This window comes from Mesocricetus auratus, unplaced genomic scaffold (assembly GCF_017639785.1).
Source record: "Mesocricetus auratus isolate SY011 unplaced genomic scaffold, BCM_Maur_2.0 Super-Scaffold_100025, whole genome shotgun sequence".
Classification (NCBI taxonomy): Eukaryota; Metazoa; Chordata; class Mammalia; order Rodentia; family Cricetidae; genus Mesocricetus; species Mesocricetus auratus.
In genome coordinates, this window is record NW_024429206.1 from 25,885,425 (window position 1) to 26,004,364 (window position 118,940).

The following is a 118,940-nucleotide window of genomic DNA, read 5'->3' on the forward strand; positions in this document are numbered from 1 at the left end:
TGAGGCAGGAGGATTGCCCATAAATTATTTATTTATTTATTTATTTATTTATTTATTTATTCATAGACTGACTTGGACCTTATCTCAAAGAAAAAAACTAAATTTTTAAAATTTGTTCCTTTTTTGAGATGGTCTGGCTTTCAGCTTTCTTTGTTGCCCCAAACTAGACTTCAACTCCTTGAACTGATCTTCTCATCAGTCCGCCTCAATTGTTGGGGCATGATTCCCAGAAGTCATGGTGGGTATCACACATTGTGGCTCACACACACACACACACACACACACACACACACACACACACACACACACTACAAACACAAGAATAATTATAAATACCATTTAAATTTAAGAGGGTGGAATATAGCGTTATACACCTTTAGTCACAGCACTCAGAGGCAGAGGCAGGTAGATCTCTGTAAATACAAGGCCAGCCTGTCTACATATCAAATTCTAGGTAGGTCAGGGTTATATAGTAAGACCCTGTCTCAAAAAAAAATCTTTTCAATCTAAAATTAGGTATCAAGGCTCACAACAGTAATCTCTAGCCTCAGGAGATTGAAACAGGCAGATTTCTTCAAGTTCAAGACTGTAGACTACATAGTGAGTTCAAAGCCAGGCTGGGGTACATTGTAATTCCCTGTCTCAAGCAACAATAACAACAAAATCTTCCAGTCTAAGCTATGGTTCCTATCTATATTCTTAGCTGCTAAGGGGGCTTGAGCAGGAGGATCCCTTAAGGTTATAAGGTCCAGACCAGCTGACAGTATAGCAAGACCCATCCAGAAGAGAAGAGGGAAGGGGAGGGGAGGGGTGAAGGGAGGGGAGAAGAGAAGAGTTTTTGCAATTTGTAGCGGCAAGGCTTGCAGCTAAGTCCTCTGCATCAGTATCTCTCCATCTGCCTGAGTAGAATATCTGAAAGGTCTTTGAAAATGTACGTCAGAGCTTCTCCATCTGTTGCTTTGGCGGTATAATGAATGCCACACCCACTGTGTGTGGGCCAAACACTCTCCTCTGTCATCTAGAGGAACAATTAGGTGCCTGTCATGGTGACACACACCTGTAATCTCCGCACTGGGGAAGTGGAGGCAGGAGGAAGGGAGTTCAAGGTTATCCTTGGCTACATAATGAACTTGAGACAAGCCTAGCTACATGGGATTTGGCCTTGAAGGGGATAGGGACTGGAGAGGTGGATCAGCAGTTAAGAGCACTGGTTGCTCTTCCAGAGGTCCTGAATTCAATTCCAAGCAGTCACATGGTGGCTCACAACCATCTGTAATGAGATCTGGTGCCCTCTTCTGTCTGATGACATCTTTTGTCCTGCAGGCATACATGCAAATAGAGCATTCATATATATAAAATATAAAAGTAAGTAAATCTTTTTGAAAAATGACTAATACAAGATGAGTATGCTGACTCATGCCTGTAGTCACTGTATTTGAGAGATAGAGACAGGGAGATTTAAAGAGGTCTAAGGCCACCCTAGGCTACATAGTAACACACACATATACATACATGTACACGCAAAGGAAAGCATGGAGGAATCTACCTAAATTCCCAGTAATCAGGAAGAAGCAGGACCAAAACTAGTTTGAGGATAGTATACTATGTATTTCTTTTTTTAATTATTTCTTTATTATGCATACAGTCTTTTATCTGTGAACATGCCTGTACCCCAGGAGAAGGCATCAGACCTCATTATAGATGGTTGTGAGCCACCATGTGGTTGCTGGGAATTGAACTCAGGACCTCTGGAAGAACATGCAGTGCTCTTAACCTCTGAGCCATCTCTCCAGCCCTATGTATTTCTTTTTATTGCATAGATTATTTAGTGGGATGGCACATTTGGACCACAGTGAAGTGTGTGTGTGTGTGTGTGTGTGTACTCAATTGTCTGAGTCTCTGAATCATTCAGAGGAGAACCTGTAGGAACTGGTTCTGTCCTACCAGGTGGGTCTGGAGAATTGAACCTTTACCTGCTGAGCCATCTCTCAGACCCCCAGCCTAGTTCCTAAATGGCAAGTATCAGGCCAACTGGGGCTACAAAGTAAGACCCTGTGTAGGAAACAAAGAAAATGAGAAAGGAGGAAAATATCCACTCCCTCAAATAAAGAGAAATTATTTTCAGGAGGCAGAGGAGCAACATAGGCTGAGCTAGAAACTTCTTAGCAACCTGAGATGTTTGAGTGTGGGCCAAGGGCTTTACCAATTTGGATCTTTGGTTTCCTACAACACGTAAGCCAAAATCTGTAACTGGCTCTCAGAATTGCACTGTGACTAAAATGGAGGCCCACCCCCCTCTGTCTCTGTTTCTCTCTGTCTCTATCTCTCTGTTTGTCTGTCTCTCTCTGTCTGTCTCTCTGTCTGTCTGTATCTGTGTCTCTGTGTTTGTCTCTGTCTGTCTCTCTGTCTCTCTCTTTAGCCTAGGAGCCTAGGGTGGCCTTAAACCACTTCCAATCTCCCTTTCTCTGCCTCTCAAGGTGCAAGTGAGCTAGAGTCGGACGTTGAATGTCTTTAATACTCTCCACCATATTTTTTGAGGCAGGGTCTTACTGAACATGGAGTTCACTGATTGGCTAGGCTGGCTGACTATCAAGCTTCAGTGCTCCTCCTGTTTCCTCCTTGCCAAGTGCTGAGGTTAGAATTCTGTGGGTTCTGGGGATTTGAACTCAGCTCCTCAGGCTTTGCAGCAGGCAGTTTACCCACTGAGCCATCTCCCTAGTCCCGTCCCTAGAATGGCAGTTTGGAACTTGGAAAAAAGAATCTGATGTAAGTATTTGGTTCCATACTTGGAACTCCAGCAGAGGGCCAGTACTCACTGGAGAGTTCCAGTGTTGGCAACAGGGCAGAGCCTGCTGACCAAGCAGGGAGACCAGTGCTTGCTGTGTATAGAGGGTTCCTAACTGCTGAGGGCTGGCCAATTTAATCAATCTTCATTCCTATATATCCACAACAACTGATAAATCAGGCAGGCAGCCAGGGATAGAGTCCATGGGTAGAGTGTTTGCCTATCCTGCAAGAATCCCAGGTTTCACGTAAACTGATTATGGAGAGGCATACCTACAGTCCCTACACTGGAGAGATGGAAAAGACAAGGATGAGAAGCTCAGAGTCATCCACTACATAGTCAGTGTAGGCCAGCCTGGGCTACTGGAGATATCGCTAATAATACAATGGAGAGTTGGATGTGGTAGCGCACACCTGGAATCCCAGTACTTAGTTGAGGGAGGACTATGAGCTGCAAGATAGCCTGGGCTATATGAGAAAAACAATTTTTTAAAAACAACAATAAAGGTGAGGAAGAAAGGAAGAGATGGAGGGAAGAAAAGAGGGAGGGAGGAAGGGAGGAAACAGTCTATAACTTTCAAAATATTTTTGTTTTGTTTTTTGTTTTCCGAGACAGGGTTTCTCTGTATTGTTTTGGAGGCTGTCCTGGAACTTCCTCTGTAGACCAGGCTGGCCTCAGAGATCCACCTGCCTCTGCCACCCGAGTGCTGGAATTAAAGGCGTGTGCCACCAACACCTGGCTAACTTTCAAAATCTATGTACTCACAAAGGCCAGACTTCCTCAGCTAGGTCCCATCTAAAAGTACCACAACCCCCCAAAGTAGCATCACCATGTAGGAAAAACAAGTGTTCAAAACATGAACCTGTGGGGGGTGTTTCTGATTCAAATCATAGCAGGGGGTGTCCCTGAAAGGAGGCCAGGCTGAATTGCCTGGTAAGAAAGCCAAGTGGTCATAGAATCTCCTGGAAAGGGCAAGAGAGCTGGCATCGTGTCTGCAGAGTCAGCCCAGAGCTAATGCTTGGAGAGTACAAATCCCACTGGGTCATGTAATAGGAACACTGGTGCTGACGCAGCATGCAGACATGCTGCGCCAGAGGCTGGAGGGAGGCCTGGACACCCGGCACCAACTACTAGCCCCAGACGCCAGGGCAGGCAAGGGCAAAAGGCAACCCATTCCAGCCCGACCCTCCTGACTCGGGCAGGGAGCTTGTCTCATCAGCTAAGTTTCTGAGCCAGGCAGGTGTCTTCTCTGTCCTGTTGGAAGCTGGGGGATTGACAAACTGGATGGGACAGCAAGGGGGACTTGTTTACCCAGAACATGACTCCCTTACGGAGTATAGCAGCCCATTCCTTTGTTGCCAGCCCCTGCTGGCAGACTTCCAGCTACAGACAATTTGCCCTTTTGGGGGTCTTTCCTGCTGGAAACAGCCTTCAAATGGCCACACCCTTGTGTCTAATGAGCCTTCACTGTGATAACCCTTCTTCCCAATGAGGCCAGAATTCGGGAAACTCTCTCCTCTTTTCTCCTCACTCCTCATTCTCCTCCTCCTCCTTTTTTCTTTTCTTTTTCTTCCTTCCTTTCTTTCTTTTTTGTTTGTTGTTGTTGTTTTTGGAGACAGAGTTTCTCTATGTAGCCCTGGCTGTCCTGGAACTCACTTTGTAGACTTGGCTGGCCTCGAACTCACAGAGATCCACTGTTTCTGCCTCCAGAGTGTTGGGATCAAAGGTGTGTGCCAACACTATCTGCCTTTCTTCCTTCCCTGTTCCCACCCCATTTTTTCTTCTTTTCTCTAAGACAGGGTCTTGACTGACTCTGTAGACCAGGCTGGCCTTGAACTCAGAGATCCACCTGCCTCTGCTGGGATCAAAGGTAGGGACCACCACCACCCACCTAAAACCCTTCTTTTTTGTGTGGAGCTGTGAATAGAGTCCATGGCCTCACTCATGCTAAGAAAGTGCTCTGTCACTAAGCCACACCCTCAGCCCCTCACTGAGGGATTCTAGGTAGGTGCTTCACTAATGAGCTGGCCCCCAGGCCTATGTGAAGCCTATTTGTCTCCACTAGACAACTGGACAGTCCCCAAGACAGAAGCATCAATTCTTACCATGCCCTCTTCAATTAAGACAGATCTGATGTGGCATAGGCTAACCTCAAGCCTCCTATGTAGCTGAGGCTGATCTTGAATTCCTGATCCTCATGCCTCAGCCAAGTGCTGGTACCAAACCTGGCCTGGCCATGTTCTCTCTGTCCACAACACCCACTGCATAATGGGAATGGAAAAGATGGCTAAGGAGAAAGATGGCCAGGACATGGGAACTAAGCTGGTGACCCCCATACACTCCTCTATTTAAAGAACTGTGTATAGAGCTAGGTACGGTGGTGTGTGTGTGTGTGTGTGTGTGTGTGTGTGTGTGTGTGTGTGTATGTGTGTGTGAACTCTAGCTCACTTGCACCTTGAGAGGCAGGCCTCCTCCCTGATGAGGCTGAAGCAAGAGGATTGCTAGCCTGGGCTACAGGGGGAAACACTATCTCAAGAGACAAATGGAAAAGGTTTAACAGGATGAGATGCAGCAGGTAGAGACACTTGCTGACAAGTCTCTGGGACTCACATGGTACAAGCAGATAACCAACTCCCACAGGTCGTATCTGACCTCCATGCATGCACATGGCACTCGCATGAGGCTAGAGAAATGGCCCAGTGGATGAGAGCATGCACTACTCTTCCAGAGGACCAGAGTTCAGTTCCCAGCACCCATGCCAGGTGGCTCACGACTCCTGGTAACTTCAACTCCAAGGGATGCAACTCTTCTAGCCTCCATGGGCAACTCCACACACATGCACATACCCTCACAAGCATGCACAGAAGTAAAAATAATATTTTAAACTTTTTTTCAAAAAAAGTTTAAAGCCAGGTATGGTTGCACAGACCTTTAGTCCTGACATTTGGGAAAGTAGAGGCAGGCAGATCTGTGAGTGCCAGGCCTTCCAGAGATACCGCTATGGAGCAATCTTTTTTTTTTATGTTAAAAACAATCTTATTTTACATACCAACCCTAGCTCCCTCTCCCTGCATCCCGTCCTCCTCCCACTCACCCCCTCCCTGTGGAGCAATCTTTTCATAGGCTGTAAAGATGTGTTGCTCTCCTTGGTTTATTAAGAGCTAAATGATCAATAGCAGAAAGAGATTAGGCAGGACTTTGGACAGGGAGAGAGCTCTCTGAGGTGAAGAAAGGTTGAGTTGGAGCCAGACACAGGTAAAACAGGTCGGGCAGAAGATGAGGTAACAAGCCATGAGCCATATGGTGGCACCTAAATTAATAAAAATGGGTTAATTTAAGTTGTAAGACCTAGTTGGTAGCAAGCCTTAGTTATCAGCCAAGCATTTATAATTAATAATAAATCTCTATGTAGTTATTTGGGAGCTGGCTGTCAAGACAGAATATTCTGCCTACAAGATACATAATAACATCTTTTTTTTTTTTTTTTTTTTGGTTTTATGAGACAGGGTTTCTCTGTATTGTTTTGGAGGCTGTTGGTCCAGCCCGGCCTCGAACTCACAGAGATCCACCTGCCTCTGCCTCCCGAGTGCTGGGATTAAAGGTGTGTGCCACCACTGCCTGGCACATAATAAAATCTTAAAAAAAAAAAAAAAAGCAAAACCAAACCAAATCAGGTATAGTGGTGCATTCCTTTAACCCTGGTTCAATTCCCAGCTCCCATGTGGCAGCTCACAACTGTCTGTAACTCCAGTTCCAGGAGATTCAATACCTCACACAGACACACATTCAAGCAAAACACCAATGCACATAAAAAATAAAGAGGAGGCTGGGCATTGGTGGCGCACGCCTTTAATCCCAGCACTCGGGAGGCAGAGGCAGGCGGAGCTCTGTGAGTTCGAGGCCGGGCTGGACCGACAGCCTCCAAAACAATACAGAGAAACCCTGCCTCGAAAAAACAAACAAACAACAATAACAATTCAAACAAACAAAGAGTTGAAGATGTGCTGGGCAGTAGTGACACACCCCTATAATCCTACCGCTCAGGAGGCAGAAGCAGGCAGATCCCTGAGTTCGAGGACAACCTGGTCTACACAGCTAATTCCAGAACTGCCAGAGCAGAGTAACACAGAAACCCCATCTCAAAAAACCAAAACAAGCAAGAACTGGGGATGGTAACATATGTAAGGCATTGGGTTCCATCCTCAGCACTGAAGAAACAAGCTTATTTGGCTTATGATTATTCAGGCTGGGAAGCCTAAGAACATGGCTTGGACTCTAGTGAGGGCCACCTCCCCGCATCTTAATGCATTCTCAATGTCTCAGACAAAAGGATATGCTCACTTTATCGCTCCTTCTCCTCTTTCTCCTCTTCTTCCTGTTCCTCCTCTTGTTCCTAGTCCCCCTCATTGTAATTACTGTGTGCTGATTTGAGACAGGGTCTGGCTCCACAGCCTAGGCTGGTCCTGACTGTCTCCAGAGTGCTAGGGTTCCAGGTGTGAGCCACCACTCACTCTGGCTTCCCCTGGTATAACACCACTAAAGCCAGCATTGTAACCTCATCCACTCCTAATTCTCTCCTTCAAGGCCCTACTAGCAAACATTATCCACATGTGGATTAGAAGGCCAAGTCTCTATATTTGATTTAGCCAGGAAGCCTGATTAACCTCCGCCAAAGGGCTTGAGTTTCTGATCTTTGCCCCTCTGTTTTGAAAATGACAGACCAGTGATGGAGGGGCTCAGAATAAGCCATTCAGGCAAATACTAAAAAGTCCATCTTTTTTTGCCTTCTCCCGAGATTCTTTGAACTCCAGTTGCCTCATCCAGATCAGAAGAACGAAGGAATAATCTGGGGAAATTTCTGGCTCTCAATGGCCTCATGGGAGATTTCCTGGGTCCCAGGGATGGGGAAGGAGAGAACTAAATTAAAAGGTCCCAGAAGCATATTAAGGGTTGCAGCCTCACGGTTGGTGCCATTACTGACTGAACCATATTACCAGTCCTAAGACTTGATTATTGCAGGGAGGGCATAAAATGCTGTGTGTGGGGACACCAGACCTTGAGCAGAGACCCACTTCCCCATTGGCCTGGGAGTAGGCAGCTGTAAGACAATGTTTACTAAAAACATGTTTATAATCCCAGCACTCGGGAGACAGAGGCAGGCAGATCTCTGTGAGTTCGAGACCAGCCTGGACTACCAAGCAAGTTCCAGGACAGCCTCCAAAGCCACAGAGAAACCCTGTCTCGAAAAACCAAAAAAAAAACAAAAAACAAAAAAACATGTTTATTAAAAACAATACAATGCGCGGGGCAATAAGTTCCTGGAAAAGGCTCGCCCACAGGAACCTCCCTGACCTCGACCTTGTCCAGAGACTAACTGCCTCTTCTGACATGCCCAGATCAGTTTTTGGTGTCAGAGCAGAACCAGCCAGGGTAGAGGAGAGAGCAGAACCTTCTCTGGAGGGAGCCTTTCTTGGGAAGTTTTCTTGAACCTTTTTGGGGCCTGCTTAAAGTTTTCTTTACATCGTTGAACGAGTCTCTGTGTTGTCAATCCCCGACACCCTCCGCACGTTCTCGGACACAGGCTGCGCAGCTGATGCGGCAGCTGTGGTGAGCCAATGGCTGCCCTTTAGAGTCTTCAGCCAGGAAGAAACTGGAACAAGGGTAATGTGGGCTCAGGGTTGTATTGTACTGTTTATTTTTATTGACATTACTGTTTTGATTTTAATTTAGACTATTTATTATTTTACTTATTTTGGGTTTGTGGGCTTGCACACATGTGAAAGTCAGAGGTTAACTTGTGGGGGTCATTTCTCTCCTTCTCCCACAAAAGCCCCTGAGATCAAATTCAAATCATCAGGGTTCCAGGCAGGAGCTTTTACTGACTGACCTGTGTGGCTGGCCCTAAAACTCTGTGTGTGTGTGTGTTGTGTGTGTGTGTGGTAGAGTGTCCATAGGATGGGCAAAAGTTTATAGAGGCAAGTCTCTCTTTTTTTTTTTTTTTTTTTTTTTCGAGACAGGGTTTCTCTGTGGCTTTGGAGGCTGTCCTGGAACTAGCTCTTGTAGACCAGGCTGGCCTTGAACTCACAGAGATCTGCCTGCCTCTGCCTCCCAAGTGCTGGGATTAAAGGCGTGCGCCACCAATGCCCGGCAGAGGCAAGTCTCTTTCCATCTTTCCATGGGTTCCTGAGGGGAACTCATGAGGTTTGCATAGGAAGTGCTTTGCCCACTGAGCAATGGCAACAGCACCAGCCTCGGGAACTTTCTTTGATACAGAGTTTCACGTGTCTGGTTAGCTTTGAATCCACTCTGTAGCAAAGGGTAACCTTGAACTTCTGATCCTCTTGCCTCAGACTCCCAACCCTTGAGATTACAAATGTGTGCACTTTTTTTGGGGGGGGAGGGGTTTCTGAGACATTGTTTCTCTGTGACTTTGGAGACACTTTCTATGTTGTTGTTTTGTTTGGGTTTGGTTCTAATGCAGGGTCTCTGAATTAAGCCCAGGCTGGCACTGGACTAGGTATGTCACTCAGGCTGGCCTAGGTCTTGTTTATCCTCTTGCCTCAGTCTCCATGGTTCTGGCAAGATAGCTCAGCTGGATGCCAGTTGGCAGTGTACGCCTTTAATCCCAGCACTAGGGAGGCAGAGGCAGGCTGATCTCTGTGAGTTCGAGCCCAGCCTGGTCTACAAAGTGAGTTCCAGGACAACCTCCAAAACAATACAGAGAAACCCTGTCTCAAAAAACCAAAAAAAAAAAAAAAAAGTCTCAGCCTCAGCTGGTAAATGTTCTAGGTACAAAGCCTGCTGATGACCTGAATTTGATCCTTGGCCATACAGTAGAGAGAAGCAACTTCTGCAAGTGTCCTCTGATCTCTGACCTCCACTAAACTCTGTAATATGAGCACAGACAGATATATGTATATACACACATAATAAAGAAATAAATGGGGGGCTGGAGAGATGGCTCAGAGGTTAAGAGCACTGACTGATCTCTGGAAGGACCTGGGTTCAATTCCCAGCTCCCACATGGCAGCTCACAACTGCCTCTAAGTCAGTTCCAAGGAATCTGAAACCCTCATACCAATACACATAAAATAAAAATTAAAAAAAGAAATAAATGTAAATAAAACAAAAAACAATAAATAAAAATTAAAATAAAGGTAAAGATTTGGAGGTCACGGGGCAGTGGTGGCGCACACCTTTAATCTCAGCACCTGGGAGGCAGAGGCAAGTGGATCTCTGAGTTCGAGGCCAGCCTGATCTACACAATGAGTCCCAGGACAAACAAACAAACATGGATAATCAGGCTAGAGGGTTGGGGTGGCTTGGAGGGGACAGGTGGATCGTCTGAGGTGGTTGAGGGGAAGAGGTGGTTGGAGGAGCATTTGGAGAGGTGACAGGTGAGTGGGACGGACTTGAGCGTGGACAGCAGGGAGGTTCCTGGGAACCTGTTTCTTTGGAAAGTAGAAGCTGAAGTCATTGCTGAGTCATGGCAGGAGGAGGGTAGGAGGCTAAAAGAACAGGCTGCTGGTTTCCCAGAGTTCCTGAAGTGGGTGGGGATAAGGGCTTAGAGAGACTGACCATTCTGCAGCCATCTGGGCCTGGATGCTATGTACCAAGGGACCAACCATCTGTCCCATGCCGAGATTTCTCTAACAGCCCTAAGCAGTGTAGGCTAGGAGCGGAGAGAGTCAAAATCAGACTATCAGGGTAGACAGAGTCAGCATGGCCAAGAGATGGGGAGAAGGAGCAGATGGAGTACAGTCATGGAGTAGGTATAGATATTGGCGTTGTCTCTGGGCAGGAAGGAAAGAGTCAGCAGGGGACTGGAAACCTTGAGGACACTGAAAACCAGAGATACAATAAGAAAAGATTCCCAGCTGGGTGTTGGTGGCGAAGGCTTTTAATCCCAGCACTTGCACTCAGGAGGCAGAGGCAGATGGATCTCTGAGTTTGAGACCAGCCTGGTCTACAAGAGCTAGTTCCAGGACAGCCTCTAAAACCACAGAGAAATCCTCTCTTGAAAAACCGAAAAACAAAGCAAAACAGTTTGAGGCCAGCCTTGTCTATAAGAGTTCCAGGACAGCCAGAGCTATACAGAGAAAGCCTGTCTCAAAAAACAAAAGAAGAAGGAGAAGCAGGAGGAGGAGCAGGAGGGGAGGAGGGGACTTGATCAGATTTCACCTTGACTGTAGCTGTGTGATTTTTCTTTCTGTCTTTTTTTCTTGAGCAGATGTAAAGAAACAGCTATTTGACCTAGACTTAGGGTCATATACCTATAATGCCTACAGTGGGGAAGTAGAAGCAGGGGGATCAGGAATTCAAGGTCAACAATGGGTTTGAGGATAGCCTGTGATATATGAGACTCTGGAGTGGGAAGAGGGGTTTGGGGAAGGAGAAGGAAAGAGGAGGATGGGGGAGGGAGAGATTGTGTGTGTGTGTGTGTGTGTGAGAGAGAGAGAGAGAGACAGAGACAGAGACAGAGAGACAGAGAGACAGAGTGAGTGTGTGTGTTTGTGTTCAAGTTCTGAAAGAAGAGTAAGCAGGAAGACAGATTGATGGAGCCAGAGACGGGGGGGGGGAGGGGGTGCTGAGCAAGCTGGTCAGGTGCCAGGGTCATCCTGGAAGCTGCTGGGCTGGACCCAATCAGGGCAAGATGGATGGCTGCTTTGAGAAGGCAGAAGTCACCAGACTAGGCAATTGGACTGTCTCCTCTCGGTATGGTCTGCAAAAGAAGCCCAGCTGGGAGCAGGGCATGGTGGTACAAGCCTGTGATGGAAGTACTGGATAGTAGAAGCAGGAGGATTAGCAATTGAAGGTCATCTACAGCTACATAGACAGTCCAAGGACAACCTCTAAAAGCAAAAAAAAGGCTGGGGGGTTGGAGAGATGGCTCAGTCTTTTGTGTTTTTTTGGGTGGGTGTTGAGACAGGGTGAGACAGGGTTTTTCTGTAGCTTTAGAGGCTGTCCTGGAACTAGCTCTTGTAGACCAGGCTGGTCTCGAACTCACATCGATCCATCTGCCTTTGAGTGCTGGGATTAAAGGCCCAGCATTAAAACATAAATTTTTAACAAGAGAGAGAAAGGAAATAAAGAAAGAAGGAAGGAAAGGAAGAAAGGAAGGAAAGAAGGGAGAGAGAGAGAGAAGGAAAAGTAGAAAAAGAAGAGAGAAAGGAGAAAGGAGCTGGTGGTAAACGGCAAATGTCTGCTGGGACTGCAAAAGTCACATAAACTCGTCTCTTGGGAACGCTTGATTTTCCTTCCCTTGTATGTGCAGCACCTAGGACCAGAGTCCATTGTCATACCAGACCTAGAACTCTGCCCGCCAGGGATGGGAGGGCGGCTCCGTCGCCCTCTCCCATCCTTCTCCCAGTAAATCTGCAGTTTGCTGTGACTGGCTGAACCGGTTCCCGGCCGATCCAATCAGGACCCTTCTAGGAGATGGGGCGTGGCTTGGGGCACCACCCAGGGCGGGCCATTTCTTGAGATCCTGCGGTGACTCAGCAGGAAGGCGAGACTTGTGTGGGACGGAAGGGCAGAACCACGTCACGTCCTATGCTATCTGTGTCCAGGTCGTCGAGGCTAGTGGAGTCCCAATGGGAAGACGAACACCTGGTCCCTGATGTTTTTTGGTGACCTAGCAATGGAACTTTAATTAAGCTTTTGTTCCCCACGTTTGCACAGCAGATAGGAACGCTTCCCAGGGCAGTGCCTGGAAGTGGGAAGCCCTGAAGTTTGGAGCTTGACCTTACAGGGACACTACCCCAGCTGCCTCATTTTTTGCTAATCCCTCAATCCTCAATGTTTGGCTCCTGTCCAGGTTGTCAGGCGGGTGTAACAACTAATAGGTAGGGACGGACATCTTGTCTCAAGGATGAGGGGCCAGGACTGTTGGGATGGCTCAGCCAGTAAAGTCACTTTCTGTAAGAATCCCTGGGTCCCACGTGGTCGAAGTAGAGAACTCCAGTAACCCCTACTACACACAGACGGGAAATAATTTTAAGATCAGAGGGGCCGGAGAGCTGGGCGCTGATGGTGCGTGCCTGTAATCCCAGCACTCGGGTAGCAGAAGCAGGTGGATAAAAATAAATAACAAAAGATACCAACCCCTCCCCCCATTGCTATTCTGCAAAAAACTAGAAAATTAAGTCCTTTGGGTTTTTTTCATTTGCCGTTTTATTTTGGTGTAGGGGAAGGCACATAACACAGTAGGGAATCTGGAGATCAGAGAACAACTTTTGGGAATACAGTTTTCTCCTTCCACCATATGGGTTATGAAGACCTAACGTTATCTGGCTTTAAGACAGGTGTGTTTACCTGCTACACCAGCTCCCTGATCCGTTATTATTATTGGCACTGTGATGTACGTATCTGTGTGTTATATATGTTCATGTGTGAGCGTACACAGTGGTCAGAAGAGGGTATTGGATCTCTGTGAATTAGAGGCCAGCCTGGTCTACAGATTGAGTTTCAGGGTAGTCAGGGCTATGAAGAGAAACCCTGTCTTAAGAAAAAAAACAGAAGATATTGAGCGTTGTGTTCTATCACTTTCTGATTCCCTTGAAACAGGGACTCTCACTGAACCTAGAACTAGACTCAAAGCCAGCCAGCAAGCCCCAAAAGCGCTCCTGTCTCTGCCCTCTGCTCCTGGGACTACAGCCTTCTTGGTCACTCTGGTTTTACAAGGTGGGGTGCTGGGTCCTCAAGTTTGCATGACCATCTCACCCACCAAACCATCCCTCTAACCTCTTCTTTTATTAATAGATTCTCAATTTATTTCATGTATAAGTGTTCCCATATGTGGATTATTTTACCAAGGTGTATGCCCTGTGCTCACCAAGGTCAGAAAGTGTTGGATCCTGTGGTACCAGAGTTGCTGTGGTTGTGAACGCCCATGTGGGTGCTGGGAACTGAACTCAGGAACTACGTAATAGCAAGCACTCTTAATTGCTGAGTCATCTCTCGGTACCCTCTTTTTTCTTTTCTTCCTTTTTTCGCTCTTCGGTTTTTTTTCGAGACAGGGTTTCTCTCTGTAGTTTTGGAGGCTGTCCTGGAACTAGCTCTTGTAGACCAGGCGGGTCTTGAACTCACAGGGATCCAACCGCCTCTGCCTCCCTAGTGTTGGGATTAAACACGTGTGCCACCACCACCTTCCTACATGTTTGTGTGTGGAAACACAAATGTGTACCATAATCTACATGTAGTGGTCAGAGGACAACTGGTTTTTTTGTTATTGTTTTGAAACAATTTCTCTAAGTACTCTCGGCTGCTTTTGAACTCAATCTGTAGTTCAGGCTTGCCTTGAGCTCACAGAGATTCACCTGTCTCTGCCTCCCTAAAGCTGAGAGAAAGGTGTGGGGCACTGCACCCAGCTTTGTATAGCAAAAGTGGGGAACGGGTTGTCAGAAAGATGGCTTTCAGTTAAGGGTGCCGGATGCTCTTCCAGAGGACCTGGGTTCAAGTCTCAGCACCCACACAGCAGCTCACAACTGTTCCCAACTTCTGTTTCAACTGATCTTGCATACTCACACAGACAGACATGCAGGCAAAATACCAATGCACATAAAATACAAATAAATGATTTTTAAAAAGGATGTCCAGAATAGCAAAGGCATAAAGAGGGCAGGAATGGGAGGGCACAGGAGGAGGGGAGGGAAAGGGAGAGGGACCTCGTACTGACTTGTGAAGCAACCTTGTTTCTTATCTAAATTTAAAATGGAAAATAAAAAAAAATATTAATAAAAAAAAGATATAAAATGAAAAAAAAAAGAGGGTAGGAATGAATGAGAACAAAGCATAAACAGACAGACACACACACACACACACAAGCATAGTAGTCCATACCTTTAACCCCAGTACCCAGGAGGCACTCTAGAAGCTCTGGCTGCCTTAAACTCCCAATCCACTTGCTTCAGCATGTAAATGCTGGGACTCAGGCAGGGTCTCTCTCTTTTTCTCTAGACAAGGTCTCTTGTAGCCTAGGGTCACCTTGAGCTCCTCACCATGCTGCCTGTGACTCCTTCAAAGAGGTAACAGCTGTATACTACTAGAGTAATTTTTTTTTTGTCATTTTATTATCCGGAAATGTTCAATCAGGGTGTCTCTCTATAGCTCTGGCTGGCCTGGAACTCCCAGCGCTCTTCCTTCCTCAGCATCCCCAGTACAGGGACTACAGGCATGCACACACATGCTGTGCTTCCTTCCTCTCCCTGGGTCCAGATTTGTGAGTGTGTAATAGGATGGAGAGGATGACCAAAGCTCCTCCAGGGGCCTGAGGGTTGCCATGGTGATTCAGCATCTCCAGGCTATGATGAGCCTGGGGCAAACTCCAGATGATGCTCTTGGACCAGTCTTTCAACTTTTTTCAGGGTTTTCTCCAGAAAGTCCTGTCTGGAGGCTTTCCAGCTGCCAGAATACAGGTTCTCAAACAATGACCTCAGCTAAAAGGCTGGGGGATAATGCTTTATTGACTTGGCACCTATGAAACAGTGGCTACAGGCCTCTGGGCTTCTTTGCTACCGCAAGGCGGAGGCTCTGTGCCGGGGGGCAGCAGAAATGAGAGGTGCTACAGGAAGGGCACCTCCTGTCCCTGCTTTGGCCCCTGCAGCCCCCTTGTTCAGCCGAGCACCATCTGAGTCCAGGTCCTCACCCAGCAGGGAAGGTGACGACCTAGGACCTTCTGCAGTCCCCTGTCAGTCTATAGAAATGAGCAGCCCAACCCCTTCTGTCACCCCTCTTTTTGGGGGGGAGACCAAGATAAGTCATTAGAAGGGTTTGAGGGCATTTACAGAGAGCCCAGGCCTCATGGGTATGTGTGCAGGGAAGAATGGTTGGGGTTACTGTGTAAGAGTTCCCCCAAAGAAAAGAGATGAGTCATTCTCCCACATCTTCTTGCCGTGTTCACTGTACTGGGCCTCCAGCAGATGACAACAGTCTGAGACCACACAGTGAGAGATGGAGGCAGGGTACCGCAGTCAGCTCCCCCATGCAAGGGGGAAGGGGCACCAGGAACTGCGGAAATCACAGGAGGGTGTCCTGGCAAAGGAGGGGCAGTTCCCCACAGGCTCCTTTGATGTGATATGGAGTGCAGAGTCAGCTGGGTCACAATGGCTGGCACAGGACACTGGCATCCTCGCTGTGGTCACAGTTGTGGACGTCCCAGCGGATATGAGAGCAGAGTAGCAAGGTGCTCTCGTCTCCTCGGCATTTGACATTGTCCAAGAGGATGGGGCCTCTGCCTGGGCCAAAGTGGGCCTCGCCAGGGGCTGCCAGAGCCTGGCCACACCCCAGCTGACGGCACAGGACAATGGCTGCCCGTAGGTCCCAGGCGTCATCGCAAACAGTGCCCCACTGCTGTCCTAGGAAGAGCTCTACACGCCCCTCACATCGGTGGGTTCCACTAGCTAGGCGGAGGTGCCCTGTGTTAGAGATGAGGCTCGGGGTCAGAAAAGCCCAAAGGCTCAATAGATGGCCCCATGGTTGGGGGCGCTTGCCACCAAGCCAGATGACTTGAGTTCTATCCCCAACACGCATTTGGTGGAGGGAGAAGACAAACTCTCACAGATTGTCCTCTAAGCTTCACATTCATACTGTTGTGTGCTCACATATGCTTGCACACACACACAGACATATACACAGACACCGATAAACAATGCTGGACAAGGTGGTATACACCTTTAATCCCAGTGCTAGGGAGGTAGGGACAGGCAGATCTCTGCAAGTTTGAGGCCAGCCTTGTCCACAGAGAAATATCAGGTCAGCCAGAGCTATGTAATAAGACCCTCAAGAGACAAAATAGTAAAAAACAAAACAACAACAACACAAAAGCCCTGTTTTTAAAAGAAGGAGCTGACTCATTCTGGAAACTTGATAGATTAGGTAAAGGGATGGAAGGAGGAGACAAAGGGTGCTGACAGGGACACAGCATCACCCTGGAAGCCCTCAGGACAGGGAGTGCGGGCAACAGGACTGAAGGAGATAGGTTCTCAGTGCTCGGCTTGGAGTCTCAGCCCCCGAGCCACAGGCTAGGTGTTTGGAGGCTGTGACCATGTCTTCTTGTCCTCCAAAGTTTCCCGTCTCCCCTTCCACACCTGGATTCCCTGAGCTAATCTGTTGTTTTTTTTCCTGAGGTAGAACCTGTGAAAGTGGCTCAGGCTGGCCTTGAATTCACTATCCTTCCGACCTAAGTCTCCATAATGTTGGGATGAAAGCCCCAGGCCTTCATGCCTAATTCTGCATTCTCTCACTGTTTGCTCCAAGAAAGGCTCCGCATTCCTTCAGTTTGCTCCCAACACTAGAAGTTTCTAGATCGCTCTAATAATATTTTATTTAGAGTTGTGAGACCCGGGCTGGCTTCAGAACACACAAAACTGGCCTTGAACTGCTTTTTCTGCCTCAGTTCTCCCAAGTGTTGGAGTTACAGGGGTGCTCCAAAACACCCAATTTTTTTTTTTTTTTTTGGTTTTTTCGAGACAGGGTTTCTCTGTATTGTTTTAGAGGCTGTCCTGGAGCTAGCTCTGTAGACCAGGCTGGCCTCGAACTCACAGAGATCCACCTGCCTCTGCCTCCCGAGTGCTGGGATTAAAGGTGTGCGCCACCAACGCCGGACCCAAGACACCCAATTTATGAGGTGCTCTGTCACAGAGAAAGCCAGGGCTCAGAAAGGGCTGGTCTATGCAAGACATGGCTAGATTCAGCCTGGAGCTCCTGCATGCTTAGGCAAGCACTGTAATCACTGAGCTGTAAAACTGCTGCGGTCTAAAATCTACCTGCTTCTTCCTGTGTATTATACTCTCATTGACGAGGCCTGAGAACAACACAAAAGGTCAAGTGTTCTAGGACCTGGTCAGTTCTGCTGACCTGCTGTCATCCCTTCCTCAGTCCAGGTCCATTTTACCTCCAAGGTTCCAACCTCATTTGCAGTGACAGTAGACACCTACCATCTCTGGGCCGAGGACTAGGCATTCGGGTGGTCTCAGAACCATCCTGCTGGACTTGAAGTCCCAGCTCCTCCGGGCCTGGCTCGGCAAGGGCAAAAAAAAAAAAAAAAAAGAGAGAGAGAGATGGCTGTCATACTGGGGAACATGCCTCCCTCCTAACCTTCCCAGGTTGCAGAGACAGGACTTCGAAGAGCTACCACACTAAGGCAGGAGAAACAGGAGGGCCCCTAGGTCTGGGCATTCAATAAAGATGGAGATAGCCACGAACAAAAGGAATTGGCAATGTCCTCTCAGACTTTGTAAGCCCCTTTTTTCATTGATTTCTCTGGAAAGTCAAAGGCTAGCTCTGGGAGAGTAGTCCATGCCGCCACTAGTACTTAGGAGGAACCTTGACTCAGCAGGGAGGGAATAAAACACGCAACCCTTTACAAGTTAGTAGGAACTCTCCTTAGGTCGCGCCCTAGTCTCTCCCTGCAGGGGACTCGCCCTTCCGGCCACGCCCCTACCGCGCAGTCGCAGAGAGTCCTTGACGATCCGGCGGCACCCCTTTGCTTAATACTTCCGCTGCAATGCAGCAGAGACTGCCACGCCTATTCCTCATGAAACCCTGCCTAAGCCTGTGACGTGAGCCCCCGGCCGACAGTGGGCGCCTGCGTACAGCTTCACGCTCGTTTTCCCCATCTTGGGCCGGCCCTGAAGGCCACACAGGGCCCGCCTACAGGGCGGTAAGCGCCTGCGCACGACCCCACCCATGCCTTTCGGACTTGGCCCCACCGCCGCCGCGTGTGTTTCAAGAGGCCCCGCCCACAGGCTGTGAGGGCCCACGCACTGCCCTGCTCATCCGCTTCCTGCTCCGCCCCCCCACGACACCCCGCCCCCTTTTCCGCGTCAGCCCCGCCCAGCTTGTCAGTGAGCGCGTGCGCACACCGCAGCCCGTGCCCGCTGAGGCCCCTCCCCCAGCGGGCCCCGCCCCCGCCCGCCCCCCTTTGGACCGCACCCCTCCTCCCGCGCCACCGCTTCACCTGCGCACAGCGCTCCGGCGTCCTCGTGGTGGCCGCAGTTGTGCTGGCCCCAGCCCAGGTGGAAGCAGTCGCTGAGGCGGGCCTCGGTGCCGGCGCAGCCCACGTTGTCCAGCAGCACGGGGCCTCGGCCGTAGCCGAAATGACCAAGGCCCGTGGCTCCTAGCGCGGGCCCGCACCCCGCCTCGCGACAGGCCACGCGCGCGTCCGCGAAGTCCCAGTCGTCGTCGCACACGGTGCCCCAACCCCCGGCGTACAGCACCTCCACGCGGCCGCGGCATGGGCTCGGGCCGCCTACCAGCCGCAGCCTACCGCCTGCAGGGCGCACGGGCCGGGGCCAGAGGGGCCGGGCTGGGGAGACGGGGCCCCCCACCCCGCATCCCACCCCCCCGCGGGGTCCCGGAGGCCACTTACTTTTCCTCCCCAAACCCCAGGCTGCCGTGGTGAGCCGCACGGTGTCCCTGGATGGCGGGGCACCCGCTCCAGTAGCTGTGGAGACAAGTGAGCCTTTGGAGGGGGCCGAGGAGGCCATTCACACACCCACTTCCCTGCCTCAGACCCAGAGCCACGGTGCTGTCTCTGGAGTCGTTCTGTGAAGATTTGTGAGCAATAAACATCTTTTGGGTTTTTCCACCCTTTTTTTCGAGACAGGCTCTCAATATGTAGCCTTCACTGGCCTGAAATATACACACGGCTCAGATTCACAGAGATCTGCCTCCCGTGTTCTAGGGTTAAAATCTTTAGGGTTTTTTTTTCTTTTTGGTTTTTGGTTTTTCCAGACAGGGTTTCCCTGTGTAGCTTTGGAGGCTGCCCTGGAACTAGCTCCGTAGACGAGGCTGGCCTGGAACTCACAGAGATCCGCCTGCCTCTGCCTTCCGAGTGCTGGGATGAAAGGCGTGCGCCACCACTGCCCAGCTAAAATCTTTAGGGTTTTCAAGACAAGACAAGGTCTTGCTGTGCCGCTTAGGTTGGCTCTGAACTCCAAAGCTCTCCGGCTTCAACTTGGCGTGAACCACCATGCCTCATTTATGTGGTGCTGGGATGGAATGCTTGCACTGAGGGATGCTAACTCGATTAGCGTGAGTTGCAACCCTCAACTCCCAAATCTTAATTATACTAATTTGGTCACAGTGACATCTGTAGCTCTAATTCCAAACTCACTCCTAACCTTTGTTTTCCACTTGAATTCCTTCCGTGGCCTCTGTCCCCCCTCAGCAGCAATCCCTGATTTGACTGAAACATCCTCATCTCTCACCACTCTGTATCTGAGTGTCATCCTCATCTCTCTGTCATCCTCATCTCTCACCACTCTGTATCTGAGTGTCACCTTCATCTCTCACCACTCTGTATCTGAGTGTCATCCTCATCTCTCACCACTCTGTATCTGAGTGTCATCTTCATCTCTCTCTCATCCTCATCTCTTACCACTCTGTATCTGAGTGTCACCTTCATCTCTCACCACTCTGTATCTGAGCGCCATCCTCATCTCTTACCCACTCTGTATCTGAGTGTCATCTTCATCTCTCTGTCATCCTCATCTCTTACCCACTCTGTATCTGAGTGTCATCTTCATCTCTCACCACTCTGTATCTGAGCGCCATCCACGCTCCCATCTGCTCATTTGTTCTCACCCGTCTCCACCATCTGCCCCACAGCCTGAGCTGAAGTCGCTTTGCTGTGTCCTCCTGGGTTCCCACCACTGCCCGCCCTGTCCCAACCCTTCCAGCCGGGAGGCTGGGTTCTTCACCTGCCGGCTCAGTGGGCCACGCCCAGCCTTCTATTGTGGCAGAGGGAGGCAGTGCTGTGACAGTTGGAGGGTCCAGTACTGCAGCAGAAGAAAAGACAGAGGGTCACTCACAGGACTAAGATTGTTTCCCAAAACAAGACAAATTGGACTCGCAGCCCAACCTCGACCTTAGTATCTTATGTGTGGGAGGCAGATGAATGCAAGCCCGTTGCATGCTTTCATCTCCGTGTCCAGTGTTCTCAAGAAGCCCAGTGTGTGCAAAATAGAGATGCAGAGTTCCGCCTACTAAGGACCGCTGCTCATTTCTGCGGGTCTCTCAGAATAAGACTAGGCCAGTTCATAGCTCAGCTGGTAGAGTGCTTGCCTAGCATGCATGAGGCCCTTGGTCCATCCTAACATCACGTAAAATGGTGTGGTTGCATATGTCCGTGATCCCAGCATCGCGGAGATGGCAGAAATGTAGGGTCACCCTTTACATACTGAGTTCAAAGCCAGGCCAAATTAAAAGACTGGAGAATCTTTATCCTAGTCTATAGATAAAATGAGGATAGAAAGGGGAGGAGCATGGACTCCATTGAGCAAGGTCAGGGACGGTTCTGTAGGGCTCTGGGTGACTCTGGGTAAGGCTCCTTCTGTAAGATGGGAGTGATGAGCTCTGGTTTGCTGCAAACACTTTCCATCTAACAGAACAGAGTCCATTTGTGCAGTGGTGCCCTGGCTCCAAGAATCCTATTTGCTGGGCTAAGGGTGTATTTAGCCCAGTGGCAGAATACCTGGCTTATAAGCACGAGGCTGTGGGTTTGATTCCCCATCTGTTAGGCAGGATGTGGGGGCTAGTGCCGGTAATACCCGCGCTAAGGAAGCTAATGTTAGGAGGAGGCCAAGCTGGGCTAGAGTGAGACCCTGTCTCAACAAGACAAAAATCACATTTATTTTATTTTACAGGGTCTCACTCAGTAGCCCTGTCTGGCCTTGAACTCACAGAGATCAGCCTGCCATTGCCTCCTAAAAGCTGATGTTAAAGGTACATACCACCAGACCCAGCTTTTTCTTATTTTGAGACAAGGTTTTATGTAGCCCAGACTGGCTTCAAACTCCTTATGTAGTAGGGGATGACCATGATCGTTATGGCTAATGTCCTGAGTGCTAGAGCTATAGGCATATACCACTATGCCTGGTTTATGTGGGGCTGAAGATTAAACCCGGGGCTTCATGCATGCAACCAAGCTACATCCTCCCCCCCCCCATGCCTACCTTTTATTTGCTGAAACCCCCCCCAATTGGAGAGGGTCCATATGGGAGAATAGTCTATTTATTACTTCCTCAGGATTGCAGATAGGTGTTTTGAAAGTATCTTTGAGGGAGCAATCCTAGAATATTTTTGCTATTTTCTGAAATAGTCTATGAAGAATACTTGGGAATTGCTAGAAAATTCTGGAGGCATTTCTAATAACAGAGGAGTACTACAATAGTCTACACAGCTGCAGTGTGTGCGAATGAGAGTTATTCTCAGTTGCTTCCTCAGAGCAGGCCTGAGATAAATACAGGTAATTTCAGAGCCTTTCTGGAGAGATCTGGAAAGTACAGTTAGCCAAGCCCCTTTGCCATCTCAGCCCTCAGTCCAGCTTCTTCCAGTTCTCCCACGGACACCCACTCCTTGGAAAGGCCCCGCCCCTCTGGCCTGGCCCCGCCCCTGCCTGCTCCTGATACCTGCACAGAGCGCCCCAGCATCTTCGTGGTGTCCACAGTTGTGCACGCCCCAGCCCAGGCTCTGGCAGGCTGCCAGGCGGAGCTCTCCACCTTCGCAGTGAACGTTGTCCAGCAAGATGTGCCCGGTGCCGTAGCCGAAAAAGGCATTAGTGGTGGCGGCCAAGGCGGCCCCGCAGCCCAGCTGGCGGCATACAACAGCAGCATCCGGCAGCCCCCAGTCATCGTCACATACAGTGCCCCACAGGCCCCCGTGCAGGATCTCCACTCGGCCTTGACAGGGGCCGGCGCCGCCCACCAGGCGCACGCTGCCCTCACCTGGCGAATATGGATGAGAGCGGGGCAAGCAGCACCTTATAGACCCCCAAGGAGGCATTGTCATCAATTTCCCCAACGTACCCACCGGCCTCCCTGGCCAGGGACAGTACCCTGAGCCAGCAGGGATAAACTAGCACCCCCACCCCCAAGCTTCGGACAATCCAGAGAGGTGGATTGTGGGTCCCAGGCTAACCAGTTTAGATTGTGTCATCCTGACCTAAAACCTATCCCTGCTCTCCTGGCCTTCTCCAGCACGCCTGTTTGTCATGTACAGCTGCCCAAAGGAAACCTCACTTTTCAAGACTGTCACACTTCCTCTTCCACGAAGCCCTCCCTGTGATGGGTCCCTGCTCTGGGCTCCCTCCCTGGACTTGTCCCTCAAAAGAGGGTCCTTGTTGTACATTGCAGACGTGACCTTGAAGCCACCCCCCCCCCTTTCTATCACCTCCTCCGCCTACCAAGGGTCTTCCCGCACAACGAAGATGACGACTTACCTTTTCCATTCTGGAGGGCTGTGGGGGGTGCTAGACTGGTCAACACCTTCCTTGTAGGGGGGCTGCGTGTGCCAGAATTCTGCGGAGGAAGGAGGACGGAAGCAAAGATAGAGGGATCACTCCGTTCTCCATCCTTACACAGCAAGTGAGCGGCACGTGTCTGGAACCTTAAGCTGCCTGCTTTCAAGGCCGAAGCCCCAAACCCTGGATATGGACAGCCACTGTCTGGCCCCAAACTTGCTATGTAGGTAAGAATGACCGGAGATTCTGGGTGCACAATCCTTTAATCCAGCATTCCACTCAGGAGGCAGAGGCAGGCGGATCTCTGTGAGTCTGAAGCCAGCCTGGTCTACAGAGCGAGTTCCAGGACAGCCTCTAAAGCCACAAAGAAACCCTGTCTTGAAAAACCAAACAAACAAACAAAAAAGAATGACCTTGAACTTCTGATCCTCTTGCCTCCCAAATGCTACTATTATAGGTATGTGTCACCAGGCCAGCCTAAAGGCTTAGCCCTTGATGCTTTTTGGTGTGTGTATGTGTGGTGTTTACATGTGTGATGTACATGTGCAGTGTGTACACCCATGTGTGTGGGGACCAGAGGTCTATGCTGGGTGCCCTCTATTGATCTTCACTGTGTCTATTGATTGGTTGTTATAAACTTTTTTAGACTTACTCCTCTCATGAGCACTTTGTCTACATGTGTGTTTGTGCACCATGTATGTGTCTAGTGTCTGCAGAGATCACAAGAGTTATGGATGTCTGTGAGCTATCGTAAAGGTGCTAGGAACCCACCCCAGGTCCTCTGTGAATCCTGCCAGTGCTCTCTCTAAACCAATGAGCCATCCTGACAGCTCCTTTACTTGTTTTTATTTTATGTATATGATTGTTTTGACTGTATGAATTTCTATACCCACATACATGCAGTGCCTGTGGAGGCCAGAAGAGGGCATTAGATCCCCAGGAACTAGCATTAGGGGAGGTTAAGAGCCACCATGTAGGTGCTAGGAATCAAACCCTAGTCCTCTGGAAAAGTAGCAAGTGCCCTTGACTGCTGAGCCATCTCTCCAATCCCTTAAGCCCAGTTCTTAATGCAGTTGACATCCCTGAGGAACTTATTAGAAAAATTAAATTCTCAAGCCCTATCCCAGACCTGAAGAATCAGAAAGTCTAGGCTGGGACTACAGCTTGTGATCTTGTAAGGCTTGCCAGCCAGAAAACAGTTCTCATGGTTAATGACTCTTGAGTTCCTGCTGCAGCTAGCTCTAAGTTCAGCAGAGCTTATGGCCAGGGTCACCCCAGTGGTCTAGGTTATTAAATGGGAGGAGTAAATCTGGTTTGACGATTCATGCCTATAATTCCAGCATCTAGCAGGTGGAGGGAGGAGAATCAGGTGTTCCAGGCCAACCTGGCCTATGTGAGACTTCATCTCAAATGAAGGATGGATGGATGGATGGATGGATGGATGGATGGATGGACAGACGGACAGACAGGTTGGGGGTGCACAGGTCTGTGGTAGATTACTTGCCTAGAGACATCTTGCCCCAGGCTGGGCTTGTGGCTCGGTGGTAAAGTGATTGGTTAGAATGCAGGAGGACCGAGCCCTGGAAAAAGGATAACTCTCCGTGTCTTTGGTCTCTAGCATCAGAGAGTGAGCTTGCCTGACCCCGCAGCCTCGCTTTCCTTCACTCACCGTCGCACAGGACCGCCACGTCTTCATAGTGAAAGCAGTTGTGGACACCCCAGCCCCTGTTGCCACACTCGCTCAGGGAAGCTTCCTGCCCCCGGCACTCCACGTTATCCAGGAAAATAGGGCCTCGGCCTTGGCCAAAGGCGAGCGGCCGCGGTACTGGCAGCGCCAGGCCACAGCCCAGCTGACGACACACCACGTTGGCATCCACAACGTCCCAGTCATCATCGCAAACACTGCCCCAGGAACCGCTGTGCATGACCTCCAGGCGCCCTCGGCAGCGGCTTGGTCCCCCCACCAGCCTCAGCTCTGTAAGAAGGGGGGGTGACAAGCTGGTACAACTGGGAATTGCATGGGAGCCTTCAAACTAGTGCGGCTGGGCCATGCCTGCTTGGGAGTATCCGAGAACAGGTAAGGGAAGAGGCGGAGCCTACCTGCAAAGGGCAATGGCGTGGGCTGGAGGGCACTGGCTGAAACAGACGAGGCAGGGCGTGAGTTTCTGCTCAGCTCTGGAGGTCTGGTCCCTTCACGCAGCTTCCCCTTCCCACGGGTCTCAGCATCACTCTCCTCCTCTGGGAGATGCCCTTTTCCAAAGGCCTCATCTCCTCTGTCTAGGACCGCCCCACCAACCTCCCTATCCCGGTGGTCCAGAGACCACTGCAGATGCGCGCAGGACCCATTTGTCTGCTCGGTAGCAAAATCTCATGAGTACCCTCTGCTACCTGCAGGAGTCTTAGCGCCCGAGGCTTCTCTCTCTACAACAAAGGGGCGTTTGGCTTCTTTTTTTCTTTTTAAGAATTAGGGGGTTTTGTTCGTTTGGTTGGCCTTTGGTTTTTCAAGACAGGGTTTCCCTGTGTAACAGCTGTGGCTGTCATGGTACTCGCTTTGCAGACCCTGCTGGTCTCGAACTTACAGAGATCCTCCTGCCTCTGTTGGGATGGAAAGCGTGCACCACATATATGTGTACATGTGTGTGGAGGTCAAAGGACAATTTGTAGGAGGTGGATCTCTCCCTCTACCATATGGGTCTCAGGAATTGAACTCCGTGGTTGTGGCAAGTGCTGTATATCTGCCAAGCCTTCTCACTAGCCATTTTAGCATTGTTTTAAAATTCATTTTATTGTGTGGGTGCTTTGCCTACATGCTGTGCACCACATGCAGTACCACCAGAGACCAGAAGAGATCCCTTGGAACTGAAGTGGTTGTGAGCCACCGTGAGGATGCTGGGAATAGAATTTGGGTCCTCTGCAAAAGGAGCCAGTGCTCTTAACCAGTGAGCCACATTCTCCAATCCCTCTTTTAAATGATTTCTTGAGGTAGAGTTACATAGCCCAGGCTCACCTGGAATTTGAATTTGCTGTGAAAACGAGTATAGCTTTGAATTTTTTAGCCCCTGATTCTATCTCCTAGGTGCTGAGGTTACAGGCCTTGATCAGCATTGCTCATGCTTTTTCTCTTTGAATACAAATACATGGTGTGTGCACGTGTGTGAGCATGCATGCGTGTGTCATGTACACAGGACAACATCTTTGGGAAGTTGGGTCTCTTTCCACCATGCAGGTTCTAGGAATCTAACTCAGGTCGTTAGGCTTGATGAGTCATTTTGCCTATCTTATTCTTTTTGTTTGCTTGTTTTTCAAACCAGGGCTTCTCTGTTTAGCAGTTCTGGCTGTCCTGGAACTCAATCTGTAGATCAGACTGGCCTCAAACTCAGAGATCCACCTGCCTCTGCCTCCTGAGTGCTGGGACTAAAGGCTAGTTTTTGTTTTGTTTGTTTGGCTTTTTGAAGACAAGGTTTCTCTGTGTAGCCCTGGCTGTAGACCAAGCTAACCTCAGACTCAGAGATCTGCCCGCCTCTGCCTCCTAAGTGCTGGGATTTAAAGGCCTGGGCTACGACTGCCTGGCTTGTTTGTTTGCTTTTAAAGAGATTTATTTATTTATTATGTATACAGTGTTCTCCCTGCATGTGTGCCTGCATGCCAGGAGAGGGTGTCAGATCTCATCACAGACAGTTGTGAGCCACCATGTGGTTGGTGAGAATTGAACCCTGGTCCTCTGGAAGAGCAGTCAGTGCTCTTAACCTCTGAGCCATCTCTCCAGCCCCTTGTTTTGGCTGTTTTGAGACAGGGTCTCATGTAGCCCAGGCTGGCTCTTCTGCTTTTACTTTCCAAGTACTGAGATTACAAATAAGCACCACCATGCCTGGTCTCCCACCCCAGCCGGACAGTGGGGAAACTGAGAGCTAGAAAGGGGGAGCGGGCTCTGGCTGGGAATACTCACCCAGTGGGAAGAGAAGAAGGAAGGACAGTGCCGGGCAGAGGGGCAGAGGGACAGCACCCCCATCCCCAGGCTTCCATCCCCTGCTCCACTCATCAGGCTGGGGGCCGATTTGCATGTCTGCTTCCTTGTGTGTCCAGGCAGTGGATGGCTTTTCAGAGGGTCCCATCAAGAATCCAAGGAGGAGTCACAGCTGGAACATCTGGAACTGGCGCTCCCCAGTGTTTATTTCCAGCTGCCGGGCCAGCTGCAGGAGGGAAGGACAAATCCGCATGGGAGGGGAAGAAGGTGCAACAGTTAGGAGATGAGAGACGGGCGTGGCCCAGGACGAGGTTCAGCAGAATGCTTGCCTAGAATCTGCCATCGAGAATCTGGAGGAAGGGTTCCGCAGGAGTCCACCCACAACCTCTGATTGAGGAGCTGAGGGGTGTGACTCAGGGGGAGGGTCCCTGCTGGACTCATACAGGCCCAGGTCCATTCACAAAAGGAGAAAGAAAAAGAAAGATGGGGCATAGAAATTAAGGAACTGCACTTGTCTGTAGCAAAGACTGTGCAAAGACAACAGATGGTGTGGGCTCGGCAGGCTGGTGGGTCCCAGCTAAGGCAGACCCAGCGGCTCAGAGGTTAGTCCTCCAGGCCTTCATAGCCCAAAGTGTGGCTGGTACTACAGGTGGTACTTAATAACCCAGTTAATTTTAGGGGGCTGTAGGTATATTATTTATCTATTTACTTAATTCATTACATTATTATTATTTTGTTTTTTCTTGCAACAGGGTTTCTTTGTGAACTTGCTTTGTAGACCAGGCTGGCCCTGAACCCAGAGATCTGCCTCCCAACTGCTGGGATCAAAGGCATGCACCACAAACGCCTGGCTTGTTTGGTTGTTTTTTTGTTTTTTTCCCCCGAGACAGGGTTTCTCTATATTGCTTTGGAGGCTGTCCGGGAACTTGCTCTGTAGACCAGGCTGGCCTCAGACTCACAGAGATCCTCCTGCTTCTGCCTCCCGATTACTGGTATTAAAGGCGTGCGCCACCAACGCCTGGCGAGCTATTTAGTTTTTTAAGACAGAGTTTTACTCTTCCTGTCATACAACTGGCTATGTGGATCACGCTGGGCTTGATTTCACAGAGACCTGCCTGCCTTCTGAGTGCAGATCCTGTCTCAAGAAAGGTGCAGTGAGTGAGGAGGACAATTGACATCCACATCTGGCCTCTCATGCGTTTTATGTGTGTACACGACTGCAAACACACACACACACACACACACACACACACACACACACACACACACACATACACACACACACAGGATAAGGGTGGAGCCAGGAAGATCAGTTCAGGTCAGGCTAGGGAGATGGCTCAGCAGTTAAGACCACTCACCTGCTGGGCGTTGGTGGGGCACGCACACCTTTAATCCCAGCACTCGGGAGGCAGAGGCAGGCAGATCTCTGTGAGTTCGAGGCCAGCCTGGTCTACAGAGTGAGTTCCAGGACAGCCTCTAAAGCTGTCTCGAAACCCTGTCTCGAAAAACCAAAAAAAAAAAAAAAAAGACCACTCACCCTTGCTGCTCTTCCAGAAGGACCCAGGTTCATTCCCGGCACTTACGTGGTGACTCACAGCCACCCCCTACTTCCAGTCCCAGAGGACCCCGTGCTCTCCTCTGACCACCTTAGGCACCAGCCACATGGTGCCCATACACAAATGTAGGCAGAATACTCATACACAGTCAATAAATAAATAAATAAATAAATAAATATTTTTAAAACATTCAAGGTCACCCTCAACTACATAGTAAGACTGAAGTCAGCCTGAGCTACAATGAGACTCTGTCTCAAAAGTCAAACAAAACAAAAATCGCATTATGGTTGGTTGTTTACTTCCGAGTCAGGAGAATTCTCACAAGTTTGAGGCAAAGCCTGGCTACCTGCTGAGCACCAGGCCAGTTTGAGGTAAGCAGAGTCAGACTCGGGTTTGGCTCCCCATCCCTCTCACAAAACAAAAACAAAATCCCCAAAGGCAAGCTGGAGAGATGGCTCAGCCGTTAAGAGCACTGACTTGGTCTTCCAGAGGACCTCGGTTCAATTCCCACCACCCACATGGCAACTCACAACTGCCTGTCACTCCATTCCCAAGGGACCTTGCACCTCACACAGACATACTTGCAGGCAATATACCACATAAAAATAAATGAATCTTGGGCTGGAGAGATAGCTCAGAGATTAAGAGCACAGGCTGCTCTTCCAAAGGTCCTGAGTTCAATTCTCAGCAATCACATGGTGGCTCACAACCTCTGTAATGAGATCTGGTGTCCTCTTCTGATATACAGGCATACATGCAGGCAGAACACTGTGTATACAATGAATAAATAAATCTTAAAAAAATTTCCCGCCAGGTGGTGGTGGTGGCGCACGCCTTTAATCCCAGCACTCAGGAGGCAGAGGCAGGTGGATCTCTGTGAGTACGAGGTCCGGCTGAAAAAAAATTCCCAGACACAGGCAGACCTCTATGAGTTTGCGAGCCAGCCTGGTCTAAAGGAGAGTTCCAGGCCAGCCAGAGCCTGCCTAAAAACAAACAAATACATAAATAATTCTACCTGTGAATCTTAATGAAATTTTACATCGCTCATGCACTCAGCACTCAGCCTGTCCCACAGGTGCACCCCCTCCTCTCAGTCTTCAGCAGGAATGTGAAGCTGGTGTTGAGTGTTTGGGCTGGGACCAATGGGGGCTGTTTTGGAGGCTGACGGGGCTCTCAGGACTCCAGATTATAAGTCGAGGAAGAAGCACAGATGCAGAAAACGTCTGGAGTGGAGAGGGGGCAGAACGGGGCTGGAGGAGAAGACACCCCGCCTCCTAGCCGCCTTGGGGATGGGCAACTGTGGAGGAGAAATATCCTGTGCAGGGATCCACGGAGTCTAAGGTGCCCAGGGGCACGGCGCCCCTCCCTGGAGCTTCTCTCCTGGCTTTTGACTGCACCCTGGCATGCAGACAGTGCATTCGGGCAGAGAGGTGAAAACAAATCTGGATGTGGACACGAGGTTTTCAACACCCCATTCATGGAGGCCCAGGATAGCCCCCTGCAGAATAGTCACCTTTTGTCCTCCTCCTGCCCTGACTGGGGACAGCTGGGGCACGGGGGACTGGGAACCGTATGAAGGATGACAGCTGCAAGCCAATCTTTCCTGGTGGGCATACATAGTTTCCCGGACCTTCCCATGGCTCCCAGGCCACCTACTTCTAAGAAAGCCCTTCCTCCATGTCCAGCCAGTTGACCTCCCTTCCTGAGGGACGGATATCTTCCATGTCTTCCAAAGCCCCTGCCAGAAATCCTCAGCTGCCACTATGGTATTCCCTGCTTCTGCAGCCTAGGAGTCAGAGAGAAAACCCCTCTCCCCCATGATAGCCGATAAGGACTTTAAATCCCAGACAGCCTGACTCTTTCATCACAGATGCTGGGGAATCCAGCCTCTGCCCCACACCGTCAGTGAACAGCAGTGGAGAGACTTGCCTTGTCCCTGTCCTAAGTGGCCGCAGACGTTTTGTTTGTTTTTTAGAGCGGGTTTCAAACTCCTATGTAGCCAAAGGTGAGCTCGAACTCGTCCCTCTCCCGTTTCCCCCATGAAAGCTGGGATTACAGGCACCGGCAACACCACAGCTGCCGTCCAGGTTCTTTCAAGTACTCCTTTTCTTGTTTTATGGTGTGGGTGCTTTGCCTGCAGGGACACATGGGCACTGACTACGCACTTGGTATCTGGGGAAGCCAGAAGGGGGCATTGGCTCCCTTGGGACTGCTTTGAATCACTATGTGGGTGCTGGGAATCGAACCCTGGTCATCTGCAGGAGCAGCAAGTGGTCTTAACTACCCATCCAGGGTTCTTGAGTGCTCTTAGGTTTCCTCTCAGCCCTGGTGCTGGGAGAAGCTGCGAAGCCTCGTTGTTTTTATTTGCAAAATGGTCTGGTATCCTTTCCCTTATCCTTGTTGCCACACTAAATGGGCTAATGTCATCAAAGGAAGGGTTCCCCAGTGTCTGCCCGCCCAGTGTCTGCCCACACTAGCTATCGCCATGAGCGTCCCGACCTGCAGACCCTCCAAGATCTCATTCAATGCTTACACATGGCACAAGGTGTTGAGGAAGTATCTGTTGAATACTGAACGAAATTGTGGCTATGGATGCAGTCATAGAACAGAACAATCGGAAGGGTCTCAGGATGATGAATTGGTTCAGCAGGTAAAGGCGATTGCTGCCTAGTCTGATGACCTGAGTTCAACTCCCAGGACCAACATGTTGGGAGGAGAGAACACTCTTGCAAATTGCCCTGTGATGATTGTCCTGTGTGGTGTGTGTGTGTGTGTGTGTGTAAATAAATAATATAATATTAAGATATTTTTTAAGAAGGGGTTCTAGAAGTCTTAAAAATAAAAATAAACTGTTATTACACACAGAGAACACACACACACACACCAGCAACACTGAAGGATTCATAACACACACACACACACACCAGCAACACTGAAGGATTCATAACACACACACACACACACACACACACCAGCAACACTGAAGGATTCATAACATACACACCCCAGCAACACTGAAACACCGAAGGATTCATAGCTCACACACCAGCAACACTGAAGGATTCATACCTGTGGGGATGTTCTGGGCTCTCTCTGTCCCTTTGTCTCCAGATAATCCAAATTCCAATCACAGCCTCTGCCCTGGGAAGTTTAGGAGGGGGAAGAGCCCCCCAAATGCAGATCAACAAAGACCTTTCTTCTTGTCTTTCCGAAGCTAGAAGAAGAGAAGAGGCAATGTCTCTGGCCATGGAGCTGCTGATGGCCCCAGCCTGTCCCCACCTGACCTTTGGGGTCCAGAGAGGCAAAGGAAGGGTGGAGGCCGTCCGTAGAGTGGAGGTGGTCCCAGCGGTATGAGCTGTTCCAGAGGAAGGGCACCGAGGAAGAGGGGGAGCTATGAGGCCAGGTGGCCCCTCCTTCCCCTCCCAGCTCTTACCTCTAGGCTCAGGTTGCAGGAAAGCCTGAATGGGTCCCTACCCCTGTGCAGGACTGCTGAACATCAGATAGTGGTGATGGAGAGGCAGGCTGGGCTGCACTGTGAGCTCAAGGTTATCTTCAGCTACCTAGTGAGACCTCTCTCAATATAAAGCAAGAAACAAAGGGGCAGTCAGCGTTCAGGCCCAGCGGGTGAAGATGCTTGCCGCACATGCCTGGGAAGTCCAAGTCAGTCCCCATAAAAGCAGAAAAAGGCAGACCTGGTGGAGCACTCAAGAGACGGAGGCAGGAGGATCTCTGTGAGTTCTAGGACAGCCAGAGCTGCATAGTGAGATCCTGTTTTGAAAAACAAACCCTCCCTTCCTTCCCCTTCTTTCTTTAGTTTGTTTTTTGAGGCAGGGTTTCTTTGTGTAGCCCTGGCTGTCCTAGAACTCACTTCGTAGACCAGGCTGGCCTCCAACTCAGAGATTTGCCTGCCTCTGCCTCCTGAGTGCTGGGATTAAAGGTGTGTGCTACTGCTACTACCACCCAGTCAAATGCTTCTTTTTGCATGCAAATCTTTCATTACTTATAAGATGGAATCATTTTAGCAATGAACACCATTGACCTCCATTCTTAGGTGCTCTGGAATTGTTCTAGAATGCAACAAGCATGGCCCTAGATTTAGATCACAGCATCAAAGGAAAAAAGAATCAAAATTCATTTTTCACATCTCAAGGGGATGACTTACATAAGTGGTACCTTTTTTTTCCACCTTTATATTATTTGTCTATTTATTTATGGTAATGTTGGGGATGGAGCCCAAGGCATTGCACATGCTAAGCAAGTACTCTACCACTGAGCCACACCCCCAGCCCCTCACTGGGGTATTCTAGGCAGGTGCTCTACCACTGAGCCACACCCACAGCCCCTCACTGGGGGATTCTAGGCAGGTGCTCTACCACTGAGCCACACCCCAGCCCCTCACTGGAGGATTCTAGGCAGGTGCTCTACCACTGAGCCACACCCCAGCCCCTCACTGGGGGATTCTAGGCAGGTGCTCTACCACTGAGCCACACCCCCAGCCCCTCACTGGGGAATTCTAGGCAGGTGCTCTACCACTGAGCCACACCCCAGCCCCTCACTGGGGAATTCTAGGCAGGAGCTCCACCACTGACCGACAACCTTAGTTCCTGCCTTTAACGTTTTTTTGGGTAGAGCCGGGCCATGGTAGTGGATATGTTTTTCCCAGCACTTGGGAGGCAGAGGCAGGCGGATCTCTGTGGGTTCGAGATCACCCTAGTCTACAAGAGCTAGTTCCAGGACAGCCTCCAAAGCCACAGAGAAACCCTGTCTCGAAAAAGAAAAAAGTTGTCATACAGAAATGTTGAAGCCTGATAGAGTGGCAAAAACCTGGAGGCTGAGAAGGGAAACTTACTTTAGCCCAGAGTTCAAGGCCAGATGAAGTGACACGGCGAGACCATAGTTCTAAAAAAGTAAGCAGTAATCAGGTTAGCATGCTCATCTGTCTAAAGTAAAAGAAAAAAATTAAATAGAAAAATAGAGGCTGGCAAAATGGCTTGGCAGGTAAAGGCGCTTGCTGCCAAGCCTTCCAACATGAGCGGGATCCCGGAGACCCAGAAGATAGGAGAGAGCTGACCCTGAAAGTTGTCCTCTGACCCCCACGTGGCACATGGTATCCCCTCCCTCCACACAAATAAACACACCTTTTTCTGCTTGTCTTGTCATTCTTTTCCTTGGGGGTTCAGCTTCTAGGATTCCCCCACCCCCACCCTCAACCCCAACACACAGGGTTTTTCTGTGTAGTTTTGGAGGCTTAAAAGCATGCACCACCACCACCCAGCTTTAAATACATGTTTTTAAAAATAGTTAATAAAAAGCAGGGCCTTGGTGGCGCACGCCTTTAATCCCAGCACTCAGGAGGCAGAAGCAGGTGGATCTCTGTGAGTTCGAGGCCAGCCTGGTCTACAAAGCTACACAGAGAAACCCTGTCTCGAAAAAAAGTAAATAAAACTAGGTGTGGTGGCTCACACCTGTAATCTGGGCAACTAGGAAAGCTAAGGAGAAATGTTTTTAAGGCCAGCCTGGGCTACATAGCAAGACCTTGTTGGAAAAAAGCAAAAAAGTCAACATTTGTCTGGTACAGGAAATACCATGATGAAGAACATGGCTTTCTCTGGAAGAGCTCCCTCCATTGCGCTTCTGATGCCCTGACCTCTGAAAATCCTCCCGATTTGAGAAACTGCACTGCAGAATTGGTCATTGTGGGGGACTTTAAATTTTCCCCCCATTAAAAAGAAAATTAAGCCGGGTAATGGTGGTGCATGATTCTAATCCCAGCACTTGAGAGGCAGAAGCAGAAAGATCTCTAAGTTCAAGGCCAGCCTGGTCTACAGAGCGAGTTCCAGGACAGCCAGGGCTGTTACACAGAGAAACCCTGTCTTGAGATAACAAAAAAAACAAGTGAAAAACCAACAATAATAATAAATATATAAAATCGACGAATAAACTTAAATGGCTTTTGACCTGCAGGTGTTGGTCACAATGGAGCTCACCCCTAAGGACAAACTGTCAAATAGGTCACACACGCATGCGTTTTCTCTTGCTGCCTAATTAAGTCCTTTTAGTCTTCATTCAGCAAGAATCCCCCAGCTGTTTCTAAGAAAAGCCCTGCATCTTCCAATCAAAGCCTCTCTCCAGGCCCCACCCGTGACAGCTCTTGGTCCTCAAACCATGGGCTTCCTGTATGCCGCAGCACAGCGCAGAGCACTGGGGTTGGAAGAGGGAGAAAGTAAAAGTTCATGGGCCAGCAGACTTTAATGTGCACGCAAAGTCGAGCCTCGAGGACCAGGCCGTTCATCACGGCAACCTGGGAGCTTGAGGCTGCAAAGTTGAGGCCTGCCAGGCCACAGCGTGAGGCCAGTGCCAGCAGCTTACCAGGATTGCCTCAAATAAAAACGTGAAGAAGGCTGGGGTTAAAGCTTAGGGTAGAGCGCTTGCCTAGAATCCCCCGGAGAGGGCCTGGGAGTCAGACTCCGTGGTAGAGTATTTGCCTGGGGGAGGGGACCAAAACTGGTGTGGTGACAAAGGCATTTAATACCAGCACTCAGGAGGCAGCCTGGTCTACCGAGTGAGTTCCAGGACAGTCAAGGCTGTCACACAGTGAAATCCTGTCTCCGAAAACTAAACAACCCCTCCCCAAAAGAAAATAAAAACCTTGACAGGAATCACGTGGGGGTATCTTTAAACTACACACCAGATTCTAATTATTGGTCCAGATGAGGTTTGAGGCCACAGGTCTAATAATGTGTTGGTGATGGGCTCCACCCGAGACTAAGGGAAGTAGAGAGGATTCAGGTGGGAGGGTGGTCATCCAGGGATATAAGATGCCTGGGTACTTTCTGCCCCCTACTATGCAGCGGGCCTTATTCAGGCAGTACCATGGGGCTGAGCTACCAGCTCCTCCTGTGTCTCCTGCTGTGTGGAGGCGCCAAGCAGTGCTGTTCCCAGCCTCTGTGGCTCTTGCCAGGCGGAACTCCGACCCCAGGAAAGCTCACGTCATCCGTGGAGGTGGAGTGTCTGGAAGCTGAGCTCGTGGTGACTGTCAGTAGAGACCTTTTTGGCACCGGGAAGCTCATACAGCCCGAGGACCTCACCCTTGGCTCAGAAAACTGTCGGCCCCTGGTTTCCGTGGCTACGGATGTGGTCAGGTTCAAGGCCCAGTTGCATGAATGCAGCAACAGGGTGCAGGTGAGGCTGGGCGTCGCTTGCTTGGTGATGGAACTTTTGAGGGATAGGACTGTCTTTCACTGTAAATAGGGAGTGGTCTCTGATGCAGGACGGTGGAAAACCTTCTGGCGCTGCTGGAAGCTGGTGAATGGGGGGAGGGGGTCTGGAAGAAGCTGTGTTCTTGGGACCAGCCTACTCACCCGACTCCGGTTCTCCTGCAGATCTGTGGTCCCTCCCCGCAGAGAGAGAATGCAAGGGTGTTGGGACTAAGGGTTGGGAAGGAACATAGAGCAGCTCGCTGCACTTGCTAGAGATGTCACAAGTCCCTGACTAGGCATGTCAGGTTAACCCTACCCAAAATTCCAGCACTTGGCAAGTAGAGGCCAGAGAATTGGCAGTTTGAGGACAGCCTTGGCTACATGATAGATCCTGTTACAAAGAAACAAAACAAAACTCTGAACCAGGCATATACAGTCGTAGTCCCAGCTGGGAAGGCTGGAGTGGGAAGATATTGAGATCAAAGCTAGACAGAACAACACAGAGCACACCTCAAAAGTCAGAGTAAAAATAAGAATCTGGACCCAGTCACTAATACAGAAAATTGATAGCCAATGCTGGGGATTGATTCCCGCACACTCAACTCAGATGAGCCCCTGGAATTTGGGCTTTTTGGTTTTTTTGTTTGGTTTTTTTTTTTTTTTTTTTTGGTTTTTCGAGACAGGGTTTCTCTGTGGCTTTGGAGGCTGTCCTGGAACTCGCTTGGTAGTCCAGGCTGGTCTCGAACTCACAGAGATTCGCCTGCCTCTGCCTCCCGAGTGCTGGGATTAAAGGCGTGCGCCACCAATGCCCGGCCAGCTTTAAATTAAAAGGGCACCAGATCTCATTCTACGTGGTTGCTGGACACCACACTTGGGACCTCTGGAAGAGCAGCCTCTTAACCCCTGAGCCGTCTCTCCAGGTCTGACATTATGACCTAGCATAAGACAACTGGATTTGAGCCTCAGCACCAAAAGTGTTGTATGTCTGTAATCTAGCTCTTGGTTTAAGGACAGTCTGAGCTACACAAAAGCCTGTTTAAAAACTTTCAACTGGCTGGGTGTTGGTGGTGAACACTTCTAATCCTAGCACTGGGGAGGCAGAGGCAGGGGGATCTCTGTGAGTTCGAGGCCAGCCTGGTCTACAGAGCCAGTTCCAGGACAGGCTCCAAAGCAATACAGAGAAACCCTGTCTCAAAAAACAAAGCACAAAAGTTTCAAGTGGGCGGGGTGGCCCAAATGGGCGAGGCTGAGCCTGGAGACTTCAACTGTGGTGGGGTGGTGCAAATGGCCAAGGCTGAGCCTGGAGACAGGTGTAGGTAGCCCTTAGCTAAGCCAGGCGGGCGCCAGATCTGTTCCTCACCTGATCTCAGTCTCTTCCTCTCACACCTTCCGGCTAGCTGTATACAATTCTGCCTTCGTTGCGTGGGGTCCAGGAATGTTGGAAAGCATGTGCCATGAGGGGAAGTCCTCATTCATGCCAGGGTAATTTTCCAGTGGTGCAGCTGCTGTAGGGTCATCCATGTTTACTACGTAAGCCCTAAAACTCTCAGGTGCCCTAAAGCAGACTTTGGTGGAATGGAACTTTGGTTTGTAATTCAAGTATTGCCTCTTGAGAGGCTGAGGCAGGAGGATCAAAAGTTTGAGGCCAACCTGGGCTCGGCCTATCTCACAAAACTAATAACAGCTGTTCAACTTTTTTTTCTATATGGGTTTTTTTTTTTTGTGTAGCCCTGGCTGTCCTGAAACTCTCTGTAGACCAGGCTGGCCTCAAATTCAGAGTTCTGGCTGCCTGCCTGCCTGCCTGCCTCTGCCTGGCGGGGATTAAAGGTGATGTGTACAACCCCCGTCTGCTCAACTTTAAAAAAACTTTTTTGTGTGTGGTGGTTCGATTGTATGTATATGCACCATGGAGGGGTGGGTGCAGCCCCTGGAACTGGGGGTTATGCGACCCGCCATGTGAGTGCTGGGAATCGAACCTAAATGCTGTTACTGAGCTTTCTCCAGTCTAGCTAGCTGCTTTAGTGGCCAGCAGAGGGCAGGTTGAACTGAGACTTGACGGTTGGCCTTCCCCGGCTGGATTCCCTGGACCTTCCCACAGGCCAAGCAAGCCTCCCGAGGGTGTGCGGTTTGGATCCGGTTAACGGTACACCTTGCAGCGGAGCGGTGGTGGCACACATCTTAGCAAACCTTTCTTTCAGGTGACGGAAGATGCCCTGGTGTACAGCACCGTGCTGCTGCACCAACCCCGCCCTGTGCCCGGCCTGTCCATCCTGAGGACTAACCGTGCGGACGTGCCTATTGAGTGCCGCTACCCCAGGTCAGTGTGGGATGGGCTGCTGGGAGGCCCCGGGTGGGATGAGGCTGTCGGCAAGTGGGACTACCATTGTTGCTCTGACGGGGAAATGGCTCGCAGCTGTGATATTGTAAGCGGTAGCCTGCTGAGGAAAATCCGATGCCAGGTGTGCGCTAACGGACTGATTGCCTTTTTCCGGGAGGCGAGAGACCAAGTTGAGACGGGATCCCGTGAAGCGCAGGCTCGAACTCATCTCCTCCTACCTCCACCTCCTAAAGGCTGGGTTATAGAGTGTGCCAGCGACCTGGCTTTGTTTTGTGTCTTCACAAGATGACCTGGAATTCTGTAACTAGCTGGCCTTGAACTCCGTTGTTAGCCTCCCAAATGCTGGGGTGTAGGGTGGAGACGGCTTGCCTCCCCGGCCCCCTCACCCATGAGATCAATCTCCAGACTTGTGGGCTGTGACCTACATATGTATGCCCCCACAGTAGCCATGCGTATGCTGTAGCCCACCACAAAGTCATTCAGTATTTGAACCATTGGGAAGGAAACCTGCTATGGAGGCATGTGAACCTTAAATCTCAGTGCGCAAAAAGAGGCAGAGGCAGGAGGATCTCTGATTTGAAACTAGCCTGGTCTAAGAGTTCCAGGTCAGCCTGGGCTAGGGCTACATAGTGAGACCCTGTCTCAAAACAACAAATCACAGCAAAAACTGGGCATTGGTGGTGCACTGCTTTAATCCCAGCACTCGGGAGGTTAGAGGCTGGGCTGGTCTACAGAGTGAGTTCCAGGACAGCCTCCAAAACAATTCATAGAAACCCTGTCTTGAAAAAACCAAAAAAAGTTTTGGACGCTGTCGGATCAGCCCGGCCTCGATCTTCCTTCTTGGACCTCCTGAGTGCTGGGATTACAGGCATGTACTACCACACATATAGTCTACGGTATGCTGGGATGGAATTCAGGACCACATTATGCTAAGCCAATGCTTTTTCAACTATATCTCCAGCCCACCTTTATTTGAAATCAAGTCAGAATGGGACACTTTTTTTTTTCCTCGACTCAATTTACTAATGGAGCTCCTACCCTCAGACCCATCTCCTCCATGCTTTGGTTTATGGTCCCATGTTGGAGTGTCTGGCTGCTTTCAGATTGTAGGCGTTCAAAGGGGTTAACAGGCCCAACCTTTGGGGACCTTGGCCTGGCCAAACTAGTTGATCGTCCGAGAACTCTGTCACAAGAGTAGGGATATTGATAACCCGACCCCACCCAAACTGGGCCAGGGTGGAGTTACACGGAAGCAGCTGTAGCTTCTATCCACACAGGCAGGGCAATGTGAGCAGCCACGCTATCCGGCCCACCTGGGTTCCCTTCAGCACCACTGTGTCCTCAGAGGAGAAGCTGGTTTTCTCTCTCCGCCTGATGGAGGGTGAGTCAGGGGGATGGAGGAGTTGGGGGGGGGGATGCAGATGCCTCTGGGCAGTCTCTTAGCTCCCGTCTCTGCCCCTTCAGAGAACTGGAACACTGAGAAATTGTCACCCACCTTCCACCTGGGAGAGGTAGCCTACCTCCAGGCAGAGGTCCAGACTGGAAGCCATCTGCCACTGCTGCTGTTTGTGGACCGCTGTGTGGCCACACCTTCGCCGGACCAGACCGCCTCTCCCTATCATGTCATTGTGGACTTCCATGGGTGAGACCTGGCCTCCTTCCTAGCGAGTCGTTTTACTGCCCCTTGGCTTTTTAAGTATTTCACCAGCACATGCTATATGAATCGGATGCACTATGACTTTTTCATATGGGTGAATCTTGATCAGGTTCACCCTCACTACCTTCTCCTGCTCCCCACTCCAGCTAATGTCCTTTCTCCTCACAACTGAATGACTGACTTTGAAGTCTTAAATCCTGTCTTTCCCAGTGTTGGAATTACAAGTGTGGGCCACTTTGATGATACCGTCTTGATTCACCTGAGAAGAGGGAGCTTCAACTGAAGCGACTCCATCAGATTGGCCTGTGGGCATGTCTGTGGGCGGCTTTTCTTAACTAGCAATTGATGTAGGAGGAGCCAGGCAGTGACGGAGGCCTGGGCTATATAAGAAACAGAACTGAGCAAGCCTTCAGTCCCTTTCCTTCGGGGTCTGCCTTTCAGTTGTCTCTAGATCCCTTGAGTTCTGCCTTGGTTTCCCCCAGGGACGGCTGTGACCTCTGTAAACCAAAACACTTTGCTTTCCACCTTGCTGTCGGTCAGTTTTTATCACGGCAACAAAGAGCAAACAAAGACCCCTGGCTTCCCCGGAACTTTGGTAACGAGATGACCTGGCTGATAGGTTAACTCCATTCTTCATTTCTTCCCTTCCAAGTTGCCTTGTGGATGGTCTATCTGAGAGCTTTTCTGCATTTCAAGTGCCTAGACCCCGGCCGGAGACTCTTCAGTTCACGGTGGATGTATTCCATTTTGCCAATAGCTCCAGAAATACGGTAACGAAATTTCTTTCACAGTTGAACATAAGCCTGAGCCTCCAGTCTGGTTATCCATTACCAAAAGTGCTTCCCTTAAGTGAATGACTTAACAGGCTAGAAATAGAGGGTAACAAGTAGAAACTGTGGGCTCAGTGAGGCCCTCACAGGCATGGCTTTGTTGGGGCTTAAACTTTCGAACTGGATAAAACAGGAGCTGGACAGATGGCTCAGCAGTTTTAAGAGTGCACTGACTACTTTTCCAGAGGACCGTGGGTTCAATTCCCAGCACCCACATGGCAGCTCACAACTGCCCGTAACTGACTCTAGGGGATCTGACACCCTCACACAGACACACATGCAAGCAACACACAATGCACATGAAATAAAAATAAGTCATCTTTAAGACAGTACTACTGGCTGCTCTTTCAGCAAACCTGGGTTTCATTCCTAGCACTCACATGACGGCTCACAACCGTCTGTAACTCTAGCTCCTAGGGATTCAACACTCTTAGGGCTTCCTCGGGCACCAAGTATGCATAAATGTGAAGGCAAAACATGCAATAATAAAATAACAAAACCCAAAATAACTGGGCTGAGCATAGTGACACACACCTATTTTATTTCACTTGTTTTTCAAGACAGGGTTTCTCTGTATTTTGGATCCTGTCCTGGATCTTGCTCTGTAGGCCAGGGTGGTCTCGCAGAGATCCGCCTGCCTCCCAAGTGCTGGGATTAGAAGCATTCACCACCACTGTCTGGCTCACACGCCTGTTTTAATCTCCACACTCTGGGGAAAGAGGCAGGTGGATCTGAGCATGAGGCTAGCCTGATTGTAAATGTGAGGTTCAGGCCAGTCAGTGCAAACATAGGGAGACCTGTATTCACCCAGAAAATAAAAGTTGAGGAGAGGGGATAGCTCAGCAGCTAAGAGCTCTTGTGGAGGACTAGAGTTAGGTTTCCAGAACCCACTGTGCCTGGGCTATGGAGCTGCCTCAAAAAGGCAAGAGCTGGGCTGTGCACAGCGCTCCAGAGTAGCGCTTTTGTGGATACACGAGGCCCTGGGCTTGCCCTCAGCACACAGTCCACAAACACAATCAAGTCAACAGCTATTTAAATTAAACTTCTTCCTTCTTGTGTTTTGGTTTTGAGCTTGGATCTCACACTAAGTATCCTGGTTAGCCTGAGGCTCACAGGTCTGCCTGAATTTTAAAGGATACGCTACTGCACAAGGCTTAAACTTTTTTGTAATAGAGTGTGGAGTGTGTGGAGGGGGTCTGAGGACAATGGAAGTTGGTGGTTTCTCTCTACCTTGTGGACTCCAGGGATCAAATCCAAGCTCTTGAGTCTTGGTGACAAACACCTTTGCCCAATGAGCTAGCTCTCCTTCACCAGAAAACCAAAAACTCTTGTGTGCATGCGTGCATGCCTGAGCTCTGGTCTGTAAACATCATGCAGGGCCGGCAGGGGCCAAAAGAGATCCCAGCCGTGTAGGTGGTGGGAATTGAACTCAGGTCCTCTGAAAAGGTGCCGACATTCTCCCCCACCCCCACCCTAGACAGGCTGCTTCTGTGTAACCTGTCCTGGAACTCGCTCTGTAGACCAGGCTGCCCTCAGACTGAGATCTGTTTGCTTCTGCCTCCTAAGTGGCTGCACCACCAACCTGGCTTTTTACAAAATAAAAACATACAAACACATCTTTAAACTCAGCCTGCTCATGGCTCTATTTCAGATCTATATCACCTGTCATCTCAAAGTCACCCCAGCCAACCAGACCCCAGATGAGCTCAACAAAGCCTGCTCCTTCAACAGGTCTTCCAAGAGGTGAGAAGACCAGAATCTGGGTGTGGGGGTCCCCAGGCACTCCCATGTCTATTTCTTCACCTATAGAATGACAAACATTTTCCTCTTGGGAGCTCTGAGCAGTTTTTGTTTCTCCTCTCAGTTGGTCGCCAGTAGAGGGCGATGCTGAGGTCTGCGGCTGCTGCAGCAGTGGCGACTGTGGTAGCTCAAGCCGTTCACGGTACCAGGCCCATGGAGTGAGCCAGTGGCCCAAGTCGGCATCTAGACGCCGCAGGCACGGTATGTCACAGGCTCGAGCCATCTATTCCTCACCTCCTGTCGCTCTTCCTTTCTCCATCAAGACGGTCGACTTAGGGAATGTCTTCTGGGACTGGTAATATCTTGAATCTCAGCGGGGAGGATGCAGAGCCTCTCTTCCCAGCTGTAGCTCTGTCACCCTTAGGCTCTCTCAATACATTCATTGGGTACTGGGGAGAATGCAGCTGGTCGGGTGATACCTCATTCAATCCACTGAGACAGAGCAAAATGACACTTGGGAAATATACTCAACTTGAGTGGCTCATGTGTGTCATCCCAGCTCCGGGGAGGCCAAGAGATCACAGTTCAAGGTCAGCCTGGGTTGTGTAGGAAGACCCTGTCTCAAGAAACCAGATGTGGCTCAGCAGTAGAGTGCTTGCCTTGAGTCCCCAGTGAGAGGGCTAGGGCGTGGCTCAGTGGTAGAGCACCTGCCTAGAATCCCCAAGTGAGGGGCTGGGGTGTGGGGTGTGGCTCAGTGATAGAGCCCCTGCCTAGAATCCCCCAGTGAGGGGCTGGGGTGTGGATCAGTGGTAGAGCCCCTGCCTAGAAATCCCCAGTGAGGGGCTGGGGTGTGGTTCATTCTTGAAGACTTGAGTATGATTATCTGGCACAACCTTCCCATGTCCTGCTCTTCTACAGTGAGAGACGAAGCTGATGTCACGGTAGGACCCCTGATCTTCCTGGGAAAGGCAAGCGACCAGGCTGTGGAGGGCTGGGCCTCTTCTGCTCAAACCTCTTTGGCTCTTGGTTTAGGCCTAGCCGCAGTGGCATTCCTGACCCTGGCTGCTATTGTCCTCGGTGTCACCAGGAGTTGTCACACCCCTTCCCATGTTGTATCCCTTTCACAATAAAAAGTCCAGTTCTGAATGGTTTAGTGCCTGTGTCTGAGTTGGGAAGTGGGGGACCGGTGATTGCCTCATGCCTCTCATCTCAACACTTGGAGGTGGAGACAGGAGGGTTAGGAGTTCAAGGTCATCCTTGGTTTTTGTAGAAAGTTGGAGGCCTCCCTAGTCTGTGTGAGGGGCTGGAGAGATGGTTAGTGATTGGAGCACTTTTCTTCCGGAAGACCTCTTTCAGGCCCCAGAATCCACATCCGGTGGTTTACAGTACAGTTTACCTCCAGCTCCAGGAGATCTGATGCCCTTATCTGGCCTCCAGACGTCTGCACACATGTTATATACTCAGATACAAACATTAAAAAAAAAACCCTTAAATCCTGTAGCTAGTGAGCTCAAAGCAGAAAAAAAATTAGATTGTGCAAATGACATTAGTTCTGGGTGATCACTGAGGTGTGTGGAGTAGCATTTTTGGTTCTGGGAGGAGATTCGATCCCTTTGGTTGCAGGCCTCAGAAGGGGTGGCTGGGAATTACTTTGGTCTCATGACATCAGGAAGAACTGTCCCAGCATCTGTTTCTACTAAGTTGGTTCACTCTCAGCTTCAGTGGGAAAGGCTGCTTTCATTTTTGGGTTTGAAACTCCTCAAGTGGACTATCACCTTGCCCTGCCTTTATTTTTGTGAGACTGCGGGTTAAATCCAGGGCCTTGCACATGCTAAGTACCCCACCTCTGAGCTACATTCCCAGTCTAGCCTAAAAGGCTATCCTTATTTATTTTGAGATAGCGGTCTTGGACTTGCATAAGTGAAGACAAGCTTGAGTTCCTGAATATTTTGTTCCTGTCTCCTAAGTTCTAGTACTCCAGGCCCTGCAGCATCTTGCCTTTTCTAGCAATTTGATGTTATGACACTCCCTCAGGGCTTTTTTCTTTTTCAAAACAGGGTTTCTCTGACAGTCCTGGCTTACCTGGAACTTACTTTGTAGACCAGGCTGGCCTTGAACTCAGAGATCCGCCTGCCTCTGCCTCCCAAGTGCTGGGATTAAAGGCGTGCGCCACCACTGCCGTTGACACTCAGAGCTTCAATGGGCCAAATGAACACCGATTGCCTGCTGGTTGCAGTAGTTAGGCCACAGCTGGTGGGGGCTCACACTGAAGGCAGGTGCTCACAGGGCTTGGGATGGAGCTGTAGTTTAGGAGTGGAGCGCTTGCCTAGTGTCTATTGCTGTGAAGAGACACCATGACCTCAACTCTTATAAAGGAAACATTTAATTGGTGTGGCTTATAGTTTGAGGTTTAGTCCATTATCCTGGTGGGACATGGCAGCGTGCAGGCAGACATGGTACTGTAGAAGGAGCTAAGTTCTACATCTTGATCCAAAGGCAACAGGAAGTGAACTGTGTATCACAATGAGCTTAGCTTGGGCTTCTTAGGAGACCTCAAAGCCCACCCCCCCACAGTGACACTTCCTCCAACAAGGTCACGGCTCCTAATGGTGCCGCTCCCTCTGGGGGTCATTTTCTTTCAGACCACTACTCTTAGCATGCACAAGACTGATGTCGCCAGACTTCCTGAGATGGGGTATCATGAAGTCAAGGCTAGCCTTAAACGCCGGGGCACCCTAGGATTATAAACCTGTGTTGCCACATGATCCTAGGTGTCTACAAAGTATCTAGAGCAAGGCAGATCTGAGTTCCAGGCCAGTCTGGTTCAAAAAGAGTTCCATGACAGCTGTTACACAGAAAAACCCTGTCTTGAAAAACCAAACTCAGGAGGCAGAGGCAGATGGATCTCTGAGTTCGAAGCCAGCCTGGTCTACAGAGTGAGTTCCAGGACAGCCTCCAAAACAATACAGAGAAACCCTGTCTCAAAAATCAAAAAGAAAAACCAAATAAATGGGAAGTTTATTTAGAAAGCTATTTAAAAAGGAGGGGTGCATTTTGCCTGCCGTGTGTGTGTGTGTGTGTGTGTGTGTGTGTGTGTGTGTGTGTGCGCGCGCGCGTGCACGCACTCGCAGCCTGTGCACCATGTTTATGCAGGGCCAGCAGATGACATCAGATCCCCGGGACTAAGGTCCCAGATGGTTGTGAGTTACCATGCGGGTGCTGCAGAGCAGACCCAGGTCCTCTGCAAGAACACCCTGCTGTGGCCAGAACTGGGCATTGCATCCCCTGAAGCAGACGGTTGTGAGCTCCCTGTGGGCTCTTGGAACTAAACCCGGGTTCTCTGGAAGAGCAGGGGATGCTCTTACCTGCTGAGCCCTCTCTCCAGCCCCCACTGGGCACTGTTCTGTGAGTGACTCCAAGGACATGCTGGGGACCATTTCTTTAATGAAACTCCATCTGTTCCTTGTCCTCAAGTTCCTGGGTGTTGTAACAGTCTGAGAACATGTCCTTCAACTGCTCGTTTCCTCATCACAAAGAGGAAGAGGCTGTGTCTGCGGTGCAGAGGAATCATGACTAGGATTTGACTTTCGGGTGAGGTCATCTGACCTTCAGCCAAAAAGCTATCCCGTCCCTGGGAGAGGTAGCCTCCACCGGGGATACCAAGGCAGAAGTGCAAAAGAAAGCATCGTGAAGACAAGGGAGAGGGTGGGGGCTTTGCTCCTGCCATCTGATCTTCAACTGATGAGAAAGGTAGAAATTATGCTCATTTGTGGCCCGGTGATGCTTTCCCAGGAGAGACACATCAAAGATGCCAAGGCCGTGATTAGGCTGTGATTACTTAGAGATAAAAGATGTGTAACGTGGATTGGCATGATGGCTCAGTGGGTAAAGGTGCTTGAGGAATGGAGTTCAATCCCTGGCTCCCATAAGTGGAAGGAAAGAACATATTCCTGAAAGCTGACATCTTAACTTCAGACATGCACAAATAGTTTTTTGTTTTGTGTGTGTGTGTATGTGTGTGTGTGTGTTTGATACAGGGTTTCTTTGTGTAGCCCTGGCTGTCCTGGAATTCACTCTGTAGACCAGTCTGGACTCAAATTCACAGAGATCCGATGGCCTCTGCCTTCTGAGTGCTGGGATTAAAGGTGTGTGCCACCACACCTGGCACCATTTTTTAACATTGTTATTCTAATTTTTGAGATAGGGTCTCTATGTAGTCCTGGCAATCTCAGCTATGAGTGTAGACAAGGTTGGCCTTAAGATTCACAGAGATTGAGCCGGGCGTTGGTGGCGCTCGCCTTTAATCCCAGCACTCGGGAGGCAGAGGCAGGCGGATCTCTGTGAGTTCGAGACCAGCCTGGACTACCAAGTGAGTTCCAGGACAGCCTCCAAAGCCACAGAGAAATAACAACAACAGAAAATCACGGAGATCCTACTGCCTCTGTCTCCAAAATAAGCCACCAGGCCTGGCTCTTTTTTTTTTTAATTGACATAAAATTTTATGTTTCTGCTTCACCACTCTTGTAACTTAAACTGCTCAGAAATCTATCTCATCCTCATCAATTTGTTTATTAAGGAAATTTCTTTAGGAGCTGGAGAGATGGCTCAGTGGTTAAGAGCGCTGGCTCTCTTCTTCCAGAGGACCTGGGTTCTATTCCTAGCACCCACATGACAGCTCACAACTGTTTGTAACTCCTGTTCCAGAGGATCCAATAACCTTACACAGACTTTGGGCAAAACACCAATGTACATAAAGTACAAATAAATCAATTATAGAAAAAAGAAAATTTCTTTAATACTTTTAAAAGATTTTATCTCCTGTGTGCAGGTGTCCTGTCTGAGTGTATGGCTGTGCCCTGTGATCTTGCAGTGCCAGAAGGGAGTGTTGGATCCCCAGAACTAGGGTTGCAGATGGCTGTGAGCTGTCATGTGGGTGCTGGGAATTGAACTCTGGTCCTCTGCAAAGTGGTAATTACTCTTAGCTACTGGGCTGTCTCTGTCTAGCCCCTGAAATGCTTTAGGTTACCCACCCCCCTCAGGTAGAGTCTCAGTGTAACTAGAGACCCACCTGCTCTGCCTCCTGAGTGGGCTGTAAGATTCATTAGTTTTTAATCTTTTTACAAGTTACTCTTTGGGCAATGTTGAACTGGAATGGGGTGTTTTCTTCAAAACCTGTAGAGATGCCACCAAGAATGCTGAACAGACCCATCATAAAGAAACCTAACTGTAGCCAGGTGTGGTGCATGCCCTTAATCCCAGGGCCGACAAACCCTGTTTCAACTGCCCCCTCAACCAAAAACAAAGCCCCACAAAACCCAATTGTGATTGTTTGAGAAGCCCATACTTGTCCTGTTTGGTGTACTTCACTCTCTTTCTTGGAGAACCGTTCTATGTAAACAAATTCACACTTTTAGATTGTATGTGTGTGTGGGGTACAGGTGTGGGTAACAGGTCCACTCAGGGTCACTTATTCCACCCTGAATGTAGTTGCTGGATGGAACTCAAACCACCAAGTTTGGTAGGAGGCACCTTTCCCCACTGAGCCATTCTGCTGGCTCATTTCCTTTTTTTCTTCCTTTCCTTTCCTTTTCCCTCCCCCCCCCCCCCCACTCTGGTTTCCAAGACAGGGTTTCTCTGTGTAGGCCTCGATGTCCTGGAACTCACTCTGTAGACCAGGCTGGCTTTGAACTCAGAGATCTGCCTGTCTCTGCTTCCTGAGTGCTGGTTTAAAAGTGTGCCCAGGACATTTTTCTGTTTTTAATAAATTCAGCTTTGCTTCATCCTTGGCTCACCATAAATGGTAGATAAATGAAGCATGGATCCAAGTTTTGCTGAGGTGGAAATCTCTGAAATGCTACCTATGCGGTATGGGGAGTTGTGTCCCAATAGCTGAAGAAAACTTCAAACTAGCCACGGCCTAGAAATATAGCTTAGTTGGTAGAGGGCTAGCTAGTAAACTTATTAAACTCTGTTTTGCTTTTCGAGACAGGGTTTCTCTGTATTGTTTTGGAAGCTGTCCTGGAACTCGCTCTGTAGACCAGGCTGGCCTCGAACTCACAGAGATCCACCTGCTTCTGCCTCCCGAGTGCTGGGATTAAAGGCGTGCGCCACCAACGCCTGGCTCCATATTAAACTCTGGGTTCAAAACCACATAAACCAGGCCTACTGGTGCATAGCTGTGATCCCAGCAGGAGGGTCAGGGGTTCAAGCCCATCTTCAGCCACGGGAGGAGTCTGAGGCGAGACTGAGCTCTTCCTGACCAGGAATGGGGCACATTGGCGGCAGCAGGAAGTCATCTTGACTTGTTACCCAAACCTCCCTTTTCTCTAGTATTTACAGCAGCTTCCTACATTTGACTTTGTCCCCAATGCCTCAAGTACTTCCAACAGAAATACTTCAAGGGATGGTTTGAAACCTTTGCCTTTGTGACTCATAGAGGAAAAGGGAAGTTGGGCATGAATGAGTCATTAAAGGATTGAAAATTATTGTATACACTGTGAAAATGTCAAAAATCTTGTTTAAGCCTTGAAATTATATACACGTAAGAATATATGTATATATAAAACCTATGCAGTCCACATGTTGTATGTACATATATATATCTGATACACACATTGTAAGGGTCACCCCACCAATGTTAAAGTTTGAAGAAAACTTTGCTTGGGGGATCATGGCAGGTGAGGGTGACTGAGGTAGGCCACAAACATGCCAGGCAGACAGAGCTTACCTGAGAAGTTTTATTAGAAAGGGGAGGGAGCAGTATCTGGAAGGGTATCGTCCACGCTGTCTTCTTTTAGTTTGGGTGTTTCAAGGTTTGAACTTAATGAGGTCTTTGCTCCATTTTTAGTTCATCTTTGTAGAAGGTAAAAGATGACACAAGCCTTTCAGGCCGGCACCTAGATGGCAGAGGCCAACCTGGCATACTGAGTTCCAGGACAGCCAGAGTTACCTAGAGAAACACTGTTTCATTAAAGAAAGGAAGGTGAAAAAAAAAAGATAAAAAAAAAAGGAAGGGGAGGGAGGCCGGGCAGTGGTGGCACATGCCTTTAATCCCAGCACTCAAAAAACAACAACAAAAAAAGGGGGATAGGGAGGGGGAAGGAAAGAGAAAAGAGGTAAAGACACAGAGACAGAGAGGACAGAGGAGAAGAGGGAGACAGGAAAAGTCCTGTCCGCCCCAGGGAACAGCCAAGAAGGTGGGGGAGTGGAAAGAGAGGTCCTAAGAGGGCTGGGGGTGTGTCTGTTTTTTTGGGGGTTTTTTTTCTTTTCTTTTGTTTTGTTTTTTTCAAGACAGGGTTTTTCTGTGGTTTTGGACACTGTCGTGGAACTAGCTCTTGTAGACCACCAGCCTAGTCTCGAATTCAGAGATCTGCCTGCCGCTGCTTTCTGAGTGCTGGGATTAGAGGTGTACTCCACCAACACCACAGGGAATGGTGTTTATGTCTTTTTTTTCGTGAGGCAAATGTATTTCATTTATTTCAAACCACATCATTCAAAACTGACCTCAGCAACTATTCTGTTCAACAGAGGCAATCATTATGAGTGTCTTTGTCATTCTTCATCACCTTCTGAAACTTACAATGGAAATGAGGATCAGGAAGCTTCCAAGAAATACCTGCTGCTTCACACAGTAGGAGACCTGGCTGACAATCCAGTATACATCCTCTGTGTAGCTGCATAATTTGAGAAATATCTACGGGTCCTGGCTTTCACAGTACACTTGAGTTTGGGGGGGGTGGATTCTCAAGGGTTTTTACAACGTAGTTGTTGTACTGTTAAAAGAAAAGCCAATCACAGTATAGGTGTGTTTCTGTCTTTTAAAGGGGTCCTTTGCACCTGCGTGCAGACTACACAATCATGGAACCCTGGGCTGACCAGGGAACTGCCTGAGTGCATTCTGCCAGGTGACAGGGGCAGGCAGGCCAGCTTGAAGCCTGCATCCATACATATGTAAATTAAAAAGAGGCCATGAGGGCTGTCGAGAAGGCTCAGCAGTTAAGAGCACTGGCTGCTCTTTCAGGGGACCTAGGTTCAATTCCCAGCACCTACATGGCAGCTGACAATTGTCTGTAACTACAACCCAATGCCTTTCCACAGGCAAAACAGAACACCAATGCATATTTAAAAAAAAAAAGAGGCCATGAATTTGAGAAGACAGCAAGGAGGAAGGTACTTGGGAGTGGTAGAAGGAAGGAAAGGAAGGGGGCCGATTATGTGGTTGTCCTTTAATTTCAAAGAATAAAAATCTTAAGTCTTGCTTGGATTCATTTGCTTACATATTAGGAAAATAGGCTAGAGTTGTGACCCCTAGGCACCATCAAACTAGTTAAAAGTCAACCCATGGGGCACAAATCAATCACGTCTTTATTGAAAAAAATGAAAGATGGGGTGGGGGTGTGTCTTCACCTCTTTAGGGTGTTTGTCTGGGATTTGACTTCAGGTGATTTAAGGCAGACTTAAAATAAAAATTGATTTAGTTGTCTGTGCACAGAATCTGAAATATGAGGCTACAGGGGTAAAAACAAATTGGGTTACATAGTGAGGTCAAGGCCAGCCTGGCCTGGGCTACATGGGGAACAGCTGTCTCCCAAAAAAAAAGTGATTGGCTACAGCTAAACTTTGGGGATGAATTAAGTATGAACACAAGGCCAATAAAATGGGTCAGCGGTAAAGACACTTGTCACAGAGTCTTTTGAGTTCAATTTCAGGACTCACAAGGGAGACGAAGAACCCAAGGTCACATCTCTTTCCTATGTAGGCATGCTGTAGCATACCCTGTCTCTGCGCAAAAAAAGAAAAAAAAAAAGAAAAATATGAGCCCTCATCTGGTACTTCAAACTTGCAAGACGGATATCAGCAGATGGAAGGGGTCTGCTCAATGCTCCAAGCGCTGGGGATATAGCTGAATTAGAGCGCTTGCCCAGCGTGCTGGAGGGTCCCAGCCTTGCAGGAACCCGGGAAAGATGGTACAACCCGCAATCCCAATGCTCTGAGGGTAGAGGCAGGAAGATTAGGAGTTGAAGACAGTCTTTGAAGCCGGGCGAGGTTATATAAGAGCCTGTCGTCTCAAAAAACAAAAACCCCGAAACCCCTAGGAGGGACTTACGTAGACAGCTTTTGCAGGACAGGCTTGTGTATTCCTTGGGGCTGTGAAGTCATTAAGATCTTACACGTGGGTCCTGGGTGGCTACCATGGTCACCAGGAGATGCCAGGTGCCATCCATCCATCAGAAATAATGAGCAAAGCAGCTGTGTCTTATCAGCCCGTCCCTCCAGAGTGTCGGATGGAGACCAATTAGCAGAGGCAGGAAGCAACAATTCTGCCTTCCCAAGCAAAATGGTAAGTAGCAAGCGCTGCAGCCCCTCAGCGACAATGCGAGGGGAGGCCTCCCTACTTCTTGGCTGTGTTCTTGCTTCTGGGTGAGCTGGGAGCTGGTTCCAGGAAATGGAACAGGCTCTGTCACGTGAAGTGGAGTTTTAAGGATTTCATTTGTAAGCCCAAGGGTCTCCTGCCTCTTTGCTAGATAAGTGAGCCGTGCCCCCATAAACCAGGGCTTAAACAATTAAAAAAAAAGGTTATTTTCTTAATTTCAAAAATTTATGTTTCTTGAAACTGCGTGTGTAAGATCAGTCATTAGGAAGCGAGGCAGAAGGACAGCTTTGACTACATAGCAAATTCAAAGCCACTCTGGGCTACGTGAGACCCCGTCTCAAGGAAAAAAAAAAAAAAAGAGTTTCACGGCCGGGGATTCATTAGTAGTGAAACACGTGCCTGATGTGCTTGCCTTGAGTTTGATCCCCAACACCACAAAAAGGAAACATCAGGGGCTGGCCAGACGGCTTAGAGGGTAAAGGCGTTTGCTGCCAAGCCTGACAACTTGAGTTCTATCCACGGAACCCACGAGAGTGTGGAAGAGAACAGACTCCTAAAATTGTTCTTTGACCTTTATATGTAACCCACCAACAGCATATACACACACAATAATAATAAAGAAACACGAAAATTATTTTTAAAAAGATCAATCAGTAATTAATGAAGGAGTAAGTCATTAAGCAGATCAGTCAAGGAAGGTTGGGTATATTAACATTTGCTGGTGCACTTTGGTTCCGCCCACTCCGCCTCGTCAGAACTACATTTCCCAGAAGGCCACGAGCGAGGGGGGGGGGGGGGTGACATGCGCAGCGCGGCGCTGGGAGGCTGCGACGCCGAGTTTCACTCCGGCTGCCTCCCGCTCGTAGTCGAGCTATAGTCGGGGGCTGCTTCCCAGGCCGAGCCGGAGCTGAAGCCGGAGGTCGGCGGTCCTCTCCACCTGTTCCCTCTGCGTCCCTCAGACTCGGTGAGCGGGCGGGCGGGCCACCTGCTGGCGCCCGGGCTGGGGTCCTGAAGGTGGGTGGGTGGGTTGAGGAGAGGGGGCTATTGAGCCAAGCTGGGACCGGAAGGGGGCGGTCGAGGGAGGGAGGGAGGGCCGTGCCGGCGGGATGGGTGAGTCCTGGGGGCGCTGGGGCATGGGGCTCCGGACACCGGGGTCCTGGTAGCGGGAAGTCGTAGTTGGGACGCTCTGGGCGTTGGGGACAGGGCTGGGTGTGGTGAGAGCCCTGTTTTTGCAGAGACTGGGGTCGCATGCCTGAGAGAGTTTGAGTCCTACAGGACCTGGAGAAGCAGTGAGGCTCTGTTGCTACCCTGGTTCCCCGAGGGCAGAGTTTCAGTCCTGGGGGGGCGGCATTTAGGCAATAGTGCTCCACCACTGGCTGGGAGTTGGGCTTTGGAGGTGTTTGCCTCTTCATTCTCGGACTCTCTCAAACTGGGTCCCTGGGGCTCTTTGGGGGAGGCTGTTTGGAACCTCCGCTTTTCATCCTGTCCCTCAGAGCCAGCGGCGGGTTGCCCGCCTTAGCTTTGCCTCCACGACGGCACAAATGCCACAGTCTTTAAGGAACCCTGTTTCTGTTTGCCGTCCTAGCCCCTTTATAGTTCCGGAGAACCCAGCACTTGAGACACTAAGGTATCCGGGTAGCGAGTTCAAAGCTTCCTTGTACCGTGTAGCAAGGCTCTGTATTTGTTTTTGGTTTTTCGAGACAGGGTTTCTCTGTGGCTTTGGAGGCTGTCCTTGGCACTCGCGCTGTAGACCAGGCTGGCCTCGAACTTACAGAGATCCACCTGCTTCTGCCTCCCGAGTGCTGGGATTAAAGGTGCAAGCCTCTTTATTAAAAACAACCCCTTTCCTAAAACAAACAAACAAAAAAAACCAAAAACAAAACAAAAAAAAAACTGTGTTAGCCAGCTGTGGTGACTTATGCGTGTAATTTCCGAACTTGTGAGGCAGAAGCAAGAGAGTCAGGAGTTCCAGGCCAGCCCTAGGCTGTATACTGTGTCTCCTCCTTTAAAAAAAAAAAGTAGTAATTCTATAAAGTGGATTTCTATTAGCCAAAAGAAATGAGGGTTGACTTCAACTACTGAGGTACCTAGGCCCTTTGTTTATGTTATTTGTGGGCTGCCCGGTGGACTGGTCTCTGAAATCTTCATAGGGCCTTTTCTGGGAAAGGCTTTAGTTGCGTGGTCTGAGAAAGACTGCCGTACTTTCTGCTGTCTGCCCAGGCTGTTGGACAATAAGTAAATCTGGTACTTTCCAGTCCCTAGCCACAGCACACGAGATCCAACATCTGGGCGCTCATTTTCTCTTGCCGTTTCTTCATTGAAGACTTAATCACCTTTTTGGCAAAGGTACCTTGGGATCGGTGTGGCTGAGTCAGCAAGCCCTCAGATTTGCCGGGTTTTCGTTGTTTGCCTTTCATATCAAGATGGGACCTCAGACAAGTTATTGCTCCTGAAGATCTGGTATCTCCATCAAGAAGGGACAGTTTGGTGCCAGCCCTTCAAGTGAGAGGAGGTGAGAGCCATGGGGAAATTCACCTTGCTGCTTTTGAAATCTGGTTTCCAAAGGAGAAGGTGGGTGTGGGCATTGAAGGGAGAGGTGGCGCGGTCCATACGGTGATTGTCAGGCACGCAGGAGGACGCAGATTTGCTCTCTAGAACCAACGTAAGAAGCCTGGCATGGTGGTACTGTAACTTTAGTGCTTGGGAGGAGACAAGTGGATCCTTGGGGTTTGCTAGTCTGACAGCCTGCCTAGCGTGTTTGGAGGAACTGCAGTTTAGACTGACCTCTAGCCTCCAGGAGCACCCATGCATCTGTGCACACATGCACGCCGAGATGCAGGCAGCATGGACCGTGGGATTCTGGGGTTCCAGGAGCAAAATGAAGCCTGGGAGTTGATTGTTGATTGCCCGTTGTTGCAGATAAATTCGCTTGGCTTCTTGTCAGCACTGCTTCTGTCTAACCAGTCTTAGAGGATGTTTCCTACCTGAGGACATGCTTTTTTTTTTTTAACATGTACTTGTTTGTGTATGTACTGTGGTGTACCTGTGAATCTAAGAGGACAGTAAGCATTAGTCAGTTCTCTCCATCGTGTGAGTTCTGGAGATCTGAATAATTTATTTTTATTTTACGTGTATTGGCGTTTTGCCTTCATGTGTCTGTGTGAGGTTGTCAGATCTTGAAGTTACAGACAGTACCGAGCTGCCGTGTGGGTGCTGGGAATTGGACCCAGGTCTTCTGAAAGAGTCGTCAGCGTTCTTAACCTTGGAGCCACCTCTCCAGTGCCCCACCCATCTTTAAAAATGATTTATTTTTAGTCCTAGAGATGTAAATCAGGTGATCAGGATTGGCAGTGCCCTTACCTGCTGGGCCATCTCACTGCCCCCCTCCCCCAAATCTTTTTAAAGAAAGAACACTCTATCCCTTGCCGCACAAACCTGACTACCTGAGTTCTGTCTCTGGGTCCCCTGGTGGGAGGGGAGACTGGATTCCTGAAAGCCATCCCCTGACTTCTGCACACCTCTGTTGCAAACACAGACACGTACTCACACAATAAATTAAAAGGAGAACAGGCCAGCAAGGTGATGCATCCCACACTTGGGAAATTTAGGCAGAACTGCAAGTTTGAGGTCAGCCTGGGCTCTGTAGCCCGTTCACCTGTGCATGGTTATAAGTTGTAACCCTAGCATTCAGTAAATTGAGGCAAGAGGATCATGAGTTTGGGGCCATCCTGGGGAATGTAGTGAATACTAACCAAAACAACTAACCAACAAACCTAAGCTTTGAAGGCTAGAGAAATGAATCACTGTTACTGCATTTGAACTAGAAATGGTTTTTGTTTGTTTGTTTGTTTGTTTGCACAAACCTCTGCCAGGTGCCAGACAAGATCTTCTGGCAACTTCTTGGGTGGAAAGACAGACACGCAGTTAGTGACAAGGTGTTGTGTAGCACTGAAGTGAGTCACAGGGTGAGTCCCCCTCCTCCAGGAGGAGGTAGGCAGCAGGGTCAGGAAGGCTTCTGGAAGTGATGGCCAAGGTGAGCTGCAAGGAGAAAGCGGGGAGAAAGCCTGGAAGGGGTGTCCGCATTTGCATAATCAGGAAGCTTCCAGGGCAGGGCTGGGCCCGGCTGCTGCTAAGTGAAGCTGTGCTTAGAGCAACAAGAAGTGACTAGCTTGGAGAGGCTGGGAGTGTGGGCAGAAGGCAGAAGATATTTAGCCGTTCCGAGGGCCTTGCCGATGGCTAACGGATTGCCATCCAAAGGTGTGCATACCTGCTCTGCATTGTGGTCCTGATCACGCTCAGCCTTTAAGAGGTGAACTCCAGGGGCAGAGAAGAAGACTCAGTAGTTAGGAATACTTGCAGGCCTTGCAGGTGATCCTACTTCGGTTCCCAGCAGCTCATAACCATCTGTGACTCAGGTCCAGGGGATCCAGTGCCCTCTTCTGGCCTCTGTTGTCACCCTCCTGAATATGGCATACAAACATGAGTACATACATGCATATAAATAATAATAAAAACTTTTTTTTTGGTTTTTATGAGACAAGGTTTCTCTGTATTGTTTTGGAGGCTGTCCAGCCCAGCCTTGAACTCACAGAGATCCGCCTGCCTCTGCCTTCTGAGTGCTGGGATTAAAGGCGTGCACCACCACCACCTGGCTAATAACATTTTTTAAAAGAGGTAATTAGCTTCAGAGCAGATTAATACTGATCCTATGCAGTGGGTTATTTCTCCTTGAAGTGATAGTTCATCGGAAGATGGGTTGAGAGAAGACAAAGCCACCCCCCCCCGCGTGCTTGGTAACGTCTGTGCCTCGGTGTCTCCATCTGCTTACCTACTCAAAAGGGCTAGTGCCATGTCTTAATGGACCCCCCAGCCATTACAAGGATAAGCTAAATAGATTGCTTTAGAAGCTGGGAATGTGGTGTGGTTGTAGAGTGCTTGCCTACATACTCAAAGCCCTAGGTTCTGTCCCCAGCACTGCATAGGGGACATGAGACCTTAGCTCAAAAATAACAAGGTAAAAAAAAAAGCAGTAGTAAGTTTTTTTGTTTGTTTGTTTGTTTCTTGTTTTTGTTTTGTTTTTCCAGACAGGGTTTCTCTGTATTGTTTGGAGGCTGTCCTGGAAGTTGCTCTGTAGACCAGGCTGGCCTCGAACTCACAGAGATCCTCCTGCCTCTGCCTCCCTAGTGCTGGGATTAAAGGCGTGTGCCACCAACGCCAGGCCAGTAGTAAGTTATTTAGCTTGTAAGTTACTCAACACCACAAATGTACACCAAAGCTCTGGAGACTAGAGGGATTTTGGCAAGAATTCCGTGAAGGATAGGTAGAACGCGGTAGAAATTAAGAACTGTGTTTTCTCAGTTGGGCCCATCATAGCATGCTGTATAAATTGGACCTTGGGGCTGTGGTGTAACTCAATGGCAGAACAATTGCGTACAATCTGCCCGTGAGGGGTTGGGGCCTGGCTCAGTCATAGAGTCTTGCCAAGCATGGTCAGGGCTCTGGGTTTCATCCCTAGCTCCAAAACAAGTTTTTTTTTTTTTTGGTTTTTTCGAGACAGGGTTTCTCTGTAGCTTTGAAGGCTGTCCTGGAACTCACTTTGTAGACCAGGCTGGCCTCGAACTCACAGAGATCCACCTGCCTCTGCCTCCCGAGTGCTGGGATTAAAGGCATGCGCCACCAACGCCCGGCTCCAAAACAAGTTTTAATTGAAAATATAGCTGAAGACTGAGGAGTTGATTGGGTGGGTAAAGTCTTGTGCACAAGCTTGAGTAGGTGAGTTTGGATCACCAAAGCCCACATAAAAAGTTCATGCCTGTAACCCCCATGCTGGGAAGGTGGAGGCAGGGAAGTCCCAGGGGGGAAGGCTTACTAGCCAGCTTATTTTGCTGAATGGTTCAGTGAAAGATCCCTCTCAAGAAATAAGGAGGCCGGGCGTTGGTGGCGCACGCCTTTAATGCCAGCACTCGGGAGGCAGAGGCAGGCGGATCTCTGTGAGTTTGAGGCCAGCCGGGTCTACAGAGCGAGTTCCAGGACAGCCTCCAAAGCCACAGAGAAACCCTGTCTCGAAAAACCAAAAAAAAAAAAAAAGAAAAGAAATAAGGAGGCCAGGGCTGGGGAGATGGCTCAGTGGCTAGGAAAAGCACTTGCTACTCTCTGAAAGGACTGACGTTCAGTTCCCAGCACCCACATCAGGTGGCTCACAAAAGCCTGTCACTCCACCTTGGGGGAACCATCTTGTGGCCTCTATGGGTACTCACACAGACACAAAATTAGTCTTCCACGAGAAAACGAGGTGGGTGGACAGTGCTGTGGAAAACCCCAGGACCAACCCTTGCCCGCACACAATGTCCCCACACACCTGCACCCACATGCAGACACAGACAAGTGCAGGTGGGGTGAGGACGGTCTCTGCGGTGGAGCAGAGCATGCAGGTGAGGGAACACAGACCTGCGCTTAAATTCCTTCCTAGGTTACCTATGACCAGAGTCCTGCCCAGGATGCCCTGGAGTTCGCTATGCAGTTAAGGCTCCAAGGCTGTCAGACTTTGAGTGACACTCCTGCCTCTGCCTCCAGAGTGCTGGGGTTACGCGCGCACGTGTGCCACCATATTATGTTGGCTGTGAGTGCTGCCCCACAGAGAGTGACCTGTGTTTTAGATTCTGGGAAGGGGAGGCCAGCTGGGAGAGCCTGCTTGTGACTGTGGGGAGCAAACGGGCCAAAGACAGACAGGGCGGGGGCAGCTCAGGGAGCGATGACTGTGTAGGCTTGAGGCAGCTCTTAGGGGTGTGGGCAGAAGGCTGAGGGACTGCCTGAAGCAGAGTGGAGCCTGGGAAATCATGGGGCAAAGGAGGATTGGAAGCAGAGTGAGAGTGCCTTCACACTGTGTGCGTGCGTGCGTGCGTGTGTGTGTGTGTGTGTGCACATGCGTGTGCATGTGCGTGTGTGCATGTGCCAGTGGGTGCATACATGTATGTGTGTGAATGGTTGTGTGTTCACCTGGGTAGGAGCCAGAGGTTGATGAGTCTTCCTTAACGCTCTCACTACGGTATGTATGTATGTATTATGTATGTATGTAGTTATGAATGTGTGTATGTATGTATGTATTATGTATGTATGTAGTTATGAATGTGTGTATGTATGTATGTATGTATGTACATGCGTATTCACTTACTTATTGATGTTCTCTTCTGGAGCCCGTGGCCCTGCTCCGTGAGCCCCAGGGACCCTCCTGTGTGTCTTTCCAGTGCTGGGAGTGTGCATCACTGTGCCTGAGATTTCCCCATGGTTTTCGGGAATTGAAATAGGGTCCTAACGCTTACACAGGACACACTTAGCAGCTGAGCTTCAGGCGTTTTGAGTAGAATTAGGAGAGCAGCAGAGAAAAGTCCCTCAGCCACAGATGACAGGGCTTTGGGGCACGAGTATTCAGAGCTGACTGGCCCGTGTCCTAGGTGGTTGTTTGTCAGGTGAAAACAGAGCTGGATTAACGCATACACATTGCTCTTCATGCGTGGTCTGCTGTCCAAAATTAAATTTTCTTCTCTATGCCCCTGCTTCACATCCCAAGCACTGGGATTGTGTGTGCTCACTATTATCCCTGCTTTTTTATGAATTTTCTGAGCTGAGCTTGAACTCAGGGTGTGCGCATCCCTAAGCAAGCATTCTACCAGCTTGCTGTATCCCCGCATCTGCCTTGTGTGTGTGTGTGAATGTACTTACTTAGTTATGTTGTACTGACTTTGTGTGAATGCATGGTATGTTTGTAGGTGCACAGGAGGGGAGATCAGAGGACACTTGAGTCTCCTGGATCCTAGGGATTGAACTCAGGAGTCAGACTTGGCTGACAAGCACCTTAATGTGCTGGGCCATCTCATCGAACATTGGGAGGTGTTTGGCTTTTGTTTTTTGTTTTTTTTTTAATTTTTTAATTTTTTGAGACTTTCATGTAGCCTACACTGGCCTCAAACTCTGTGTTTGAGGAGGACCTTGACTCCTTTTTGTTTTATTTGTGTGTGGGAGTGCGGGCGTGGGTGCCAGTGTGCACGTGGAGGCTTGAGGAACTCACAGAGCCGGTTCTCAGCTTCATTCTTTATGTGTGTTGTGGGGCTTGAACTCGGGTTGTTTAGGTCTGCATGACTGGCCTTGTGCTCAAGAGATCTATCTGCCTGTCTCCAACTGTGTCCTGCCCAACCTTGGTCTCTCCTGTCTCTACCTCTGAGTACTAGAAAAACTGGCATGCATTGTTGATTTTAGCCTTTCATCCAGTTTGTAATTTATGTTTCCACTTTTTTGAGGGGGAGTTTGGCCAGTCTTTCTCTGTAGCCCAGGCTAGCCTTTAACTTGTGCTACTCCTTCTACCTCAGCCTTCTAGGTGCTGGAATAACTAACTTATAGCCATGCACCACCAGTGACCAGTGCCTGTCTCCACACGAGTTTTTGTTCAGAGAAAGTTTGTTGTTGTTAGAGGCATTGAGGCTTCAACTCAGAGCCTTGTACTTTGTTGGGGTCTATAAAGAGGGGCCTGTTTCATCTTGCCTCAGGATCAGAGTTCGCAACCGTCCTTAGACCTAAAGGTCTAAAGCTTGGCTGCTGCGGGATGTCTTGGCCTCGATAGCCTATGTCTTATTTAAATAACAACAGACTTGGGCTCAGGTGTGTTTTACTCTTGACCCTGAAGGCTGGATGGCAAATGTGCTTACCAAATACCTGGAGGATTAGGGGAGGAAGTCTGTTTGCTCCTTACACATGGTAATAGAAGTCTTCTGTCATTGTCCCCACTTTCTGTTGGGGGTACTTAAGGATGTTGAAGAATAAACTCAGGGGATTCAGTATGGACTGGATTTGCCCTCCTTGACTCTATCCGGTGTGTCTGTCTTTCTCTTATCATCTTTAGCTAACCCTTCTCAATCCACACTCCCCGTCTCAGGCACGAACCGTGGGCAAGTCGCTGGATCCTACTGCAGCCTGGCAAAGACAGCTTCCCCCAGCACTTGCTAGGCAAGTCCTCTGCCACTGAGCCAGGCCCACAGCCCTTTGCTAGAGGATTCTAAGCAGGCATTCTGCCACATCCCCAGCTCCTCCTGGGGGATTCTAAGTGAGTGCTCTCCCATGAGACACACCCCAGTCCCACACTGAGTTATTCTAGACAAGTGCACTACTGTTGGGTCATCCCTCCAACCTCTAGTTGTACGATCCCAGGCAGATGTTTCACCACTGAACCGCATCCCCATCCCCTTACTAGGGATTCTAGGCAGTTGTTCTACAGCTGAGCCACACCCCCAGCCCCTTGGCATGGGGTTCTAGGCAGGTGTTCTAACGCTCTCCTTACAGTTTGACTGGAATGCAGTCACTCCTGTTAGTTTACAAACTGTTTTTGCATCACGGTAGCAGATTTGTAACTGGAACAGTCTGAAGTATTTGCTTTTGGTGTTGGCAGGTGGTTTGCTGATTCTCCTAATCCTGGGCAGTTGGGAGCTGTGGGACCCTCGAGCAGCCTGACCTCTGACTACAGGTCCCATTGCTTAGTTGGGCCCCAAGTGAACAGCCTCTTTAGTTTGAGCAACTCACTGCTGGCTTTTCGTTTTTTGTTTTTCTTCCTTTCTTTGCTGTCTTTTGTTTTGTGCTATGTATAGAGCCCAGGGCCCTATGTACGAATGATCCACCACTACAGTTCACTCTCAGCTCTTGGGGACACCTGTCATCCTAGTCCTTGGAGGTGAAGGCAGGAAGGGGAGGGCTTCAAAGTACTCCTGTTTCATAGTAAGTTGCAGACCAGTCGGGGCATTGGGCCTCACCCCTCCCCACCGCAGAAGAGTAAAATAGAAGGAGAGTTGTAGGTCTGCAGTCACAGGATGATTGTAACCCTCGGGTGACGCCCAGGTGGGTGGGAGTCAGGGCTGTGAAGAGTTATCAGGCCCCCGTAACTGAAGCCCCACCAGGATAGTAGCAGCTCTGCACAGGAATGAGTTTGAACAACAGAGATCGCATTGGCTTGGTTTGGTGGTGAGTTTGACCTTTTAAAGGTGTTTGACATTTTAGGTTAGTGCTCTCACCGAGCTGTATCTGTAGCAGTGTTTATCGTGCTAAAGAGATTTTAAAACTTTTAGACTGTGTGTGGGGGAGCTAGACTAGGGTGTCAGGTCTCTTATGCTGCTGCTCTCTGCCTTACTTATTGCCTTGCGACAGGGTCATTGACTGAACTGGAAGCTTGCTTCTTCCAGCCAGCCAGCTCCCAGGACCTCTCCAGTGCCCATGTCTGCCCCCCAGTGCTGCGCTACTGACATGTACAGCCAGGCACAGTTTTTTACGTGAGTGTCAGGGATTCAAACTCAGATCCTTATGATTGGAGAGCAAATTGTCTAACCCAATAGCTATTTCCTCAGCTTCAGATTATTTTTTTTATTTTATATTTATTTTAAAGTAGGAAATGAATACTTTCCTTAGACAGTGTGAAAACTCGGGAACTGAGGATAGGTGTGCTTCACTGACAGGCTGCACGCTTAGCATATGGGTGTCTGGGTTCTATTCTCAGCACCAAGCTTTAAAAATTATTTTGTATGGATGTTTTTTTTTTTTTTTCTCAAGGCAGGGTTTCTCTATGTATCCCTGTCTGTTCTGGAACTCGCTCTGTAGACTGGGCTGGTCTTGAACTCACAGAGATCCTCCTGTCCTCTGCCTCCCGAGTGCTGGGATTAAAAGCTTGCGCCACCTGGCATATGTGGGCGTTCTGCCTGCGTGTATGTACACCACGTGCATGCCCAGTGCCCATAGAGGCCAGAAAAGGGCACTGGACCCCCTGCAGCTGGAGTTACAGAAGGCTGTGAGTGGCCGTGTGGGTGCTGGGAATCAAACCTGGGGCCTCTAGAGGAGCAGCCCGTTCTCTTAACCTCCTCCATTCCCTTCAGCATCCACTTGTAATTTTGTGGTTTTGCTTGGTCTGGAGCTGGGGTTGAAAACCAGGGCTGTGTGCATGCTAGGCACTGCTGTACCACTGGAAATTCACAGCTCTTAATTTGAAAAATACTCCATTCTTTTTTGGGGTGGGCGGTTCAAGACAGGATTTCTTTAATCGAAGCACTCCAGAAGCAGAGGCATGTGGATCTTTGAGTTCGAGGCCAGCTTGGTCTACAAAGTGAGTTCCAGGAGAGCCCCCAAAGATACACAGAGAAATCCTGTCTCAAAAAACATAAAAAAGGGCTAGAGAGATGGTTCAGCTGGTGAGTGCTTGCTGCTTTTCCAGAGGATCCGGTTCCTAGCCCAGCTCATAGATACCTGTTATTCCAGCTCCAAGGGTGTCTAAAGCCTCTGTGGGCACCTGAACTCATCGTGGCACACAATTAAAAACAAGTGATAAAGATCGTAAAAGAGCTGGACATCGTGGCTCATGCCTATAACATCACTTGGAGGCTAAAGCAAGAGAATTGTTTGTCCCGGGTCAGTTTGGGCTATAAGGCTAGTCCCTGTCTCAACTGCCCTCCTCCCCCAAAACAAAAGAAACAAAAACAAAAAACCCAAAACCATATTTGGTCCGTTGGTACATGGTTCAGTGGAAACCTAGGGTGCCATTCCTAGTATTAAAAGAACTTTCCATATTGTGGGGTGCTTATACTGTTTCTAAAGAAATTGAGGCTTTTTCCCACAGTCAATTAGTGTAATTTCCATAATTAAGAATAGCCCCACCATTAGGTGCTGAGACAAATTAGGTTTTGAAGTGCAGCTTGTTGCTTGCTGGGACTGGTAAAGAATGGGCACGTTGACCAGGGCTGCAAAGTGCATGATGCAGGGAGCCAGCAGCAAGCTGGAGGGCCATTCAGAAGTGTGTGTGTGTGTGTGTGTGTGTGTGTGTGAGAGAGAGAGAGAGAGACAGACAGACAGACAGACAGACAGACAGACAGCTTGTGGGTGGAGAGCACAGGACAACTTGCAGGAGTCCCCTTCTGTCATGTAGATCCCAGGACTGCCAGGGTTATGGCAATTATCTATCTGTTCAGCCGTCTCTTCCCTCAGTAGTCCTGGGGTTTCTGGTCCTCTGTTGAGGGGCATTTGAAATTCTATTTTCCCCTATTGGAGTCAGTAGGACATGCAGGTCTGCTGGGATGATTGTGACCTCTGTGCTAAAGGGGACAGGCGGGTGGAGTCACTGCCCTCGTGACAGTGTGGGCCAGAGGGCCCAGGAGGAAGGCACAATGGAGTCTGGAAAGATTTGCATGCTTCCTTAGTGAGACACCAGCAGAATCAAGGGCTAAAGGCTGGGAAAGGCTTGGAATTTTCTGGAACTCGCTAGAGTCAACTGTGTGTGGCTGGGTCTGAGGCCCCAAAGGTGGTAACCTTGTTATGTGGGGGACTAGGCCAACCATGGAGGTGGTGGTGGACCCAGGACCTACTGTGACCTTGCACCTTCATGGAGAGCTGGGGCCAGCATCGCTGACTGCCCCCTGCCTGCTGTGCAGAGGCCTGTGAGTTGGCTTGTCTGGGGATGGACAGAATGTTGGAACGTGCCTGTGAGCCCATGATGCTGTAGGCCCTGACTGCCTAAGCCATGAGTGACATCCTGGGAGTCATGGGCTCTGAAATCAACCTCTGGTTTATGCCCAGGCTAAGTTATAGGCACTCACTTTTAATTGTACATCCCGAGCTGAGCCAGTCTTGCCCAAAGCGCTCCAGGTTTCATCCTCAGGCAGTGTCTGGACCTTTGTTGGAGGCTTTGCCTGCGGGTGGCAGTCTGGCACCCGCAATTCCGCTCATGTCCTCCCAGGGCTGATCCACTGCCTGTGTTTGCCGACTGCGCTCTCCCTTCCCTTGCTACCTGAAGGGTGTGCAGGTGAGTAAGCAGAAAGAAAGGGCAACCCTGTGGCTGCCAGTCTGCCCTGAGGCTAGTGCTACATGGTACTTGAGAAGTTAAGTTTTCCTTTGTTTCAGTTTTGGAAGCATCCTGTCATGTCACCCAGGCTGGTGATGAATTTCTATCTCTCCTGTGTTCCACTACACCCAGCGTTAATTTTTTTTCTGTGCTTGTGTATTGTGTGTGTGTTGTGTGTCAGGTATACTCTCCGGTGAGTGTATATATGGAGACCAGAAATTGATGTCAAGGTGTTTTAGTCCTTTCCTCCACCTTAGTTTGTTTTTGTTTTTTCAAGACAGGGTTCTCTGTAAACTCACTCTGTAGACCATCCTGGTCTCAAACTCACAGAGATCCTCCTGCCTCTGCCTCCTGAGTGCTGGAATTAAAGGCCGGCCCTTTTTTGCGCACCTTAGTTTTTGAGGCGGTGTCTCTCACTGAAGCTGGAGCTCACCTCTCTCGTTTCAGCTAGACTGGCTGGCCAGCAAAGCTGACTCTGCCTGGTAGGGCCCCGCAGTCTGGGTCATAGGCACACTATTTTGCATGGATTCTCAGTATCTGAACCGAGGTCCTCCTGTTTGCATTGCAAACACTTCACCCACTGAGCCGGCTTGTCAGCCCTTAAAAAAACCCAGGCTAGCCTCAAACTTGCATTCTTCCTGCCTCAGTCTCCATAGTGCTGGCTTTTACAGGCATGACTGGGGGTGGGGTAGGGGGTGTGCTATACTGGCTGGCTTAGTTCCTGTGAAAATCACTTAGCATGTTTTTTGTTGTTGTTGTTGTTTTTTTTCGAGACAGGGTTTCTCTGTTGTTTTGGAGGCTGTCCTGGAACTCGCTCTGTAGACCAGGCTGGCCTGGAACTCACAGAGATCCGCCTGCCTCTGCCTCCCGAGTGCTGGGATTAAAGGCATGCACCACCATCGCCTGACGACTTAGCATAGATGTTAACGTCCCTGTGTTCTAAATGAAAGCAGGCAGAGAGTGAGGATCCTAGAGACGGCAGAGCCTGTGCCTCTTTGTTTTTCCCTTCTAGGACCATGGCCTTGGCCCTCTAGAAGCTTTGAAGGGTAGCAAATCTAAAAGGTCCAGTGTCTGTAGCCATATGACCGAGCAAGTCTCACGTCCCCACCTGTGAAACCAGGAAGGAATTTGGCATGAGCTCAGGGAGCTGGTTGTAGGAATCCAGAGACTCGGGAGACACCGTCAGTTCAGGGTCCAAGAGCTGGTGCAGGAGTGAGGACACAGAGGTGTGCGGCACTTCATGACATCACCGCCTACTGTCTCCAGCTGTGTTCTGTGCTAGCCCTATGGAATGACTGCAGCTGTGAATAGGGCATTGGGCTGCTGTCATCTGGTGGGGTAGGAAGACACGGCCAGGATTGTGTCTGTGTGTGTTCCTGCTCAGTAGAGTTCTGGTTGGTTGGGGAGGGTGTGCGGGGTCATGAGCTCCTGTGACACTGGGGGATTCTAGGCAGGCAGTCTACCACAGAGCCCCGCCCCCTGAGTCACACAGGTTGATCATGAAGGATGTGAGTTCTCAGGAGAAGTTGAAGCGGAAAGAGGAGCAGAGTGTCCTTAGGGTAAACAGAAGCCAGTTAGCTGCTGCACAAGGCACAGGTGCAGTGAGGTTCTGGGCAGACAGCCAAGGGACACTTTAGTTTCGTATCTAGGGTTACGAAGTGATAGTCCTTAGCTATTTGTTTTGTTTTGGTATTGGTTTTGTGTGGTATGTACATGCATGTGTGTGCATAGGCCTGTGTGTGTGTACATACAGAGATCAGAGAAGGACTTGGGATGTCTTCTGTTATTTTCTACCTTATGAGACAGGGCTTCTTGCTGAGACTGAAACTTGCCATTTTGGTCAGGCTGGTCCATAATTGGGGTTACAGATACAGGTAGCATGCCCAGCTTTTCTGTGGTTCTGTGGGTTTAAACTTGGGTCCTTAATTTGTACAGCAAACTGTTCCTATCCATTGACTCATTACCAATGTTTAAGTCCCACCTAAGCTACTGCCCCTGGATGTCATGGAGTCCTTGTTCCTGAGCCTCAGAACATCTGAGAGGATAATGTAGCAGCTGTTACTCAATTTCACAAACAAGGCCGGGATTGGGAACTCGAGGGCTCTTACACAAATGCACAGGGTCATCGTGGCCTTCACAAAGATTTGGGGTGATTCACAAATACACTGAGTCCCAGGGGTATGGTTCAGCTGTAGAGCATCTGCTGAGAACCCCCCATTAGTGGCCGGGGTGTGGCTCAGAAGGAGACAGAGAGGAGCTGAGATAATGTGGCATATGCAAGTCTTATATTTCATCCCCGCATTTGAAGGAAGGAAGGAAGGAGGAAATGAATGAGTAGTGACCAGCACCCCTTTTTCACTGTGCCCCTATTCTGGAATGTTTGCTAAATAAAGCGGGAGTAAACAGCAGGCATGTCTTAATTTTCTGTCTGCTAGAGCAGAGGTGGGGATCAAGAGTTAGCTCGTGGCACTCTGAGGGTGATTCAGAAAAGCTGCTTATCTTTAGCTCGGCAGGGCTCCCCATGTGTGTGAGTAACTGCTGTGTCTTGTTCCCAGGTCCCCTGGAGGTACTGGGCAATGAACCTGAGCCTGCAACCCAGAGTGGTGTGAAGTCTTCAGGGAAAGCAGAAGATGGCCATGGCCCCAAGCTCGTCCCTGCCGCAGGTGTACGCTAGCCCTGCGGTGGTGGCTGTGTGGGAATGGCAGGATGAGCTTGGCACTTGGCATCCCTACAGTGCGACTGTCTGCTCCTTCATTGAGCAGCAGTTTGTCCAGCAGAAGGGCCAGCGCTTTGGACTGGGTAGCCTGGCCCACAGCATCCCCTTAGGCCAGGCTGACCCTGCACTGGCCCCTTACATCATTGACCTTCCCAGCTGGACTCAGTTCCGCCAGGATACTGGTAAGACCCTTCTGCCTCTAGCGCAGTGCTTGGCTTTGGACTGGGTACCATACTAGGTTCTAGGTTATGGTTGTGACTGACGTACATTTCATCCCTACTCTTGACATGAGTGCATCTGATAGGAGGGTGCTATAATTGATAACTTCCAGGGCTGAGGATTAGCTCAGTTGGCAGAGTGCTTACCTAGCATGCAAGAAGCTTTGGGTTCTAGCCCCAGCACTGCATAGATCCAATATTATGTATACGCTTGTAATTGTAGCATTCTGGAGGTGGAGGCCGGAAGGTCAGGAGTTCAAGGTCATCTTTGACTGTATAGTGAGTTCTAGGTCAGGCTGGGGTACAGGAAATCTCTTCTCAAAAGAACCCTGGAAGAAATGGCCCTCGTGGTAGTGGCAGATGTGTTGGGAGCTCATGAAAAAGCTCTCCTGGCTCCTCCTTCCTTTAGCAGACTGGCTAACATGAATTTAGGATACCATGGTAGTTGAGAGAGTCTTGTGACACTTGCCTGTAATTCCAGTACTTGGGAGGCTGCAGATGGAGGATTTAAAGCCTTTGGGACTAAACTGTCTTAAGGGAAGGAAAAAAAATAAAAGCCTTATTGAGTGGGAGTCATGTTTGACAAGTATGCTGATAGCCTCTTTTGCCATAGAGGGCGAGCTCTTGCTCTGTGAGTTGGTCTTCTGGTGCCCTTGACCTTGTGAGCTTCTATATCCTACAGTGAAATCTGGACAGAATAGAGTCTGCCAGTCCCTGAGTCATAGACCTACAGTGATGATGTTGTTATTAAGGGGAAAGAATTGAGGCTGGGGATGTAGCTTAGTGGTAGAACACATACCTAGAATATGTGAGGTTCCTGGAGTTCATCTTCAGTAACACAGACATGTACACACACACAGAGACATATGATAGCAGACATTAACCACATGTATACCACAGACACATGCACACAATAAGTGCATATGCAGACATGTACAGATACATAAATACAGACACAAACATAATCAAACATGATACATACACACCATGGACACACTTATTATAGACAGATGTACATATACACCATAGACACATGCACACACAGATATCCAGACATACACACATATATGAATGTACATACACAGACACAGGTGCAGATACACAGATACAGCATGGGCACACCACAGACACACACATGAAGATATAGATACTTAGACACAGTCATCCGTACAAAAACACAGAAGCACACAACATATATCGACTCCTTGGACATACCACAGACAGATGCACACACATACATGCACACCACAGACGTATGCACACATGGATGTACACACATGCCCACCGGAAGGCGGGTGTGCTAGTGCATACCTGCAGTGTCAGTGTATGGAGTGGCGGAGGATTTTCATTATGGGTCCTGATGCTTTTTTCCCTCCCGCAGGCACCATGAGGTCTGTGCGCAGGCACCTGTTCTCACAGAATTCTGCCCCAGGCCAGGGCATCGTCTGGGAGTGGCAGGGTGATGACAGATGCTGGATAGCCTATGAAGCTAGTGTCTGTGACTATCTGGAACAGCAAGTAACCCGGGGCATCCAGGTCGTGGACTTGGCCCCACTGGGCTACAACTACACTGTCAACTATGCCAGCCTAACGCAAACCAACAAGACGTCCAGCTTCTGCCGGAATGTGCGACGCCAGGTGGGGCCGGGTTACCCAGTGACTTCAGTCATCGCTCCCCCAGGCCACACGGGACTCGTCTGTTCTTGCCAACAGTGCCTCCATGGTAGCGGAACTGGCCCTGTGTCGGGTCGCTACCGCCACTCCATGACTAACCTGCCCGCGTATCCTGCCCCCCAAGCACCCCACCGGACCGCCACTGTCTTTGGGGCCCACCAGGCCTTTGCCCCATACAATAAGCCCTCACTGTCTGGGGCCAGGTCTGCACCTAGGCTGAATACCACCAACCCCTGGGGCGCAACACCTGCCGTCCCGGGCAGGCAGCCCTTGTTCCACTCCAGCCTCTCCCGTCTGGGGCCACAGCTCCTGCCCTCAGGACCGTCCACCTCCAGCGCAGCCAGGTACCTCACCGTGGGAAAAGCCTTGCTCCACATGCCTGCTCGTCCCGGAGTAGTGTCTCTTGCAAGTGCCACATGTGCTGAGCCTCCTTGGTCCTCCAGTGTGGCATCCCACAGAGCTACCAAGCCATGGCATGCTGATCGTTGGTCCTGGCAGCAATCTTTTCTTTATTTCTTTAATTTAAATGACAGGGTCTCGTGTAGCTCAGGTTGGCCTCAGAGTTCCTTGTGTAGCTGAGGATGATCTGGAACTTCTGATCCTTCTGTCTCCATCTCTCGAGTGTTAGTGAATCAAACCCAAGGCTTTGTGTATGCCAGGTAAACAGTTAACCGGAGCCTCCGCTCTTTTTATTTTCCAGTTTAAATTTAGATAAGAAACGAGGCTGCTTCACAAGTCAGTACGAGGTCCCTCTCCCTTTCCCTCCCCTCCTCCCGTGCCCCCCCCGTTATCCCCTCATTCCCCCAGGGAGGGTGAGGCCCTCCATGGGGGTGTGCATAGTCTGTCATTTCATATAGGGCAGGGCCTAGACCCTTCCCCAAGAGTTCAGGGTGAGAGTGCACCTCACATTGTTCTATGGGAGTCCAAAGTCCCTGTGTATACTCGGGATGGGTACTGATCTGCTGCCCAAGGCTCAATAGATTACCTAGGCCTCCTCACTGACACCCACATTCAGGGGGTCTTGATCAGTCCCATGCTGGATTCCCAGGCTGATGCCTGGGACAGAGCCTCCACTCTTGCTTTGCCTTTTTTTGTTTTTTGTTTTTTTGTTTGTTTGTTTTGTTTTGTTTTTCGAGACAGGGTTTCTCTGTATTGTTTTGGAGGCTGTCCTGGAACTCTCTCTGTAGACCAGGCTGGCCTCAAACTCATAGAGATCCCCTGCCTCTGCCTCCCGAGTGCTGGGATTAAAGGCGTGCGCCACCACTGCCCGGCCTTGTTTTTTTTTTTTTGTTTTTTTTAAATAATTTATTTAACTTTATTTTATGTGCATTGTTGTGAAGGTATCAGATTCCCTGGAACTGGAGCTAAAGACAGCTGTGAGCTGCCATGTGGGTGCTGGGGATTGAACCCAGGTCCTCTGAAAGAACAGCCTTAACCCTTAACCACTGAGCCATCTCTCCAGCCCCTTGTTTTGCTTTTTAAAACAGACTCATTCTGTAGCCCAGGCTGACCCAGAACTCACTGTGTAGCTGGAACTGTCCTTGAACTTTCAACAAGCTTCCTGCCCCAGCCTGTGTTGAATTACAGCCATGGCCCACTTCTCAGCAGTGCCTCCTTTCTCAGGAAGGCGAGGGAGGCACAGTCGGCCTCTGCCAGGGCTTGCCTATTGCCTGAGGGGCTCTGCTCCTTGAGGAAACTCTGACATTCTGTTTGCTTTCCTTTTTTTTGTTATTTCAAGACAGGTTTTTTCTGTGTAGCCCTGGCTGTCCTGGAACCTGGTCTAGACCAGGCTGGCCTCGAACTCACAGAGATCCGCCTGACCCTGCTGGGACTAAAGGCGTGTGCCACCAGTGCCCAGCTGAGGACATTTTGAATAAATGAGTACTGGCTGACTTCTGCCAGGTGCCAGGCAGTGCAAATATGGTAACGGAAATAGCACATGTAACTCTGAGCCCACACTTTAGTTCTGAGGAGCCCAGGGGAGTGGAAAGGTGGAGGACATGGGATATAGTTCCTGAGAAAGATGGCACCATCAGAGGCCTGACCAAACCAGGTGGTGTTTTTAGTTCCATCTGTTTGTGGTGCTGGCGTTGGATCCCAGGCCTAGGATTCAGTCTTGCAGATGCTGGGGTTCTAGACCCCGCCCTCATGTGAAACCTGTGGAGTTTTGTGTGGGTTGGTGGTTTTGTCTTCATGAGTGTTGGGACTTTGCCTGCACGTATGTCTGAGCACGTGCATGGCTGGTGCTGGAAGATGATGTCAGGGCCCTTAGAACTGGGGTAACATAGCTGTGAACCACTGCATGGGTGTTTGGGATTGAACCTGCGTCTTCTGGAAGAGCAGCCAGTGCTTTTAACTGCTGAGCAGTTTTCTCCAGCCCCCAAGCCAGCTGGTATTTTTAAAGATTGTGTTATTACCTTTTCTTTGGGTGGGTGCAGGCACCGCAGGGCATGTTTGGAGTCAGAGGAAAACTTGTATGAGTTGGTTATCTGGGGTTGAACTCGGCGTCAGGCTTGGTGGCCGTCTCCTTTACTCACGGAACCATCTCACTGGTTTTATGTTTTTCTTTATTCTATTTTGCTTTTCGAAAGTCTCCCTGGCCTGGAATTCTTCCTCCTCCTGTGTGTTAGGCAATCACTCTGCCATCCCCAGAACCTCCACCTAGGGGAGGAAAGTGTCTGGTGCACACAGGTATCTTATGAAAGCTAGCAGTGTTCTCTAAAACCCACTTAAACAAATGTGGGCTGCCTGAAGCTTTTTTTCTTCATGGTTGTGACGTGGGTAGGGTGGACATCAGGGATGTTTGCCTGGAGCCTACAGATGCAGGCCTGCAGGTGTGGCTTAGCGCGAGAATGCTCACTAGAGTCCTCCATGCTTGGAGCAAGGATCAGAGGTAGAGCAACTGCCTGGAATCCCCAGTGAGGGGCTGGACGTGTGGCTCAATAGTGTAGCACCCACCGTGGTGCCTGGGTGCCTGCCGGGTGCGGGGCACACAGAGAGACATTGAAACTGTCCTGAATGTGCAGGGAGGCAGGGGTCTGCTAGACCAAGGAGCTTCCAGAGCATCTCTCTGTAGAGTTAGTTGGGTCAGTGTGTCTCCTCTAGGGATTGGGAGTCCAGACAGGTATCACTGAGGCCTGGGTAGGCTCTTGTATGGACATGAACTTTCAGGGCTCCAGGAGGTGTCCTCTCACATGTCACCCACCCTTAGTGTGTGGGCTTGGTCTTTGAGGGAAGAAGATTCTGTGACCAGCTAGAGTGCTGAAGCAGAGTTTCCGCTTGGTGGAAAGTTATTTTGGGGGAGATCATCCTCTTTCCTGTCTTCCTCTCCTCTCCACTTCCTCTCCCTCCTTCCACTCTTCTCCCCATCCTCCCTGCTCCTTCACTCCTCCTCCCAAGCAGAATCTCACTCTTTAGCCTAGCCTGGCCTAGAATTTACTGTGGAACCAGGCTGTCCTCATATTCTGACTCCTTCAGCTCGCATCATAGGTGTGAGCCTCCAGGCCCTGCTGAGGCACACTACGCAGAACTGTAATGGGGACTCGGAATGAGTCAGACTTAGCAAGTCTTGGACCGTTCCTCCTGGCATGGAGTGCCTGCTGGTTGGGGTCTCTTCTTCCCATTGGCAGGCCTGCAGACACTGCTACGACTCTGGCAGGCTAGGAGGTCACTGGGCCAGCTTGTTGCCACTGGACAAGCCTTGCCTGTTGCTACTTGCCGGGTGACAGGAGCCAGAAGGAACTGGGCCAGCCTGCTGTGTTGGTTGGGCAGCCTCAGAGCAAGCTGGCTGCCTCGGCATAAGTCACTGTGCATCTGGGTCTCCTCAGGCTTTTCAGGAGCTGGGAGGGGTGTCCTTTCACTTACAGGGACCTGTCTAGTCTGAACAAGCAAGCGTTTACTCATATCTCTGTAAATTAAAAAACCACATGTATGTATTTTGTCTATGTGGGAGGGTTGGTGTTTGCCTCTGGAGGTCAGAGAACAACCTGTTGGAGTAGGTTCTCCTTTCACCAAGTAGATCCTGGGGATTGTACTCAGATCCTCAGGCTTGGTGCCATGTCTCCAGCCTGCCATGTCTGGTTTATTCTGTGGCCTGCCTCAGGCACTCTGCTCCGGTGGATTGTAGAGCCATGGGGCTTGACTTAACCCCCCCCCATCTCTTCCCCAGCTGGCACTGGGAAATGCAAACATTTGCCTCCTTTTTCTCTCCAGGAGCTGTGGTAACAGTTAGCAGCACCCTTACTGCGTGCGAGTAATGTCCCAGGCTTTTGTGGAAACTCACACCCTTTTTTTGTTTGTTTTTTGTTTTTAAAACAGGTGTGGTTTCCCGTCCCTTTTTGCTCAGTCTAGGTGACACTGGCTGTGCCCCCTGGGAACATGCGTTCCAGACAAAGCCATGCCATTTGTAACGGCGCTCTCCTTGTAACCCAAGTTTTATCCCAGTAAGCAGCAACACATGCTCTTATGAGGGTGCTGGAAAACTACAGAATGTGCCACACTCTCGGCCGTCTCTAATGCAGGGCGGGGCAACTTGCTTATCCTTTGATGAAGGGTGGTAATGAGGGCTGCCAGCTCTGAAACAGCCGGGTGTGTCCAACCTGTACCCCACAGGCTTCATCTAGCTGAGGAGAGCCATGAATGTGGCCTCACACATGATTATAAACTTAGGTAGGGAGGGGGGGGGGAGAGGGGAGAGGGGGGGGAGAGAGCGCACAGGCATGGAAGTCAGGTTGTGGAAATCAGTTCCCTCCTCCCCCACATGGATCCCATCATCAAACTCTGGTCCTCAAGCTTGGTGGTTAGGCTGTTTACCCTGCTAAGCCATCTTCGGCCATCTTTGGCCCCTGGTTTTTCCTTTTGCTCCATGCTGCTGTGGAGATTTTGATTCAGTGAAGGCCCTGGGAATCTGCTGTCTGTCTTCTGCTCCTGGAAGACATGGCAGGGGGTGGGGTGTCTTGAGATGTTTGTATTGGACTTTGGGTCGGTTCTGTCCTCCACTCTATAAAATGCAAGTCCATTAGTGAGACTTGGTGTGTCCATCTCGTGTGTGCTGAGCCTCGGGCCCTGTTGTAGTGTGTGTCGGGGCAACTGGATTTCCTTCTGCTTCGGCCTCCTTGGGTCAGGTTCTGTTAAATAGAATATTGAAAGTCAGGGTGGGGAGGTGGCTCTGTGATTAAAGCACATGGTTAAGTGTGAGGTTGGGAGTTCAGAAAGTCACAGAAGTGTCTGGTGGGCATGGCACCTCCTCGAATTCCAACCTTAAAGTGGGGAGATAAAATCCCCAGAGCAAGGTGACTGGCAAGCTCATATCGGTGAATTCTGCCTTTGCTTGAGAGACCCTGAATGAATAAGGTAGAACAGCTGAGGATGATGCCTGACTTCATGATGTCCACGTGCCCCCACATACATACGCGTGCATTCTCTCTCTCTCTCTCTCTCTCTCTCTCTCTCTCTCTCTCTCTCTCTCTCTCTCTCTCACGCTCTCACTCTCTCAGTTGTAGAGTCAAACTTTGATTTTTCTGGCATTCTTTTTTTAATTTATTTATTTTACATCCCAGCCATAGTTTTCCCACCCTCCTCTCCTTCCAGCCCCTCCTTTGTTCTCACCCCCAATCTACTACTCTCTGTTTCTATTTAGGAAAGGACAGGTCTCCCCTGAGCATCAACACAACATGGCATATCAAGTTGCAGTAAGACTAAGCACTTCCTCGTGTGTCAAGGCTGGGCAAGGCGACCAGTAGGAGTAGGGTCCCAGAAGCCAGTAAAAGCGTCGAGACAGCCCCTCCTCCCACTATTAGGAGTCCACAAGAAGACCAAGCCACACTACTGTAACATGCAGAGGGTCTAGGTCAGACTCCCTGGTTGTTGCTTCAGTCTCTGTGAGCTCCATGAGCTCAGGCTATTTGATTCTGTGGATTTTCTTGTGATGGCCTTGGCCCCCTGGCTCTTGCAATCCTTTCTCCTCTTCCTGGTGTCGATTCATTGCTCTCTGGAGAGGTGACAGGGGTGAAGGGTGTGTTTTGTTTATTTTGCCTTTTGAAACAGGGTCTTGCTGGCTGGCTTGGAATTTACTATGTAGCTTACCCTGGTCTCAAACTTGGGGTGATCTATCTGCCATAGAGATCTGCTGAGTGCCCTCCCTTACAGAGCACCTGAGTAACCCACATCGCAGATAACCCACTTCCCAGACAGGAGCGAGGTGGTATGTGCCTGAACCCTAGCACTTAGCTTGAGGACACCCTGGGGTCACATGACCTGGGGCTGTAGCATAATTAGCGGAGTTGGGCCTAGAAGATCTGAGTTTAACCTCTAGCACTGTAAATGGGGTGTGGTAGTGCACACCTGTAATTCCCACACTCCAGAGTTGGGGTTAGGGCCATCTTTAGCTACTTGGGCTGCGTATTTCCATAGCTAAAGGGAAAAAAAATAAGGCAAAAAGGTAGAAACAGGCTTGGGGAGGGTGGAGCTCACATCTGCCGACAGCAAGTTGGGTACGTCAGTGCTTCAACCCAATTCTTTTGGCTTTCTCAGAGCACCCAGCTGCTGTCGTCTTTTTCTTCTTCTTCTTTTTTTTTTTTTTTTTTTTTTTTTTTTTTGGTTTTACGAGACAGGGTTTCTCTGTATTGTTTTGGAGGCTGTCCTGGAACTCACTTTGTAGACCAGGCTGGCCTCGAACTCACAGAGATCCACCTGCCTCTGCCTCCCGAGTGCTGGGATTAAAGGCGTGCGCCACCAACGCCCGGCTGGCTTTTTCTTTTTTAATGTATGTGAGCACTCTTATCTTCAAGCATACCAAAAGAGGGAATCAGATGCTATTATAGATGGTAGTGAGCCACCATGTGGGTGCTGGGAATTGAACTCAGGACCTCTGGAAGAGCAGCCACTGCTCTTAACCACTGAGCCACCTCTCCAGCCCTCACCCCAGCCTGTTTTGGACTGAGAGCAGAGGGGACAGGAAGCCCTTACACAGCAGGCTAGCTTATTTGTAGAGGATACTCAAGAAATTTCAATTAAACTTTGTTTCTTTTCATTTGGTTTTTTGAGACAGGCTTTCTCTCTGTAGTCCTGGCTATTTTGGAACTTACTCTGTAGACCAGGCTGGCCTTGAACTCAGAGATCCTCCTGCCTCTACCTGCTGAGTGCTAGCATTAAAGGCATGTGCCACTACTGCCCATCAAATAAAACTTCTTTGGTCACTCAGGCCAGCCTGAGAGCACTGCTCTGGCTTAGGCCCTGTGGGAGGCCTTCTTCTCTCAGTCCAGATCCAGTTGGGTGTGTGGTTTCCCAGCTGGATGAGGTCACCAGCTGCCTGTAGCTTCCACCCTCCCAGCGTCTGTGATCTGTGGCTGTCTCTGGGGCAGACCCTGGAGGCAGTGGCTGCCATGCCCATGGTTGTACAAGAGCCGGCTAGTGCCTGTCCTCTGTGCCTGAGTGCCTTCCAAGTTCTTGGCTGGGCCCTGAGCAGCCCGTGTGTGAGAGGGACCACATGGAAGGTTTTGTAACCTTCATTCACATTTCATCATCAGAATGGGCAGGGCTGATGGGAGGTTCGGGAGGGCCCCAGGAGTGGGAAGGAGGAGCTGGCAGGAACTCAGGCCTTTGGTCAGCTGTTCTTGAAGAGCTCTGCCCCAAACCATGGCTTGCATGTGGTGTTACCATATGATCTGTGGGGCCATCCTTCCAGCCCCGACCCAGCCGTCTTTTTGTGAAGCCCCACCACACCAAACTATCTTATTTGAAGAGGACATTCAAGAAATTCAAATAAAACTTTTCGTTTGGTTTGTTTTTCAAGACAGGGTTTTTCTGTGTAGCCCTGGCTATCTTGGAACTCGAACTCACAGAGATCTGCCTGCCTTTGCCTCCTGAGTGCTGGGATTAAAGGTGTGCGCCACCACCGCCCAGCAAATAAAACTTTTCATCTCTCAGGCCAGCCTGGAGAACTGCTCTGTTTTAGATCCTGTAGGAAGCCTCCCCTCAGTCCAGCTCCGTTTGTTTTTGTGTTAGGGATTGAATCCAGGGCCTCACCACTGAGCTACGTCCACAAGTCTCTTTTTTTCACACCCACATGCACTTGCACTTGTATCTGCTTATTCGTGTACACATGGAGGTCAGAGGATAACATTCAGGAGTGAGTTCTCTTTCCAGCATGTCTGTTCCAGGGGCTTGATCTCTGGTCATTAGACCTGCCAGCAAGTGCTGCCATCTTACCAGCTTCCCAAGTCCTCTTTCTACTTTGAAACAGGGTCTCAGTATGTTATTCAGAATAACTGGGCTGACAGGCCTGTACCACCAGGCCTGCCTGTTGCCATTTGAACATGAGGAATGAGACCCAGATGAATAACTTTGGTCATAGTCACTGAGGCCAACTCAGCCCACATTTGTAGTGTATGCATGTGCTTATATATGTGTACATGTGTGTGTGCATGTTGAAGCCAAAGGTCAACACTGGATGTCTTCATATGCAGCCTTTTAAAATTATTTGGATTTCACTTTGCAATACTAAGGATAGAACCCAGGGCCTTCCAAGACAGCACTCTGCCCCCAGTACCCTCACTTACTAAAAATAGCAAATCCATAAGCTTTGTTTTAAGTATTCATTTTGATGGGAATTCCACAGAGTACTGTTGGACCTAACTGGTTGATGGTGTGTGGGACTGATTTCCCACTATTGGCGGTGTTGGGCTCTGTTGCCTGTTAAAGTGGCCTGCCTGTCAGGTACCCTTAGAGATTTCCTGCTTTGTTTTTTGTTTCTGTGTTGTTCTGCTGAGACAGTTTCTCCATGTAGCCTCAGCTGACCCCTGGCTGCCTCTGAACTCAGACCAGGATGGCCTTAAATTCCTGTCAGATCTACCTCTGCCTCTTGAGTGCTAGGATTACAAGTGAGTGCCACGAAGCCCAGTTGAAAGCCTTCCTTAAAATTTTTGCATATATTTAGTGTGCTCACACGCAGGTCAGAGAACAGTTTGCAGGAATTGGTTCTCTGCTTCTACCCTGTGGGTTTTGGGCAGTGGACTCAGAATGGCCAGGCTCAGTGATAGAAAGCTCAAACTGTGTTGAACCTTCTCATTATCCTCAATGGTCTGTGTGTGTGTGTGAATGAGTGAACGATTCAGTTCTAACTAGAACACCGTATGTAAGTGACAGAATGTCTCTTTTAAAGTCTACTTGAGGCCTGGTTGAACACCTCGTCTTCAGAGTTTCTGAACTGCCTGAGGAAATAGCACGAGGCCTCCACCCACAGGCTGCTGAGAAAGTGCATCCAAAGAGCCTCCGGGGCTGCAGCCAGGCTCTCAGCATGACACCATCCACTGAGTTTGCTCTTTTCTCTCCCCAAGTGCCTCCTTCCCCAGCGGGCCCTCCTCCAGCAGCCCAGGGAGTGCCCCTGCCACTGTGCCCGTGCAGATGCCAAAGCCCAGCAGGGTCCAGCAGGCGCTTGCAGGTAAGTGTCCCAGCAGACTCTGGCCCATGGGGCTTAGTGGGGGAGGGACTGCTGGCGCGAAGGCCCTGGCATCCCCTGGGGCCTCAGGGAAATCCAAAGGGGCTCCTTGGGAATCAGCGCCTCTTTGGGGTGATTGGTATACTCCCAGGGAGCAAGTTTAGGAGCCTCTCCATCCCTAGGGGATGTCAGGCCTGGGCTTACTTTCCTAGCATTTGCAGCCACTTGAGCTATAGCTAGAGCACTTCCTTACAGGGCCCTTAAGGAACTCATGAGACCTTTGGGCCTTGGTTGGGTCTTGTGTGTGTTTTTACGACTATCATGTGTATGTATGTGCCTGGATGTATGTGTTCACCACATGAGTGCAGGAGAGGACATCGGATTCCCTGGAATGAGACTGCTCTGTGCGTGCTGGGAACCAACCCTGAGTCCTTATGGAGAGCAGCAAGTGTTTTTAACAGCCGAGGTCTCTCCAGCCCTGGGTGTTGGCAGTTTGTCTTCTGATTTGTCTTGTGAGTGCGTGTGGGGGCCAGAGGGCTTTTCAGGTGGCATTCTTCAGCTGCATTCCCCTTGCTTTTTGTTGTTGCTGTTTTATTTTTCGAGACAGGGTTTCTCTGTGTATCTTTGGACCATATCCTGGAACTTGCTCTGTAGACCACGCTGGCCTCAAACTCACAGAGATCCACCTGCCTTTGTTTCTGCCTCTGCCTCTGCCTCCCGAGTGCTGGGAATAAAGGTATGCCCAGCCACTACCCTGTGTGGTTCACCTTGATTTTTAAGGTCGAGTTAGTCTCTCATTGGCCTGGGACTCAAATCTGACTGTCCCTGTCACCAACGCCACAGGATTACAAATGCATACCCCTGGGCCTAGCTTTTGTATATGGGTTCTGGGCATCAAATTTAGTTTCTCAAACTTGGCACAGTAATTTTTTTTTAACCAACTGTACTATCTTCCCAGCTCTTAGAACCTTTTAAAATGAACATTTTTTTGTGTGAGGAGGAGTGGCGGAGGGCATGTATGGAGGTAGAGAACAGATTGTAGGAGTCAGTTCCCCCTTTCTGTCCTGTGAGTCTCAGGGATCAAACTCAAGTCGGCAGGCTTGGCTGGAAGTACCTTTTCCTGCTGAGCCACCAAACCAGCCTCCCACCTGACAAAATGCATGTAGCCCAGGCTGGTGTCAGGTGACCTTAGACTGATCCTCCTGTGTGCTCTCCTCAAGTGACAGAATCAGTCGTGTGCCACCGTGCCTGGTTTGTGTGGTGCTGGGGTGGAACTCAGCTTTGTACATGTTAAGCAAGCACTCCCAGCTGAGCTCCATCCCCAGCCGTCACCAGTGAGGGCTTGTTTTGTTTGAGACAAGGTTCCTTTAGCCTGATGCCTCAGCCTCCTGCAGTTGGGACTACAGTTTTTGTTTTGAGATAGGATCTCAGTATTGATCTTCTTGCCTCAGCCTCCTGAATTCTGTCTGCTCCAAGTCCTTCTCCCTTTTCATACCAACTTTGTACCAGGACACAGTGCACCCTTGGCTGCTTTGTGATGCATTGGTGTCCCGAGCGTCTGAGTTTGGCAAGAGCGTTGGACAGGGGGTATGGCTGTGGCATGGACAGGTGGCGCAGTCCAGAGATGTGTGGCTGTCCATTTCAGGAGAGCCGTCTCAGAGGGATCTGAAAAGGTGCCTCTGGCGTCCAGGAAGGTCTCTGTAGCCATGCGTTCTGGCGCTTTATAACACCTTTGTTGGGGACCCACCGACGTCAGTCATTTGTCACTTGTGCGGTGTGTGACAGGAAGGCAGGCTAGAGAGGTGACTCAGCAGTAAAGAGCATTTGATACTGTTGTAGAGGACCTGGGCGTGGTTCCCGTGCACCCAGGTGACTAACTGCAGATCAGGGACCTAGTGCCCTCTTTTGACCTCTGCAGGCACGGGTGCACACACATGTTACATGACATGCATTCAGGCAAAACACTTACACATAAATGAAAATGCTTTTTTCTTCTTTTTTTAAGCACACGTTTGGGTCCTGAGCATATACACCAAGCAGCTCACAGCTGCGAACCATTGCCAAGGCACCCAGCACTCACTTCCGACCTCTGCAGACAGTGGCACTCATGTGCACACCCAAACATAGACACAAACAGACCCATAACCAACAATAAATCTGTTTAAATTTTTTATTTTTGAGACAGAGTCTCACTGTGTAGCCCTGGTGGGCCTTGAACTCAGAGATCTACCTGCTTATGCCTCCTGAGTGCTGCTGTTAAGGGCGTTCACCACCATGCTTGAAAAAAAAACATTTAAAGGAAGACAGACGAGAGCAATGACTCTTGGTCGTTTACGGCTGGCACAGGGGAGTTGAGTTTGTGTTTGTAGAGAGTCCCTGTAGCTGCACTGGGTGGTTAGGCCATGTGAGCTTGAAGGGTAGGGAAGTCACGTGCAGCCTGGCTCATACCTAGGTAAAGCGGGGTGCAGGAGGAGGTTTGGCTTCAACCATTTGTAAGGAAGAATCTTTCAGCTTAGCATCTGGAGAGCTCATATGAGGTGCAGAGGGTTATCCTGCAACGCCTGGCCCTTACATACGCTGTCACCAAGAGAGAGATGAAGGGTGCTCACGGTTCATCTTTATGTGACTCTTCTGCTACTGAAAGTCTTGTGCAATCCGAGTTAACCTCAGACTCACTGTGCGGCTGAGAATGACCGTGAGTTCCTGATCTCCCTGCCTCCGTCTCCTGAGTGCTGGAGTTAGAGGGCTGCACCACCATGGCCGCCTTATGGAGCACTGAGGTTGGAACCCGGGTTGTCTTGCATGCTAGACAAGCACCCTGTGGGCTGAGCCACAGCCTCAGCCCGAGGTCACTTCCTTTCTAAGTGCCTTCATCTGATTTAGGTTGTTTTGTGACTGGACTTGTAAGGCTGGGCATTGTGTTGGGCGGGGAAGGAATACTGAGACTTGGTTTCTGGGGGCTGATAGTGTGTTCAGGGGGTGTCTCTGCTCCTCTGCAGACGCGCACCACACCTCCAGCACCGCAAGGCAGACGATAGCGGCTCAGCAGCGCTTTCCCTGTGGTGCTCATGCTGAGGGAATGGCACCAGCTAAAACAAGCCTGCGGGCTGGCAGGCGGCTAGCTGCAGAGATGGGAAGTGGAGCCCAGAGAGAGGCTGAGGTGGCGATGACACACGGCCATCACCCTCAGTGCCTGGGGTGTGTAGTTGCTTTCCTTGTCATGGGGCTAAGTACCTGACAGCTGGACTAAGTGTGGAGGGCTTTATCTTGGCTTACGGTCCATCTTGAGGGGAAGTCTGTCAGAGATGACGGTGATGGCGAGTGATGGTGCTCAGCTGGCTGTCTCCTTGTTATTCAGTCCAAGACCGCAGCCATGAGATGGTTAGAGTGGGCCTTCCCTCCTTACTCACCTAATCTGAAACTCCTCAGACACACCCATCCTGTCAGGTCACACGTCCACCTGTCAACTCGACACCCAAGAGGGATGCTGGCGGTGACCACGTTCTAGTCAGTGGGTCATTGCAAAGTACTGGGGTTCTCTGAAGGAAGCTGCTCCATCCCTCTTGCCTTTCGTCTTTCTGCAACTTGCACCTCCTTGTCCCTCTGTCACACGGTCCCCATTTCCTGTGGGGACTGCATTTGAGCCCAGGATCATCCTTGGAATGGGGCTATCCTTGGGGCAGCCCATGCTGTTGGCTTCACCCAGTAAGCCTCTCCTGTGTGTGCCTTGGTGCCTCCTATTGGGAGGCTACCACACAGTCCCCAGCCTGCCGCCCTGCTGCTGGCCTCTGCTTCTGTCCCCAGGACAGCTCATTGCCTAGTCGAGAGCTGTGGCCCTGGCTGCCCCTCAGCCCTTCTGCAACAACTCGGATACAGGTGGTGCTTTCTAGTTCTCGCTGTCCTGGAAAGGGGTGGCTCGTGGACGGGCTGCGCTCAGCCCTGGAGGCCTGTGCAGAGAACTCGGAAAGCGGCTGTCGAGGTGGCTAAGCAGCCGGGGCATCCAGACTAAGAGCCCGGAGGACTTGTGTTTCTGTGTGGGTTGACAGTGTGACAGAGATGAGGACCTGCAGGAAGTATCGGGTTATCAGGGAGTGTGGGGGAGGGACAGCAGCAGAAGAGGGTCCATCTTGAAAAGTGGGCCCCAGGAGTGGGGCAGTCCTGTGGCTGGGCGGTGTCAACACCAGTGCCTGTTGGGGCCTCTTCCCTAGAATAGGAAGTGGCTTCAGTGTGGGAGTAGTCCTGTGGACCACTGCTCCGCCTCAGCAGTGTCGCTGAAGCTGTGTGGTAGTTACTTTTCTCCTTGCTGTGACATAACAAACCAGAAGAACTGGTGAGGGAGGGAGAGAGGAAGGAAGAACCAGGTTTCTCTGAGAGTCTTGCAGTTTGAGGACATGGTGGGGAAGTATCCCCATTGGAAGCCAGAGAGAGGAGTGCTTGGCTTCCTCCTCCTTTTCCTTGGGGACAGTGTTGCCCACAGTAGAGTGCTCTTCACCTCAGTTTACCCAGGTCACCTGGAGACACTCTCAGATGTGCTCAGCCGTTTCCTGGTGGCTCTAGAGCCTGTCAAGATGCCACCGCCATCATTATGCACACAGTCCAGAGAGGCTGTGGGCGGCATCTCACCAGAGGCCAGATGATCACAAGCCAAGTGACTTTAGCACAGAGTCGAGGGAAGACCCCAGCCCTTGAAGCCTGCCCTCCTGGGTCTGCCCCTGCCGCCACAGCTTGGCTGCAGCCGCCACATCGCTGTCTCTCTTGCCTGCGCCTGTCATGAGGAGACGCCATGCAGAGACCCCAGAGCCGTTCTGCCCCCGCTCTCCTCCACCCCCCCCACCCCCGCATGCTGTGGGCACAGGCTCAGCAGTGGCTTATGTAGACTTCAGGGAGCCTGGGTTCAGGTTCTCTGGTGTCTGGCCAGGGGAGGCTCTGGCACCTTCCCCCGTGACAGATCCCCTCTCCTGAAGAGATTCCCAGTCTTGATGGCCGCTCACAATGTCACCACTTCACTCCCAGCAGGGTCATGAACACCAAGTGTGGAATGCCTCCTTCTAACGTTTGTCCCCTCTGCATGTCTGATCTCGCACCCGTGCAGGCATGACGAGTGTGCTGTCAGCCATTGGACTCCCTGTGTGTCTTAGCCGCGCACCCCGGCCCACCGGCCCTCCTGCCTCCCGTCCGGCCTCTAAAGGTCACAGCTCAGTTAAGAGACTGAGGAAACTGTCCGTGAAAGGTAGTTCCCGGTTCACGCCCTCTAGCTCTGCTTCCTCCCAGTCTTGCTGCCTGGGCTCTCCTCTTTGCCCTCCATGGCCCGTCTCCGCTTCTTCTGCACCTCTTCCCCCTGCCCTTGTCTGCTGCAGAAGTGGCTCGGTGTTGTCGGGTGACGGGCTTGTTGCTGAGGACACTGAGGACACGGAACCTCAGTGCCGGCCTGGCTGCTGGGCGTGGTGCTGCTGTCTCTTCCGGAACCTCACTGACTCTGAGCCCTGCTCCTCCTGCTGCCACCTCCCAAGCATTGGTGTTGCAGGCACGCACCAGGTCACGCAGCGCTGGGTTTGGACCCCATGCAGGGATGGCTTCGTGCGTGCTAGGCAAGCGGTCTCCCAGCTAAGCTAGAAGTCCCAGCCCTCTGCTCACACTTGTATTACAGATTTGTGGACAGGGCAGGCTGGCAGCTTCTCAGCACACCTAGTTTGTTTGTGAAAAACACTGACGCTTGGCAGACAGTCCCTCTGGCCCGCTGGGGTGTAGGTGACTCTTATGGGATTGATGTGGTTGGCCCGAGTGCTTTGAGAAATGCCAGTAACCAAAGCTCCTTTCAGCCATAGAAGGCTGTGTGGGCAAGCGGGCGGCAGGGTGCCTAGCTGGTCTGAGGCAGAGGGAGGTCCTGAGGTTACCTGGAGACTGGTCTATGTAGCCGTAGCATAGAGCTTCCCTGTCTTCTGTTTTTGAGACAAGCTGTACACTCAAGGCTGGCTTGGAATTTCGGTCCTGCTGGATCACCTTGCCTGGCTGACGGGGCTTTTTTAAAGGCCCCCTGATCTAAGGAAGTCCTGCCTAGTGGCAGCTACAGTACTGTTGGTCCTTTTGTTTGGTCTTCTTGCCAGTGACCAGAGTGTGAGTTCTTTGCAGGGATTGTGAGGTGCGTGTGTGCGTGTCTGTGTCTTTATGTTGGGTGAGCTAGGGCATGTGTGGGGTGTGTGTGGTACCCTTTGCTGGTTTCTACATTGTTCAGGAGCTAACAGCTGGCACTTCTACCAGTGACAATTGGGTCTCTGAGGTGTTAGGATTTGGTCACTGTACATGAACTAAAATCAAGCCCCATGTTCCCTGACTCCAGCTTCTACACTAAGCCCTCTCCATGTGGCTGTCACCGCCTCTCTGGTCTGGAGGGGTCCTGTGGTCCGGTTCTCAGATATGAATCTTTACGGTCATGGGCTGAAGGCTGCACAATGTCATCTCAGGCTAGACAGTGGGACCCCTAGCTGGGTGGCTGCTTCAGGGTGCGCTATTCTCTCTGGCCCCTTTTCTGCCCCCTCTCTGGCTTAGCTAAGACTCTGAGACTTTGCTGCCCCTTCTGTCTGACTCTTCTGCTACTTGGAGACTTGTAGTCCCTGGTTCAGGGTTCCCCTCAGCCTCACACACTCGTGCACAGCCGGCCACTTCCAGGGTTGCTGGGTTTCATAGCCCAGTGGGCCTGTGACCAAGATCCTCCAGCCCCAGGCTGCGGGGGGGTAATGTGTTGTGACAGCATTTTCAGTGCACACAGATGCTCACATTGCCCCCACTCCTCACCCCTAGACTCAGAAGTCCCCGTCTCCGTGTAAGAGTGCGGGTAGTCGGGCAGGAGGCACCGCCAGGATCTGCGGGGGTGCTTTGCTCTCCGAGCTGCCCTTGACACCTGTAGGGGGTTTCTTGGGGGCTGTGCTGCTCTGTTGCGGATTCTCTGCCTCCGTGGACCAGCCCTACCCCCAAGCAGATGGCCTAGGTCGGGTGTCAGCATCCTGTGTCCACACTGGAGGCTGCCTGTCTTTCGAGCTAACTTTCCTGTCTCAGCCCTGCTAACGTTTGCTCCTCGCAGCTGGGACTTCTGCCTGCCCGCCTGCCTGCCCGCCCCTCCTCATCCTTGCTGTCTGTCCCCACCTTGCATGCCTAGGACAGCACTCACATCTTGCTCTCTTCCAGAAGGGGCGCCTAAGCCCGAGCCGGAGCACGTGATCAGGAAGTACACAGAGGAGCTGAGAGTGACCCCCGATGAGGTAGGTGTCCTGGGAGGAGGACCCCAGCCCTCAGGGCCTGGAGGAGGTGACACTGTGCCCCAGAGCCTGGTGTTGGCTCCAGCCTGTCGTGGTTGGATAGACATTACCAACATGAGGTAGCCAGAGCTCACTCTCACTGCATGGCCAAGCTGCAGTCCTGAGCAGTATGCTTTCCCTCTGACCCATGGGGTAGGCATGACTGACTGGCTCTGTCAGGCCAGCTTTGTGAGGGAACCCTTTCCTCTCTGACTCCTGTCTCTAGTGAGACCATTGGGTTCTTTTTGCATTGTGGCCTGTGTTGTTTGCTCAGCCCTTCAAGGACACGGGTGAGAGGTGGCGCTGTGGTCCTCTGTTAAGGAGCAGTCCCTGGGTTGACGTTGATGGCCTAGCATTCCCTTTAGCAGAGCCCCCCGCTTGCCCAGCCTCACTGTGGCCCAGGACTGGCGTGTGAATGCTGTGGTGGGTGTGCTAGCAAGTGTGCGCTGTGTGCCTTCCCTACAGGACTGCATCATCTGCATGGAGAAACTGTCGGTGGCTTCCGGGTACACTGATGTGACTGACAGCAGGGCCCTCGGGCCCACGGCTGTGGGACGCCTCACCAAGTGCAGCCATACTTTCCACCTGCTGTGCCTGCTGGCCATGTACTGCAATGGGAACAAGGTACCCTCGGGGCTGGGGACCTGTCGTAATCTCAGTACTTGGGAGGCTGAGGCAGTAGAAGCATAAGTTCTAGCTCAGCCTGGGCTATATAGAGAGACCCTGTCTCAACAAAACCAAACAAAGAAGTAGCCCAAGACATGCTAGTACAGTAGCATGCTGAAGGGCAGAAAGAAGCTGGGCTGTGGGGTTGAAAGCACGGGCTCACTCCTGATTAGACCAGTAAGGGTCTAGGCCAGGAGTATAGCACAGTGGTAGAGCACCTGCCTAGAATCCCCCAGTCAGGGGCTGGGGTGTGGCTCAGTGGTAGAGCTCCTGCCTAGAATCCCCCAGTCAGGGGCTGGGGTGTGGCTCAGTGGTAGAACACCTGCCTAGAATCCCCCAATGAGGGGCTGGGGTGTGGCTCAGTGGTAGAGCACCTGCCTAGAATCCCCCAGTGAGGGGCTGGGGTGTGGCTCAGTGGTAGAGCACCTGCCTAGAATCCCCTAGTGAGGGGCTGGGGTGTGACTCAGTGGTAGAGCTCCTGCCTAGAATCCCCCAGTCAGGGGCTGGGGTGTGGCTCAGTGGTAGAGCATCTGCCTAGAATCCCCCAGTGAGGAGCTGGGGTATGACTCAGTGGTAGAACACCTGCCCTAGGTTCCCAGAACCAGAAAAAGAACCAAAGGGTTTAGGGATGTGAAGTTGTCCTCTGCCTTTCAGATGCTTGTGCTCACCCGGAAACACACACATTCATAAATAACTAACTAGATGAAAACAAAGACTTAGACTCCAGCTGGGGTCCTATCCCACTCCTGACTGCAGGCTCCATGCCGCTTCTCACAGGGAGAGTCCTACCCTTGTGGAGGAGTTTAGTCAGGGTGGGAGGGAACCAAGTCACAGTCGTCGAGGCCTGCTGTCCCTTGTACACTTCCTGACAGCCATGTGAATGGAGGTCTGTGAAGGTGGCTAAGTGGACACGTGACCCTCATTTTCCTGCCATGTGCCAGTCTCCTGGGATCTCGTCATTTGAATGAGAGTCGGGTTTGTGGTAAACACTTAGCCTCTACAGTACACCATTGAGGTCCAGTTTCTGTGAGGAGAGGCTGTGTGTGGGCCAGAGTAAAGCATGCTGACCCCTCTGCCATCTGGACATGGCTGTTGAAATGTGCTGGAAGCTGGTAGCTCAGGCTGCTCATCTGCCCTCTCTAGGACGGGAGTCTGCAGTGTCCATCTTGCAAAACCATCTATGGGGAGAAGACTGGAACACAGCCATGGGGAAAGATGGAGGTATTCAGGTTCCACGCGTCTCTCCCAGGCCACGAAGACTGCGGGACTATCCTCATTGTTTACAACATCCCTCACGGCATCCAGGTGAGGGCCAGCCCCCACCAGGGACCTGGGTACCCTCTTCCTGCCCACCACACGCTCAGCGTCTGCCCCCACTGTAGATGATACAGGGATCAGGACGCCCCGCCTGGAGGAGTGCTGGGGGGTTGGGTGATAGAAGAAAGAGAGGGCCCTTGGCCCTTCTCTGAATGGGGGGAGTCTCCAAGGCGGAGAGTCTGAGCTGGGGTGCTGTAGGCAGAAGAGCATGAGAGTCCTGTGCTGGGGGCTCTCGAGTGTGCGTGCGGTGGTGGGGTGCAGGGCAGGAGGGCTGACGTGAGGCTCCGCCGTGTCAGAAGACCACTTGGGTTCTTGAGGAAAGGCCAGAGAAGCGGGAGTGCCCGCCCTTACCCCTGGCAGAGTTCAGTGTCCTTACGGAAGAGGAAGTTGCCAGGCCATGTCTGGGAGGCCACATTGACTGAGTGCTGGCACAGGGTGGACCCAGCCCATGGCCCGTGAGCTGCCACTGGCCACAGCTCTGCCATCAAGTTGTCTGCTTTCCTCTCCCAGGGACCGGAGCACCCCAGCCCTGGGAAACCGTTCACAGCCCGGGGCTTTCCCCGGCAGTGCTACCTGCCTGATAATCCTCAAGGCCGCAAGGTAAACCCGTCGCCACCCCACCCCAGTTGTTTCCCCTCAGCAGGGACCCACCGTGTGTTGGGGAGACATGACCTCACCTCCAGAGGAGAGCTGGGGTTCATGCTGGGTCAGGACCCGAGAGAAGGAGGATGAGGGAGCCGCAGGCCAGGCACGCTGAAGCCACAGCGCGTGCAGTGCTCCTGGCTGATGGGGTGTGGCTTGCCTGGGGTGCACAGAGCCCTGTTGTCTGCAGCTCCCCATAAACCGAGCACATGGCACATTTCTATAGTATCGGCTCTTGCCGGGTGGAAGCAGAAGCAAGAGTTTAGAGCCATACTCAGCTACATAGTGAGGCCCCAACCCCTCCTCCAAAAATAAACGCCAAAACTCATCTGGCTCCTGGGCAATGGACTGGACTCCGTTTTGTTTATTTTTTTTTTTCTTTTATGTGGGGGTGCGGGGCTTTGAGGGCCATGCCGTGGCTTTCTTGCGGGAATCGGAAGATGGCTCTGGAGTCCGCTCTTCCCGTCCCCATTGCCTGGGTCCTGAGCATCAAGCTCGGGTCACCAGGTTTGTGTAACCCACTGCCATCTTCATCTCTGCCCCCGCTGAGCTGGAGTGGTCAGGCAAGCCCTCCACCTCTGACTTCCACTCCTTGCTCCAAGCTGTATGTGGAGGCCATGGTGAGGGCAGGAGGCAGCTGGTCCAGTCAGATTGAGAGGGCGGTACCAAGGTGGAGAGGGTCGGGCTGGTCAAGGCTGGTGTGAAGTGCTCCAGGCTCCTCCCCCCCCCCGCACACGTGGTTCAGTGTCTGGGATTGTATGGGACACCTCCTGGGCCAGGGGCTGTGTGGCAGGGCAGAGCCCAGTGGCTGTCAAAGGGCCCTCCTTCCCGTCTCCCCTGCAGGTCCTGGAACTCCTGAAGGTGGCCTGGAAGAGGCGACTCATCTTTACCGTAGGGACATCCAACACCACGGGTGAGACAGACACAGTGGTGTGGAATGAGATCCACCACAAGACCGAGATGGACCGGAACGTGACAGGCCATGGCTACCCAGACCCCAACTACCTGCAGAACGTGTTGGCAGAGCTGGCTGCCCAGGGAGTAACCGAGGACTGCCTGGGGCAGCAGTGACCTTCAGGCCTGCCTCTGTTGACCGCCCCAACAGCCCCTGGGTGGGTGGGCAGGAAGGTGTGCCTTCACTGAGAGGCGAGAATGTTTGTTGAGGTACATGGTGCACCCCTCCTGAAGCTGGGGCTTCTCCCTGCCTCTCCTGCCACCCTCCTGTCTGGGCACCCTCAGTATTGTACTTGTGGAGGCTTAAGCTGGAGCTACCTCAGTGCACAGGTGGGACGGGCCCTTCCAGCCTCAGGTGGGCTGGTGACCCGGCAAGGGGTGAGCAGGGGCTACCCCTCCCAGCTTCTGGCCAGCTTCTCATACCTCAGATTTTATTTGCAATAAAGACCCTATAGCCAACATGTAACTGTGGAGAAGAGTGTGTGTGTGTTTATGACCCTTTGTATGGCACCCTTAGCTTGCTTCGTGGAGCAGAAAGCCATATGATGCTCATTCAAATCCCATCTAGGAAGTGAGGACAAAAACTGCCGAGCTCAGCAATGAGACTCTTGTAAGACTCTCCCTCTCTCTCTCTCTCTCTCTCTCTCTCCTCTCTCTCTCTCTCTCTCTCTCTCTCTCTCTCTCTCTCTCTCTCTCTCTCTCTCTCTCTCTCTCTCTCTCTCTCTCTCTCTCTCTCTCTCTCTCACACACACACACACACACACACACACACTCTCACTCTCCTTGCTGTGTGGTCCCAGCACTGAGGTCTTGTTACAGCAACCATCCCTTATTTTTATACAGCTCCCTTACAAAGGCTCTTCACCCAGCGAGTGCTGTCTCATGTTTCCCAGTGATGAGGGTGCTCAGGGGTATAGAGACGGGCAGGACCTTCGGAGGCCACGCTTGAAGGCTCTGGTTATTGAGAGTGTGTCTCACTGTTTAAAGCTGTGACCCCTGCCTCAGCCTCCTTGGTGCTCTTTTCCCTTGTTTTGGTCATTTTCTCTTCCTATCATTGCCCTTCCGCTTCTCCCTGTTGTATTTTCTTGTTTTTGTGAGCTCCCGAGTTCACCAACATGGAAGAGGATTATTTACAGAAACATGGGCTGTGCCACGGGGGAGTGACTCCCTGTCCCCTAGCAGTCACTGCCTGTAGCTCCTCAGGTCCGGGCAGAGCTCACACCCTTCCCTGCCCATGATGGAGTGTTGGTAGGCCACTGCAGCTGCTGTGGCTTCACGGGCACAGTGGCTGTGTCACGTCCAGAGGACAGCGTTTCATAGTGCTCCCCAGCCTCTGGCTTAGAGCTCTTCCTTCCCCCTCCTCCTCATTGAATTTTAAAAGAACACTTGTATGTGGCTCTAAAAATGTGTGAGCCCGAGACTCACTGAGGTAGTTAGCCCTGGGGAAGGCCGTCGGTTTCCTGGCGGAGCCCCTAACCCGGCTGCACTCCAGACCCCCTTTGTGACTCACTCCCGTCCTTCCACTGCCTTAGGACAGCAGTTGGGATGCATCCCCAGATTTTGTCACCTCTGGGCCCTCCACATTAATGGAGTCTTGGAGCTTTGCCACTGAAGGACAGGAAGATTCAGGGAAAAGATGCCACAAATCACCTGATGAGGGAGTATATCCAGAGTAGAGACTTAGAATGCAACAGCAAAAACAAAAAACAACCAAAATGGGCGAGGGTGGGCAGGCGTGTGGGTGGGCCTAGAGAGAAGGCTCTGCTTTAATTTGCAGCCCCCATGTCAGGCCGCTCACAGCCGCCCGTAACTCCAGCCCCAGGAGAGCCCATGCCCACATAAATTGTTAAAAAATTGGTGGGCAGGGTCTAGAGACACAGCTCAGCAGTTAAGTGTGCATACTGTTCTTGCAGAAAACCTGAGTCCAATTCCCAGCACTCACATTTGATGACTCACAACTGCCCGTAACTCCAGCTTCAGGGCATCCGATGCCTCTGACGTCCAAGGGCAGTGACATGCGCACATACCCACAGGGACTGGAGGCATGGCTCAGTGGTAAAACACTCAGCTAATTTGCATGAGGCTTTTTTCTCCATCCGAAAGGCAACGAGCCTTAAGACACGCCCAAAGTGGGGTAGTGACTGTCATGCACCTGAGACAGTGCCAGGTGACTGATTGACACTGCAACTCAAAACCAGCAGTTCCATGCCAGGCGGTGGAGCAAGCTGTCATCATCCCCCCAGAGGACAAGGCAGGGAAGTCTCCACCAACACAAGGGTAGAGTAAATTATTTCAAAAACAACATAAATCCAGTCCATCAAAAGTAACTGCTAAAGTTCTGGGTGGGGACATTGGTCACTTACCCATTGCTGCTGGGCATCTAAAATATTGCCACTTTGGGCAACAGTTCCTCAAAAACAAGATTACCACATGACTGGTGAGTTTCATTCCCAGGAATCTACAAATTTATGGGAACATGCCCACACAAAGTTGTATGCAAATATGTGTAGCAATGTTCCTAATATGCAAAAAGTAAAAACACCCAAAATCCCCAGCTGCTTCGTAAAAAAAGAAAAATAAAGTCTGGGCCGAGCGGTGGTGGCACACACCTTTAATCCCAGCACCCGGGAGGCAGAAGCAGGTGGATCTCTGTGAGTTCGAGGCCAGGCTGGACCAACAGCCTCCAAAACAATACAGAGAAACCCTGTCTCGTAAAACCAAAAAAAAAGTCTGGTTTAGAATATTCATCCTAAAGGGTGAAGCGTTAGCATGTGAGCCCTGCAAAGATGCCAGATAAAGAACACAGGCAACAGGGTGTAACTTGTATTCACAGGTTGAGGCAGGGGGACCCTGGATCCCAGTCCCATGCCAGGCCCAGTGAGTGTCCTGGTTGTTTTTCTGGTGGTGGTGGCTGTTTGTTTGTATTGTCAACTTGACAAAAGCTACATTCGGGAAGAGGGAACCCTAATTGAAAAAAACATCAGATTCTTGATTGATGTGAGAGGTCCTAGTCCATTGTGGGCGGTGCCATCCCTGGGGTGCAGGGTGTGTAAGAAAGCCATCAGACACCCCTCAGTAATACGCAGCATTACACCATGGCTTCCTGCCTTGAGTTCCCACCCTGACCTCTCAAGTGATGGAGAGTGACCCGAGAGTTGTAAGATGAAATAAACCCTTTCCTCCAGAGCTGCGTTTGGTCATGGGGTTTTATCACATCGATAGAAACCCTAGTTAAGATACTGAGTAACTCCAGGCGTGGTAGTGTATGCCTTTAATACTGTATTTGGGAGGCAGAGGCAGACAGAGCTTTGTGAGTTCAAGGCCAGCCTGGTCTACAAAGCCAGTTCCAGGACAGCCAGGGCTTAAAAAAAATACTGAATAGCATAGACCTGTCTCAGAGAACTTAGCTGAGGGACCTACAAAATGGCTCTAGGTAGGTGAATTTGCATTTGCCACCAAGCCTGATGACCCTAGCTCAGTCTTCAGATTCCACCTTGTGGAAAGAGGAATTACTACAAGCTGACCACACACACACACACACACACACACACACACACACACACACACACACAGCTTCCCTCCTCCCATGCATAAGTAAATGTAATGAACACTTTGATTACAGGCTGGGTTTAAGGCCCAGCCTGGGCAGAGCAAGAGAGACAGGGTGGGCTGTCACTCCCCAGCATGCAGGAGGCCCCGGGGTCCAATTCCCAGTAGAAATTTTTTGTTTTAAAGTTTGATTTGGGGATTCCTTGAACTTGAGGGTTTAGTGGATGGTAGAGTGTCTGCCTAGCAAATGCAAGGCCATGGGTTTGGTACCCAGCGCTAAAACTAGATAGATAGATGATTGATTGATTGATGGATGGATAGACAGATAATGGATTAACTAGATAGATGATAGATAGATAGACAGACAGACAGATAGGAAAGAGAGCTGAGGGTATAGCTTTGTGGAATGTTTGCCTGGAATGCAAGTCCTAGCTTTAGTCTTTACTTCTTCAACTCAACAATAAAGCCCACTGCGATACAGTGTCTGTTACAGTCAAAGCACTGACAGACAGAAGGTAGGTCTGGAGTTGGTGGGTGAGTGAGTGGGGAGGGCTGAGGAGGAAGTGTTGAAGGCCGTTTTCCCATTCGGGATGATGAAGGATTTGATGTTAGTACTAATGGCTGTGCAGCTTCATAAATACCTTTTCGAGGCAGGGTTTCTCTGTATTGTTTTGGAGGCTGTCCTGGAATCTGCTCTGTAGACCAGGCTGGCCTCGAACTCACAGAGATCCGCCTGCCTCTGCCTCCCGAGTGCTGGGATTAAAGGCATGCGCCACCAACGCCCGGCTTTTTTTTTTTTGTCGTTAGGGGACCACACCCAGCACAGTTACGTAACACATGCAAGGTTCTGTGTACCCACCCAGGTCTTCAAAAGCAAACAAAACAGCACGGACATGCTGGCGTAGTAGTACACTCCTGACTCCCAGAATTCGGGAGAATGAGACCAGAGCATCAGGAAACCAAGGCCAGCCTGAACTACATAGCAAGAGTTACAAGCCAGCCAGAGATTCTTAGCAAGATCTGTCTCAATAAAACGAGCCTACACACACATAGACGGGTCTTGTAGCAGTATGTATGTATGTATGTATGTATGTATGTATGTATGTATGTGTATATATAAATGAACCAACAACCAGGGAGTCTGCATGGGACTGACCTAGGCCCTCTGCATGTGTTACAGTTGTGTGGCTTGGTCCTCTTGTGGGACCCCTGACAGTGGCAGCAGAGGTGGATGGGGGAGGGGAACAGAGGAGAGGTAGGGAGAAAGGGCTGGGAGGAGAGGAGGGAGGGGACACTTCCACTGGGATGGAAAACTTAAAGGAATGCACAGGAGAGGGAGGGAGGGGACACTTCCACCGGGATGGAAAACTTAAAGGAATGCACAGGGGAGGGAGAGAGCTGGGGCTACTATGTAAAATGAAAAATGGTAAAGAAAAAAAGAACACATAGTGTTGTTAATTAGGGAACCAGGGCCGGCGCGATGGACGGAGCACATGGAGAGCATATTAATCATAGTTTATTATAGCGAGACTGAACGGGGGGGGGGGGGAGACAGACATGACACACAGAGAGAGAGGGGGGGTCTGTTCTTTTAAAGGGGTCTTTGCACCTGCGTGCAGACTGGTTCTCATGGAACTCCGGGCTGGCCAGAGCGCTGCCTGAGTGCATCCTGCCAGGTGACAGGGCAGGCCAGCGTAATGCCCGAACCTTTCACATAGATTAAGGGCTGGGGCGTCCCTCAGTTGGCAGAGATTTTGGCTAGCATGCACAAGGCCCTGGGTCCCATCCCAGCACCGTAGACCAGAAGCTGCTGTGCCCACCTGTGATCCCAGCAGTTGGGACGGGAAGGCAGGAGCCTCAGGAGTTCAGAGGTCCCCCCTGTCACAGTGAGTCTGAGGTCAGAGCTCAGAGGTCACCCCCTGTCACAGTGAGTCTGAGGCCAGAGCTCAGAGGTCACCCCCTGTCACAGTGAGTCTGAGGCCAGCTGGGACTGCATGAGACTCTCTCAAAAATAAACAAACAAGCAGGGCAGTGGTGGCACATGCCTTTAATCCCAGCACTCAGGAGGCAGAGGCAGGAGGATCAAAGCCAGCCTGGTCTACAAGAGCTAGTTCCAGGACAGCCAGGGCTACACAGAGAAACTCTGTCTTGAAAAATCTAAATAGATAAACAAACACATTTGAACCGACATAGAATGAGACTTAAAGGGTTTGCCTAAGTGAAAAGTTTGTCAGTCCTCAAAGGCTGTTCCATCCTTTGGGGGTTAAGGTCTTCCCCCTGGAGAAGGACTTGGAGGTTCAGAGCTGAGGAAGATGAGGCTCTGTGGGGCACAGGATACATGGGCAGCACTGTCTGGGAGCTGCTTTGGGGCTGGAGCAGGTCAGGGCCAGCCTACCCTAGGCTTGCTCCCCTCTCCTCACTTCTGGGTGGGAATGGATGGCCAGAGGGTGGCTCCTGGCACCCAGAGTTCAGGAATCTCAGGCATGTGGTTCCGGGCCCAGATAGAGGAAGGCAGCCTCCCTCCTAGGGGCAGGGAATTAGGTGGTACCACAATCTAGACGTCAGCTCTGGGATGGGGGTGCTGGAGGTCATGTGAAGGCCTGTATCCTAAATGGTCTTTTTCCCATAGTTCTGGGGCAGAGCCCATGCTGGAGCCCACCTAGCCCCTCCCCGTGATGGGCCGGATTCACTGGGAGGGGGGAGGGGTGGATCATATTTTCAGGTCTTTCCTGCTCTCCTGGCAGCCCAAGTATCCAGCAGCTGTAGGCCAGAGGTGTTGGAGGTGGGGTGTGACAGGACCAGCCCCGGAGCCCGCCTCTGCGCCTCTGAGGTCGGTAAGTGCTGCAGTCATGGGGCTCACTCGGAGGAAGCCTCACCCTCGGCCCCTGCTCCTCCTGGTGCTGATATGGCTCTCCCGAAGCCTGAGTCTGGGTGAGTGGAACCCTGAAATGGATGCTATTGGGCCTGGGGCACCCCTTGAGCTGGGAGGAGGGGTTGAGGGAGGCATACAGAACTGCCATGTCTACCTTGCTTCCCGCCTTTGTCCCCATGGCCACAGACCTGGTTCCCTACAAGCCACAGATAACAGCCTGGGACCTGGAAGGGAAGGTCACAGCCACCACCTTCTGTCTGGAACAGCCTCGGTGCATCTTCGATGAGCATGCCTCAGCCAACGACACCATCTGGCTAGTGGTGGCTCTCAGCAATGGTGTGTGGTGAGGACAGGTGTCGGGGTGAGAGGCATGGGCTGAGAGAGTGGGGTGCTTGGCGGGTAGCGATGTTGACTTTGCCTCTGGGTGACCAGCCCAAGGTGGGTAAACTCCTCCAGGGTCAGCAGGGACAGCCTCTCCCTCTTTTTCTTCTCTTTCTTTCTCTCTCTCTTTCTTTTTTTAGGCAGGCTCCCCTGTAGCCCAGGAGGAAGGCCTTAAACTTCTGATCTTGTGGCCTCCACCTTGCAGGTTCTGGAATGGTGGGCATGCACAACCACGCCCAATTCATTGTGCATTCCTGGGCAATGCTCTGCCAACTGGAGTATTAAACCACAGCTTGCCCCTTTGAGACGCTGGTCACTCTAGGACAGTGGCTCTCCACCTTCCTAATGCAGCGACCCTTTAATACAGTTACTCATGCTGTGATGACCCACGACTGCAACATTATTTCATTGCTACCTCATAGCTGTAATTTCGCTGCTGTTGTGGATCCTGATGTAAATGTCTGGTATTCAGGGTATCCTGTGAAAGGGCTGTCTGACCCCCCAAAGGCAAGGCGTCATGACCCACATGTTGAGAAGCGCTACTCTAAGATATCCCTTTATGTCACCTGGAGAAACCAGGCCATGCCCCCTGCAGATCTCGCCCTGGGACAGAAGCAAGCGGCTGCTCTCTATTCCTTTAAAATCATTGTTTATGTATGTGTCAGCCCAGGGGTGTTCACGTGGAATTCAGAGGTCAGTGTGGGGGAGTCAGTTCTCTTCCTCCAACACGTGGGTCCCGGGGGGTCAAACTCGGGCATCAGGTTAGGCAGCCTTTGTCACCATCTGCAGTAGTGAAGCTACTGACTGCCAGGGCCCTGCTCTTGCCTCTCTCTGACCCTTGTCCCTCCAGCCTCCAGGGACTTCCAGAACCCACAGACCCCTGCTGAGATCCCGACCTCCCCACAGCTGCTGACTCACGGCCACTATATGACATTACCCCTGTCCCTGGACCAGCTGCCCTGTGAGGATCCGGCAGGGGGCAGTGGAGGTATCCCCGTGCTTCGGGTGGGCAATGACGTTGGCTGTTACCAGGAGCACTATTGCAATGCTCCCCTCCCCAGCCAGGGGCCTTACAGGTGGGTTTTCAGGAGCCCCTGCCCTGGGACTGGGTGATTTCAGGGAGGGGGGAAGAAAGTCTTGGACTAGGATTCAGACCCTGCCCCTTCCGGGCCTTCTGGATGTTGGCCATTCGTAGCTCCTCCCCCGTGGTAGCGTAGTTTACTTTCTTTGCATAGCGGGCCATCAAAAAGACCTTTCCGTAAGTTGGTTGTAGTGACACACTCATGTGATCCCAGCACTCTGGAGGCAGAGACAGCAGGATCGTAGGTTCAAGGCCGGCTGCAGCTACATGAATTTGAGGCAGCTGATCGTAAGACTGTGTTAAAACAGAGGTCATCAGGCTGGGGATGCAGCTCAGTCGATAGTGTTTATTTTGTGTGTGTGAAGCCCTGGACCATCCCAGCACGGCATCCCAGCACCAGGAGTGGTGGTGCATGCTGGGAGTCCCAGCGCTCTAGAGGTGACAAGGCAGCAGAGACAGGAGTATAAGTTATTCTCCACTGTATATTGAATTCGAGGCTAGCCTGGGCTACATGAGACTCAATCCCAAAGAAAGGAAAACGAGCGAGCGTCCTTCCCAAATGTGTCCTAAGGGGGGAAAGTGGGTTTCAGGACGGGGCCATTGTCTCTGGTCATAAGCAGATCTGACAGAATACACGACTTCCCAACCCATAGTGCAGATGAAGAAACTGAGGCCTGTTGTACTAGCATTCAAGCAAGGTTCTCTTCAGCGCCCATCATGAGATGAAGATCCCAGGTGTCCTCGGAGAGACTCAGGAGATGGCATCTCTGTCCGTCCAGCTTCCCCGCTCCTTTACCAAAGCTCGCATCGCGCCTTTCTCGCGGCAGCTCCACCCCGCCCCCTTCCCAACAGCCACCAGTGCTGTCTTCCCTCCGTCTACTCTACCCGGCCCACCGTGTTCTCTTCCCAGAGCTTCCGCCCCTGAAAGATAGCAGTGTGCCAAGGCCTCCCCATCCCTGCTGTCCAGGACCTCAAGGCTCCCAGCAGGCCCTGACCACACCCCCAGCCCCACCCCTATGCCTTTGTCAGGCTCTTAATTTGAGGTCTGCCTTCTTGTCTCATGGGTGGTTCCTATAGACTCCAGAAACCAATATTTCCATTTTGTTGTACTGGCATTGACCCCAAGAGCTTCGACATTCTAGGCAGGCGCCGAACCGCTGAGCCACACCCCAGCCCCTCACTGGGGGACTCTAGGCAGGTGCTCTACCACTGAGCCACACCCCAGCCCCTCACTGGGGGATTCTAGGCAGGGGCTCTACCACTGAGCTGAATTCTCAACACGTTTTTTCCTTTGGTTTTGAGACAAGGTCTTGCAATGTAGCCAGCAGGCATTGAACTTAGGGTTCTCTTCCCTCAGCCTACAGAGTACCTGGGATGTTAGGCCTGGGCCACTATGCACAGCTTGAGTCGTTCGAGTCTTACTTTTGTCCCCATTGCTTTCCTGTCTCCAGTGTGAAGTTCCTTCTGATGGATGCCAGTGGCCCGCCCAAGGCTGAGACGAAGTGGTCCAATCCCATTTATCTCCATCAAGGTAGTGCTGGGGTGAGGGATCCAAGACTGATTTAACCCCTACCTGAACCTCACGCTATAGAGTGGGACCTGGGTCAGATCCATCACAGTGGCACCAAACTTTTTTTTGGTTTTGTTATCAGTATTAGACACTGAATCTTACGAATGCCAAGGAAGGGGGATTCTAGGCAGGGGCTCTACCACTAAGCCATGACCCTACCCACTCACTGGGGAATTCTAGGCAGGTGCTTTACCACTGAGCCACACCCCAGCCCCTCACTGGGGGATTCTAGGCAGGTGCTCTACCACTGAGCCACACCCCAGCCCCTCACTGGGGGATTCTAGGCAAGTGCTCTACCACTGAAGTACATCCCCAGCCCTTTTTTACTTTATATATTGAGATAGGGTCTGAGTTGTCCAAGCTGGCCTTGACTGTCCTCTGTAGCCCAGCATGGTCTGTACTTGGGATCCCCTGCCTCACCCTTCCAGGTGGCTGAGGTTACAGACTGCAGCACCAGTCCATCTCAGCATCCACCCACCCTTGCTTAGCTGCCCCGCCCCTGCCTCCTTAGCCCAGGTCCTCTCCACTGCGTGCAAGGGTCATCTTCCCATAAGAGCCAGGGTTGGCAGTGCGGTTGCCTTAGGAGACAGGCTACCAAGGCAGTCGGGTGGGGTGACAGACGACTGTCATTTGAAGGCAGGGACCACCACCATGGTGACAAGGCGAGTCCTGAGATCTGCCTGCTGCATGTGGGCAGTGGCAGGGAACTGGGGGGAGTAGTCTAGAAAGTGACTCCAGTGTAGAAGAGGTTGGAACAATGGCTGATCCAGGCTGGTGGAGATGGACAAGGTAGGTAGGCTCAGGAGACGCGCAGCCAAGCCTTGAAGCACGTTGAACTTGAGACAGGCTTGGGGTGAATGGACAGCCTCTGAGTGTTTCCCATGTGTGCAGGGAAGGCCCCCAGCTCCATCGACACGTGGCCCGGTCGGCGGAGTGGCTGTGTGATTGTCATAACTTCCATCCTCTCCGCGCTGGCCGGCCTCTTGCTCCTGGCTTTCCTGGCAGCCTCCACTGTGCGATTGTGAGTGACGACCCCTGAGGGCTCCTTTTCCACTTGGGACCCCCTCCCTGTCCGGTGATTCCTAGATCCCGGAAGCCTCTCGCGAATACAGGGGTGCTGAGCTGGCTGGTGTCCCCCAGCCACTCTGCCTGTTTCCTAGGTGACGGCAGCTCACCTGACGACAGGGTCCAGGGGGATGTGCCTTCTGCCAGCCTCTTCCCCGGCCTTTATCTTTTCTCCATGGGCCCCTGGAGTGTGTTCGTAACTGCCACTGAGGTAGATAATAAGAGCAGCACCTGGAAGAGGCGTCTCTAGCTGGCTCCAAAACAGAGGGAGAGAGACCAGGGGGTGGTTCAGTGAGTGTAGGGCTCGGTGCACCAACAAGGACCCAAGTTCAGAGCCCAGCACCCACATAAACCCAGCACCCAGATAAACCCAGCACCCACATAAAACCCAGCACCCACATAAACACAGCACCCACATAAACCCAGCACCCAGATAAACCCAGCACCCACATAAACACAGCACCCACATAAACCCAGCACCCACATAAAACCCAGCACCCACATAAACACAGCACCCACATAAACACAGCACCCACATAAACACAGCACCCACATAAACACAGCACCCACATAAGACCCAATTACGGCCGTGCGTGTCTGTAACCTAACCTGGGGAGGTGACTCCCCAGCATCTGTGCCAGCCACCCTGTCTTAAAAAGACAAGGTCGTCAGGATGGCTCAGTGGGTAAAGTCCCTTGCCACCAAGCATGATAGCCGGAGTTTGATCCCCAGGCCCTCACTGTGGAAGGAGAGAACTGACTCCTGAGAATTGTCCTCTGACCTCCTCACACCGTGGCATGTGCACCCCCAACAGACGAAGTTAAAAGAAAAGGATCAAGTATGGAGCGATGGAGAGACACCCAACTCAAGCACTGGCCTCCACACTCACGGGCATATACACACATGTATGTGAACCTATGAGCACACATACATACATGTGAACCCATGTGCATATACACATGCTTGTGAACCCATGTGCACACACACATACATGTGAACCCATGTGCACACACACATGCTTGGGAAACCATGTGCACACATACATGTGAACCCATGTGCACACACACATACATGTGAAACCCATGTGCACACACACATGCTTGGGAAACCATGTGCACACACACGCATACATGTGAACCCATGTGCACACACACATACATGTGAACCCATGTGCACACACACATACACTACACGTTTTGTGTACCAAATAACAAGGAGGCAGGTGAGGGGACAGGCTGTCGCATGGCAGCTTCCGGGTGGGGATGTAACGTGCCCCTCTTTCTTCTGTCGTGTGCAGCTCCAGCCTGTGGTGGCCAGAGGAAGCCCCAGAGCAGCTGCGCATTGGCTCCTTCATGGGCAAACGCTACGTGACGCACCATATCCCCCCCAGCGAGGCTGCCACACTGCCCGTGGGCTGTGAGCCTAGCCTGGACCCGCTCCCCAGTCTCAGCCCGTAGCCTGGGGTCTGCAGCTCGGGCCTGGGGTGAGGGGCGGAGAGCAGGGGCGGGCCCCGAGGGCGGGGCGTCTGGCCTCGTCACAGCCCCGTAGCTGCCTGGCTGGTTTATCTCCGGCTTCTGGTTCTGTCCCTCGCTAGGCCTCTGTCTGTAAGTGCATTTCCAGAGGATCAGGGTCACGTTGGGGTCTGCTTAACTTCCTTCCTGTGAGACCGGAGGAGGCGGGTAGTCCACCCTGGCCTTCACCGGACTTCAGAGAACGGGGAGCAGATGGGCGTGAGGGCACAGAGCTGTGACCCCACGCTCAGGGGGCTGAAGCAGGAGCGTCATGTGCTCCGGGCCAGTCTGGCTCTAGAGTGGGAGCCTGTCTCAAAACAAGCAAGACCCCCCCCCCCCGCCCCAGGATGCCTTGCTCTGCTGCAGTTAGTAGGTTGGGCTGGGCCCAACATGAGACTTCCAAGGCTCCGACTTCCGCCCTACCCAGCCACCAGGCTGGATGCATCTGCACCCTGTCCCCGAGCCTGGCCCTTCCTGAGGACGGACTCACCCGCGTCAAGGTGAGGTGCAAGTGGCTATCAGTGACAGCCCGGCTACCTGTGCCCGCCGCTCGCTCTGCACGCATCGCTCTCTGCGCATCATTCATCGCGCACCTGCTGTGTGCCGCACCGTGTTAGACAGCCTCGGGCAGAGCTGGCCGTGACTTCGGGGAGTCCACCTTGCTTTGACTCTCGGGCCGACTCCCGTCCAGGTGTGGGATCTGTTACTGCTGAGGAGATGCCATGCCCTCAAACTGTCCTCAGGGCCACACCCTCTCAGTTACCACGGAGACCCTTTGGGACCCGCAGTTCTTCCATCGAAGGAAAAGCTCTCCAGGACCACGCCGGTGGTTCCTGCCATCGCCACCTGGGGGCGCCCGTGCGCTGAGGCCGTGTGGCAGCAGGACCCGCGCACGCGTTCCTGCTAGCATGCGCTCGCTACCCTGACCATCGCGTGCCTGCTCCGTCCTCTCAGGGGTCGGGGAAGCGTGTATTCCCAGCCTCAGCCAGGTCAAGCCCGCCCAGCTATCCGGTTCTCTCCGACGGCGACACCCGGGGCTCAGTAACTTGCCGGCCCACACTGTCCAGCCACCCTACCCCATGTCCTGCCGCGCCGGTCTGATCAAGCTCCAGGGAAGTTAATAAATGTTACTGTGTAGCCCACGCGGGTTCTGTAATAACAGGAGCGTGCAGCGCGTGATCCCGGCGTCGTCTCTTGTGGGTCCTTTGATCGCCCGCCGGCGCAAGCTTCAGGGCAGGCCGCTCTTCATCAAGCCAATAAGCCCTTGCCTCTGAGGCGTGTCCTCCGCGCCCCCAGCACTCAGGTGACCCCCCGGGGTGTAGACAGAAGCGACACTCGGCCAGATGCTTCACTGGCCAGAGAAACAGCGAGCGTGGAGCAACTTTTGGAATTGCACTAGACGGGAGCCCAGGGCCCTGTAGACCCGGAGAGGGTTGCCGTGGGGTGATTCCCGCCGCCGCCACACGGGGGCGAGAGTGTGCCGTGGCCACCTCTGCAAAGTAGTGAGTGAATGGAAGGTGGCGGCACAGGTGGCGGTAGCGGGAGGTTGGGGCCCCAAGACAGGAGAGTAACTGTGATTTTTGAGGCCAGCATTGGGGAGATGGAAGCAGGAGGGTTAGGAGTTCAAGATCACACGCACAGTTTGAGGCAGACACACACACACACACACACACACGAAAATGGAGACCTTTGCGCACCAAATATGGGTGTACTACCCCAGCGAGAGTTCCAGCAGATTCTCAGATAATGGAGTTCTGGGGAGATATCCGTGTGTGTGTTTGCTTGGAGAGAGAAGAGAGGTCTAATTGTGTGTGTGTGTGTGTGTGTGTGTGTGTGTGTGTGGTGTGTGTGTGTGTGTGTGTGTGTCGAAACAGGATTATATGTTAGCTCACGCTGGCCTTGAACTCACCATGCTCTTTTCTCAGTTACTAGAGTGACAGGTATACAGGATATCTACTTGATAATGTCTAATTTTCTTGTTCTTTTTCTTACCATAAGAAAATAACACAACCTTCCTTTAAAAAAATTTTTGGACTGGGTGGTACCTTTAATCCCAGCACTCAGGAGGCAGAGGCAGGAGGATCTCAATGAATTTGAGTTCAGCCTGGTCTACAGAGTGAGGTCCAGGACAGCCAGAGAAACCCTGTCTCAAAAAAGAACAGCTTTGTGTGTGAGTGGCATGCCTGCATGCATGTGTGTACCCACATTCATGCCTGGTGCCCACGGAGGTCAGAAGGGGAGTTGATTCCCCGGAACTGAGGTTACAGGCAGTTGGGAGCCACCATGTGGGCCTGAGCACAAGCTCCACAGAGTTGGCCTTTGACCTCCACGTCTAACGCGGGGCACCCCCCCCGTCCTGCAGAGGAATGGTAATGTGGAAGGGGAGGACGCTGGAGCGGTGGCTCAGCAGTTAAGAGCATTTACAGTTCTTCCAGGAGACCCGAGTTTGCTTCCCAGCACCCACAGCAGCTCGAGACTGCCTGCAGCTCCAGTTCCGGGGGATCCAGTCCGCTAAAGGCACCTTTGAGAGCCCACAAGAACTTGCACACACATACATGTGCACACACATGCACACTGTGCACATGCATCTAAGTAAATTAAAAAAAAAAACACCTCAGCATAGTGTGATGGCACACGTCTTTAATCCCAGTACTCAGGAGGTAGCGGCAGAGATGGGTTCGAGGCCAGCCTTGTCTACATAGCAAATTTCAACAGTGACCTAGAGAGATCCTGTTTAAAAAAATAAAATAAAAGAATTAGCCGGCCATTGGTGGCGCACGCCTTTAATCCCAGCACTCGGGAGGCAGAGGCAGGTGGATCTCTGTGAGTTTGAGACCAGCCTGGACTACCAAGTGAGTTCCAGGACAGCCTCCAAAGCCACAGAGAAACCCTGTCTCGAAAAACCAAAAAAAAAAAAAATTAAAACTGTCCTTGAACGCACAGCCCAGCTGTTCCTCCCAGCTGTTCCAGGGACATCTTCCCCAGCCCCATGAGAACTTGAACGCCGCAGTGGGATGAACTGAACTACCAAAGAGTGCATGCGTCTCTCCAAGAGCTGTGGAGGAGATGGATAACACGGTGCTGACAGCTCCCGCTCAGCCGGGAGAATGCTGTCTTGATAGCCAGTCAACAGCACAAGGGTGTTGGCAAACTGCTAATGTTTTGTGAGGGCGGATTCCTACCTCAGGTCATCTGGAGGCCTCTGTGGGAAGCCACCCAGTGGACACCCTGCCCTAGGCTACGCCAGCTGAGGTGTCACAGAATCTGCTATGTGGGCTCCTTCAAACCCTGGCAGGACTTTCTGCCCAGAGTTCCGCACACCAGGAACTCCAGGCAGTCCCCAGCCTTGGGATGAGTCTTCAGGTCTCCAGTGCCAACCAGATTGTGAAGAGGTTTCTTTGGTTTGTTTACGTGTTTTTGTTTTGAGACAATGTCTCACCATGTTGCCCTGGCTGATCTGGAACTCACTGTGTAGACCAGGCTGGCCTTGAACTCATGGACACCTGAATGCCACTACCTCCTGAATGCGGGGATTAAAGGTGTGGGTCACCACACCTGCATTTGTCCCTTCTTTTTGAGACAGGGTCTTGCTATGTAATCCAGGCTGACATCCAACTTGTGATTTTCCTGCCCCCACCTCCCAAGTGTAAGTCACCATGCCCAGTGGGAAGAATTGTATGTTTTTTGTTTTTGTTTTTGTTTTTTTTTTTTGATTTTTCCAGACAGGGTTTCTCTGTGGCTTTGGAGGCTGTCCTGGCACTCGCTCTGTAGACCAGGCTGGCCTCGAACTCACAGAGATCCGCCTGTCTCTGCCTCCCGAGTGCTGGGATTAAAGGCCTGCGCCACCAACGCCTGGAGAATTGTATATTTTTATCATTACCATATTGTGGTGCTAGGGGTTACACTCAGGGCCCCCCACATGCTAGGCAGGTGCTCTACTCCTGAGCCACACCCCAGCCCCTCACTGGGGGATTCTAGGCAGGTGCTCTACCACTGAGAAACACCTCCAACCCCTCCCTGGGGGCCTCTAGGTAGTGGCTTTACTACTGTCTCTAGTGTCTAGAACTTTTTATTAAACGACTTTTTTTTTAATGATCCCCGAGGACACTATATAAGGGAGTGCCATGACACCCGCTGGGCCGCAACTTCATGGCTCATCAGCCAGAAACAAGTTCTTTGTGAGAAAGGGCAAACGCCAGGACTAAGGGGTGTGATTCATCAGTCAGCAGATCGTAGCTGTTAGAACCTAGAGTGGGAGCGACTAGCACAGCTCCCTCGCCCTCTCATCTGTCACTAAAGGCTCTTGCTGCCAAGCCTCAGGACACAAACCCAGGCCCCAGAACCCACGTGAGGAATGAGAGAACAGACTCCTAAACGTTGTCGTCTGACACATGTGCTGGGGCAGGCGGGCAGTCCCCTTAATCTACACACACACACACATAAATAAATAAATGCAGTAGAGGCTTGCTAGGGGGTGGAGAGAGAGGCTCCGTCGTTAAGAAAACTGTCTGCTCCAAAGGACTCTGCCCCACCCACCGTGGTGGCTCACAGCCATCTCTAACGCCAATTCCAGGGGTCCGATGACCTCCGACCTCTGTAGATACCAGGCACACAGCCGGTGCACATACATGCATACACACAGGCAAAACACCCATACTCATATAATAAGATAATTTAAAAATATCTTTGGGCAGATGGTGGTAGCACAGGCCTTTAGTCCCAGAAGTCTGGAGGCAGAGGCCAGCCTGGTCTACAGAGGGAGTTCCAGGACACTCAGGGCTACACAGAGAAACCCTGTCTCGAAAAACAAAGCAAGAAACTTTTTTTTTGAAGATATGCCTATAATTCTAGCATTGGGGGTCTTAAGGAGGAAGATTACTTCAAGTTCTAGGTCAGCCTGGGCTATAGAGTAAGACCCTGTTTTGAAAGAGAGAGAGAGGAGAGGGAGGGGGAAGAGGAGGAGGAGGAGGGGGAAGAGGGGAGGAGGAGGGGGAGGAGGGGGAAGAGGGGAGGAGGAGGGGGAGGGGAGGAGACAGGCACAGCATGCGGATTTGTGACATGGATGAGGTCAGAAGGCAGAGGTCAGACAGGTATAGCTAGAAAAGCCAGAGCTACTGAACATGGCACCCCTGACCCTGCACCTCCCTCCGTCCCTCTCTGCTTGGCCCAGCCCAGAGGTCTTGGAATCCCAGGAGAGCCCTGGGAGTAAGGCAGGAGCCACACCCCTCTCTCTGCCTCATTTGCTGTACCCACCTTTCCTGGCTCAGGGTCCCCTCCGCAAGGTGAACATTTATCTAACCCAGAAGATGTCCTCTTGGCATCCCGAAACTCCACTCCTCGTGAGAGACACAGGCCAGAGGACCCAAGAGAAAGGAAACAGTGTGTTGTCCTGACAACGGTTCTTCTTCCTGGCTGCCCTCCAATGACGGGCCCGGAGGAATGCCGCATTAGTCACCCAGGCCTCGCCCTGGCCCTCTCCAGCCCTCAAGACCTATGCTCCTCAATGCAAAGAGCCCACGGTTCTCAAAGGGTTTCACGGAGCCCCTGGGCTCAGCGTGGCCCCCTCAGCCCCTGTGCCTGGACCCCCACCTGCGGCTCCATTCCTAAGCATCAGGGCCGGGGCAGCGGAAAAGTCCATGGGCGTAGTGCGCAGGGAACTGGTCCTCCAGGCATCTGTGACGCCTCTTCCCGGGCACACCCCTAGACACGGGGAAACTAGCCAAGACAGCCCGGAGCTGGGTGCCGTGATAGGGCCAACAGGAGCAGTATTGGGAGTCCAAGGGAGGCACCCGACCCAGAGCGAGGTTTTAGTGAGTGTGGAGCAGGAGAGTATGGGTCAGGTTTTCACTGCTGACTCAACCAGCCGGGAGAGGAAGGGGCGAGAAAGCACAAGTCAAGAAAGTGAGGTATCCACCCGCCGGGCGGTGGCCGCGCGTGCCTTTAATCCCAGCACTCGGGAGGCAGAGGCAGGCGGATCTCTGTGAGTTCGAGACCAACCTGGTCTACAGAGCAAGTTCCAGGACAGCCTCCAAAGCCACAGAGAAACCCTGTCTCGGAAAACAAAAACACAAAACAAAACAACAACAACAAAAAAAAAGAAAGTAAGGCATCGGGTCGGGAAAGATGGATCAGTTGTCAAGAGCACCAACTACTCTTGCTGCTGATCTGAGTTCAATTCCCAACCAACATGTGGTGGTTCACAACTGTAACTCCAGCTCCATGAGGGTCTGATGCCCCCGGCCTCCAAAATCACCTGCACTCAGGTGCACGTACGCCCCCAAACAACACACACTTAACACACGCACACACCCCAACACACAACCTAACACACATACATATAATAAAAGGTAAACAAAAAAATCTTGAAAAAAAGTTTTATTTTATTTTATATTTTTTACGAGACAGGGTTTCTCTGTATTGTTTTGGAGGCTGTCGGTCCAGTCTGGCCTCAAACTCACAGCGATCCGCCTGCCTCTGCCTCCCAAGTGCTGGGATTAAAGAAAAAAAGTTTTAAAGAAGATGGGAGAAATAGCCTGAGACAAGGCATGGGCGGCCCTAAGGCTATCCCGAGTATCTGGGCAATGTGAGCCGTCTTCTGTGTGAGGTGGGGCTGCCTGGGTTAAGGAGGATGCGATAAAAAGCAGGAAGGCTAGCTGGGCGTGGAGGCTCAAACTTGTAACCTCAGCACTTGGGAGGCTGAGGCAAGAGTTTGAGGCCAGCCTGAGCTCCAGCAGAAGAGTCTGATTCTTGTCGTCATCACTGTTGCTTGCTCTATCATCTTTTGGGTGGAGGGCACAGCTCAACAGAGAGCGCCTGGTTAGAATCTGCAAGTGAAGGGCTGGGGTGTGGCTCAGATGTAGAACTCTTTCTTGGAGTTCCCCAGTGAGGGGCTGGGGTGTGGCTCAGTGGTAGAGCACCTGCCTAGAATCCCCCAGTGAGGGGCTGGGGTGTGGCTCAGTGGTAGAGCCCCTGCCTAGAATCCCCCAGTGAGGGGCTGGGGTGTGGCTCAGTGGTAGAGCCCCTGCCTAGAATCCCCCAGTGAGGGGCTGGGGTGTGGCTCAGTGGTAGAGCACCTGCCTAGAATCCCCCAGTGAGGGGCTGGGGTGTGGCTCAGTGGTAGAGCCCCTACCTAGAATCCCCCAGTGAGGGGCTGGGGTGTGGCTCAGTGGTAGAGCCCCTGCCTCCTCTCCCAATTGCTGGGATTAAAGATGTGCATCACCCTAAGTCCTCCTAGCAAAACAGCAGCTGTCTTCACATCCACTGTCCTGCTTTCAATCCTGTAGCCTGTTGACATTCCCTCACATTGAAGGAGGGTCACTGGATCATCACCCAAGATTCCACATGTGTGGTGTGCACACACACACCTACACATGTAACATTTTTTGTTTTGTTTTTCAAGACAGGATTTCTCTGTGGCTTTGGAGGCTGTCCTGGAAGTCACTATGTAGACCAGACTGGTCTCAAACTCACAGAAATCCACCTGCCTCTGTCTCCCGAGTGCTGGGATTAAAGGCGTGCGCCACCACCGTCTGGCCAAAATCTTTTTCATAGATATAATTTATTAGTATTTTATGTACATTGGTGTTTTGCCTGCATGTATGTTTGTGTGAAGGTGCCAAATCCCCTGGAACTGGAGTTGCAGACGGTTGTGAGCTGTCATGTGGGTGCTGGGAATTGAACCTGGGTCCTCTGGAAGAGCAACAGGGGTTCTTACCTGCTGAGCCATCTCTCCTACCCCTCTTGGTATTTTGGAGGTGAGTATCTCAGACTAGCCTGAAATTTCCAGTGTAATGCAAAATGGCCTTATCCTGGGAGAGAGAGTTCAGACTTGTGCCATCATGCCTGGTTTTTCTGTTGGTTTGGATTTTTTTTCTTTTTCTTCTTTGAGTATATTTGCCATGCTGGAGACAACGCCCAGAGCCCTGTACATTCTAGGTAAGAATTCTACAACTGAGCCGGGTGGTGGTGGCACATGCTTTTAATCTGATCACTCGGGAGGCAGAGGCAGGTGGATCTCTGTGAGTTCGAAGCCAGCCTGGTCTTCAAAGAGAGTTCCAGGACAGTCCCCAAAAACAATACAGAGAAACTCTGCCTCAAAAAACCAAAAAAAAAAAAAAAAAAAAAAGAATTCTACAATTGAGCTACATACACCTCAGCCCCTCACTGGGGGATTCTATGCAGGTACTTCATTGCTGAGCCTGATGAGAAAGTGCTTCCTAGTTTATGGTGGTGAATGCAGGAATCTCTCATAGGACTTTGGAGGTGGTAAGCTGCCTGTCATAAGACTCACAGCACAATTGGTAAGGGTTGAACTACCTTGTAGTAGGAAGACTCAGGACCAGGTAAGGTTGAGGGACTCTGGACCATCTCCCACTGGACAAAGGCTTGAGATGGGGGGGGGCACCAGTACTATGTGCTTTCTCTCTGGATCCAAACAAAGCCCTGAGTCCTCTCTCTTCAGAGGGCATGAGGCAAGACTGATCAACCCTCGGAGGCACAGTTTCCCCGTGCACCTCCTCTGACTGTGGGTGTGACGGTTGCCATGGAGCTGAGTCTTTGTTCGGTGACCCAAAGTTGGGTGAGTCTTTGGAACTCTCTTTGACTTGTATGAGGAGATAGCAAGTGGGGAGCCCCACCTACCTTGTGAGTCACCCCCAAAGGTACACAGCAAGGAAAACCAAAAGGGGTAGAATATTCCCCGGGGCTTGGTATGACTACCACCTGGCCCCTTTGGGGCTCCGGGGACCCCTTCATGACGTTCTCACGGGTGCTGGGTACTTCTAGGACCCAGAAGGGAGGAAGCCACGCCACGCCATCCAGCTGATGCAGCAAAATAGCATGACATCCCCAGGCCACAGCCAGACACGTGAAGCAGAGAAGTTCCCATATTATCAGCTTTTGGACAGATCTATTTGGCACATCTTAGACCCAGCACAAACCGGGTGGGGCTGAACAGCCTGACCCCTGCCCTCACTCTAATGGAGAAAGAGGCAGCAGCCATGTTCCATCTTAAATCTGAAAAGTCTCCCAGAGGCTCCTGCCTTGAGTACTTGGCCCCCAGCTGGCAGCACCGTTTTAGGATGTGTTGGGGTCTAGTTGCAAAACTAGGTCACTAGAGGTGGGTCTCCAAAGGTCAACCTGAGCTCTCTCTGCCTGCTGGTTCATCATGATGTGGACAACATTACTGCACGCCCCCACTGCCACAACCTGAGTGCCACGCCCAGTGGGAGAAGTGACTCCACAGCGTGGTCCCCTGACCTCCGCATAATTCTAAAGTCAGACGCAGGGATGCACATCTGTAACGCCAGCGGTTCTGTGCTGAAAGGGAAACAGGAGGATCACCCAGAAAGCTCCGGGGCCAGCCAGCCTGGAGTGTGACACAATACAGCAACAGAAGCAGGAAAGACCCCGCCTCAGCAAGGTGGAGGCGACAAGTGGTCCTCCAACCTCCACAGAGGAGCCGCGGCGCGCACGCGCATGTACCCACGCTCACATGTTGTACATGCACACGCACAAAGATAAAAAAAATTAATGAATGCAAAAATAAGCAAAAGGAAATGGGCCTGGAGGGATGGCTCAGGGGTTTAGAGCTCCGACTGCTCTTCCCGAGGGTCTGAGTGCGATTCCCAGCACCCATGTGGTGGCTCACAGCCATCTGTGGTGGGATCTGATTCCGCCTTCTGGTGTGCATGAAGACAGAGCCCTCGTGAACATAAAATACATGAATAAATAAATTTTGTTGAAAGAAGAAGAGAGAAAAAAACGGTCGTTGACTTAAAAAAAAAAAAAAGAGTGTTTATTACTTTAAGTTTTCGGTCCTGGCAGGCACAGGGTCTCCGCCATACTGGCTAGAGCGGATGCCTGGGACAGAGGGCAGGAGTGGAATGGAGATGGGGAGATGAAGAGAAACAGATGAATCGTTTGCATTAAACACCGAAGGGGAGCAAGCTGCAGCCTGCCTGGGTACTGGGAGAGCATGCTGCTTCCAAGAGTCACGGCTGACGACCGTGAGAGTGCAGGAGTCACCCTCCCCGTGGGAACTATCCTCTCATGCGTCTGACAGCATTAATCGTGAGGCTGACCCTGCCCAGGGCTGGGGACTTAAGACAGGATGAGCAAGAACATGCTTTTTCGAGGAACACCCTTTTCTCCCTGCTTGTTTTTTTCTTTTTTCTTTTTTTTTGGACAGGTGTACTGTAGCCCAGGCTGGCTACCTAGCTGAGGCTGACCTTGAACTCCTGATCCCCCTGCTTCCACCTCCCAAGTGATGGAATTATAGGTGTGGGGCACTAACTCTATCTGGGTCCTTTCTGATGACTGCTTTCAACTTCATTTTGAGAGAGAGAGAGAGAGAGAATATGTATGTATGTATGTATGTATGCATGCATGTATGTAGGTATACACACACATAAATATACGCCCATATATTTGTGATGCTGGTGCTGCTGGAGAAGGAGCCTAGAGCCACATACATGTCAGGAAAGAATTCTATCATTGAGCTATGTCTCAACCCCTATCTATCTATCTATCTATCTATCTATCTATCTATCTATCTATCATCTATCTATCATCTATCATCTATCTATGATCTTTCTCACACATAAACAGAGATATAGAAACATTATCTATGTGAGTATACACTGTGGCTTGCTGGCCGTGGTGGCTGGAGCTCTCCTGTAACCCCAGAACTTGTGAAGGAAGATCAGGAGTTCAGGGTCATCCTTGGCTATGTACTCGTTCTGAGGCCATCTTAGAGACTCTATCTGAAAGTCTGAAAGGGGGAGGGAAGGAGAGAGGGAGGGAGGGAGGGAGAGAGAGAGAGTGTGTGTGTGTCTCCCATGGCCAGCATTTGCTGGGACCACCTCAAGGTTTTGCCTGTCAGTTTAGGTGATCTTGAAGGGACACCTACCTTCTGTCCCTTGTCTAGAAGATAAAGCAACTCCCTCCTTCACAAGGGGACTGTAAGGTGTCCTAGTGGCAAGATACAGGACAGGTAAGGCAGGAGCTTTATGGGACAGGGCTGCCTGCTCCGTACCTGGCCCCTCCCAGCCCAGGCCCTCTTGGAGTGGGGTGCAGGGGTCCTGGCTAGTCTCGCTCATTGTTCTCTTCTCTTCAGACCCGTCCCTAGTGATGCCAAATCCCCCAGAGCCTATAGACTCAGCCCCTGAACCTGTCTAACCGGTTGTACGGGAGGAGAGGGCACCCCCAAAGCGGGAAGAGTCCAGACAGAGCAGCTGGAGCCGCACTGCAGAGGGACCTCGGAGGAAGGACATCATCCCAGCCATGGGACTCCACGAGAGACAGTCGCCACTGCTGATGCCACTGCTGCTGGTGGTGACTCGTGTCCAGCCTGGGGCAGGTCTGGGTGAGTGAGGCTGGGGAGTGCCCTCTGTAGGATGGAACACTTCCTTTGGAGCTCCAGGTCCTCCAGTGCCCCTCCTTGGTTGTGGACTGGGGGCCTGGGTGTGTCAAGACATTCAGCCCGGATCGCACCGTCAACCCCCAGAATGAAAAGCAAGAACACTGCTTCTCTCCTCTTGTGGATTCTCACGCCCACATTTTCACCAGTGGCTCCCTAGTAACCCCTTACCGCCATAGCCCATTCCTCTTCCCTCAAATTAAGCAAATGTTAACTACCTACTGTATACAGAATACCCTAGTCTTCCATGGTAGGACAGGGATTTGTTTTTATTTGTTTGTTTAGTGTGTGTCAGCTTGTATGTCTGTGTGTGTGTCTGTGCATATCAGTGTGTGTGTGTGTGTCTGTGTGTGTGTGTATTGGTGAATGCATATTGTGATACAAGTGTGGAGGTCAGAGGGCAGCTTTAAGGAGCCAACAGATAGATCCTGGGCATAGAACTCGGCATATCCAGCTGGGTGGATTTCTGCCAGTTCTAGGACATCCAGGGCTACACAGGGAAACCCTGCCTCCTTGTGTACACAGCTGTGTTGTGCACAATGCATTGTGGGGCTCAGAGGATCACCTCAGGTGTCAGTTTCCAGACAGTGCCTGTCTCCACCGTAGCTGGGATCCCAGATGTATGTCATCACACCTGGCTTTTTATGTGTATGCTGGGGATTAGAACTCAGGTCCTCAAGCTTGTAAGGTCCCGAATTGATTAGAGACTTGTAGGAAAGCCCACTCCGTCTTTATTGTCTCAGGGTTAGGGGCTTGGAGTTGGAGGCGTGTTGTGCTTCGGTACTGGGCAGGGGAGCACTCAGGAGGACTGTGGGGAGGGCAGAGCTTCTCCCATGAGCACTGAAGCTGGACAAGGCTGTGGTGCTCCCCTGGGGTCCCCTGTAACATATGAAGCTGTAGACAGATCTGAGAAGGGGACAAAAGGGATGAGGGTTGAAAGGCTAGGCATTGGTCATGTGGCCATGGTGATGTTGGTCACGCGGCCACGGCGAGGCTGGAAGGTGGCAAAGAACCCAGAAGGGAGAAAGTAATGTCTTTGAATGAGCCAGCCCCCTGGATGGTCTGTGTCCCAAGCTGGGGTCTCAGTGCAGGGGACACTTAGGTGCCTCCCCGCTGCCCCTTCCATGCAGGTCACCTCTCTGCCTGTCTGTCCCTGACCATGGGTGCTGGGATTCAGGGTCTTTCCACCTTCTCTCTGAGACAGGGCCTCTCATTGGCCAGGAGCTCTGCCGTGCGGGCCAGGGGATCGGTTCAGGGGGTCCTCTCGTGCCTGTGGCCCATCTCACTGTCTCTGGGGTGACAGGTGCCCGGCACCATGCCTTACTTTTGACATGGTTCTGGGAATCTAAACTCACGTCCTCACGTTTGGGAGGAAAGCTGTGCTGCTGGAGTCTCCTCTCCAGCCCAGCTCAGCTCAGTCTCGTCTAACTAACGGGAGAGCCTGGCCCACATGGCTTGAGCAGGAGGGACACTCAGGTCTCTGACAAGCCCAGTCTTGAATTCTGGATGCCCCGAATCTGAGTCTCCTGAGCCTCCCTTTGTCCATCTGCCACTCCCTGCCCAACACCCCAGTGACACAGTACTGAGCTTCCAGAAGGCTATCACAAGAGGGAGGGTCCAGGGGCTCCACCCCCCCAAGGGCATCTCCCAGAAAGATTCCTTAATTGTGGATCAGGTAAGATGGCCCGGCTGGCAGACACTTGCCGTTGAGCCTGATGGTCAGTTTGATCCCCAGGACCCACATGGTGGAGAACCAACTCCCCAAAATTGTCCGTAACCTGTGGCACACGTGGGTATGTACACGTTACACACACACACACACACACACACACACACACACACACACACACACTCCCAGAGTGAGAGACAGAGACAGTGAGAGAATATAAATAAGAGCTGGGTGGTGGCAGCAGCAGTGCGCGTCTTTAATCCCAGCACTCGGGAGGCAGAGGCAGGCGGATCTCTGTGAGTTCGAGGCCGGGCTGGTCTACAGAGAGAGTTCTAGGATAGGCTCCACAGCTACAGAGAAATAAATTGAATAAAAAGAATGTGGTGGGAGAAATGGTTGCCTGATCCCCTTTGGAGTGCGGCTTCGGAGACACTGAAGCAGGGCTGACTTACTCAGCCTCTCCGCCCTCTCTTCCCACCCTTCCCAGAGCGCATCCACTATGTCCCGCAGCTCTACAATGCCACCCTGTTGGGAAGGCTCACACAGTCCACCTTCACACTGGAGCAGCCCCTGGGCCAGTTTGCGAATGTCAACCTCTCTGACGCGGACCCCATCTGGCTGGTGGTGGCTCACAGCAACTGTGCGTGTTTGCTTTCTCCCTGTGACGGGGCAGACGGGCCGGGTCTGAGAGGTCTAGCCGGCAGGGAGAGTTGGGAGGGGGGGGGGGCTGTGGCTGGGAAAGGCTGTCAAGCTTCCAAGTGTGGAACTTGTGGTCCTGCCCACGTGATTCCTATTGGCTGACCCTCAGTGTCACCCCCAGCCACCCAGAACTTTGCTGCCCCGCAGAAGGTGGAGGACAAGCTCGCCCCTGCCGGCTTTGATCACAACGGCTACTACCTCACACTGAGGGCCAGCCGGGTACACTACCAGGGCCGCCAGGCTAGCAGCCAGCTCCGAGTCCTCCGTGTTGGCAACGATACCAACTGCTCCATGGAGTCCCAGGGCTGTAACTCTCCCCTGCCAGGTGCTGGCCCCTACAGGTGAGCAGCAAAGATGGGGGAGGATCCTGCCTGGGACAAACCGGCGCCCGGGGCAGCTACTGGACGGCTCACTGAGGTCAGATGGGATGCCTGGGTTCCCCAGTAATCTTCCTCCCTTCCTTCTCTGCTTGTTTTTTGTTAGTGGTCCTGGGGGTGGGACCTGGGCGTGGAACAAGCACACCCCACCCTCTCACTGGGGATTGTAGGCCGGTCCTTACTGTCATGACAAAGCTCATGGGGGACCTTGGCGGGTTCCATGGCGGGTGATGCTGAACGAGGCGGAAAGACAAGCATGCCAGGGAGAGAGCCTAAGTGGACAGAGGTCTTTCTTTTAAAGGGGTCCTTTGCACCTGGACTGACCAGGGCACTGCCTGAGTGCATTCTGCCAGGTGACAAGGGCAGACCAGCATAATGCCCGAATCGTTATATTTTTTTTGTTTGTTTGTTTGGTTTTCGGTTTTTTGAGACAGGGTTTCTCTGTATTGTTTTGGAGAGAATATTTACACTTACATCATTCTTTTTTTAATAAAAGATTTATTTATTTATTTATTTATTTATTTATTTATTATGTGTATGGTATTCTGCCTGCATGTCTGCAGGCCAGAAGAGGACACCTGGCCAGAAGAGGGCACCAGATCTCATTACAGATGGTCGTGAGCCACCATGTGGTTGCTGGGAAGTGGACTCAGGACCTTTGGAAGAACAGTCAGTGTTCTTAAACTCTGAACCATCTCTCCAGCCCTACATCATTCTTTTTAAAATTTATTTTTATTATTTTATGTGTATGACTGTGTTGCCTACATGTATGTCTGTGTACCACACATGTGCCTGATGTCCAAGGAAGTGTTGAGTCTCTGTGTGGATGCTGGGAATCGAGCTTAGGTCCTTTTGCAGCAACAACAAGTGCTATTAAGCACTGAACTTCTTTCTTTCTTAAAAAAAATAGTGGTGGTGGTGGCGCACACCTTTAATGTCAGCACTTGGGAGGCAGAGGCAGGCAGATATCTGCGAGTTCCAGGACAGCCTCCAAAGTTACACAGACAAACCCTGTCTCGAAAAACAAAGAAGCCAAAAGCCCTAAATTATGGGGGCTGGAGAGATGGCTCCGTGGTTAAGAGCACTGGCCGCTCTTCTAGAGGACCCAGGTTTGATTCCCAGCACCCACAAATGCACATACGCAGACATATATGCAAGCAAAACATACACAAGAGATAATAACAAAATGAAATCTTTTAAAAAAGATTTATTTTGTGTTTAATTATGTGTATGGTTTTGATCTCATGGATGTGGGTAGCCACATGTGTGTCTGATCCCCTGGAACTACTTACTGGCAGCTGAGCTACCTGACATGGGTGCATTGTGTCCCCTAAGGCCTCCTCAGGTCTTTTTAAATAGTAATCCTCCTAGCTCAACCTCCTTACTCCATGGGATTGTTCCTAGTGCAGGCCAGGCACTCGTGGGTGGACACTAGCCTTGGACCCCTTTCTCCCTTGACTAAATGTTTGATTTACTCAGATTTGGTGTGGAGAGATCTAGCACACACACACAGAGTGAGGACCACTGCCGATGTCCCACAGCTCAAATAGGTCTCAGCTTCTGGGGGGCTCTGGGGCTGAGATTTCTAGTCCAGTCCTGACGCCTGCCTCAGGCTGGGGTCCCCAGAGGACAGGATCCCGGGCATCAAGACCTGAGGGTTTTAGAACCATGGGGAGTGTCCAACGCCAATGCTGGTCTCTGTTCAGAGTGAAGTTTCTGGTGGTGAATTCCAAGGGACCTGTGGCAGAGACAGAGTGGTCCAAGGAAATCTACCTGCAGCAAGGTATGGGAACAAGGCACAGCTCAGAAGGTATAGGGGGTGCTAACGGACCTGGGGACAGCGGGGGGGGGGGGGGGTTGGGGAAAAGTAGGTCTCCCCCTGTCAGGAAGCGTAGGGTTGTAGGGTTACCCTGGTCTTTGCATGTACCCCTCCTCTAGTCTGTCCCTGTTCGATTCGCGCGCGCGCGCGCGCACACACACACACACACACACACGGTGGACACAGGATGGTTGGTTTGAAAGCTGACTAAAGGGCCCTTATTTGGGGGTAAATAACTTTTTTCCTGCTTGCCTGTGCAGCCCAGACGTTCCCAGGAGACCCAGGGTTCCGCAGCAAGGGTACTGTGTTCATCATTGCTTTCTTGCCAATCCTGCTGGTTATCTTCCTGGTCCTGGTCATATCTGTTTGGTGAGTGGACGGGGTTGGTGTCGCCCCGCCTTCCAGCAGCAGCCTTCCTAGGTCGCTTCTTGCTGTTTGTCTGATGGAGTTGTTTCCCCGTGAAGGTTAGGCCTGGTTTCTCAGCGGTCGCCGCATGCCCCCTGGCGGCGGTATGTGGAATTGCGAGCGGGTAGTCAGAAAACATTTCACAGGGGCCACATCTAATAGATGTCCTTAACAGCGGATGTTTGTTTACACTGAGGTTCATAACAGTAGCAAGATTACATTTATGAAGTAGCAACAAGAATAACTTTATGATTGGGGGCCACCACAGCATGAGGAATTAAAGGGTCGCAGCGTTAGGAAGGTTGAGAACCGTGGGTTTTAGAGGATCCCTGGATTTGGGGTAGAGCCGGTCCCTGAGACGGTATTACTGGACCTGTTAGGATGAAAGCCTGGGATCTGGCGACCCTAGCAAGCTAGGTTCCGTCACCCATCCTGGATGGGCCAATTAAACAGATGGGTAATAATGAGGAGGGGCTGGAAGGATGGCTCAGTGGTATGGAGTGTGTACTACACTTACAGAACCTGTGTTCAGTTCCCAGCACCCATTCTGATGGCTCACAAACACCTGTAGCTCCAGCTCCAGAGGGATCTAATGCTTCTGGCCTGCACACGCACACTTCAAAGTAATAGAATAAAATAAATAAAAAAATTCAGTGTGGCCACATGGGAAAGAGTAACAAGGAGACCCAATGACTATGTCGATCTTTGGTACCCTGGAAAGGGTTAGGTTTAAATAGAGGGTAAGGAATAGGCATGGTTGAGCATTCCTGGTGAGGGCGCGGTCCCGGCCATCACTGACCATCCGCCACTGTCTTCTGCTAGTTCCCTCTGGCTGGCACCAGGCTTCAGTCCTCTGCTTCCCCAGCATAAGACTGAGTCCTGAGGGATTTCTTGGGATCTGTTGTTTTACAGTCTGATAGCCAAAGGGAGGGGAGCATAAGTGTCTCTTTATTCCCAGGCTGGGGTGTGGCTCAGGTGGGAGCCTGCTTGCCCTAGCGTGCACAAAGTTATCACCAGCACTGCTTAAAACAGATGTTCGCGGTAGTGGTGGTGCACATCTGGAAT

The 118,940-nt window shown here is 51.1% G+C and overlaps 5 protein-coding genes and 1 non-coding gene across 9 annotated transcripts in view; 5 read left to right on the forward strand and 1 right to left on the reverse strand.

The window, feature by feature from the left end:
• Nucleotides 1-15,231: 15,231 nt before the first annotated feature.
• Ssc4d (scavenger receptor cysteine rich family member with 4 domains) lies at nucleotides 15,232-27,214 on the reverse strand. Its single transcript, XM_013120781.3, is given in 11 exon segments — nucleotides 15,232-16,200; nucleotides 17,722-17,799; nucleotides 18,744-19,055; nucleotides 19,155-19,229; nucleotides 20,488-20,565; nucleotides 22,198-22,512; nucleotides 23,007-23,067; nucleotides 23,069-23,085; nucleotides 24,697-25,002; nucleotides 25,128-25,163; nucleotides 26,974-27,214. Coding segments are annotated over 11 exon segments (1,761 nt in total). The 5' UTR covers nucleotides 27,140-27,214; the 3' UTR covers nucleotides 15,232-15,883.
• A 6,894-nt stretch (nucleotides 27,215-34,108) lies between these two features.
• On the forward strand, nucleotides 34,109-34,268 carry LOC121134074. The gene has a single exon (XR_005871104.1). It is a non-coding gene; the product is annotated as a U1 spliceosomal RNA (small nuclear RNA).
• Nucleotides 34,269-35,392: 1,124 nt separating this feature from the next.
• On the forward strand, nucleotides 35,393-43,455 carry Zp3 (zona pellucida glycoprotein 3). Its single transcript, NM_001281602.1, is given in 8 exon segments — nucleotides 35,393-35,729; nucleotides 37,945-38,063; nucleotides 39,362-39,465; nucleotides 39,549-39,726; nucleotides 40,394-40,511; nucleotides 42,223-42,314; nucleotides 42,436-42,572; nucleotides 43,230-43,455. Coding segments are annotated over 8 exon segments (1,269 nt in total). The 5' UTR covers nucleotides 35,393-35,420; the 3' UTR covers nucleotides 43,442-43,455.
• An 8,990-nt stretch (nucleotides 43,456-52,445) lies between these two features.
• Nucleotides 52,446-89,924, forward strand: Dtx2 (deltex E3 ubiquitin ligase 2). 4 transcript variants are annotated; one of them, XM_013120716.3, is made up of 11 exons: nucleotides 52,447-52,648; nucleotides 53,940-54,196; nucleotides 67,099-67,441; nucleotides 68,859-69,495; nucleotides 78,487-78,590; nucleotides 83,680-83,817; nucleotides 85,770-85,843; nucleotides 86,345-86,503; nucleotides 87,689-87,850; nucleotides 88,373-88,462; nucleotides 89,348-89,924. In XM_013120716.3, the coding sequence occupies exons 3-11, from the start codon at nucleotides 67,174-67,176 to the stop codon at nucleotides 89,573-89,575; spliced, it is 1,860 nt and encodes a 619-aa protein (XP_012976170.1). In that variant the 5' UTR covers nucleotides 52,447-52,648; nucleotides 53,940-54,196; nucleotides 67,099-67,173; the 3' UTR covers nucleotides 89,576-89,924. The 4 variants fall into 4 exon arrangements, with proteins under 4 accessions (XP_040587297.1, XP_012976170.1, XP_005080431.1 ...); XM_005080374.4 differs by having other exon boundaries at nucleotides 54,031-54,196; XM_040731363.1 differs by lacking the exon at nucleotides 53,940-54,196 and having other exon boundaries at nucleotides 52,446-52,648.
• A 5,663-nt stretch (nucleotides 89,925-95,587) lies between these two features.
• On the forward strand, nucleotides 95,588-102,629 carry Upk3b (uroplakin 3B). The gene is made up of 6 exons (XM_040731469.1): nucleotides 95,588-95,938; nucleotides 96,066-96,215; nucleotides 97,111-97,336; nucleotides 98,793-98,872; nucleotides 99,803-99,932; nucleotides 101,274-102,629. The coding sequence occupies exons 1-6, from the start codon at nucleotides 95,683-95,685 to the stop codon at nucleotides 101,431-101,433; spliced, it is 1,002 nt and encodes a 333-aa protein (XP_040587403.1). The 5' UTR covers nucleotides 95,588-95,682; the 3' UTR covers nucleotides 101,434-102,629.
• Nucleotides 102,630-112,684: 10,055 nt separating this feature from the next.
• LOC101824637 (uroplakin-3b-like protein 1) overlaps nucleotides 112,685-118,940 on the forward strand; it is a 7,390-nt gene continuing 1,134 nt past the window's right edge. The window contains exons 1-5 of the mRNA XM_005080380.2: nucleotides 112,685-112,852; nucleotides 115,063-115,215; nucleotides 115,396-115,615; nucleotides 117,358-117,434; nucleotides 117,731-117,839. Of these exons, the coding sequence (XP_005080437.2) occupies nucleotides 112,771-112,852; nucleotides 115,063-115,215; nucleotides 115,396-115,615; nucleotides 117,358-117,434; nucleotides 117,731-117,839 (641 nt within the window). The 5' untranslated portion in view covers nucleotides 112,685-112,770. The remainder of the gene's footprint in view (nucleotides 112,853-115,062; nucleotides 115,216-115,395; nucleotides 115,616-117,357; nucleotides 117,435-117,730; nucleotides 117,840-118,940) is intronic.

Bases quoted from the DNA above. Each gene is read 5' to 3' on its own strand.
- Upk3b (XM_040731469.1), top strand. From the start codon at position 95,683: ATGGGCCGGATTCACTGGGAGGGGGGAGGGGTGGATCATATTTTCAGG. The intron at 97,337-98,792 runs GTGGGTTTTCAG...TCCTGTCTCCAG, and splicing joins CCCAGCCAGGGGCCTTACAG to TGTGAAGTTCCTTCTGATGG. The intron at 98,873-99,802 runs GTAGTGCTGGGG...CCATGTGTGCAG, and splicing joins TCCCATTTATCTCCATCAAG to GGAAGGCCCCCAGCTCCATC.
- Dtx2 (XM_040731363.1), top strand. From the start codon at position 67,174: ATGGCCATGGCCCCAAGCTCGTCCCTGCCGCAGGTGTACGCTAGCCCT. The intron at 78,591-83,679 runs GTAAGTGTCCCA...GCACCCGTGCAG, and splicing joins GGTCCAGCAGGCGCTTGCAG to GCATGACGAGTGTGCTGTCA. The intron at 85,844-86,344 runs GTAGGTGTCCTG...CCTTCCCTACAG, and splicing joins TGAGAGTGACCCCCGATGAG to GACTGCATCATCTGCATGGA.